This window comes from Cydia pomonella, chromosome 4 (assembly GCF_033807575.1).
Source record: "Cydia pomonella isolate Wapato2018A chromosome 4, ilCydPomo1, whole genome shotgun sequence".
Lineage (NCBI taxonomy): Eukaryota > Metazoa > Arthropoda > Insecta > Lepidoptera > Tortricidae > Cydia > Cydia pomonella.
In genome coordinates this window covers 15,245,000-15,375,507 of record NC_084706.1, presented here as the reverse complement: position 1 = coordinate 15,375,507, position 130,508 = coordinate 15,245,000, and the positions used below count along the sequence as shown (strand labels likewise).

General features: G+C 38.2%; 4 protein-coding genes across 4 annotated transcripts; 2 read left to right on the top strand and 2 right to left on the bottom strand.

Annotated features, from left to right (window-relative positions):
• Positions 1-2,912: 2,912 nt before the first annotated feature.
• LOC133517137 (uncharacterized) lies at positions 2,913-5,354 on the top strand. Its single transcript, XM_061850296.1, has 2 exons — positions 2,913-4,263; positions 4,716-5,354. Exons 1-2 carry the CDS (start codon positions 3,444-3,446, stop codon positions 4,736-4,738), a joined length of 843 nt encoding a protein of 280 aa, XP_061706280.1. The 5' UTR covers positions 2,913-3,443; the 3' UTR covers positions 4,739-5,354.
• Positions 5,355-12,437: 7,083 nt separating this feature from the next.
• On the bottom strand, positions 12,438-28,945 carry LOC133517136 (large ribosomal subunit protein uL15). Its single transcript, XM_061850295.1, has 5 exons — positions 28,854-28,945; positions 28,626-28,689; positions 28,381-28,478; positions 16,340-16,492; positions 12,438-12,598 (listed from the first exon to the last, which is right to left on the bottom strand). The coding sequence occupies exons 1-5, from the start codon at positions 28,854-28,856 to the stop codon at positions 12,470-12,472; spliced, it is 447 nt and encodes a 148-aa protein (XP_061706279.1). The 5' UTR covers positions 28,857-28,945; the 3' UTR covers positions 12,438-12,469.
• Positions 28,946-30,023: 1,078 nt separating this feature from the next.
• On the top strand, positions 30,024-55,985 carry LOC133517135 (protein SPT2 homolog). Its single transcript, XM_061850294.1, has 9 exons — positions 30,024-30,242; positions 30,456-30,852; positions 36,193-36,303; positions 38,067-38,226; positions 40,426-40,559; positions 42,309-43,112; positions 44,583-44,703; positions 47,223-47,311; positions 51,375-55,985. Exons 1-9 carry the CDS (start codon positions 30,186-30,188, stop codon positions 51,461-51,463), a joined length of 1,962 nt encoding a protein of 653 aa, XP_061706278.1. The 5' UTR covers positions 30,024-30,185; the 3' UTR covers positions 51,464-55,985.
• An 8,987-nt stretch (positions 55,986-64,972) lies between these two features.
• On the bottom strand, positions 64,973-105,413 carry LOC133517134 (low-density lipoprotein receptor-related protein 6). Its single transcript, XM_061850292.1, has 24 exons — positions 104,943-105,413; positions 104,508-104,731; positions 103,694-103,884; positions 102,947-103,237; positions 102,376-102,560; positions 101,616-101,845; positions 98,184-98,354; positions 97,801-98,034; positions 97,198-97,339; positions 96,079-96,264; positions 95,193-95,343; positions 94,332-94,459; positions 93,973-94,126; positions 86,586-86,860; positions 85,861-86,106; positions 85,460-85,598; positions 84,361-84,636; positions 80,975-81,157; positions 79,277-79,448; positions 78,539-78,744; positions 69,599-69,760; positions 68,130-68,235; positions 65,753-65,940; positions 64,973-65,327 (listed from the first exon to the last, which is right to left on the bottom strand). The coding sequence occupies exons 1-24, from the start codon at positions 105,031-105,033 to the stop codon at positions 65,105-65,107; spliced, it is 4,554 nt and encodes a 1,517-aa protein (XP_061706276.1). The 5' UTR covers positions 105,034-105,413; the 3' UTR covers positions 64,973-65,104.
• Positions 105,414-130,508: the final 25,095 nt, after the last annotated feature.

Sequence of the window (130,508 nt, the reverse complement as noted above, 5' to 3'; positions counted from 1 at the left end):
GAAAACATCAAATACTACATGATACATATACAAACAGAAGCAAGAAACAATTTCTTGCTTTTTAGTCTTAAAATACTCATAATTTCTTAAAATAAGTTATAAAACATGTCCGCCATTTTGATTTTGAAAATTGATATCATAATTATGATATATTTTTGTTTACACTGAGACAAATAATTAGCACATGTCGTATGAAATATTTTAATTGTTTTGTTTTTTTTGTTTTTTTTAATACTATGTCGGTGGCAAACAAGCATACGGCCTGCCTGATGGTAAGCAGTATCCGTAGCCTATGTACGCCTGCAACTCCAGAGGAGTTACATGCGCGTTGCTGACCCTAACACCCTCCCACCCCTCGTTGAGCTCTGGCAACCTTACTCATCGGCAGGAACACAACACTATGAGTAGGGTCTAGTCTAGTGTTATTTGGCTGCGATTTTCTGTAAGGTGGAGGTACTTCCCCAGTTGGGTTCTGCTCTAGAGCTGGAATGACATCCGCTGTGCTGTGCCCTACCACACAGAGCCAGGTGACATTTACAATGCCCATACCTCTCTTATAATGCCTGTGCTAAAAATGTGATTGCGAACTACCTGCAATAACTATACAGTACCTGGGCGACCGAGCTTTGCTCGGTTATAACTAACTATTTATTGTAATATGGTGGTGTATAGGTGATAATCTTAACTACATTCTTTTACTAAATTAATCTTGTATAAAACAATAAAAATTAAAAAATTATATATAAAATTGAACATATAAAAAAAAACAAAAGTTAGTCACCAGGCGAGATTCGAACCCGTAACACTCGTTTAGCAGTCCGCGTCTTAACCCGCTGGACCAGACGGACAGTGGCCGGCAACACGAAATTAGCGACCATATTCTGCGTCGAAAGAAAAACGCATGAAAACTCGAAAACACGCGTTTTTCCAAACATAAGACTAATCTAGATCGATTGTTTACCCCCAAAAACCGCCATATACCAAATTTCAGCAAAATCGTTAGAGCCGTTTCCGAGATCCCGGAAATATATATATACAAGAATTGCTCGTTTAAAGGTATAAGATAATTAGGCATTAAAACACTAGTGTGATCTTTTTAAGAAACTCACTTCGTTCGTTTCCTAAGCCCACACTCGTGTATTTTAATGCCTTTTATTATGTAGCAGTAACATAAACTACTAATATATGTTGAAAGTAAGTACAGGCGGCTAACACAATGGTAACAAAAGACAAAAGTTTTGAAAATGTAATTTTCATCATCGTCACTTCGTCATCGTACATTTGAGGGCCTATCGCGAACCACGTTCGACGTGTTACCTCTCTGTCGCACTCGTAAATTCGTACGTAAGTATGACAGGGAGGCAACACGTCGAACGTGGTTCGCGGTAAGCCCTCTGATGCCACCTCCATTAGTCTTTTGTACGCCGGTATAGCCTTCGACTCAATGTATAATCTACACTTTTTATGGAAACGTAGTTCCTCCTTCCCGTAGAAATATTTAACTTTCCCATCACCAAGAAAGATTATTTGCTTGCAGTTATTAGCTGCTCAATTCCTCGTTTTTTCTCTGTTACTAAGTCAGTACAGTACACATATCAAACATTTTTCACTCATTTTGAAGTCATAATAACTTTTATTCTATAATTAAATTCATGTAATGTCCGCATCTAATTTATGTGCACGATAAACAAACAAATGAATGATTTGAAAGAAAAGACAAACAGCGCTTGCGAAGCTGAGCGGGGGGCGCGGGCGGGGCGAGGTATCTATCGCTCACTAGGTCGGCTACGATAGGCTCCCGCGCGCCGAGCCGACATGTTGACGGACCAGCGCGGCGTGGTTATGAATTTCGCGCCTTTTTAAGTTGATTTTACTATTACAATGCAAGCTACACACAGATATTTCTTACTTTCCATAAAATGGCTGCATATATTATTTTATAGTAATAGACTTATCTCTACGGACTTTAATTCAATATTAGATCTTACAGGACAAAAAACGCATATTAATTGTAAAGCACATATCCTATTCTTCTAATTTTTTGCCTTGCCTATTAACTTAAGAATTTAGATATGATATTGTGGATTTTTCAAACTTTAATTCAATATTGACAAAATAATAAGCTAATTTGAGTTTGGCAAAGTAGCACGTTGATTTTTTTTCTAAAAATTTGATAGCATAAAGCTTCATACATATTATAAAAGACGATGCTTAAATTTTGTACTTTAATTCAATATTCAAAATTCATCAATAAAAATACATAAATACCTTATTTATATCTAACGCTCGTTCTAAATTTTCTTCATGTATTACAAATATGCTTAAAAATATGTCCCATACCAGATAAACATCACTTTTCACTCTTTAGAATTATCGAAACTTATAGGGCAAAAATCCGGTCCCACTATTGGTCTACAATATTAGGTCGGCAAATTACAAAGCCTTTGACAAATACCGACTGCCGCCGCGCCGCGCCGCGCACTCGCACGTGCACGTAGGGAATGGAACCGCCGTGTTTCGCGTCGGGCGCTACGTTAATAGACCATATGCAGTTCACGTAAAAGTTAAAACAGCTTGTTCGTATTTAATCAGCGCTTGAAGCGGTAACCCTTTCCCGGGTTTTTAATATCGGTAAGCGCTAACCTGAATTAATTCAAATAAAAGGATTAGTTTCTTAACCGGTAAGCCAATCAAAAGCTTACCGAAATGAAGCGGTTTTTGGAACACAGCTTTACAATAACCCGGGTTTTTGAACGGGTTAGGGTAAGCGGGTCCGGTCCCTGGTTTTTTTTCATATTTTTTGGACCCATGGTTCAAAAGTTAGAGGGGGGGACACATTTTTTTTTCTTTCGGAGCGATTATCTCCGAATATAATCACTTTATCAAAAAATGTTTCCTGAAAACCCCTATTAGTTTTTGTTAGAAATCGTGTAGTATACCCTTTACATGTATTGTCTATCAATATAAACAGGCAACACTTATGTTTCTTCTTTATGATACCGCTCTATAAAAACCTATCCGGTTTGTCTTTGATCTCCCCTGTTCGATATATGGCTCTCCATGAAGTCACTCCCAATTATACATTTTATTATATTTAAATATGTGACATTTTAATCAATGTACATCGTGCTTTGACGAATACGAAATGTAGTGTAATTTGTGGTAAATTAAAACTACTATTTTGTTGAGCAAGGATATGATTTTATTTCCGACGACATAAACCACAATCCTTCGTGGCACTCTTACGCCGAGCCCTGCGCCTGCATCCTGCACATCAGATTATGCGCCCAGATGCTTGTGCCGCGAGGAAACTGGAAATCAAAACCTAAGAAAGGTATGTCGGAAACATTGATATTCTGAGGTTATAATCGCATCGCCCTCGTGATATTATAACCTACTAATTCTTCGCTTGCTCAACCACTATCACAATTTCGTTGTCAAGAATGTCGTCACATAATGAACATAACAGACATATTCCCGTCGAGAAGCTGGATGGCTTGGGAAATTATTCAAATTGGAAATTTGCCGTGAAAATGTTACTTACGCTGGATGGTCTATGGGGCTGCGTGGAAGGTACGGATACCGATGCGACCCGCGAGAGCCGCGCCTTAGCTAAGATATGTTTAACGATTAAGCCCGCGTTGTACCAGTACGTGCGAGATGCCACGTCGGCAAAGGACGCCTGGAAGAAGCTTGCCGATGCCTTCGAGTCCAAAGGTCTATACAGAAAAGTGCTCTTGTTACGTCAACTGCATAAAATTGAATATAATCAGTACAGCGGTATGTCGGAATATATCGAGGCGGTCATGCGTCTCGTTCAACAGCTCGACGATATAGGCAAGAAAATAGACGACGATGAGGTAGCGGAAATCCTGTTGAGTGGTTTATCGCAGGAATTTGACAACCTGGTGTCGGGTCTGGAAACCGCCTGTCTTACGAGCACACTCACGGTGGAGCTTGTGCGGGCCAGATTGCTGCAAGAAGAACACCGGAGAAGTGCGGGTGACCAGGAGGGTGTGAAGGCCTACCTAGGAAGCAAAAAGAAGAAGTCATCGCCTATGTTCTGCCAGTTCTGCAAGAAGAGCGGACACACTATCAAGCGTTGCTTTAAACGCAAGAAGGAGCTGAAGAACAATGAAGAGAACCACACTATGTTTGCATCAGCCATGGTATGCAGCGGCAGCAGCAGCCATGACTTTGTGGTGGACTCCGGCGCATCCCAACATATGATTGCTAATAAGGAGTTACTAGAAGAACCTAGAGGTAAAAACTCTACTATTTATATAGCTAATGGTAATAAGTTACATAGCAATTGTACTGGTAGGGTCCCTTTGTGCTCCAATATTAGCCTTATAAATGTTCTCCATGTGCCTGACCTCTCCAGCAATTTACTGTCTGTTAGTCAAATTACTGAAAAGGGTTATACTGTCATGTTTGATAGGGATCATTGTAAAGTCTTTGATGATGTTAAAGTCACTGGCAATCAAGTATTAGTTGCTTCTAAGGAAAATGGTCTGTATAAATACAAGGCTCAAATGCGACACATCCTTGAGGAGGAGTCTTCCAAGCTCTTGCAGACTAGGCAAGAGACAGTGAATGCTCACACTGTTTCGACTGTGCCAATGGACCTAATCCACAGACGCTTAGCTCATTTGTCTGAACCAGGTATGAGGGTTCTTGGTGATGGGAAGAAATGCATGAACTTACATTTTCAGAAAGAAGACACCATCAGTGGTAGATGCGAGCCATGCCTGACAGGCAAGATGGTGCGAGCACCATATCCTGCTGTCAGCATGAAGCGCACTACCCAACCTTTAGAACTCATCCATTCAGATGTGGCTGGACCTATGCAAGTCAAAACTTGGGGTGGAGCTCGTTACCTTTTGACCTTCACAGACGACCATACCCGGAAAACTTGGGGCTACCTTATGAAGCACAAATCAGAGGTGAGTTCACATTTTATTAATTTTAAAACTATGATAGAGAAACAATCTGGTTTATCCATTAAAATTTTGCGCAGTGACAATGGCCTTGAGTTTACAAATAATAAACTGGCCAATTATCTTAAAGACCATGGTATTTTACACCAAACCACTGTCCCTTACAATGCTGCTCAAAATGGAACAGCGGAACGGGCTTTTAAAACGATTTTTGATAAAACTAGGGCTATGCTGCAGGAATCCGGCCTGTGTAACCGTTACTGGGGAGAGGCAGTTATGACAGCCATTTACCTGAAAAATAGGTCTCCTACCAGAGCGCTTTCAGGTGGAATTCCCGAGAGCTTATGGACTGGGTCTCCTATAGACATCAGTCATTTACGTGTCTTTGGGTGTACTGCTTATGCACATGTACCTAGTCAAAAGCGTTAATTTTTGTTGGTTATGGTGAAACCTTTAAAGGATACCGTTTGATTGATCCCACTAATCCTCACAGAGTTATACAGTCCAGATCTGTTATTTTTAATGAGGATAAATTTATAGGAAAACATGATAGTTGTAAAAAGACTTGTGGAGCCAATTTCTATAATTATTATATCGATAAAGACAATTTTAATATTCCAATGCCTAATAATGAACATAATTCTTTGAATGCATTAAATAATTTTAATGATGACTAACAAACTTTTTGATGTTAATGTCATTCAAAACAATGAAAAAGATAAATCAGCTGAGTGCTCATCCTCTTTTAATCAATTTTCAGATTCAAAGACACCAACGCGACCGGCGTGGTCTCCGCTCTATGAACCTTACTGTACGGGCGATGAAGGTGAAAGTGACAGTCCCGGTGATGAGGATTGCGTCCCAAAGGGCGCCTTGTCTTCTCTGCCGGAGTCATCATTTGATAATCATGACGACGGTGATGAAGTGGGTGTACCAGAGGGTCCCATGTCTTCTCTGCCGGAGTCTGCACCAAGTGAGCCGACGCTGCCGGCTGTTTCCGACACGTCTCGTTCACGTCCCGTACGTAAAACACGAGGTAATGTGCCACACCATCTCAGAGACTATGATTTATCTATGATAGCAGAAGGTTATTCGCCAGATGAGCCTACATCATACCGCGAAGCCATGCAATCTTCTGAAAAAGATGAATGGCAGAGGGCAATGCAATGTGAGTATGATTCTTTAATTAAAAACAAGGTATGGGTCTTGGTAGACAGACCTTCAGATGAAAATATCGTCAAATGTAAATGGGTTTACAAGAGAAAACTTGACACCTCAGGTAAGCCTGCCAAATTTAAAGCTAGGTTGGTTGCCCGTGGTTTTAGTCAAGTAGAGGGCATTGACTACACGGACACCTTTGCACCTGTAGTGAGGCATAGCACATTGAGGATTCTATTTTCTATTGCTACAGGATTAGACTTAGACATAGACCATATTGATGTAACAACTGCATTTTTAAATGGCGAATTAAATGAAAAGATTTATATGGAGCAGCCTTCAGGCTTTAAAAACTGTGATAAGGTTTGTTTGCTTAAGAAGAGCTTATACGGCCTTAAGCAGGCAAGCCGAATGTGGAATATCAAAATACATGATTTCTTAGCACAAAATAATTTTACTCAGAGCAAATGTGAGCCATGTATTTATACAAAGAAAACAAAGACTGAATATATTATTATTGCATTGTATGTTGATGATTTTTATATATTTCACAATAATTGTATTAATAATATTTTACAACTTTTACAAACGAATTTTGAAGTCCGACATTTGGGCAAATTAAATAATTGTCTTGGAATGAATGATTGTAGAGAAAATGGCATCACAACTTTAGATCAAACTGAGTACATAAAGCGTCTATTATTAAAGTATAATATGTCAGATTGTAAATCTGTTTCTACACCTTTACCAGTTAATTGTAAATTACAGAAATCAAATAAGACATGTTTAGATGATGAAGTCTATCAGTACAGACAGTTATTAGGAAGTCTAATGTATTTATCAGTCTGTACTAGACCTGACATATCTTTTGCATGTAGCCAACTTAGTATGTTTAACACATGTTTTGATGAAAATCATTGGCGCATGGCAAAGCGTGTGCTTCGTTACCTAAAAGGTACTATTAATTATGGCCTTTGTTTCACAAAGAGCAATACTTTTAATCTTACTGCATACGCTGACGCAGATTGGGCCAATGACCTTTCAGACCGCAAGTCCTATACTGGCTTTGTGATTAAGTTAGGATCTAATGTAATTAACTGGGAGGCAAGAAAGCAACAATGTACTTCTCTTTCAAGTTGCGAATCGGAATATGTAGCTCTTGGAGATTGTTGTAAGGACATATGTTTTGTACGAAATTTCTTGTCAGAAATTATCGATAAAACTTTTGACACTGTCATTTATAATGATAGCCAAAGTGCTCAAAAATTACTGTTAATAAAAGAGCACTCCCACAAAAGAACAAAGCATATAGACCTAAGATATCATTTTATTAAAGACCTGATTCAAAAAGGACACTTAAATGTAAGGTACTTGCAGACTGACAAAATGGTAGCAGATGTTTTAACAAAAGCTTTATGTGCTGAAAAACATTGTAAATTTATTCAAGGACTTAATGTTAAACCTTTGAAATGTTAATAGCTATACTTCTCTACTTGTGATTTTTTTAATGTGATATTCATTCCTGTGTTACATAATTATAGCTGCATGCCTTATCACGATATTTATGTCTATGTTTTTTTTACTAGACTAAGCTTGCAGCATGTAATTAATTATAAGTATGCTTTATGTAGAGCCATACTTATAGAGTTTTTATTTGGCATGTAAAGTGCAAGGAGGAGTGTTAGAAATCGTGTAGTATACCCTTTACATGTATTGTCTATCAATATAAACAGGCAACACTTATGTTTCTTCTTTATGATACCGCTCTATAAAAACCTATCCGGTTTGTCTTTGATCTCCCCTGTTCGATATATGGCTCTCCATGAAGTCACTCCCAATTATACATTTTATTATATTTAAATATGTGACATTTTAATCAATGTACATCGTGCTTTGACGAATACGAAATGTAGTGTAATTTGTGGTAAATTAAAACTACTATTTTGTTGAGCAAGGATATGATTTTATTTCCGACGACATAAACCACAATCCTTCGTGGCACTCTTACGCCGAGCCCTGCGCCTGCATCCTGCACATCAGTTTTGAAAGACCTTTCCAACGATACCCCACACTCTAGGGTTGAAGCGAAAAAAAAATTCCACCCCCACTTTACGTGTAGAGGTACCCTAAAAAAAATTAAATTTTTAGATTTTATTGTACGACTTTGTCGGCTTTATTGATTTATATATCCATGCCAAATTTCAGCTTTCTAGCACTAACGACCACGGAGCAAAGCCTCGGACAGACAGACAGACCGACAGACAGACGGACATGGCGAAACTATAAGGGTTCCTAGTTGACTACGGAACCCTAAAAAGGTTTTTGTATTCCTAGACTAGACTAGTCCTTTCAGTCTCACTCGAACAAAAGTTAACAAAAAACAAAAACTCAACAAGGCAGAAATCACTATGTAGTAAAAAGAACATTCTAACTTCCGTAATTCTAACACTCACAACAGACGTCAGATGTCGAGTGAGATTGACAAACCATGTGGTGTCACAGCCGGTAGCCGATAAAAATGGAGGTGATAATCATCATAAAGCGAGCTAGACACTATTATTCTGCGATTTTGTCGATTAGCTAGATGTATGTAATATAATAAATTACATCCGAGTTCGTTCTTAACTTATTTGTAAATTATTGCACCAAATGTTATGAATACCCGAAGTGTTACAAGTACAATACCAGCTTTGCAATGAACAATCACTCACTGTCACTCATCATAGAATCTCTATAGGGAGCGTGCATGAACTGTAGAAGGCAGCACAGGAGCCGTCAGATTTTTGGCGCGAGGCGTACAATAATGTTTTACAGTACATATGGTGCTACTTTATAGCACTAGTGCGAAAATTAGCATATTACGTTACTGTGTCGAACATTTAAAGGGCCATATGTAGTGTAAAACGTTGTACGATACATGTGCGAATAGGTAATTCGCAACTCGTGTCGATTTAAAACACTCCCTTCGGTCGTGTTCTAATTTATCGCCACTCGTTTCGAATTTCCTATTTTTCGCACTTGTATCGTAATGTACTATTTTGTTCAGATGTAGCCCACAAGATGGCAGAACCTACTATGCACAAGAAAACACGTGACGTGTACATGTGCATGTTTATGGTTCCGATTCAGGCCACAAGATGGCAGACCCTTCAACGCGCACGGTCCCTATATCTCTATGACCCTAGGCAGCAGATGCTAAATGAACTGTCCTGGTGGACTATGTCTACCACTAAAAAATATGAATGTAATTTCAAAGTGGAATCGAAGTCGTAGTCGAAGTCGCAGTCAGGGGTGCGTTTGTAGTCGCGATATCACTCGAAGTCGCAATCACATTTGAAGCCGTGTTAGTCGCAGTTAGAGTTGCAGTCGGAGACAGAATCGCATAGCAGTGGCCTTTAAATATTGAGGAGTTCCCTCAATTCCTCGTGGATTCCATCATCAGATCATAACCAAAAATATTATGGCACCACCTTGGAGGTAACTTGAAACAAAAAAAAAATACTCAACTCGAACCATGGGTGTCGGAGTAATCGGTGAACATACTACATTAATAAAAAAAATCATCATCAGATCCACTTCATCAAATTGATGGTTTTTGAGAGAAAATGCTCGAGTTACTGAAGAAAACACCCAAATCACCATACACGTGCCTTAAAAAATGAGGAATTCCCTCAATTCCTCATGGATCCCATCATCAGATCATAATCAAATTATATGGGACCATCTTGGAGGTAACTCCTTTCAAACAAAAAAATAATTAGGTACTCAAATCGGACCACGGGTCTCGGAGTAATCGGTGAACGTACTTACATAATTAAAAAAAATAGCCACAACCGAATACAGAACCTCCTCCTTCTATGAAATTGAATTGAAGTCTGTTAAAAACAGTCTTGATCCTTCCTGACGCATATTGAAAACGGTTTGTTCCTGGTTCGTCGGAATTATATACATATAATTAAATATGTCGTGCAGTAAACCAGTATTTACTAAATATGAAGATTTACTGTGCGATATATTTAATTATATGTATACATATAATTCCGACGAACCAGGAACAAACCTTGAAAACAACCATAACAAAGCTATCTGCAATCAAATTTTAAAGTCCTTATATATGTTATTTTGTAAGAAAATACTAAAACTAGCGGATATGGTGTTACCCAATGGCGCGACTTTGATCCCCCTTTCCTCTACTGTGAAGAACTTGGGTTTCATCCTTGACCAGACGCTCTAGTGGACACCGCGTATATAGGAGGTCAGTAGGAAGCTGTTTGCTTCGCTACACTCTCTTGACTGCAAAAATTTCTTTCGCTTTCTACTAAAATCTGTCTTGCTCACTCTATACTACTGCCACTCCTCGATTATGGGGACATTGCTTTTGTGGGCCTCAGGGAGGAGCTGCTTGACAAGCTGGAGCGCTTGCAAAATGTTTGCATTAGATATATAATTGGGTTACGTAAGTATGACCACGTGTCTGCCTTTCGCTCGCAGCTTGGCTATAACTTCCGATTCGTCGTCGTAGGGATGTGCATGTGCTGTCATTACTCTTCAACGTGTTATTTAATCCCGCATCCCCTACGTATCTATCAGAAAGATTTAGTTTTCTGGCTACTGTTAGCAGTCAACGTCTGCGATATCTAGTGCAAATCTGACTAGCCATTCCGCCGAAAAAGTCACGTGTGTACTCTAGATCTTTCACTACCTACTCAGTTAAGCTGTGGAACGATCTACCAGTGGACGTAAGGAAATCGCAATCTGTTGCCTCACTCAAGGAGAAGTTGAAAAAGTTGTGGTTATTAATTAGACTCCTGATATTAGAACTGAGTAATTTATATATATATGTATGCATAATATTTATTAATAATATGTATCTTATATATAGGTGTATATAGGGGAGAATCAACTTTTTAGTGTCACTCGTTGCCATGGTTACGATTAGTTGTCCAGGGGACAAAAGTTCATTGAAATACTGATTTTATGGTACTTAAATGAATTAAACTTGCGTTTTTGTGGTCGTTATAACCAATGTCCATAATGGGCCCCCTACTAAGCATGTTAATAGAACGGCATACAACGTCTCTTCAAACAAACTGTGCCACTGTTGTCCCTTGGACAACGGGACAGGATAACAAAACAAAAAAAGTTGATTCACCCATAGATTTATGTAAGTATATGTTATAGTTTGCGTATCCATACTTTTTATTTTATTATTTACTTACTTTTATGTGTATCCAAAATTCTCATATTGCTACTGTTAATATTTTTTTGTCTTTTACCTGTTAGTGTTTTATCCTTTCGCATTTTCTCAAAGGTTAGATGGAAGAGATCCCTTTTAGGGATAAGTTCGCCTTTGTACATAACATTTTTTTTTTGTTTTGTTACGTCTGTTTTATGATAACATTGATAACCTGTTTATGTGCAATAAAGTAACATAGGTACATACATACATTATTGTTTTATTTCAAAGGTGTCTTTAGTGTAATTCATAGGAATTTTAAGTATAATAAACACCTGCAAACGGGATTTAATTGCAAATTAAATTATAAAATATTTTTTCTTTAATAAAAATAAAAGTTATCAAGATATTTATGATAATAATATTATTATGTATAAATTTCATTATTTTTCTGGTAAACTTCGTAGATCGGCATTTTTTTTCACATAAGTCACTTTTTTTTTACTAAATTTTGTAATGTTCAATTTGAGCTCTTTCAAATGATACCTACCCCACTAGTAACTAGACTTTGAAATTTTGCCCCCTCTTTATATTGGGCATTTTCCATATTTAATAAAAAAAAAAATTACACTTCTAATGTGTCTGGGTTAGCGTTGTTTATTACTATTCCAAATTTCAAATCGAGAGCTTAAACTAGTTCTCGAGATATTTAGCAATGTGACAAACGGACCGACAGAGTCGCACCATAAGGGTTCCTTTTGTACCTTTTTGGTACGGAATCCTAAAAAACCTTATATATGTCGGCGGCCGATCGTAAAGTTCGTGTGTAATAGACTAATAGATAGGTTTGTTAGGTTGCTTCAGATGCCCGAAGGGCAAACTATCCATAAAGCAACGAGACAAAGATTTCCACGTTTCACGATATGCCTAGGAATTTGACGATCTGCCTGAACTAACAATCGGCCGCCGATATTATATATGTCTAGATTTCGACTGTACCAAACCGTGGTTAGAGCTATCGCTATAGACCGGTACGAAGGTGACAGGTGATATTCTAACAAGTAAAAGTAATTGGAAAGATAAGAGAAATTATCATCGCACGAAAGAAGAGTCGCGCTGGCACTTGTGAAGGACAAGTCCGTGAATGATAAAATAAACAAATGCAATTTTCATGGAATTTTATTGTATACTTAATTTACGCAGACAAGACGCAAGCGCCTCCAACCTCCTTGATCTTCTTTTCTGCCGTTTTCGAGAAGAACTTCGCCTTGACGATCACGGGCTGTTTAGGGAGTTTGCCTTTGCCGAGAAGCTTGTAGTAACCCTGCAACAAAAAGACAGGACCGTCGGTTACATCACTAAATAAGACTGTATAAGAGCTGTAAACTTGTGTGTATGAAATAAATAAATAAATATATAAAACCTGGCACTGGCACTAAGGGGGGCCAGGGAGCACACTATGCGCGAGCATTGTCACATTCAGTGATATTGGTGTCAGTGGCGTAGCTAGCATGGGTGGCACCCGGTGCGGAAAATGTGGGTGTCACCCCAAAATACAATTATAACTTGTAAAATATATTAAAAAGTTACAGTAGTTTGTTTAATATTCCATAGCTCAGAATTTACTCCATCGCTGAACATGAACTTTTAATAGTCCTTACAATTAAATCTTGTAAAATATAAAAAAAAAGTTATGGTAATTGATGTTTAATATTCCATAGCTCAGAATTTATCGCTTTCATTTTACCTAGTTGGTTATTAAGTTCTGTTACTCGATTTGCAACCTCTTTATTTCCGTTAAAACAAATGCTACCGAAAAAATGACATAATGTAGTGGATTTGTGAGCTATAATTATATACCACACATAACTAGGGCGTGCAGTCCCGGGACCGGTTCCTAGTTTTTCATTTCCCGGTACCGGGTCGGGGCCGGTACCGGGATTCCCGGTTCTCCCGGTTCTTTATGCTGAACTGAATTATTTTTATATATTTTGTTTGACATCATTTAACTGTGAATCTTGCAACTAACTTTAATAATAATGAAAAGGAATCGTAGGAATAATTAAGATTTTTTTATAGAATAAAAAACAGTTTTAGGAATAATACACTTAAATCAGTCTTTATAGTTACTTTAATCAGTCTTAATTGATTAATCAGTTAACAGTGTCATTGATCATAATCGTAATGTTATGAATCATGTGTAGTAAGTAATACTTACAAACACCATACCATTTTAAACATTCTTATCATGTTCACAATATCATAATTATCATAATATTGTAATTAAAAAAAAAAAAACAAATTGTGCAAAGTTATACAAATTTTAATATCTCAACCTGACTATTTATGTAAGATGTCGTCGAATTTACTTGACGTAACGCTAATCATTATTTTAATTTTAAATGTGAACTTAAATAATGTAAATCAGTCTAATTATAATAGTTCAATATTTTTTCTATTTCAAATGTGATTAACTTAAGATAATTGTAACATTGCAGTAATATAATAATCAACACACATAAAACAAATACAGTTCTTTTTTTTAACAAAAATATAATCACCTCACAAATAAATAATTTAACATAAAGAACTTATCAAATACCTAATCTAATCATTGGCTTAAGAACGGATGGAACTGGAGATCAATAACAATTAGACACAAGAATGTGATTTATTAATTAATTAATTAAATAACCCTTTAATCCACATATGAATCACTTGTAAATACAAATATTAAGTTGTCTTATTATAAAATGTCTCTTAGTGTGGTGTGCCTGTCGGCATAGGCCTCTTCCAACTCTTTCCAGTGCTGTCTGTCTAAAGCAACTCTGGTCCAGCGGGGTCCTAGAGTAAACTGGATGTCATCTTCCCATCTGGTTATTTGTTGACCTTTTTTGCGCTTGCAACCGAATGGGTACCAGAGGGTCACTTGCTTGCTCCATTTTTCTTTGTTGTCTCGCAGCATGGCATGTGGCCTGTCTACCTCCACTTTTGTTGGTCAATACGCTCGAGTTCTTCGCCTTATTTCCTCGTTCCGGATTCTGTCCCTTAGTTTTGTACCAAGCATACTTCTCTCCATAGCTCGTTGGCATTTGACGATGTGATTTATAGTTTTATACATAAAGATTGTAGTTTAAGTCTTGTGTATATAACATTTATTAAACTCTGAGTAAAAAGTAATCAATATTACGGAAATATTTGATGTTATGGCGGGAACCGGGACTCGGTGCTCAGTATCGGTTCTTTGGATTCCAAATAAATCCCGGGATTTCCCGGGAAATCGAGAACCGGTATTTCCCGGGAGGACGCCCTACACATAACGCTATCTCGTCGTATCTATAATGAATTGGGACCACAAATGTGAGCACCCGCCAAACATGATTTTGAAGTTGCTTGAAAATCTAAACCCCAACAAACAATTTGTTTATCGCACAATTAATAGATACAATACGAGGGCTGCTATTTATATATCCGAAAACCGGGATTACAATCTTAAATAGTATATTTGACCTCCATGGTAAAATTTGAACTTTTTTAAGTACTGGACGGTATATTTTTTCTTTCTTATTAACGCTAGTGTTTTGTTTTTGACGGGTTTTAAATGTCATCTCGCTGCAAGAATGAAACTCACTCGTGAAAATATTCGTGCTATGATTTATTATGATTTTCGGCGTGGTTTAACGCAACAACAGTGCATAGATCAACTAACTTCAACTTTTGGTGATGAAGCTCCATCTAAAACTACTGTGTATTACTGGTTTAGTGAGTTCAATCGTGGACGTAGTATGCTTACGGACGAAGTTAAGGCAGGTCGCCCGAAATCGGTCGTTGTACCACAAAATATTGAGGCTGTGCGAAAACTTACAATGGACGACCGACATGTTACGTACCGCGAGATAGAGGCGACCCTGGGTATTTCTATGACTAGCATTAATAGCATATTACATGATCATTTAGCTGTAAAAAAAATTTGTTCGCGTTGGATACCGCACAACTTAACTAAGGAGCAAAAAGATGCTCGCGTCGAATGGTGCAATAAAATGTTAAAAAAATATAACCGTGGTGACTCAAAGGCAGTTTATAACATCTATACAGGTGACAAATCCTGGATCTATGCATACGATCCCGAAACGAAGCAACTATCAACGGTATGGGTGTTTCAAAATGAGCCGAACCCTACGAAAGTTACTCGTGCAAAAAGTACATTGAAACAAATGGTGGCCTGCTTCTTCGGTATTAATGGCCATGTAGCTACAGTGCCACTAGAAAACCGTAAAACGGTTAATCCAGATTGGTACACGACCATTTGCTTACCGGAAGTATTTGAACAAATTCGTAAAACTAACCAGCGACGAAGAATCATTCTTCATCATGACAATGCCAGCTGTCATACGTCACGCGAAACAACTCTATTTTTGGAAGGTCAAAATGTGGAATTAACGGGTCATCCGCCGTACAGCCCTGACTTGGCACCCAATAATTTTTATTTATTTCCCAATATAGAAAATAAATTACGCGGTCAACGATTTTCGACTGCTGAAGATGCTGTCGACGCATTCAAACAACACGTTATGGAGGTACCTCAGGCGGAGTGGCAGAAGTGCTTCAAAAATTGGTTCACACGAATGCAAAAGTGCATAGATCATCAAGGGGAATACTTTGAAAAACAATAAAACCATTTTCAGCCGTGTACGTTAGTTTGTTTTTTTTTTGTTTCCGGATATATAAGTAGCAACCCTCGTAGTACTCAGAGCTTCGATGACCGCAAGAGGTCTGGAAGACCACGCACCGTTCGGACCCCAGCTCTAATAAAGGCAGTGAAGGTGAGAATTGCAAGTAATTTACTTCTCAATGACAAGAAAACGAAATGTGTTAGATTCTCCTTGCCTAATGTGCAGCACACGAGTGACGCACAGGTTGTTTTAAAATACGAAATATTAAATTTCGATTTTTGATTTTTACATACAAAGGATACAAGCAAAGGATCGAAGTAATTTTAAGAGTTTTTTAGTGTAGGATATGATCAGAATGTATATAAATATTCTCGATGTAGTGATGTACTTACAGCCTTAACTATGTTGATGACGGGCACCTTGCCGTCAGTGGCATTGGCATACTTGAGGCGTGACTGCTCTGAAACCAGGGTCCACAGCTTGTCTAGGTTAAGAACGGGGCAGAAGATCTTGTTCCGTCTTAGATGGTAGTTCCTCATGCCCAACTGAAATTGGTCATAAGTTTTGGTTAGAATAGTAAAATTGTGCAATAATTGTATGACATGTACCAACACGTATTTATATAACTAATATACAAGAAAAGAAAAAAAAAACAAATTTCAATCGAATATTATTAACATGGGCGTCGACAAAAGGGGGTAAACCCCTAGAGAATAAAAATATATATTAGTTAGAAATTTTATTAACTATAAAAAAAAATTGTTTATTTCAAACAGAATCCATAGAGTATTAATAATAATTACATAACACTTAAGCTATGTTAGTAGTGTACAGGCCAAATAAGTAATAAATAACAATAATATTTAGTTTAAATATCTGCCACCCCCTGGAACACCCGGCACTTGCGCATGCATTCAAAACCTGTTCAAGTTAATTAATGCTATTAGTTGTTTACGCCATCTACTATGTATTCACAATAATTATAAAGTCCTAATTTGTATGTGAACCTATCTATCTTATGTATTAAAACTCATTACCGCGAACAGATGGCGTTACGGGTTCTAAAAATCATCGAGTATAGTTGTTTATTTTAATAAATTGTCTTGCACTACCTATCTGCATGAACGCTGCAGTGTCCAAGAATGGGGCAGTCCGTCTTCTCACTTATGACTCTCAGGATGGTGTTGTGGCATTAACTATGCCATTTAATTTCTCCAAATGTACTTAGCCATACCCCGAAGTTAACGGAGTTTAAATGTATACACAGATAAAAAAGATATCTTAATTCAAAACGCAAAACTCTCTTGCGCACGGTTGCTTAAATAAAATAATAAATTGCTTAGTCCAATAAATATGTCTTGAGTTAAAAACAACATAATTTTTAAAAGGAGAATAAAAATTATTTAGTTTTATCTTTACACATTTTTAAAGCGAATGGTAGTGATTTGAAATAGAAATTATTTATTGTCAGACCACAGGTAAAATTATAAAGATGTTATTGGTAATATGTCCTTGTCCGTAGTCTACCACATTTATGGTGTACAATATTGAATGTCATGCACAACATGCAGTCAACTTATTTACATTATTTACATACAACATATAACGCAGTATTTTATACAATAAGGTCCCCAACTTTATGCCATTACGCTACATCTGTATATGTCAAGTTAATCATTATTATTATTAATTACATTAATATTTTATAATTTGCCATTGTTATTTATAAAGTCAAGTGGAGAATAAAACATTTTGCTTAATAGCCATTCATTAAGTGCCTTTTTAAATCTAGTTCTGTCAAGGTTCTTAAATACATCCGGAATATTGTTATAAATCTTGATTGCCATGGAGAAAATGCTATTTTTGTAAAATGTCGTTTAGTTTGATGCGTATTTACGAGTCTGTACTCGTTTCTCAAGTTACGGTGGAATCTATCGTTCCTTTGATATAAATTAAGGTTATTTTTTACAAACATAGCAACTTCCTTGATATATAAACAAGGTAGTGGTAAAATCTTATATTTAAGAAAAAGAGGTTTACAGGAGTCTCTTTGAGATGCCCCACAGAGCGCTCTTACACATCGTTTCTGCATCTTAAAAACTTTTAGCCAGTCGGTCGAGTTAAGATAGAGATAGATTTGAGTTAAGATATTAATTATTCGCCGCAAGAAAAAAAAGTCTTAGAAAGAGATATAGCACGCTCTTAAAAAACGGTTTTATCTTGAGTAACTCTACCTCAAACCAAAAATATTACCAAATTCCAAAGAAGAACCACCAAATTTTTCCTTTGAGACTTGTAGGTTTTTAGGCAAGAGCGATTAATTCTTGGTTTGATGTTTTCAATTTACAGTCAAGAGCTAAAGCTTTTAAAAAAAAGAAGCACCAAAACTTTGGTTTGAGACTTTTAAGTTTTTATACAAGAGCCATTAATTCTTGGTTTGATGTTTTCAACCTACAGTCAAGAGCCAAAGCTATTTCAAAGAAGAAGCACCAAAATTTTCCTTTGAGACTAAGTTTTTAGACAAGAGCGATAAATTCTTGGTTTGATGTTTTCAACCTACAGTCAAGAGCCAAAGCTATTTCAAAGAAGAAGCACCAAAATGTTGCTTTGAGACTTAAGTTTTTACGCAAGAGCGATTAATTCTTGGTTTGATGTTGTCAATATACAGTCAAGAGCCAAAGCTATTTAAAAGAAAAAGCACCAAAACTTTGGTTTGAGACTTTTACATAAAATAGTATCAATAAATTTGATGAAGGGGACAAGAGCGCTGGTGGCCTAGCGGTAAGAGCGTATGACTTGCAATCCGGAGGTCGCGGGTTCAAACCCCGGCTCGTACATTATGAGTTTTTCGGAACTTCTGTACGAACATTTGATATTCACCAGTCGCTTTTCGGTGAAGAAGAAAAACATCGTGAGGTAACCGGGCTAATCCCAATAAGGCCTCTAGTTTAACTAGTGCCTACGCCAATTCTCTGGATTAGTTTCCAAGCGGACCCCAGGCTCCCATGAGCCGTGGCAAAATGCCGGGACAACGCGAGGAAGAAGAAGATGAAGAGGATTATTGAAAACTACAAAGATTTCAACGAATGACGAAAACCATGCTGGTTTAAGAAAATTCATTCTTTATTCAAGACATACTAAACTTGGCGCTAAGAGATTTCGGCTCTAGATATAAATAATATCATATTTCACATTGAGTAACGCACTTTTGAACCAATACTTTTTCTTGTTTTTATGGAGAAATATAATTCTCAATTCAATTATGAGTATCTAATCCCCAAGAAACAAAGTTTCTTGGTACAAGTTCTTTAAGTATTGCACTAAGACTGTTAGGTTTCATTTAAAAAATACAATACTTAAAACAAAACGTAGACTCTCTTGGTGAGAATAATGAGCTTTTTAAAAAAAAACTTTTAATAGCTCGGATAGAGAATTTAATTTTTTAGCTTAAATAATAAACTTTGAAATATTTTATATCTTGACGCAAGAATTTTATTGTTTCCTTATATAGGAAACACAAAATGTCTTGACACAAGAGTATTTACTTGGCTGGAGAACTATTTTTTTTCTGTGTATACTTATGAACTTTACTGTAAATGTGAACCACTTGCTACCTTTAGCTAGTCCAATGGTTCCTTAATCATCTATGATAAAAAGCAACCACATAAGAGTTTTAGCTCATTAGAAAGATCTTGAAGTGAGTTGAAGGATTTGCAAAAGACAAGGTTATTGACAGTAAAAAGCGAGTATAAAATCAGCATCTTGTTCTTTACAATAGTAGATTTTTTTAGCATTAAAAAAAAAAGGATAATAATTTGACATGTAGTTTTTTGAAAACACTTTTTAAAAACCAGTATTAAATATTACTTATGAAAGCAAAAAAATTTAAAAGATTGTATATGATTTTTAATTGTTACTTGCAGTGGACTTATATTTCAAGTTTCAGTTTTTCAATAAAAAGACACGTCAAAATCGCTTATCTTCTTTCTAATGCAAAAAAATGTGACTATAAGGAAAGACATGCAGCATAAAAATTCATCAAAATGTCAAACCAATATATATACAATGTTTTTATATTATAAAATGTAATTATATTTAGAATAGAATAGTTTATTATAACTAATTTTAGTTATTATAAAATGTAATTATATTTAGAATAGAATAGTTTATTGCATATCACAGGGATCGGAAACCGGTATTTTTTGTATGGGAACGAAAACGGTATTTTTTCGTTCTTTTAGTACGGTCGCCAAATCTCAAAAGCCCTCTAGAAACACGATTTAATTGACTCGGCTCGGCCTTACCCACAACCGGTATCAATGTGTTCGGACAGTTCTCCTGATCACCGTACATGCGGTAGTAAAGCGGAAAAATGGTGGAGGGGATAGTAATGACGTCACAAAGATGGCGGCCGGACCTATTCTTTTTGGCGGTGTATCTCGAAAACCACTTAACCGATTTTAATCATCGAGGTGTCCAATAATAGCTTATATTAATAAATGATATGATATGATATGATATTATGGAGATTATTTCCTTTTCTACAAACATTTACGTGAAACCTATAGGAAAAAAAAATAATCACTAGAAACAGTTTTTTTATAAAATTATTATTTTTTATTTTGTAAAAATCTCCGTAAATATTAGCATTTCGCAAATTTTGTTTAATATAAAACATATTGCTTCATTATCAAGGAATATAATGAGCCTTAAAACATACAGATCGAGTAATAAACAATGAAGCTACACTCATTTATTTGCGCATGGGTAACGATAACTGGCTTTTACCGGTCGAAACTGTGGTGACTGTTACGATACGTATTGAATGGAATTTATAGAGTATCGGTTTTAATTACTGAAATTAAAATTAAAATTATAAAAACCAGACACAATAATGTTACCTTACTTCGACGTTTAGTCTCTTTTTTCGTCTTAATCATAGGTAGGTACATATTTCTTTTTACTTAAAAATTTTATACAGGGTGAACTTTTAACCACCAGTCATACTCTGCGCAGCGACTTTATAGGTCATACTTAACAACTTTTACTATGGGACCAATTCCGAAATCGCGAAAAAAATTTTGACTGTCCCATATAAAGGTGCGACCAACTTTACCAGACCAACACTTTTCCAAACTGAGCTACAGCTGTCCGATGAAGTTAAGTACTTAGGACTAACTCTCGACAATAAACTCAATTGGAACAACCACATCAACAAACGGATAGACAAGGCGGGAGTTGTCTTCTGGCAGTGCAGAAGGATGATTGGTAAGAGGTGGGGACTCAACCCGAAAATTACCCTCTATAAGACGATAATCCGCCCCTTACTCTGTTACGGTGCTCTGGTTTGGTGGCCAAGAACAAACCTAGGCAACGTACGAGACAAACTACAAAGACTTCAAAGGCTCGCATGCGCGGCCACCACTGGCTGCACGAGGTCTACCCCGACTGCAGCCATGGAGGTCATGCTAAACCTTCCACCGCTGCACCTACACATACAGCAAGAGGCCAGTCTCTCAGCGGTAAGGTTGCGAACCCTCAAGATATTTTATTATTATTTTATTATTTATTTTTCAAATATTTACACGGCATTACAGCATATGCCAATACACCGAATAATTAGACTATACAAATACAAAACATATATAAAATAAAAAACAGATATTCATTAATAATCACATGCAAGTGCTGGAAAGCCTATTATCCATCATCTCACAGAACCTCAGACACGCCTGGCACACATTCGCCCATCTCCCCGCAAACAAGTCACACTCTGGTGCTGATGTCAAGAGTGCATTGAGCAGCGATAACGCGCGGAGGAGTGGCGAGTTCCTGCGCGATACTGTGCGCGCCGCCGGTACGGCCAACAGTGGACGCGTTCGCGGCCTCAAGAAGACTCGAGGAATATCCGGGACGTACAACCTCAAGACTCGATCTACCAGTTCCGGGCAGTCCGAGTCACCGCGCAATATGCGACAAGCTGTAGTCAGCAAGATGTTGTTGCGCCTCACCTCTAGAGAATTATATCCAAGGCAGCCTAATAAGAATTTTGTTGGGTACAAGAATGGGAAGTACCCATACCTTTTTTTGTACAGAAATCTCAAAAAGGCCTTTTGGATTCTCTCCAGAAGTAAGGCGTATGAAGACTCGTACGGATTCCATATAATAGATGAGGCCTCAAGCTTGCTCCTCACTAACTAAGATATGGTCTAACATCACAGGAGCTCTTCACACAAAATGCCTGGAAAAGGTGTATGACGAATTTCCAGTGCTTAGGTCAGGCACGGACCGGATTCACAAACAAGCTATCTTCGATAAAAGGTACAAAATACAGTTATATGAGGACGACAATCATGAAGGACTCAATCCCCGGGAGCTGAGAATCTTCACTGATGGGTCCAAAACAGACAGCGGATCGGGCTCTGGAACCTTCTCAGAAGACCTGAACATGTCGATCACCACTCCGCTAGGAGCCCATAACTCGGTATTCCAAGCTGAGTGTATGGGCATCATAAACGCGGCGGCTGCCATCACTGCAAGGAAGGTAGTAGGATCCTCCATCCGCATACTCTCCGACAGTAGAGCAGTCTTAATGGCTCTAAATAGCCATATAGTTACATCCAAACTTATACACGAATGCCACGAACGACTAATGGAGGTATGTCATAATAACAAGATCACCCTACAATGGATCAAGGGACACAGTGGATCCCGAGGTAACGATGCTGCGGACGAGCTTGCCAGGCAAGGATCGAATGCGGGGGCGATTGGTCCGGAACCGATTCTTCCGATACCATTTAGCAAGGTACGCTCAATGCTGCTGGCACGTACAGGGAAACTACACACAGAACACTGGCTGAACCAGACTGGATGCAGACAGGCAAAAGAAGCCATGCCTGGCATCAACGGAAAACTCACAAGGGCGCTCCTGCAACTAGGGAAGGTCCGACTGAGTATGGTAACCAGTGTCATAACAGGTCATGGACTATTTAACAAACATCTTTTCACAACAGGTGTCACAGACAGTCCCCTGTGCCGAGGTTGCATGGAGACAGAAGAAACAGCCTCTCACGTGGTGCTGGAATGCAGCGGAGTGACTCCATACAGTGCTAAACATCTCGGATCTCCGAGAGACCTCCCCGAGGTCCTACTCAACATCAAAGGTTTGATAGGATTCCTCGAGGAGCTGGGCTGGCAGGACTAGCCCACCCCCAACATATCACGCAAAATAGGCGCAAGTCGTCGAGTTGCGGAAAAATCGCCCGAATACAATACAAGGTGCGACCAGACCGCAGCTTAAAAAACGGTCACGATACGGAATCGCAGTGACGCGTCGTATGCGTACCGTTTTTGACGCATGCTCCCCACACCGCTGTTTAAAAAACGGTGACGGTACGGAATCGCAGTGACGTGCTTCACGCGAATCTTTTTTGTTCGCAAAACAGTTGCGTCTTTTACGTCACCGGTACGGTGTCTGCCATAAGATCTCCGTGTAATATTTTTTGCGATTTTTACGCAGTTCAATTTACGGTGCGTCAGCTTATTTTAAGCAGCGGTGTGGCGAGCATGCGTCATGGACCCGGGTACGTCCTTAAACTACGTCCAAAAGAGAGGTATGGGCATTGTGAATGTCATCTCGCTTTGTGTGGTAGGGCACAGCCAGTGGGTGTCATTCCAGATCCAAATTTTCTTGCGTGATTCGGCATTGGTCCCATAATAAAAGTTGTTCAGTATGACCTGTAAAGTCACTGCGCAGAGTATGGCTGGTGGTTAAAATTTCATCCTATACCTATATTCGACACAAGTAGTAAGTACTTACAGACCAACTATGATACACATTTTGCCTGTATAGTGATACATAGTGAATAAATTAATACCTGATTTAAAAAATAAAACAAAAATAACAAATAGCATGTTATTTAATTCAGTAATCACTAATCAGTCTTAAACAATGAACATCATACTTTTAGATTAGACAACAAAATGTATATTTATACTGTGTTTCGACTTGAAAGATTTTACTGCTTTAAAACATAAGACAAACCTACCAACCAAATGTATAAAAAAAAATGTTTTTTGTGATTATTATTTTCCTATAGGTTTCACGTAAATGTTTGTAAAAAGGAAATAATCTCCATAATATAAGCTATTAGTTGACACCTCGATGAATACAATCGGTTAAGTGGTTTTCGAGATACACCGCCAAAAAGAATAGGTCCGGACGCCATCTTTGTGACGTCATTACTATCCCCTCCCACCATTTTTCCGCTTTACTACCGCATGTACGGTGATCAGGAGAAACGCCCGAACACATTGATACCGGTTGTGGGTAAGGCCGAGCTGAGTATAAAATTTTTAAGTAAAAAGAAATATGTACCTACCTATGATTAAGACGAAAAAAGAGACTAAACGTCGAAGTAAGGTAACATTATTGTGTCTGGTTTTTATAATTGTCATTATAATTTCAGTAATTAAAACCGATACTCTATAAATTCCATTCAATACGTATCGTAACAGTCACCACAGTTTCGACCGGTAAAAGCCAGTTATCGTTACCCATGCGCAAATAAATGAGTGTAGCTTCATTGTTTATTACTCGATCTGTATGTTTTAAGGCTCATTATATTCCTTGATAATGAAGCAATATGTTTTATATTAAACAAAATTTGCGAAATGCTAATATTTACGGAGATTTTTACAAAATAAAAAATAATAATTTTATAAAAAAACTGTTTCTAGTGATTATTTTTTTTCCTATAGGTTTCACGTAAATGTTTGTAGAAAAGGAAATAATCTCCATAATATAAGCTATTATTGGACACCTCGATGATTAAAATCGGTTAAGTGGTTTTCGAGATACACCGCCAAAAAGAATAGGTCCGGCCGCCATCTTTGTGACGTCATTACTATCCCCTCCACCATTTTTCCGCTTTACTACCGCATGTACGGTGATCAGGAGAACTGTCCGAACACATTGATACCGGTTGTGGGTAAGGCCGAGCCGAGTCAATTAAATCGTGTTTCTAGAGGGCTTTTGAGATTTGGCGACCGTACTATTGGGAATTTATGTCCAATATATTTTGTTTAAGTTCTGTCTGTTCTGTAAAAATCTTTATAAAATTGAATTCAAAGTTTGATTTTATTTCAGATATGGCGCTTTTCATTTGTGCTTGTATAATAAAATAAATAAATAAAATAAAAATAGCCTTTATTTCTACTACCTTACAATAACTTACAATATGATTTTTAGTGACTATCCTTAAACAATTGTAATTACTTATATGATATATTATCCTTTAGCAATTATTTATAATAGTAGTCGCCTCTGTGGCGTAGGCCTCCCCCATTTGTTTCCACACTTCTCTATCGCGGGCCTTTTGCATCCAGTTGTCGCCAACTAGTTCGTTAAATATATCCCGCCATCTTTTCCTCGGGTGTCCATGCTTCCTATTACCATCGTACGGAAACCATTCTGTCAGCCGTTTGGTCCACCTATTGTCGTCCATCCTACATATGTGACCTGCCCATTGCCACTTACGCCGTCGAGCTTTTTTCTTTGCATCCTCTACTTTAGTAATCTTCCTTAGTTTGTCATTTCTTACTCTGTCAGATAGATTTTGAGCAACTCTCACACACACACACACGAGCATATTTACAAATTAATCACACTTTCAACTCCTGTGTAACACTAATAGACATTGTGATACGTAAATAGTGTTAAGTCTTTGTTTATACATATTTTGTATTATTCCGATGTTTTTAGTTTTATTTTATTATCAGTTCTGTTGTACACTTGTAGATTTAGTACCAAAACCTATATATTAATATAGGTATACTTAATGTTTTCTCGGGGGTGAGAGCCTGGTGAACTGTAATACAGGTTTATACCTAGTTCAGACTCCAGTCTCTCACAAAGGATCACAACCTCATCTCGAATTTAAATGTTGTTATCATACTGTGAAATTGTTACAAATCCTTTGTGAGCTGATAAATAAACATTTTTATTATTATTATTTTATTATTATAGTTTTAGTCAGAGCATGCTCCTTTCCATTTTTCGTTGACAAACATTAATCCTTTCTTCGTCTATCTTTTTCAAAGACCATGTTTGACAACCGTATGTTAAGCACGGGAAGTATTGCCATGTCGAATACCTTTTTCTTTATACCAATATTAATGAGCCGTTTTTCATAATTTCCTTATGTGCCCAATATTTTTTCCAAGATTGTATAGTAAAACACAGCTAGATAGAAATATAAACGTATATTTCGTTTCATTAAAAATGTTACACGGTCAATTTCTTATTGTTATGGAAAAGACAGATGTTTTTAGTGTTGTCACATTAAAACTAAAATAAAAAATGTGGCCAGTTTGTGACACATTTTTACCCTATACAAACTATTGAAAAATTATCTTTATGTTAAAAATATTATTTAAAATAGATATTCTTCTTTGTATTTCTTTTTCCGTGCTATCTTCAAACGACACTATCTGTCCGAGGTATATGTACTCTTTCACATATTCAATTTTTTCGTTATCTATAGTAATATCTACAGGTTTTCTATTAGTTAAAATCTTTGTCTTAGATTTATTCATTGCTAGTCCAACTTTTTTGCTCTCCATTGCTAGCTCGGTGACCATACTTTCCAGGGCTGATTGTGCTTGTATAGATGTCTGTAATATCGATACAAGGTGTTTATTGTTCTCTTCCATTATGAGTCTAAATTTCGTAAGTGATATTTGGGCATCACTTTGCTTATTTTCGCTAGAGGGAGTCACTATGTCTTGAGTACTTTGTAGAGGTTCCTATAGAAATGTGTGTCCCTGGGGGGAGATCGTCGAGTCATCGTCGCTTAGAACTTCGGTTTCATTTTGGGGTACCGGTCTTTTCCTTATAGTGACGTTAGAGTTATCCACTATAGTAGGTTCATCAGGGTGTGTTGTCCTCACACGGTGTGATGTAAATGGAATCGAACCGGAGTATTAGTATTATTTCCCTTAGGCTCCTGCGATCGACATTGTGGACATTTTCAATGTCGTTTTCGTTCTGGGGACATGACATTGTCGAACAACTTTTCTGGGACTCTGACGCATTCCAGATCATAGCTCAGGCGGCATGATGAGCACGTTAAATATCTCTTCTCACCTATTTCCTCGTGACAACCTCCGCATAACACCATCTTGCGGTTAGATCCAAAACTAAGATGTGTCTATTTATGGTCACTTCGCTTACTTAGGTGCTAGTTCATCGCCAGGTTAACAGATGGCGCTGATCGCAGAATTTAATATATCGATAAATGAGGTACAATTTTCTCGAGGTTATAAATTAATATAGTTCAATGTTCCTAGGAGTTTGATGACTACAATCCTTTTATCACTAAATAGATGATTTCACTTTGATTGCGTAGAAAACTTTCACTTTTCTCTGAGTTTTAGCCTCGAACAATCATGATTATGGGGTGGTGTTTATTTATTAATATTCGCGTATATAGTCCAAATCCTGCGCGAATAACACTGGTGCACATCTAACATAATTGTAGCTATTGTAAATAACACTTAGTTCGATTAATAACAACACTTTCTTTATTTAATCAAATATTGCCAATGTTTACTCTGCTACTACTATATACTATTTATATACTATTCAGTTTAGAAAAAAATGATATTAGAAACCTCAAATATCATTTTTGAAGACCTATCCATAGATACCCCACACATACGGGTTTGATGAAAAAAGATTTTTTAAAAATAATAACATTAAAAAAAACTACTTACTAGATCTCGTTCAAACCAATTTTCGGTGGAAGTTTGCATGGTAATGTATATCATATATTTATTTTAGATTTTTCATTGTTATTTTAGAAGTTACAGGTGGGGGGACACATTTTTCCAATTTGGAAGTGTCTCTCGCGCAAACTATTCAGTTTAGAAAAAAATTATATTAGAAACCTCAAATATCATTTTTGAAGACCTATCCATAGATACCCCACACATATGGGTTTGATGAAAAAAGATTTTTTGAGTATCAGTTCTAAGTATGGGGAACCCCCAAAATTTATTGTTTTTTTCTATTTTTGTATAAAAATCTTAATGCGGTTCATAGAATACTTCTAATTACCAAGTTTCAACAGTATAGCTCTTATAGTTTCGGAAAAAAGTGGCTGTGACATAAACAGACAGACAGACGGACATGATGAATTTATAAGGGTTCTTTTTTTTGCCATTTCGGTTTAAAGACATTATTAATAGGGACTGTATAATCGCATATTGAACTTTTAGCGCATTGAACTTTGTCTAGTTTTAATAATTTTACAGTTAAATCACATTTTACAAGACACAAGATGTTAAAATTTTGATAGTAAAGAATGTTGATTCTTCATGAGAACATATTGTGCACCTCTAGCTTTAATAACAAATATTAGAAATAATTTACCTTCCCAAAGTATCCAGGGTGGTACTTGTCCATGTTGATTCTGTGGTGGTGCTCACCACCGGCGTTACCGCGACCTCCAGGGTGCTTGCGGTGCTTACCTAGAATGTGCAAATTTTAAAATATCATATAAAATAGTAGTTGGCATTCCCGAAACCAGCTATACACAGCATTTTGAGTTTATCTTAGTCGAATATCTTATCAAAATAGTAATGTGCGATAAGTGCTAAATGAGAAGAAATACTCACCAATACGACCATGGCCATGGCTCACGTGTCCTCTCAACTTCCTAGTCTTCTTTTTGGAGGTGGCCTGCAGAGTAAATTGTAGGTTATGGTAAACTTCACTATAGAAACAAAATAATCCTTACAACACCACAATATCATTTTTTTACACGATATGCACCATGAAAATAAAATACTCTTAACACGATTTCTTTGATAAAATTGGATAAAACATTGAGAAAAAACACCAACCATATTTTCGACTTCAACGTCAAAGTCACAAAAGAAAAAGAATGGATTATATTCCGATTTGACATAAGTCAAATTTTGGACTTGCCAGGAATAAAAATGTATACTTACCACTAAAGTGAGCATGTATTTGGCACTTAAAAGCCGATTACATCCACACTTTCCGATATCCGGCCCAAAATCAGTCCGGATTTCGGGCCTGAAAATCGTTTTCGTTTCACGGAATATCAACACATGGTTCATCGTTCATTCGTTAACAAATTTTTAAGAATTTTTTAAGAAAATATAACCAGTTCTTCCCAGGAGCAAAAATACCCATCATCTAGGTAAATTAAAAATACACGCCTCTAATACACATTACACATACATTATACATTGTATTCTTTGGTTTAGATATAGCAAATAAAATTATTGTTATGTTGTATGGGAGCAATAAAGATATACGCGGTAGCGTGTCCTGCCAAATTAAAAAAAAAGGAACTAGCGACGCAACTGTGTGTAATAACTTGATCTGCATCATGCCGGTCCGCATGTGAGTCGAGTGCTGGCGATGTTTTACTCGTTTTGTATAGGACACACTTACTTGCCGTCTAAAATGATAAAAACTGTGGTGGTTCCTATCGTAAAAAACTAAACAGGTGATGTGAGCGATAAGTGTAACTATAGGCCCATTTCGCTTGCCTCCATAGTAGCGAAGGTGCTAGACGTTCTAACCAAAGAATATAATACTCACTAGGAGGTTCTAACACTTGGATAAGATTTACTATCTAACACTTGGATAAGATTTACTAACACAATGATCCCTGATGGTCTTAAACTGAATCGGGACTGATTTCGGGCCCGATATTTGACGTTAATGCTTTAGGTTTAGAAGGAAAGCTGGTGCTTTAAAATGGATATAAAAAAGTTCCACGAGAGGCTCTATTTGTCCTATATATTATATTTTACTACTCTTTGGGATAAGTCACAAATCATGACAGTTTACATAAAGTGGAGAACGCAATTACTTTTAGATTACTAGTCCGTACATCCTAAACACATTTGACTTCTCACGTGGACACTCTTTTTGGTCAGTGTACTCTATCCAGCTTGTTATCTATGTCCGTGTCACAAATATACAATATAATGTTACCAACTCAAAATGAGATTGATTTCTATCTGAATTGTCGCAGCTGGTAACTCGATTCAGTACCTTTCCAGAAAATGGCTCGGGTTGTGTGTCGAAGTGAAGTCTGACACGTATTTTCTTAAAATTCGTAGATGATTTGATAAAAACTTATTATGATTTTGTTTTAGTTACGTTATTGTGTATGATACTCTAACAACCTACCAAAAATGGAGTTCCGGGAGACTTTGCTAGCTGCTCAACGAAATCAACAACAAAAGTCATCTGTAAGTTAATTTCTCAGTTTCGTGAATACATATTGCTGCGCCCTATTTAAATAACATTTTAATACGCAAAGTTATAATTATTCTTTTGCTGTTGCACTGTTTTATTGAATACTCTTTGTTACTGGAAAATGGCTTATCATAAGCATTTTTACATTTCGTGTTGTTAATTACTACCATTGACAGATAATTTAATTTCAAGTACTTTGTTTTTAGCGCAACACATACTACAGAGCTGGATTCGATCCGCCAAAGAAAGAACAACGGCAAAAGGACAAGTTGTCAGAGAATATATTAAAGTTTTTAGCTAAAAAAGATGAAGAAGAAAGGCAAAAACAACGGGAAGCTCAGAAGAAGAAGGAAGAGCTACTTGCTATGCGCGACCCCAAGGCCTTGCGGAAGATTCAAAAGACTCTGAAGACTATCAAGTCTGCCAACAAGTCTGTGATAGAGGATGCAGTGGACCACAATAACACAGCGGTCACCAGGGCAGGCCCAGACCAGCCAGACCAGGATGACTATGGATATGAATCTCAGGAGGCGGCTGCTTTCTATGGAAAACTGATGCAGAAATATAGCAAGATACCTGATGAACCCAAATTTCCTATGGGCAGTAAGTTGAATTTTGTCATAATCATACCCTGTGTATAAAGTAACAAGTAATTCAGATAGGGGCTACTCTCAACAAAATGTATGGGGAGTATTACCGCAGAGTTTTGCTGCTAGAGTGCAGCACTAGCACCTATCATAACCATAGACTAACTTATACATACTGTGCCTTAAACTGTTTTTTGGCAAGGCTTCACAGATAATAAAATATGACATTGATGCATCAAGGCGGTTTGTTTACGAAGGGCCTACTGGGAAACATGAAAATTGAAATTTAGTTATCGTCCCCTTTATCACTTGACTGTATGAGTGATAGAGTGGTTACATTATGAAATTTCTATTTTCTTGTTTTGCAGTAGACCCTCAGATTGTGTTGGATTGTGGTAGTGGCACTCCCAATGCAGAGTTTCGCGTAAAAATCCCTATTAAGTAGATGCCACAAATATTTGGCAAATATTATGTATTTGGTGTATTACACAGCCAATTATTCAGTATTTAGTACGGTCGCCAAGCCGCTCCGAGGCCAGATTTAATTGACTCAGCTCGGCCTTACCCACAACCGGTATCAATGTGTTCGGACAGTTCTCCTGATCACCGTACATGCGGTAGTAAAGCGGAAAAATGGTGGAGGGGATAGTAATGACGTCACAAAGATGGCGGCCGGACCTATTCTTTTTGGCGGTGTATCTCGAAAACCACTTAACCGATTTTAATCATCGAGGTGTCCAATAATAGCTTATATTATGGAGATTATTTCCTTTTCTACAAACATTTACGTGAAACCTATAGGAAAAAAAATAATCACTAGAAACAGTTTTTTTATAAAATTATTATTTTTTATTTTGTAAAAATCTCCGTAAATATTAGCATTTCGCAAATTTTGTTTAATATAAAACATATTGCTTCATTATCAAGGAATATAATGAGCCTTAAAACATACAGATCGAGTAATAAACAATGAAGCTACACTCATTTATTTGCGCATGGGTAACAATAACTGGCTTTTACCGGTCGAAACTGTGGTGACTGTTACGATACGTATTGAATGGAATTTATAGAGTATCGGTTTTAATTACTGAAGTTATAATTAAAATTATAAAAACCAGACACAATAATGTTACCTTACTTCGACGTTTAGTCTCTTTTTTCGTCTTAATCATAGGTAGGTACATATTTCTTTTTACTTAAAAATTTTATACAGGGTGAACTTTTAACCACCAGTCATACTCTGCGCAGCGACTTTATAGGTCATACTTAACAACTTTTACTATGGGACCAATTCCGAAATCGCGAAAAAAAATTTGACTGTCCCATATAAAGGTGCGACCAACTTTACCAGACCAACACTTTTCCAAACTGAGCTACAGCTGTCCGATGAAGTTAAGTACTTAGGACTAACTCTCGACAATAAACTCAATTGGAACAACCACATCAACAAACGGATAGACAAGGCGGGAGTTGTCTTCTGGCAGTGCAGAAGGATGATTGGTAAGAGGTGGGGACTCAACCCGAAAATTACCCTCTGGCTCTATAAGACGATAATCCGCCCCTTACTCTGTTACGGTGCTCTGGTTTGGTGGCCAAGAACAAACCTAGGCAACGTACGAGACAAACTACAAAGACTTCAAAGGCTCGCATGCGCGGCCACCACTGGCTGCACGAGGTCTACCCTGACTGCAGCCATGGAGGTCATACTAAACCTTCCACCGCTGCACCTACACATACAGCAAGAGGCCAGTCTCTCAGCGGTAAGGTTGCGAACCCTCAAGATATGGTCTAACATCACAGGAGCTCTTCACACAAAATGCCTGGAAAAGGTGTATGACGAATTTCCAGTGCTTAGGTCAGGCACGGACCGGATTCACAAACAAGCTATCTTCGATAAAAGGTACAAAATACAGTTATATGAGGACGACAATCATGAAGGACTCAATCCCCGGGAGCTGAGAATCTTCACTGATGGGTCCAAAACAGACAGCGGATCGGGCTCTGGAACCTTCTCAGAAGACCTGAACATGTCGATCACCACTCCGCTAGGAGCCCAAAACTCAGTATTCCAAGCTGAGTGCATGGGCATCATAAACGCGGCGTCTGCCATCACTGCAAGGAAGGTAGTAGGATCCTCCATCCGCATACTCTCCGACAGTAGAGCAGTCTTAATGGCTCTAAATAGCCATATAGTTACATCCAAACTTATACACGAATGCCACGAACTACTAATGGAGGTATGTCATAATAACAAGATCACCCTACAATGGATCAAGGGAAACAGTGGATCCCGAGGTAACGATGCTGCGGACGAGCTTGCCAGGCAAGGATCGAATGCGGGGGCGATTGGTCCGGAACCGATTCTTCCGATACCATTTAGCAAGGTACGCTCAATGCTGCTGGCACGTACAGGGAAACTACACACAGAACACTGGCTGAACCAGACTGGATGCAGACAGGCAAAAGAAGCCATGCCTGGCATCAACGGAAAACTCATAAGGGCGCTCCTGCAACTAGGGAAGGTCCGACTGAGTATGGTAACCAGTGTCATAACAGGTCATGGACTATTTAACAAACATCTTTTCACAACAGGTGTCACAGACAGTCCCCTGTGCCGAGGTTGCATGGAGACAGAAGAAACAGCCTCTCACGTGGTGCTGGAATGCAGCGGAGTGACTCCATACAGGGCTAAACATCTCGGATCTCCGAGAGACCTCCCCGAGGTCCTACTCAACATCAAAGGTTTGATAGGATTCCTCGAGGAGCTGGGCTGGCAGGACTAGCCCACCCCCAACATATCACGCAAAATAGGCGCAAGTCGTCGAGTTGCGGAAAAATCGCCCGAATACAATACAATACAATACAATACAATACAAGGTGCGACCAGACCGCAGCTTAAAAAATGGTCACGATACGGAATCGCAGTGACGCGTCGTATGCGTACCGTTTTTGACGCATGCTCCCCACACCGCTGTTTAAAAAACGGTGACGGTACGGAATCGCAGTGACGTGCTTCACGCGAATCTTTTTTGTTCGCAAAACAGTTGCGTCTTTTACGTCACCGGTACGGTGTCTGCCATAAGATCTCCGTGTAATATTTTTTGCGATTTTTACGCAGTTCAATTTACGGTGCGTCAGCTTATTTTAAGCAGCGGTGTGGCGAGCATGCGTCATGGACCCGGGTACGTCCTTAAACTACGTCCAAAAGAGAGGTATGGGCATTGTGAATGTCATCTCGCTTTGTGTGGTAGGGCACAGCCAGTGGGTGTCATTCCAGATCCAAATTTTCTTGCGTGATTCGGCATTGGTCCCATAATAAAAGTTGTTCAGTATGACCTGTAAAGTCACTGCGCAGAGTATGGCTGGTGGTTAAAATTTCATCTTATACCTATATTCGACACAAGTAGTAAGTACTTACAGACCAACTATGATACACATTTTGCCTGTATAGTGATACATAGTGAATAAATTAATACCTGATTTAAAAAATAAAACAAAAATAACAAATAGCATGTTATTTAATTCAGTAATCACTAATCAGTCTTAAACAATGAACATCATACTTTTAGATTAGACAACAAAATGTATATTTATACTGTGTTTCGACTTGAAAGATTTTACTGCTTTAAAACATAAGACAAACCTACCAACCAAATGTATAAAAAAAAATGTTTTTTGTGATTATTATTTTCCTATAGGTTTCACGTAAATGTTTGTAAAAAGGAAATAATCTCCATAATATAAGCTATTAGTTGACACCTCGATGAATACAATCGGTTAAGTGGTTTTCGAGATACACCGCCAAAAAGAATAGGTCCGGACGCCATCTTTGTGACGTCATTACTATCCCCTCCCACCATTTTTCCGCTTTACTACCGCATGTACGGTGATCAGGAGAAACGCCCGAACACATTGATACCGGTTGTGGGTAAGGCCGAGCTGAGTCAATTAAATCTGGCCTCGGAGAGCGGCTTGGGGACTACTAATAGTAAAAGTTGTTCAGTATGACCTATAAAGTCGCTGCGCAGAGTATGACTGGTGGTTAAAAGTTCACCCTGTATAAAATTTTTAAGTAAAAAGAAATATGTACCTACCTATGATTAAGACGAAAAAAGAGACTAAACGTCGAAGTAAGGTAACATTATTGTGTCTGGTTTTTATAATTTTAATTATAATTTCAGTAATTAAAACCGATACTCTATAAATTCCATTCAATACGTATCGTAACAGTCACCACAGTTTCGACCGGTAAAAGCCAGTTATCGTTACCCATGCGCAAATAAATGAGTGTAGCTTCATTGTTTATTACTCGATCTGTATGTTTTAAGGCTCATTATATTCCTTGATAATGAAGCAATATGTTTTATATTAAACAAAATTTGCGAAATGCTAATATTTACGGAGATTTTTACAAAATAAAAAAAAATAATTTTATAAAAAAACTGTTTTTTGTGATTATTTTTTTTCCTATAGGTTTCACGTAAATGTTTGTAGAAAAGGAAATAATCTCCATAATATAAGCTATTATTTGACACCTCGATGATTAAAATCGGTTAAGTGGTTTTCGAGATACACCGCCAAAAAGAATAGGTCCGGCCGCCATCTTTGTGACGTCATTACTATCCCCTCCACCATTTTTCCGCTTTACTACCGCATGTACGGTGATCAGGAGAACTGTCCGAACACATTGATACCGGTTGTGGGTAAGGCCGAGCCGAGTCAATTAAATCGTGTTTCTAGAGGGCTTTTGAGATTTGGCGACCGTACTAATTACACTATTATTAACAACTGACAAACTAATGCAGTGCTACGAGACGTAAGCACCAACCACCATAAGGTACCTTCACCCATGATACATCACATATAGTGTATGTGCTTACTCCAAATTGCTCTTGTACTTTCTGTTTTTCAAGTTTGTATCTGTTCTTTTGTAAATGGTATAATTCCTCCAAATTCTCAACTCTTGAATGTGGCCATTACTCCAAAATTTGTTTTTTATTAGATAAATAAATATTATTAAACAATTTTACACAGACCTACCTTGTCCTATAGTAAAACTTGTGTTGTGCATACTAGACAATGATACATGGTTATATATAAATACTTATATACATAGAAAACATCCAAAAATATTTGTGATAAACACATAAATAAATGCCCTTGCCAGGATTCAAACCCTGCTTTGTAGGCAGGCTCGCTCAACTAAGCTATCTATTTTATATTTTTAAACAAACAGCTCATGCGGATATGTGTTGTACTTTAATTTGGGGGATACTTACTTCTTTATACTCTATCTTTCCTTACTTTTAATAAGAAAGATTATTATCTTTATTAATTCATAATTATCTTCTTTCAGAAAAGAGTGTAAAAACAGATTTGAAAGGCACCATGGAACGAGTAAAGAATGCCCTGGCACATGAAGATGACCCTGTGCCACACAAGAGAAGGCGGAGGACAGATAATAGTGGTGTGTATTATTATCAGATCACTTAGAGCTTTTGGCTCTGGGGCTTGTGGTTTTCGACGTTATAAGTTGTGGTGGGATAGAAAAAGTTAACCTTCTACGGCCAAAGTCCCAAGTTATGTTGAGAAATCATCAGTAACAATTAGCTACCCCATACAAATTAATAACCTGACTTAAATGAAATTATGAAACTGCACCTTTCTGAGACAAATATGACGATTAGGCGGGTCCACAACTCCACACAGAGCGAACAGCCTCGCGAGGAAATTTCCTCGCGCGGCAAACGGGCCTCGCGCCAATTTGCTCGACAAGTTGGCGTCCCTCAGTCAGCTGTCCAAAATGGTGCTGCACATATTCACTGCCGTGGCTCGTGTATGTTTTATTTTGCTTTTCAAAGCAATCCAAAAGAAAAAACGAAAACTAAGTCAATGTGGACCCGGCTAATCATGTAGATGTAGATGTAGTGTAGGCACAGTATAATACAGTAGATAAACATCGAACAAAGGTACATCGCGCAGTTTGTATGTGTGCGTTCCGTGTACGTACGCGCGCGGCCCGCGTCACATGGAAACGGCGCGGCTTGAATATGCTTGAATCAGTCCGGGCTGCGCCGCCGCCGTGTTCAGAGCGTTGTCACTTGAAACGTCAAAAATGTCATAGTGTCGGGGTCATGGCAGTACTGCAGTGTGTATGGCTGTTTACAAAACAATATTTAAATTGTAAGATAGGTAGGTCTCTCAATTTATGAGGAAATGAATGAGATCGAGCTTACATTACCCTGTCCTTGTTTTCTTTCGCTTTTGTGCTTCCATTTCTTTTACCTATCCTATAACTCCCTTCGTGACATCCGCTGACATAGGCAGAGCCGGTTCCGGACCCATGTATTCCGTCTCCGCCCTTATCCTCGCCAGCTCGTCTGCTTTCGCGTTTCCCGTTACTCCCTGGTGCCCCGGTACCCATGCCAGCGTCACACTTCTTTGCTTGCAGAGTATCGTATCGAGTTCAGCTCCTCTCTACATTCTCTCACGAGAGCGGAGGTGACTGATATTTTCTTCAGTGCCTTCAGTGCTTCCTGGCTGTCGGTATATATTACAACAGCACCCTCTTGCTTCACACTCTCTTTGATTATACGTGCACAGCGCGCTATTGCACATACCTCAGCTTGGAACACGCTAGCATATCTACCCAATGATATTGATACTTTTTCTCCCAGTTTAGGGATCACAATGCCCGCTCCTGCTAGTTTCGTCGAGCTTCTTCTCGAGCCATCCGTGAAGCAGATTGTCGTTGGGATTAACTTCCACTTTCCAGTTGTCTCTCTCCTATATGTACCCTGTACTTCTTGTCAAATATCTCCTGCCTATTTATAAGGTCATTGTTGGCCATCAACATCTCAAATCTTGATAGTGCCTCTCTTCGTATCAGCGCGTGTCTCTTGTCCACGCAGCTTCCTCTCCATTCTTTACATGCTTTCATTCTGTACCACTGTTCTGTGGCTCTTTTCTCTACCTCAATCCAGAGTGGCTTCACACCTAACATTACCTTCATTGCGTGTGTCGGGGTCGTTCTCATGGCCCCCGTCATCATTAGGCACGCTAATCATACTGACACGAAAATGAAAAACCAACACCATTTCCCTAAGTAACTTGTGGATATGTTTTCTACCAAGAAAAGAAACCCAAATAAACCAATTTCGTTTTAACATTTATCTTCAATTGTCTTACTTTTAATTATATTATAGCCACGCTATAGTACATATTTTTCAGAAAGAGAATCAAGTCCTCCTCAAAAGTATGAGCCAGAGAAACGAAAAGACGAGAAACCTGAGAAGCCAAAGTTCCGCAAGCCAGCACCGCCGCCCATGGACTTTAATCAGCTGCTGAAGCTAGCCGAGGAGAAAAAGAGCGCCCCAGTCGAAGTGCCCAGGTATTGGTCACAGGCACAGATTAGATACTACTATGGAGGCTGTTTAAAAAAAAAAAACAAAAATATGTGTATAAATTTGTACACGCTACAGTTATTCTACTTACTACTCTGACATTGTTTATCGATGTGTGGTTGCCAGCTCATGGTTACGAGTCTGTATTCAGGAACGTGTCAGTTATCACTGTTGCAGTATCCTGATGTGGCGAAGGTGTGATAAGCGCTTACGCTTCCGTTAGTTTATAAACTAACGGATAGCCATATCGGTTTATTCTACAACCTTTTAATTTTAAGATTTTTTCTATAATAGTATTTTATGCAACCGTTGTTTAAGAGAGGTCAAAAAAGGCGAGTGGCGTGAGTAACAATTTGAGGCGAAGCCGAAAATTGTTAATAAAGACGCCACGACTATTTTTTGAGCCAGTTATACCCTAATTTATAATTAAATTCCATCAAATCTACCAAGAAATGTCACTGTCACAATGACATCTGTCAACGTCAGTATGACGGACCAGGTGTCACCAACCTTTTTGTAATCATAAAAAATATTATTACGAACATAATAAAACCATTTTTGTATGGAATACAGAAATTACGTCAAAATATGTGACCGAAACCCGATTTCGGTCACTCCACTTTTAATGAAACGCTGCCAACTACATAAATGGAGGGTTTTTGTTAAATGTGTCGCCTATACTTCGACTCTTAGATGCTTGTTATGTTAGTTATGTATATAAGTAAATATTTATTCACTATACGTACATAATTACGCACTTAATCTTTAAGCACTTATCATTTATACAGTACAAGCCTTACTCAGTTGGGGACTAGAGTATTTATAAAACATGCTGTCTCCATACAATTTATAATCTTAAAATGCCAAATCTCGCAAAATTGTATTTAGATGACATCTGTTCTTTTCTTATTACCCTTTCTGTTTGAAAAATACTATAAGTAACAGATGTCAGATTCCGAATGAAGTGCCAACTTGACTTGACAAGTGAGTGTCATGGCCGGCATAAATCTATCAAGGTAACCATAACGGCGTATTACACTATCCTGTAGTTGTCTTTTCCGAATTTACGTTTTAAGGTATAGTAATAATACTAATAATACACATCTTAAGACGATAATGTTATTGTATTAAAACGGAATACCAAATGTTGTTTAGACTTGAAGTATTGCCATTTCAAAACGAACATTTCTACCTCAAAATAGTTTAAATTCAATATTAATTTATGGGACTGTTTTTTTAATAAGTCTAATTATTTGAACTTAGCATTTAAATGTTGTATTTCAAATTAGTAGTAAATTATTTATTTACGTGCATTCTTTCGCCAATAATATATTTACCATTTATGGAACGTCATTCATTCATTTCACTGGCAACACAGTGGTAGATTTGATGGAATTTAATTATGAATCAGGGTATAAACAACGTTGTATACAATACTTTTTCTACGACCAAGCACTTACTTTGAAATAAAATTGTAAATTTAACAAATATTTTTCATGTCATCTATCGCGATTTTGAAGGCAGCAAATTTTTAGTGACTTCTTGGGCCATCACTGATATTTCTTCAGGCGTAGACACTAAGTTTTCGACTTCATCCATTTTAACTTGAAAGACGCACTGTTAACTTTAACACAAAACTTAAGATTTTATTCGACAACCACAATAACCACATTCAAGAAGTAGCAAAGAATGGAGGGTACGGGCGGGAAAATGAGTGAATGAAATTAAAAAAAATTGTCTATGGTTCACTTATTTGTCAGAGATGACATTTAAAATAAGGTTGGCAACAATGTATTTCATACAATATTTTTTAAGTGGTCATTACACGAAGTATCGAAAAGTGCCAAAAAGATACTGCGTGTATGCACAAATGCGTTTTTGGGGAATAGACTAAAGACTTGTCTAGACAACTATAAGGTAGGGTTTTAAGGATGTGTGCACGACCCTTTAAATGACAAATAAAAGTACGGGAGTAGAAAAAATAAATTACAGCTCTTAACTCCATACACATCTAGCGTTCTTTATTGCTCAGATTCATTGTTCGATAGGCCCCGCATGCGGGGTACAGATCTCCCTAAAGCATGCCATTACAAGTTCCACCAGTCGTTATATCACCTGTATCGACCAATGAAACTGAACAGGGTATATCGCTGGGATGTGTTTTTGAAAGCTGGCTTGTTGGGCAGGCCGGCGGCGGCCAAGGCGGAGGCGGAGCCGGCGCGGCTGATGACCAAGAAGCAGCGGCGCGAGCACGAGGAGGAGCTGGCGCGCCGCCAGCGCCGCCAGGAGCGCCTCGACGCCGAAAAGAATGGCCGGAAACGTGAGTGTGCCTTTATCGCCGAAAGGAATGGGATAAACTGCAAAAATCACATTCAGACTTAGTACCTATAGCTTCGAAAGTCCCAACGTACTTATTTTATTTTCTTTATCGAGGAAAAAACGTACACATAATAGTAGTTTATGTGACTGCTACATAATAAAAGGCAATAAAATACACGAGTGTGGGTTTAAGAAACGAACGAAGTGAGTATCTTAAAAGGATCACACAAGTGTTTTAATGCCTAATTATGTACAGTTACATACACAATTTATCTACACACATTTATAAACTTTCTATGATATATTCACTAACCGAAATATTTTTATCGCTCATTTTACACGAAACTTTTGCTATAGTTACTTTAAAAGCAACAAAACATATTCATTCTATACTTAAAAGATAAACTATACGTCAATGGCGGTAATTGAAAACTTTTTTCACACATGTCACGCATTCGTAGTTTTTTTTAAATTCAGAGACAAACTAGAGTCGTCCTATTTCCGTATCATTCGATACAAACGATTCGGTATTGGGCCCCATACATTTCACGACTCTCCTCTTTCCGCACAGACTCTAAGAGGCGAGATATGTCCAAATTGTATGCAATTGACATTTCATTTCGAAAAAAGGCATCTCTATTGATATTAGAATAGAGGTCAAATTGAATTGCTTTTTTTTCAGAGATGTTCGAAATTTGAATGTCATAACCAAATCGATTTTGATGAAGCAATTACAACATCATCACAGATAAGAAACTTGTTCTAACAAAACAGTTTATCGTAATGTTGACCATTACATCCTAACACAATTCCTACCAGGAGTACAAGTACAAATTAAATTCGATGAACTTTTACAGAAATAAAAGAAAGTTCCAAGTTCAAAAGCACAAAATCTGTTCCGGATCTTACGAGGTTTAGATGTCGGTTTCGGCGTATTGAACTTATTATTCAGCGTACAGCGGCTGATTTATATTGTGATAACGTGTTAGGGCCAACAGGCACGGCGTCATTGCATGGCGTCGCAACGTGCGACGACGTCGCATCGTCTCACGATACGCGATACGATGTCGTATCGTGGGTATTTGTGTTGGCCCTTACGGTTTTATTTACTGGCATACGAATATAATACCCACACTACAATAGTTATTTGTTTTACAAGGGGGCAAAGTTTTTATTTAACCGCTCGTTCTAATATTGATACCGGAGCAAACGAAAGATTCCAAAATTAAACCACGAGCGTAGCGACTGGTTCGACAAATGAAATATTGAGCGTTGCGAGGGTTTCAAGGCATGAGGGTTAAACAAACTTTGCCTCCGAGTGAAACACAAAAAAAAATTACCACACCAACGCGAGGAGAATACTATGAATTACCAAAAAATCTAAATGAACGTTATAAAAAAATCATCATTCAAAAGTCAATTCTGCCAGCTAACATAAGGAAACAACTCAAATTGTATTGCATCTGATTACTTTGCCCTACATGTGTATTAAACGCAATTTTCTCTTTCGTTTTTGAAGATCAAGAGGGCCTTTACCAGTTGGTGTGGTGAAAAAATATTTCTATGATCATTCTGCCTATGATCCACTGATAAATGACGCTTGCCAAATCATATTACTTATTGTTGTCAGGGTTTTCACAGTTATTGAATTAAGTTGCTTTCGAAAACATACTAGTAGCCTTATTCTTGCTATTTTTATTTTATGAATATCTACATTTTTTAAAGAGTTCCATTCTTATTTTAATTCCAGCCCAAAGAGAAGAAAGGGACAAGCCTGTTGATAGAGAAAAGAAACCGGAATCTAGTGGATTTGGAAGAATTCCTAAAATCGGCGAGAAAATGTCATCCAACCAGTCTTCCAATTCCGGCTCCAATTCTCATAAAAATGACAGCACAAAAACAACCGAGCGAAGCAAAGACAAACCGTCCAGTGACCGGGATAGAGCTGACAAGTTGCAGAGAGAGAAAGAGAGGGCGAGGCAGGACAGGGACAAGGCGGAAAGAGAAAAGGAGCGACTAGACAGGGAGAGGCTGGATAAGTTGAAGGCGGAACGAGAAAGGATAGACAGAGAAATGGAAAGACTAAATAGAGATAGAGACAGATTAGAAAAAACAAAGATGAAACTAGAATCTAGTAAATCTTACGACAAACCTGGCAAAGATGTAGACAGAAGTAAATTAAGCTCCAAGGACCAAACCTCACGGCCGGAAGTCAAAAAGAGTATAGACTTAAAAAGCCAAAACACCTACAGGATAGATAAAAATTCGAACGATAAAAAAATTACAATACCTAACAAAAACGGCGAGAGCAAGTATATGAACGGCCACAGTTCGCAGAGCAAACTGGCACAGAAAAGCAAAGAGGAGTCGAGAACAAGCGACAGGGATAGAGCTATAGCGAAGCACAAGGCCACGCTAGAGAACGGCAAGCGGCCCCCGGAGAGCAAGCCTGCGAGGAGGCCGGCCGCGCCCGCCTTCGACTTCGACAAGCACGTCGGCGCGCTGGCCGGCCGCGCCGCCGGCGGGGCGCAGGGCCCGAGGAAGAAGCAGAAACGTGAGTGGGGCCTAGTCTGGAAATGGAATGTTAGCTATCTCGTCAAAAATACCCAGCCGCAACACAGTCTTATACTCCTTAGGCCCACGGTTCTAGAATACCCGTAGTACTAATTACTTTATTGTAATGTAACGTCTGCTAAATTCGACGGGATTTCGCGCCCGAAATGACAATCAGATCAAGGTCGCTTATTGGCTGGCAAATTAGACCCTTGGGAATTAGGAATTTACGATAGCTTTAAAATTCACTGCCAATTTTATTTGTGTAGGTAATAATTGTGGGTTTAGGGTGATATATTAGTAGTATTTATTTATTATTTATTTATTTAATCACACGAGTGATTTAATGCCTAATTATGTACAGTTACATACACTATTTTATTTACACACATATTATAAATTTTCTATGTAACATTCACTAACCTAAATTACAGCTAACGTTGCTCTCTTGGCGGAACTAAATATCCGCGGGATATGTGGTGGCGGCTCCGAAATATTTTTATCGCTCATTTTACACGAATCTTTTGCTGTTGTTACTTAGAAAACAACAAAACAAATTCATTTTATACTTAAAACTAATTGAAAGGTAAACTGTACGTCAATGGCGGTAAATGAAAACTTTTTTCACGCATGTCACGCATCCGTAGTTTTTCTTTTAATTCAGAGACAAACTAGAATTGGGACCTATTTTCGTATCATTCGATACAAACTTACATGCGAGATTTGTCAAAATTGTATGCAATTGACATTTCATTTCGAATAAAAAGGCATCTCGACTGATATTAGAATAGAGGTCAAATCGAATTGCTTTTTTTTTCAGAGATGTTCCGAATTTGAATGTCATTACCAAATCGATTTTGATGTAGTTATGAAGCAATTACAACATTATCACAGATTTGATATCACAGATTTATTGTAATAAAACAGTTTATCGTCAAATTGGCCATTATTTACGGATTTTGAAGGCATCATAGAGGGTTTATGATATGTGTGTAGATAAAGATTATAAAGTGTTCCCAGCCACTATTTCATACTCGGTTCAGTTTTTGGGACGCATTTTATCTAAATCTCTTAAGTACTGTAGGCGTCATACTCGGACTATTAACTGTTAAGTAACTTAACAATTAGTGACCGCGGCCGGTGTCGCTTGCTATAAAGACGCCTTGACAGATTATTCGCTTAAAAATACAAGCAAATGTCGTCCTTATTGCAAACCACAATATTAGTATACAAAAGTACCTCTAACTCTTGGCCCGTAGGTTTTAAATTATGTAATTTTGAGGCCAAAAGATGCACTTAATATTAAGGTGTATTGAGATTATTCCGTAAACCGGATAAGTCTAATTCTCTGACCGTCGGCCGTATTTTAAACCGTTAAAATCCTCCGGCGCTCATTATGTGATATATGAGCGCTCAGTATGATTGTGATAAAGAGAAGATCCGAGTGTATGATGGTTGCGTTGTTGGGCAGGGCGCGCCGTCGACTCGGAGTCGGAGTACGACTCGGAGATGGACGACTTCATCGACGACGGCGACGAGAACATGGACTACTCTACTCACATCAAGGAGATCTTCGGATACGACAAGTCCAAGTTAGTTGTTCTTACACTCCTTCACATTGAATGCGAATCTGGACGATGCTCCAGTGTGCGAGCGGCATATCGCTCTATATGTCAATAATGCTGTCTCGCTCACATACCGGAACTGTTTGTGAAACCGAATCAGTGTTATAAGGTTATAACCGTGTATATTCTCAACAGATAAATACTATATGGAAATTCTAACCTCCTTATTCATAAACGTCTACTAAAGTTAACAAGCCGCTAATAATCGTTTGTCCCTTTCCATCATACCAATACGTCGGAAAGGGACAAACGATTATGAAATGAACTGTTTTTATTCCAGAAATAATATTCCATAGGTATGTACAATAAAATTAGGCTATTTAAACTAAAGTTTACAATTAATAATACAACTAAAATAACTAAATAAGGCAATTATAATAGGCCTAGGAGCAGTTCACCCCGACTTCACGGTGACAGGTTTGTGGCAGGTCCTCCAGCGCTCATGAAGCGGGCTGCCGTCCCACTCCCTCACTGCGGACTGCAGCGTATTGGAGGACGCATTTATCGCCTTTCTGGTGGCGGCGCTCCTCGCTCGCAGCAGCGCGGCAGCCGGAACAATGCCCGCCAGGCGTTATTATACTGCACGCGCATGTCTCCCACTGCTGCACAGGTGTAATCTGACCACAATTCCACTGTATAGACGCAAGTACAAAAGCTCAGGAATAGCTGCCTTTTCACGTCGTTACTGCATTTGGCGAATCTTCGCTGGCTAGCATGTTCGCTCGCACTGCAATAGCTCGTCTTTGCCTTTCAATGTCCTTGTGGTCTTTCAAACTAGACAGCAGAATGTGGTCTAGGTATTTAACCTCGTATACTCTATGCAGTTGAACTCCATCAAGTAGCAGTGGCGGTACGCTTAACGGCATATTTGCCGCTTCCATGACCATAAATTCTGACTTCTCTGGATTATACTTCATGTTTTGCTGGCTGGCGTATTTTCCGCATTCTGCAAGTAACTCTCGCATAGCGGCCACTGATGGATGGAGCAAGCAGGACTATATCATCAGCATACGCTAGGTGGTTTGCCATTATGCCGTTGATGGAGCAACCGACCCCGGTTTTGGTCAAGACCTGTGAAAGCCCATCCATGAAGACACTGAAGAGTGCTGGTGACATACTGCCCCTCTGTCTCACCCCGCAGTTTAGCCTGGTGGCGGCGGATAAAGTTGGCTTACATCGTACCATGTTCTTTTGTTGTGAATACCACTTTTCCAGGACCTTGATAATTGGTGGGGGCGTTTTTCCCTCTTCTAATTTCTTCCAAAGGAGCTTATGGTCAACTCTGTCGAATGCTTTACTAGGTCGAAGAAGCAGGCGTAGACAGGAGTGTTCCTAGATTTGTAGTAGCCTACTATCTGCTTAAATGCGTAGATGGCCGAGGTTGTTGATACGTTGCTCTTAAATCCAAACTGGTTATCGGCCGTGTCGAGATATGGGGCAGCGAGCTGGTACAGTACTCTTTCTAGCAGTCTCGCTATTATGTTTGCCAGAGCAATAGGGCGGTAATTACTGGCACTTGGGACATTTTTTCTTCTGTCCTTACAAATAGGTACTGTAACAGTATCTGTACTGACAGATACTGTTACAGTACCTATTTGTAAGGACAGAAGAAAAAATGTCGACACGATTACAGCAACTGACATCGCCAAAGCGCTTAAACAAATGACGCGCGGGAAGTCTCCCGGCCTGGACGGTCTTACAGTGGAGCACATCCGATACGGAGGCCCTGCTGTGTTACATAATGCTGGCCACACTATTTACAGCAATAATTAGGACTGGTTATTTACCACAGGTCAGTACCTGTGTCATTTGTTTAAGCGCTTTGGCGATGTCAGTTGCTGTAATCGTAATTGACATGGGAAGGTCAAGAGTTTCTCGACTCTGGTGCACTCTCGCGGGTGCAGGTTGCGTAAATAGTTTGTTAAAAGCGTCCGCTATTTTGCTGTCGTCCGTTTGTCCATCTATATACGAGGGAAAGCTAGAAGAGGATTTTAAAATTTTATTTACTTGTTGTCAGAACTTTCCGAAGTTGTTAGCGGCTAGCGAATTATTAGCGGCTTGTCAACTTTAGTAGACGTTTATGAATAAGGGGGTAAATCTCTTCTGTAAAATCCATCAAAGATTCCAATGGAGAGCTGGAGGTAAGCGTCCTTAGCATGTGTCGCTTGACATATTTGTTGGAATCACACACGATTCGATCAAGACCCCAAATTAAAAAATCGTCTATTTGCACAAAAATCCACTGATTGTGAATCGTCTATAGCTCAAGCATATTCGAGCGAGACGAATAGTCCAACGAATATCGTGTGTGGCGCGTCATCGGGAACCTTGTCAGAGAGCACGAAGGACGATATAGGCAGTTGACATGACAACTTGGCGGTTAAATGTTAATCTTTTTTTTGTTGGTTATGTTCGATCACCACATTTCTTTATTGCGTTATTGAAAAGTATGTACATTAAGTATTGTAAATTTGAATGATGCATAGGTATCGGGACATGGACGACGACGACGACCCGACGATGGAGTCCAGCTTCGCGCGCCAGCAGCGCGAGGAGTACATCAGCAAGAAGATCGGTGAGTCGGCTCGGCAGCGAGGCGCTGCACCACTCCTCATGCCGTCGGCTAAACTCGCAAACATCTTCCAAAGGAGTTCAGAATTGGATTTGCAAGTTTTGCAACTTTCATATGCAAGAAGCTGCAAAACTTGCAAATCCAAATGTTTATGGAGTTTACGATATTTACCTATGATATGTATTTGTACCTAGCCTACATAAAAACACGAAACCTATACACCGGTCCATATACACCGTGTTTTTATTGAATTCCGCTAACTTCGCGGTATCGGTAAGTACGTTTAAGGAAACTAAATGGCATAGTTCATTCTCAAAAAAAAAAAATGTTTTTTTTTTATTTATTTATGAAAAGTAATTAAATGTTGCATATAGCGTTGTTGTAACACGGTCATTACATTTAACTCAACCAAACAATTGAAAACCGTGACATATCAATGTCATTTCGAACATCGATCGTCCGAGATAGTACTTAAGTTTAGCAAATGTATCAACTCATACTAAACACTAATCAATATGTAAATAGGTCCTAAGGCTAGTGTACACGCTCGTAAGGGCCTTATAAAATAAAAATCAATTACTTATTATCTCCGAATTAGAGTTAATTAGAATACAGGTGTCTTTTAAAAAGTTACTTAATTTAAGCTCAGGGATGCACTCTTGAAATTAACGGAAATAAAAAAAAACACGGTATATAGGGGCACTTTTGCGATTTATCGGCACATCAGAGTACAATGGAGCGATAAGTTAGAATGAGAACGTATCACAGCGTATTGGGAGCGTGCAAGATGGCAGCGCCGCTTAGCGTTCGCAACTACTGGGGAGCTGTCAAATAATGAGCTCAACAAAATAAAGATTATTCCTTAACATTTTTTACTATAATACAGTTACCAATGTGCGGAATCTTTTCGTTTTTAATGTTTAACATACTTGACTTTTGCTTTACTGAAAATAGTCAGAATTATTTGTGTATTTTATATTATCCGGTTAATTTTCTTCGTCGTTGTTTCGTTACAAATTCAATGAAAGATGTATTTTGCATTATGTTTTGATGGCCCACTTCGTGATCCTCTTCCTGGGGATACGTTTGATGCTTACAAGTATAAAAGTTTTGCCCTTCTTCACAGGTTTTAATCAACTTATTTTATGTTGAAACATATGTTCTTTCGCTTATCACACGTTTGTTGTGACAGACAACAGACAACTCTGCGTACCAAAAGTATGTTTCTGACGGGCTTTCAGTAACTGTTATTATAATTAATATTACAATTACCTAATGTTGGTACACTGTATTCGCCATACTATTTTATTAACATCCAAGAAAAACTCTGCGTTGACATAGACTAGATAAAATGTTTAGCCGTTATGTTGGTAAGCCTGGAATAATACTATATGATAATTTCTAGCTCAATGTTGGAAATATATAGTTTACTACTACTGTTTCATCCAGCATTATTGCAGTTTACCATTTATTAGCTATTGTGACCTATTTTTATCGTAAATAGATTTTAAAGCAAAAAACTTGAACAAAATAACGGAATAGTACAGCAATTGACAGAAACACACGTAGCAAGTTTGCCATATTTGGCCACATCAAGCGCTGTGATCGTTCCGGCTTCCCCCACCACCCGCTTTGAACGCTTCCAATATCAACATTTTGTTTCACGCGGTTTTTGACCGATTACAATACGGTTATGGTTAATAACTTAGCTTAGAAACAAAAAATAGATTATTTTAGCATATAATTTGAAAATAAACATTATTTAATTTTTACATTTCGTTACCTGTTGAAAAGGTGTTGAAACGAAACGTACAAACCGCGTCCAAGTTGTAGGCGTAGCTTGGGGGTTCACCGATAAATCGATGTTGTATTATAGTATTTTTCCTACTCCTCTACTGTTATCTGTCATTTATGCATTCATTAACACGAATATAAGAACATACATAAAAGATTTCAAGAAAAGTCTATATTGTCTATTCCTCATAAAAGCTCTTGTGCTTTTATAAGCTATAATGTTACTGCGATTAATGGCTACCAACCTAACAAAACCAAAACGAATACAGTTTTAAACTAAGTGCATTGATGCCAACTTACAAAATATTCATTTGGTTGCATAGTAAAAATAATTACTTCATAAGTCAGAAACACGCATGTGACACCCGTAATATAGCAACACCCATAGACTACGAAGACCGCTTAGCGTTGCTTGTTAGTCTCCGTAGGCTACGGTGGCCAAAATTGAGAAAAAACTGTCCAAATAATTAATTTAGCAAGTAGCAAGTACCAGGGCCTCATGAGTTACGAGGAGGTGTCGCCGACCGGCCGGCCGCGGCCCGGGGCGGGCCGGGCGCGTAACAAGGTATGCTCGCGCGTCTTGGCTATATACTTTTGCTGTAATTTGTTTACCTAAATTAAGATTTATTTTTGTTGACTCGTAGGAAAAATATTGTATGCAACGTTGTATAAGTAGGTCAAAAAAATCTCGTGGCGTATTCCTTTACAATGTTCGCCTACGCCTTCGGCTCCGGCTCACATTGTAACTCACGCCACTCGCCTTTTTTGACCCTTCTTATACAACTGTTGCATAATAGTATTTTATAGAACAGTTATACAACGACCTACAACAATTGACCTACTTATACAACGTTGCATACAATATTTTTCCTACGAGTCAACAAAAATAAATCTTAATTTAGGTAAACAAATTACAGCAAAAGTATATAGCCAAGACGCGCGAGCGTACCTTGTTACGCGCCCGGCCCGCCCCGGGCCGCGGCCGGCCGGTCGGCGACACCTCCTCGTAACTCATGAGGCCCTGGTACTTGCTACTTGCTAAATTAATTATTTGGACAGTTTTTTCTCAATTTTGGCCACCGTAGCCTACGGAGACTAACAAGCAACGCTAAGCGGTCTTCGTAGTCTATGGGTGTTGCTATATTACGGGTGTCACATGCGTGTTTCTGACTTATGAAGTAATTATTTTTACTATGCAACCAAATGAATATTTTGTAAGTTGGCATCAATGCACTTAGTTTAAAACTGTATTCGTTTTGGTTTTGTTAGGTTGGTAGCCTTTAATCGCAGTAACATTACAGCTTATAAAAGCACAAGAGCTTTTATGAGGAATAGACAATATGGACTTTTCTTGAAATCTTTTATATATGTTCTTATATTCGTGTTAATGAATGCATAAATGACAGATAACAGTAGAGGAGTAGGAAATAGTATTTTATGCAACAGTTGTATAAGAAGGGTCAAAAAAGGCGAGTGGCGTGAGTTACAATGTGAGCCGGAGCCGAAGGCGTAGGCGAACATTGTAAAGGAATACGCCACGAGAATTTTTTGACCTACTTATACAACGTTGCATACAATATTTTTCCTACGAGTCAACAAAAATAAATCTTAATTTAGGTAAACAAATTACAGCAAAAGTATATAGCCAAGACGCGCGAGCATACCTTGTTACGCGCCCGGCCCGCCCCGGGGCGCGGCCGGCCGGTCGGCGACACCTCCTCGTAACTCATGAGGCCCTGGTACTTGCTACTTGCTAAATTAATTTTTTGGACAGTTTTTTCACAATTTTGGCCACCGTAGCCTACGGAGACTAACAAGCAACGCTAAGCGGTCTTCGTAGTCTATGGGTGTTGCTATATTACGGGTGTCACATGCGTGTTTCTGACTTATGAAGTAATTATTTTTACTATGCAACCAAATGAATATTTTGTAAGTTGGCATCAATGCACTTAGTTTAAAACCGTATTCTTTTGGTTTTGTTAGGTTGGTAGCCATTAATCGCAGTAACGTTATAGCGTATAAAAGCACAAGAGCTTTTATGAGGAATAGACAATATAGACTTTTCTTGAAATCTTTTATGGATGTTCTTATATTCGTGTTAATGAATGCATAAATGACAGATAACAGTAGAGGTGTAGGAAAATGTATATTAAAGTCCCTCGGGCAACTTGCGGTTACCATTCTCAGTTTCACTTAGTATGAGAGTTTAAACAGCTCGCAATCGTGTCATCTCTCATTTTACCGTTGACGATTTATATGTGCCCCTTTCCAGGCATCATGGAGGACCTCGAGGACATGCGCATGGAGGCCATGGAGAAGAAGAAGGCGGCCAAGAAGAAACGCCGCATCAGCGACGACTGACCGCGCCCACACGCCACACCCGCCCCGCTTGACGCCTTCTGAATGATTAGAATAGACATTAATAGTACTACATGCAGTATTCTCTCTGTCCAATTTTACGATGTCTGATAGCGGAAGATCACGAATTGTGTTGTCCCTGTCTATCGTGTGACTGTCTCTCGACAAGGGGTGCCTTAGTATCTGTTCAGATCAGTCAGCGGCGTAGCATGTGATTGCCGCCCGGGGCCGACCAGAAATTTGCCGCCCCAATTTATGACCAACATCATTTAGACAAGTCATAAGTTCAGTCACAAAGATTTTTACTGATAAAAAAGTTATAGGTACAGTTTTGCATTATTCTATGTAATATTAGAAAAAAAGTTATATTCTATTTATTATTTTACTTTATTAGGTACACTAAACAGATATCGTACAATATCATGAAAAACATACAATTGCATATGATGGCTTAAAAACTAGCACGAGATCCAAAACAAGTGTTCACAGTATGCTTTACAAGTCCAAATGTATAAAGAATCATGCAAAAAATACGCGGCCTCTTCAAGGTGATTTTGATCCCTATTTATTTTATTTATTTTACATGGTTGAATCGTACATAAAACAAATGTTGGGTCTTTTATGTTTCATTAGATATATAAATCATGTGTATTGGACTGCCAAAATTGCAACTGTACAGTCAGCGTCAAATACTTTGTAGCAGTCAAAGTTGCCAAATAGTTCGGTACACCATACTAAATATATGGTGTACCGAACTATTTGGCTACTTTGGTTGCTACAAAGTATTTGACGCTGACTGTACATGTTTTACCAAAACCTACTCGTTGAATGGCAGTCAAAAAGAAGCGTGTTACTGAAAGTACCCTAAGTGTGAAGGGTACTAGCTGAAGTATAGACTTGTCGAAGAACTCAATGCTGTGATAAAATAGCATTCTAATAAAGTAGGTTAAAAAAAAAATTGTACCTATTTTATTAATGTGTTACACCCACAGTCCAGCCGCGTATTCGCGTCTAACGACAATCCCAAAGTAAACAAGTAGTAAATAAAGTCGAGATCAAAATTTTAAAACAATTATATTACGTTTTGATCGTATAAAACAAGCCTTCAAATCATGGCTAACTTTTTTTTTTAAATCAAAAACTTTGTATCACATATTATCAGTCAAAACCTTTGTGACATAACTTATGATCTGACTAGACAAAGTAACGTAAAAGTGGTAAAATACAAAAAATATGTTCAAAAACTAAAACTTGACTACTGAAAATCTGGCTCTTAAAAGTATGAAAAAAGAAAAAAAATCTCATCTGAAATAATCACACAGAAAATATTGTATTTTTACATCTTTTAAATACAGAAATACAATCTAACATAATTTAGAAATACAATGTATACACTGTGGGAACGAGTAACCTGAGGTCATAACGAGCATAAAAAAATCTTTGACTTTTGATCAAATTCGGCAAAAAAAAAATGTGTTTTCTACACACGACACGTTATTTATTTTTATATCTTGGCAAAAAAAACATTACAACGAATAGGTAATAATTATTTGTTTTACAAGGAGGCAAAGTTGTTGTTTAACCGCTCGTGCTAATATTGATACCCGAGCAAGCGAAGGATCCCGAAACTGCCACGAGCGTAGCGAGTGGTTCGCTCAGAGGCATCGTGACCGTTGCGAGGGTTTCAAGGCTCAAGGGTTATATAAACTTTGCCTCCGAGTGAAACACAACAATTTCCACCACACCAATGCGAGGAAAATACTCACTATGAAATATCAAAAAAATCACACCAAATCAAATCCAAATGAACGTAATAATACATTTATCATTGAAAATCATCATTTAAAAGTAAATTCGACTAGCTAACATAAGGAAACAACTCACAATTAGTATCTGACTACTTTGCCCCACATGTGAGTTAAATTCAGCTTTATCATTTGTTTTTGAACAATCAAGAGAGCCTTTACCCGTTGGTGTGGTGAAAAGTTTTTTATTATTTAAAAATAAATTTTGCAAGTTTCCTTTAAAAGTTTAATACCTGTTAGTCTGTATGTCTAAGCCTAAGTCACATAGTGCCAGTGTTGTCGCAGTCATAAAGGCGTTTTTCACTGAGTTAGTGAGGAATTTATTATACAAACGAATTTTCACAATAATTGTCACTGTCTCTATCAAGACCGATTTTAGAAAATGTTGTATGACATTTTAGTCTTGAAATGCGGTCAAGAATACACCTTTAACATCTGTCGGATTACTCGTTCCCACGATGTATAGTTAATATTCACAACAATATTCAAAGGACAGCCGTGATCGCATGCTACAGTCATAAGCTCTAAGGTAAAGGTAAATGATTATTTCAGATGAGAATATTTTCTTGTTTCATACGTTTTATAGCGCTATTTTCAGTATTCTGCTTTTATATTTGAACTTTTTTTATTTAATTAATTTTGGGGTTATAATTTCGTGATTAATTATTTAAAATAATTTTACATAATTTTTGTGCCAGTGTGCCTTCAGTACAGCAGCGCACGCAAAGCGCCCAATGCTTTTACGTGAGAGCGCCAAAGGCGCGCGTTATTCAATCGCCTCCCGCGGTGCATTGGTTCGTTTCGTGGCACGATTTGAAAATTTTATATTTTTTTAAATACCGTGTTTTGCCGCCCCCTCTCATGTGCCGCCCGGGGTCATGGCCTCCCTAGCCCCCCCCCCCCCCTCGCTACGCCTGAGATCAGTCATGAGCCTAGAAAGTCTTACGAACAAAAAAAACCTACGTCATAATCGCTTCTCTGCCATCGACAGATAAGCATGTTAAAATCGCTTCAGGGCGGTGTAGGGGTATAGAATATATAAGAAGTAATAAAACTTCTGTGAGACACAGATATATTAAATATATAAAAATGGGTATACGTGAGTGACCCGACTTAATATACTAATTAGTATTTTGACAATTTATTGTTTTGTAATACCATAATAAATATAATTATAATTGTTTTTGTTACCTACCTATAATCACAATGAGTTGCGGATAATTTATTTGTCTGTAATCCTGTTTGATACGAGTGTGAATAATATAATTATCTATATAATATTAATTATTAAATTTAGTTAGTACATTTTATACAATATTAATATCAAAGAGAATTGATTGTAATAGAAAAGTAAAGTCTAAGAAAAAATCGTGCCCCTTAGTTTGACATCCAAAACAGATGGCGCTGTACTGCGCCATATGTTTTGCGGTCACTGAATTGTAAAACGTCAACTTTTGATAATCAGAGTTGCCGCAAAATGTATGGAGCTGTACAGCGTCATCTCGTTTACCTGTCAAATTCGAAGCACGAAATTGTCTTAGATTTTACGCATCTTATTCAATCAATGAATCTTTGATTAATATGGCGAATAAATGAAATCAATGGTTATAGTTTAGTTGTGGTTTGGTTATATTAGAATTAAAACAAGCTGATGTGACGCACCGTTTGTGAACCACGCCAAAACAATCGACAATCGTTTTTTAACGTTATGAATTAATTTTCACTAGCAGTAGCAGCAGGTTACGATTAGAAAGAGACAACTTTTTGTAATCGTGAAGAGGGGTCTTTTATTCAATTTCATATAACGTCGGTAGAGTCAGACCAAGATAAGTTGGCAGAGATTTTGATAGGCCAGGCGTTGGAAGTGTTATTTTAAACGTCAAATTTCTATGAAATTATGACGTTTATTTAACACTTTCACCGTCTGGCCTATCAAAACCGCCGCCAACTTAGCTTGGTCTGACTACATTTCACTAGTCTCCTGTTATTAAACGGCCAACTGACAACTTTGGTTGACCCAAAAATAATGATGGTTACATTAAAGTCTTTGAAGCCAGATTCATTGCACAATATGTGTACGATACATATACATAAACAGATGGCCATATCCATTTTATCCTATGGCAGTCCTCTAAAGTAAATCTACATTTGGCACTGATTTTAACGTGGTGTCATATTTTCAATATTGTCATAATGCGAATTTGCGACTTCTCTACAATTTGTCATTGCAAAGTCTGTGCCGAGCTTGGTCCGACTCTGCTGATGATGATGTTCATTATATATTTTTTTATGTTACTATCATCATCATGATATTAATGTAAAAATTGCATCATCAAAGAAAATAATTATAAAAACTTCCTTATAAACTTTTGGTAGGTATCTATGTACGAAAATTATCTGAATTCCATAATGAAGCTCACAACAAAAAACCGACTTTCATAAGGCATACTGTGTATTTTATTTCTTTTCTTCATAGATGCAAGAGGTTGGTTGCTATGTTGTTGTTGGTTTTAATTGTAGTGGGACCCCCTTTGTGCTTTACTAAGATCTCACAACCACAACAGCTTTTTATTTTCCGAATGTTTGTATTAAGTCTAACTGTTGTTTAATTAAGTGTAGTAAATTGTAAAACTTGTACAGTTGTATAGCTGCAAGACAAGCGAGAAAAAGAAAAAAAAAATTATTAAATTTATATAATTATATTCAGCAAGTTACATAAAGTGTTTTCGTTTTGACCCTTTCCTACAGCGTAGCTATTTTCGTAGGGTAGAGGTACAATTTTGTAAAGGTATTTATTTTAGCTTAATATTTTATTTTTCATAGTAGTTTTTGCTATTTTATATTTTTGTATGTTTATGAAGTTATTATTAGTGATGTACAATCTTCACTCTAAATTAAAAGTGGAAACTTCCCAAGTAACACAGCAAAGCATTATAACGACCGACTTGCAGCATTTCTGAATGCTTTTTGCATTATAAGGCTAGCCCTATATCAGCCCTATGGACGTCCATAGGGCCGATATAACTCTTGTTTGGGCACAAGCTTTACGGCTATGAATCCTAAAAAGGTTCACACAGTTGCCAATTAGCATTACAGGCACATTATATTAGCATTACTATGGTCAAGGAAATTGCCAGTCGCATTAAAGAAGCATTATTATGGTTAATGAAATTACCAGCCGCACTTAAAGAGCATTATTATGGCTAAGGAAGTTACCAATTCCATTACAGAAGCTTTATACTAGCTGTTTTGTTGATAATGTAAATGTTAATGGCATTACAAAGGCTTTAAATAAGCATTAGAATTTAGTAAAAGCACTATTAAAGCTACTTAAATGCCAGCAAACAGATCTTAAATAAATCCTACATCATTGCAAAAACATCTTTAATACCACAGTACAAAAAGTTATATTTTTAATTTCCATACTCTATCTTACTAATGGATGGACGAAATTATAAGAAAAGAAACTAAGTGAGTGACGCCATATTTTTCTCAACAGCAAGGAACATTTATAAAAAAAAGATAAGTTACTGACTCATGTAAATTTATGTTATGCATCAAATATTAGTGCGCAATGAAGTTTACTGTAAATGTCTATATATGTTTAATTGATTTTTTTTACGCGCCCTCGATACGTTGAGGAATTAATAAAAAGTGTAAGATAATGATATGTGTGAAATATCCAAATCAATTGTAAATTCCTACAAGAGGGCTAATCTCACATAACTAACATAATAAGCATTGGTATGGAGTATTAACTTAAGTGATATCACGGTTATATACGTATATATTACTTTATAAATAGGCCTGTAGAATCATGTTTTTAGGTTATAAAATATGTACACAATGGCGTCGGTCCATAGCGGCCCAGTGAACCTTTAAAAATGCTAATTAATGCCCCCGGCAGTAAAACTACTTACACGTGAACAATTATCGAGCCGGACGGAGGCCAGAGAGAAGAACCCTTATAGATTCGTCATGTCCGTCTGTCTGTCCGATTATGTCACAGCCACTTTTTTCCGAAACTATAAGAGCTATACTGTTCAAACTTAGTAAGTGGATGTATTCTATGAACCGCATTAAGATGTTCACACAAAAATAGAAAAAAAAACAATAAATTTTTGGGGTTCCCCATACTTAGAACTGAAACTCAAAAAATCTTTTTTCATCAAACACATACGTGTGGAATATCTATGGATAGGTCTTCAAACATGATATTTAGGTTCCTAATATCATTTTTTTCTAAACTGAATAGTTTGCGCGAGAGACATTTCCAAAGTGGTAAAATGTGTGTGTCCCCCCCCCCCCCGTAACTTCTAAAATAGCAGAATGAAAAATCTAAAAAAAATATATGATATACATTACCATGCAAACTTCCACCGAAAATTGGTTTGAACTTAAGTAGTTGTACTTACTTAAGTAGTTTTTTTTAATAAGTCATAATATAAAAATATATTTTTTTCATCATACCCATACGTGTGGGGTATCTACGGATAGGTCTTCAAAAATAATATTGAGCTTTCTAATATCATTTTTTTATAAACTGAATAGTTTGCGCGAGAGACACTTCCAAAGTGGAAAAGTGTTGAACAAGATCTAGTACCTAAGTAGATTTTTTTTAATACGTCATAAATGGTACGGAACCCTTCATGCGCGAGTCCGGCTCGCACTTGGCCGCTTTTTTTAGATTGCTAATAAGTAAAGGAAATCTACTGACAATATTTTTTGACGGATGTTCTGTCACCCGCATAGGTAAAGCCTGCCCATGCAGTTCTATATGATCATGCGCCATATTGAGTAATTTCATTGAAACTAAAATTTTCATACTAAACTGAACTGTCATCCTTTTTTTTCTTGAACATGGATATTTGAATTATTTGAATTCATTATAATATTTGCTTCGTCTTTTGTTATTACTCGCCGAAGCATGTGGACTACGGAACCCTCTTCTATATTAGAACGATTCACGCTGCTGCAAACATTTTTTGTATATTTGAACTATTTGAGTTCATTATAATTTTTCCTTGTTCCTTTTTTATTTTTCGCCTAATTCCCCCGGTCCTTGCTCGTATTTTAAAAGGCTTTTTCAACATTTTGTGATACAAAATACCGCGTGACTTGTCCGTTTTTGCTTTTAGCTAATATGGCCGATAAGTGGTTTTACAAATACAGGAAAGTAATTGCATGTACAGCTTAAAGTATTACAATAAGTCACGTTTACATTATTAAATAACTGTAAGCTGTACAACAGAAGTCACTTGATCCTTAAACATGCCAACATTATATGGACGCAGGTTTGTGCTAATTAAACAGCATTAGGCATTTTTTCACTGCTTTATAATGTCGCTGTAGAACCTAAGGCACTAAAAACAGCTTCAAGCTATATTTGCAGATTAATAAACCTTTATTATAGTTCACGTTTAAGCTTTAAAAGAGCTGTTAGATGTAAAATAGAACTCAGGTGATCATTAAACATGCCAGCTCTATATGGATTAACGTTAATGCTATAATACTGCTGTTGGCATTTTTTACTGCTTTATAATGTTATTGTAGAACCTAAGGCGCTAAAAACAGCTAGAAGCTGTACAGCAAAATTGTAGTTTGCTGCACTAAAACTAATGGCCTTACAGTAGCATTTTAAAATGTCATTATCGAACCAGTATACAGTTTTATGCACCATAATGGCTTCAAAATGCTGATATAAAGTTTTAAGATGCTTTGTGAACTTATATAAGTGTTTATGCGCACCTTAAGTCCTGTATAAGATTACTATTTGTCTGTTAAAATGCTTCCTGTGTCACTTGGGAGGCGCATTGTTTGTGCCCTCTGACCTTTTTCTGTAAATAATTATCTGACTACATTTTAGATTAAATATATATTTCCTATTAAGCAGCAAACATTGTGGTAGTATCAAGAAACAAGAAATTGTTATATAAATTTATTTTAGAACGTTCAATATTCAGGATTTTCAACACAGAACTTGGCATCCATATAGATCTCAATTCTTTTGTAGGCGAAGACAACAACGACGCATTATCTTAATTTTATATTGAACTTGGCTCTCATTTCACATTTATGTTTTTGATGGGATAAAATTAACTGCACGAATTATAGACCGATTACAATGCTCCCTATTTTTTTAGACAATATTGCAGACAAAAATGTGAGTAATGAGATACAATCTCGTTATTCATACATTTAAATATTAAATACAAGTAGTATATTTTTTAAATAATGCAATGCAATTGAAATTTAATTTCAAAAATATTTGGTCTGAAAATGCGGAAGCTAATATAAGCTAATATAGCTTTTAAGCTGTTAGCCGTTGCTCGAAGTACCTACAAATATAAAAAAAAAATACTTTCCACCCTAGAGTGGGAAATGCAATTTTCCACCCGGCTATCAGCCTATGAAAGGTGAACTTTCCGAATATGTAGGAGAGATGAAAATTCATTTTCATAACGCACAAAAGCATTTTTTTTGTTACATGCATGGCATCTCGCCAGTAGTAGGAGACGTAATAAACGCAATGAAGTGCTGGCCGGAAACATTTTGTTAGAGATGCCGACACAATTTGTTATAGCGGCTACAGAAATACATCATCTGTAAAAATGTCAACTGTTCATGAGATACAGCCTAGTGACAGACAGGGACAATGGAGTCTTAGTAATAGGGTCCCGTTTTTACCCTTTGGGTACGGAACCCTAAAAAACTGAAACGATTTAAAATCAGTTTTGTTCTTGTTCTTTAGGATTCCGTACCTCAAAAGGAAAAAACGGAACCCTTATAGGATCACTCGGGCGTCTGTCTGTCCGTCTGTCACAGCCTATTTGCTTCGAAACTATTGGACCAATTTGGTACATATGCACAAAATAGTTCTTTTTCTAAAGATCACAGGAAAACCTATTAGAAATCTGTCAGTTAAGGGTAAGTCGGACTTAAGAAAAAAAAAAACTTAAGATACGAGTTACACTAATTGCCGCTGCGAAGGTGTTACTCTGGTGAAATTTTGTAAGTAGGTTTGATAGTTGCATAGAACTTCTCTGTTGTTTATTTTTTTTTGGAAATTGTTAAATATTAAATATAGCGATGATCGGCTCAAAGGACTTAAGCGCCTTTAACGTCTATGGCACTTAAGACCAATGTGAGTTCGCGGTGATGACTTACGAAGTATGTTGTTTTTTAGGGTTCCGTAGCCAAATGGCAAAAAACGGAACCCTTATGGATTCGTCATGTCCGTCTGTTTGTCCGTTTATATCACAGCCACTTTTTTCCGAAACTATATAAGAACTTACTGTTCAAACTTGGTAAGTAGATGTATTCTATGAACCGCATTAAGAAGTTGACACAAAAATAGAAAAAAACAATAAATTTTGGGGGTTCCCCATACTTAGAACTGAAACTCAAAAAATTTTTTTTCATCAAACCCATACGTGTGGGGTATCTATGGATAGGTCTTTAAAAATGATATTGAGGTATCTAATATCATTTTTTTCTAAACTGAATAGTTTGCGCGAGAGACATTTCCAAAGTGGAAAAATGTGCCCCCCCCCCCGTAACTTCTAAAATAACAGAATGAAAAATCTAAAAAAAAATATATGATATACATTACCATGCAAACTTCCACCGAAAATTGGTTTGAACTAGATCTAGTAAGTAGTTTTTTTTAATACGTCATAAATGGTATGGAACCCTTCATGGGCGAGTCCGACTCGCACTTGGCCGCTTTTTTGCTCTTATGATATCCTAAGTCCGTCATGCCATGAATAAGAAAATTAAGTCGGGTCAAGATAACTCCGCATGGCAAATTTATAGAAAGTAAGTAAGTAGTATGTTTAGGTATAATAACACTTCCACTCTTTGTGCTATTAAAGGCGGTGCAAAATTATTTCAGATGGACTCTAATAATTAAAGAATGATACCGTGTAGCACATTTCAAAGAACATACCATGGTATTGTTTTGGGATTGCTTGAATGCATTGCCCGATTGATCCACTAAAACAAGGATTTAGCAGGGAAAGTAGATTTTGAGTCCGCAATCGTCGTAGTCGGGTTCCTATACTATACCTACGCGCGTAATCCGATTTTGGTAAAGCAAAATAAGTATTATGGTTTATGTTTACGGGTATACGTAGCATGTTTTAATTATGATATTGTCTTCCAACCACGGGTAAAACGTAGTGATTATATGCTTTTTGACCACGGGCCGCTGGCGTACATATAACTACTTCTCGGGCGCGGCGCCCACATGCTACAAAGTTCTGTCCTGTCCTGGGGCGCCCTAGCCTACAGCGCTTTAAGCGCCCTCGACCCTTCGACTGATAAGCCTGACGTATGTTACGCGCTGCGCGCAGATAAGTGTCAGGCGCTTATGGCGTCCTCATACCTACTCAAAGAGGCGGGCGAAGGCCGACGTAAAGTCCTGGGCACCAAAGGTACCCTCATATTAACGGGGCAACTTACAGGGTGTTCTGCTTGTGATCCGATGCTCTCGTCTCGTGGTAGGTACTTGATATAGTCGGGCGACGCCCTGATATAGGTACGTGGAGCAGATTTTTTATGTAGTCGATTTTTAGTTATATGAAGTCCATCGTGAGATTCGTGAGGTTTACAGTTTGCAGAATTGCAGAAAGAGAAAAATCGTGTGATGTACGGAACCCTTGCAACTTGCAACGCGAGTCCAACTCGCACTTGTCCGGTTTTTTTTTCTACTATAGTGTCCCACTGCTGGCAACGGCCTCCCCTCGCTTTCTCCACGCGACCCTGTCGTCGTCATTTTCCTACTTTTTTGGGTAGAATACGTCCAAGTCGTCCCGCCATCTCTTTTTCAGTCTGCCTGCACCGTCTATGGTGTCCCGTGGGTCCCACACTCAGTAACCATTTTGGCGCACCTTTCCGGTGCATGCGGCAGACATGTCCAGCCCAGTCCCACTTGAGCTTGGCGGTCTTGACGCCTACATCTACAACTCGAGTTCTGGAGCGTAGCTCTGTGTTGTTCTTGTTTAGGTGGCTATTTTTTTTAGAAACAATGAAAAATACGTTTACAACAGGTACAAAAGTTTTATTAAACATATTAAGGTTATTCAATCAAGGTCATCAAGTCACTTTCAGTGGGCGTTTTTTACAATTAACATTTTTGTTATTTATATTTATTTTAGCTGCAGTTCATCATACAAAAATAATGCACTAGAAGGGTAAACAAGTAGTAAACACACCGCGGGCTATGATTTCTAGGTATGTCTTGCCGTTTCAGCAACATGCTACTAAGGTACCTGTGGGTTATAATAATAATAAGGTATAGCCAATGTATATTTGTAATGAAATTATTAAGTTAAATTAGTAAGTTTTCATGAAAACTATCTATTCAAGAATATTTTCTTCGAAATGTAAACTAGTCCTCCAAGTCACCTGCTTATTTACAAGCCTCGTTATCAATGTTGCAGTTCATTGAAAATAAGGGTTGGCAAAAATACGTGCCCTGAATTCGTCTTTATAGAGAAAATCGGAAGGTGTTTAAATGGTCTATCCCTTCTGGCTTCCACTAAAAGTCATCGGCATAGACCGGTAAAACAGGGGCCTGTTTGTCCAGGGTTAAATGAAAACAAAAATGTTGTTCTTGTTCAAAATTGAAATTACAAATTACAAAATGAAAGTCAAAATCAATGTACAAATCCCAGAAATTTCGAATCGCACATCAAAATGAAAACCAAAATAAAACCGATAATGATGCCAAAATTATGTGTTCTATTTCTAAGATTTTATTATGTTAAATGGGCCAAAGTTAGACAAGAGACTACCATTACCTCTACTTCTACCGAAATAGGTCATATTTGGCCCCAGTACCCAGACTACATGTTTATTCGTGGAATATTATTTTAAATAAAAATCATGAATATATTTATTCGATTCAGAATAAGTTATTTTCATCCAATTTTATCACATATTAATTATTTGCGATGAAAAATATTTGAATAATTTTGACGGGAATAAATCCGACTTACAAATTCTTATTCAAATAATGATTTATTCTTCAATGCCCAACACTGGTTATAATACTAGCATAGAAAGACAGTATGATGCGCCCCGCTCGCGAGCTGCTCCCACGCATGTCAGATTTTGATTGCGCGGTTAAAGAGGGCCTTGCAGAAGTTGCGCTAATAAGCGCAATTTAAAGTAAACACGCGCGAGCGCTGCGCATGCATGGTAATTATCTTTATTTCGTGCATTGCGTGAACTAATTTATTTTAGGAAATATCCTTATTTTATATATGGCTCTTATTGCACAATCGAAATCATAATTTTGTAATTGCTTGCTTCTTAACCTATCGTCTGCCGAACTTTAAAAAAAAAACACCCCTCTATCCCGGAGATTACCGGCCAATCGTTTGTTGCCCTTGTCTCCCGTTCCCCACCCGCGCGGGTTACCTCAGTATTGTTACGACGGTTTTTTTTTCGAGCAAATTCGCAGTCGAAAAGCAGCTTTATTTTGATATTAATTAAACTGCTTTTCGACTGGGTTTAAAATGGTCGGAGATCTCCGTACGTAACAAATACGGGGCACAAAATACTGGACGGAGAACTCCGGCCCGGGTAGACAGAGGGGTGTTTTTTTCCCAAAACCTTGACAGATGTATATAGCTTTTTTTAGCCGGATATATCTGTTCTGGGTCAGGTTAAAATTATCGGTGTTTATATTACAATCAAAATTTTATATATGTACACATATTTCTAATTTGTTGGTCTTATTTATCTTACAATGCGAAAGAAAGTTGCCTTAAAATAAAACTATCGAGGCACACACAGTGAGTTAGCACCAAACAGAAGTTCACCATATTTGTAAACGGGGAATATTTGGGCTTATACCGACATTACTCCCATTAAAGTATTTCGTACATATAAGGTAGACAAAGCCGACATAACAAATACAAGCCGTTAGGTTTTGAGTATTAAGTAGGTACGTCTGGATCTTTTGCAATGTCATGAACTCATGAAGTATTTGATCCTATACATCAAATATACATGACATTGCAAATGCACTTGGTGCATTGAACTATTTGAGTTCTCATTTTTTATTACATCTCTTATTCGTGACGCCATAATTATGGAGGTTAGCATTAGGGCGGTTATTCTGCTAACACAAAGTAAAAGTATCGGGAGATCAGTGGTAACGGCTCCATTGAGCTTCTTGGGCGACATTTAGCAAAGCGTTATTTTGCAAGCGAAGTACGCTAACCAAATAATATTAATATACATTTTATCAGGGAGGTATAAAGCAAAAGCGACCAAATATTCCCCCATCCATTTCTAATTTCAGATACCTATAAACTATCTATACATGCTATAACTAGTAAATAGACTACTTTTTACAAGGAGTGTGCGTTATATTTCACTCGTTATTTTGATTAAAATATCCAGTATTCGGCACATATATATTGGGAATTTTTCTGACGTTTGAACACATGCCATCGATGTCATTGATATTATTTTAATGATATGCAAAATGATATTTATAATCGCTCCGCGAATACGATTGGCGAAGTGGGGGCGGTGGTATATGCCACGTTGCGGCCGCGTGACAAACACAAAAGACGCGCCAAGAAATACCACAATTATACAATCGTAGATTGGGGGAATATGTAATTATAATTGTTCGTCCCTGTCATTTTAGTTTACTAGAAAGCCACAACATTTAGCTCTTTAGCGGCATTAAGCTCGCTCTTGGCGCTGGAACAGCGATGAGTACAGCAGTGGGCGGCGGCGGGCGGTTCATGGCGCGGTAGTGGCGGTAGGCGCGCCGCCGCGGCGCCGGATGTACACATGAGCGGCATTAAGCTAGCGATCAGTACTGGCAGGGGTCGGGCGAGGGCGGCGGCGCGCGCGCGTGCTCGGGCTCGGAGTCGGCGGCGTCGGTGGAGGCGGGCGTGGGCGGCGGCGGGCGGTTCATGGCGCGGTAGTGGCGGTAGGCGCGCCGCCGCGGCGCCGCGCTGGCGCCGCTCGCCGTGGCCGGCGACGGCGGCGGGTTGGCCGTCGGCCGCGGGTAGCGGCAGAGGCTGTCCGAGGACCTGTCGATGTTTGTTTCTTTTCAGGGGCGATCCCGACCGGATTGGTGAGTGAATATACCTAGTATTTTTGTACTGTGTACCTGCCTGCCTGAATCTTAGGAACGGGAATTTTGTATTTAAATTCTTAGGTAGGTACTAATCTAAGGTACTAGTCTAAGATAAAAATCAAAAGCGAAGTGAAAACGTGATTTGAGTTTCCTTTGTGTTAAATATGAATTTGTGAGCAAACTTACAATATTAAAATTCAAAACATGATATCCGCGGTCTCGAGGACGCACATTCATCTCGCTCACGCTTACGCTCAGGGAGAGTGAAAGAAGCATAGTAACCTAGGGGGCCTTAACGGGGCAGACGGTTTGGTGCAACCGACCGTAGACTGTGAAAGGAAGCTTAAAGGAACTGTTGTGAAGTTGACGAGGACTCACGTGGTGGCGCTGGCCCCGACGGGGCGCGCGCGCGCGGCGGCCAGCTTGAGCGGCACGAGCACGCGCGGCGGCGGCGAGGCGCGGCGCCGCCGCCAGCGCCGCAGCGCCGCGCCCGCCGCCGCCAGCCCGCCCGCCGCGCCCGCGATGCCGCCGCACACCAACAACGCGTTCGACGATCGCGCGCCCGGCTGCAATGTATCACGAGGCTTATTATTTGTCTAACCGAACGTACTCGTCATTTTGACGGAGTAGAATTGCCCGGTTAAGTAGCTTATTACGTGTGCACGTCACGAAATTATGCTATTTGAATTTTACTTCTTCTGCTCTCTCGTCAATTTATTCTGTTAAATTAAATTGATTATATATAAAATTGGTATAGTCTTTAGAGTCCCAGAGGCCCTTATAGAGGCTTTATTCCAAAATTTAATTTATTTTTTTATTAAATACGACAAGGTTCCAAATTCAAATGCCGCTGCTGTAGTGTCGGAGAAGTAGTGCAGCTGCGGTCGGAAATGGACTGTCACTTTTATGCTTCTGGGACTTAGGAAAATAGAGTATCACGCCTATATTAACTTACCTGTACATTATTGAAGCAGGTACTTAAAATCACTGTTTACAAATAGTTATTTATGATACAAGTGCAGAAAATAGAAAATTAGCAACGAGTGGTGATCAATTAAAACACGACCGAAGGGAGAGTTTTAAATCGACACAAGTTGCGAATTACCTATTCGCACGTGTATCGTACAATGTTTTACAGTACATATGGCTCTTTAAAGTTTCAACATATGTACGGAAAGTGCTCATTCCCTCACGCTTGCGAGAAAGTAGCACTATATGTACTCTTAAAAGGCTTTTTTGTAAACACTGATTTCTGCTTCAGTTACAGGCGTGATATCAGTAATAAGTCCGGCAATGGGCTACATGCATGAAATAATCATTTTTATCTTTCCTATTCGGAAAGTTTACCTTTCATAGGCTGATACCCGGGTGGAAAATTGCATTTCACTTCGCTCGAGCGCCAAAATATCTCGGGTGATATGGTTCACTTTCCACTATTGTTTTATAAGGGGACAAAGTTAATGTTTAACCCCACGTACAAATATTGATACCCGAGCAAACGAAAGATTCAAAGATTGAACCACAAGCGTGATAAGTAGTTGGAAAAAAATGGAATCTTGAGCGTTTTGTTCCCGGGTCAAACTAATTTTTCAGCACACCAACGCATCGAAAATACTAGCTGAGAAACATTACAAATCAAATTCAATGGAACGTCTTTAAATAATTATTATTCTAAATATAAGAAACGAAGAAAAAAACAGCCAATATAAAAAAACAATTCAATATTTGCATCAAATACTGCGACTATTATGGTTAAAAACAAGCAAAAACGAATGGGAAAGTAGATAAGTTAGTTGCCATAGAATTTTTTCTCGTTTTGACATTAAAATCGAATAAAAGTGTTTATTTATATTTGTCGATTAACTCTCGATTGAAAGTTGACAGACGGTCATTTTTGTACGTAACAAAAATTCTAGCTGTCTTGCGTAAACATTAAAAACGTTTCCAGTGTTATATAAATGTGCTTCAATAATACAAGATTGTTACTATTAGGTACATAATGTATAGTACAGATATAAAAGTACTTGGCATGGCATCTCTATAAGATAATTGTGTAAGTTTATGTAATCGTCGCTCGCGATAAGTTTTGCCCATCTCTAATGTAGCCCATTTCGTGATGAATCGATTTTATCGCGGGCAAGAAAAAGGCCGTTAAGGGGCTGTCAACACCCAATGTCCTTGAAATTGATGTTACTTAAACAGTTTTTTAAGAAAGACTATTTGTTTTAGTCAAGTAAGAAAAATATATGTTCATATTAATTATATTTCAAAGACCGTTGTACTCGATACATGATTGAACGAAATCGGCTCGACAGAAAATAATTGCAAATATTGGTCTTAAAATTACAATTAAACGGTTCTATGTCTTTATTGTTTTGACTTATGGGTCTGCAATTAAAATCACAATTTCGAAAACATTTATATCTAAACCCCTAACTAGTAAAATATTACACTAATAATCCACTTTTTTATTTAAATAATTTTCTTATTATTCCCTTCCCCAGGCCCAGTAACATGCGACAGTGCTATCTCATTTACTCCGATACAAATATACAGTGTGCGCGCTTTAGGTATTGACAGCCTCTTAACTCGTGGCGCTTCTTGAAATGGAGGGTGAATATATGCAATAAATGAAATGAAATGAAGGTTATCGATAGAGAAGGTGGCATTCGCTCTTGTTGTAGATTGTAGAATGCGGGACGGTATAGTAGGTACAGCTACAGGCTGGGTGGGGATAGTACAATGAGTGCGGTACCGGCGGGCGCGGCTCGCAGTGCGCGGGCGCCTCGTCGGCGCCGTCCGCGCAGTGCGCGCGCCCGTCGCACAGCAGGCGCGCGCCCAGGCACAGCCGCGAGTCGCATCTGCAATCAACCAATACCAACTTCTTATCACATGAAATAACATTTTTTTGCCAAAATTTACATTTTTGATACGAGCTTTTATGGTTGACTATATTTTTCTTTCAACGGTTGACAGATACTCATCAATTCTAACAAACCAAAACACGATGATGCTGCGTTATTTTATTAGTGAGGTCCTGTGTTAGATGTAGATTTTAATGAAATGTGTTTTTATATATACTTACTATGTATATTAACTAAAGCCCGACCAGAAATATATGATCATTGTCAAGAGGGCGCTGTTATTCTGTGTGCATCTGTGTTAGATGTAGATTTTAATGAAATGTGTTTTTATATATACTTACTATGTATATTAACTAAATCCCGACCAGAAATATATGATCATTGTCAAGAGGGCGCTGTTATTCTGATGTATAGGGAGAAAGTTCAGTTTAGTATGAATAGTTGCAATGAAATTCCGCAATATGGCGCGTGATCATATATTACTAGTCAAGCTTTAGTTTGGTACTGGCTTACGATGAAGCATGTCTTGATAATGTTTGAATTATATATTTCGCCTGTGTTCTGATTTTTGTTTACTTGACATCATCATGTCACTAGATCCTATTGTTAACATCAAGAATGTCACAGCTTTTGGATCTCCAAGTAAATAAAATAAATAAATCATGATTTTCGCGCTTCGTTTGTTCTAAAGTGAGTAAGGATTTTAGGGCTTCCTGTCTTCGTAGCTCAATTTACAGCCAAAACAATCTTTTAGTTTTTCCTAGAAATAGAAGAAAAATTGCATTTACTGATTTGATATAGGTACATACTCTTATTTCTTTTTTTACATTTTTTGGCATTTTCTATCAAAATGTATGAGATAATAGGATGTAAGTCGATACTGGTTACAGTTACCTACTTTGTTTGGGCAGTCCGCCTGCCCGTCACATCGACACGAACTATACCAGCCACCCTAGTAGTCGTACCTGAAGGCGTCCGGCAGCGGCGGGTCGGGCGGCGCGCAGTAGGCGCCGGAGGCGCAGTCGCCGAGCGACTCGGCGCACGAGCCGTCCGCGCAGCGCAGCCCCGCCGCGCAGCCGCAGCCCGCCTCGTCCGAGCCGCCGGGGCAGTCCGCCTGCCCGGCACATCGACACGAACTATACCAGCCACCCTAGTAGTCGTACCTGAAGGCGTCCGGCAGCGGCGGGTCGGGCGGCGCGCAGTAGGCGCCGGTGGCGCAGTCGCCGAGCGACTCGGCGCACGAGCCGTCCGCGCAGCGCAGCCCCGCCGCGCAGCCGCAGCCCGCCTCGTCCGAGCCGCCGGGGCAGTCCGCCTGCCGGCACATCGACACGAACTATACCAGCCACCCTAGTAGTCGTACCTGAAGGCGTCCGGCAGCGGCGGGTCGGGTGGCGCGCAGTAGGCGCCGGTGGCGCAGTCGCCGAGCGACTCGGCGCACGAGCCGTCCGCGCAGCGCAGCCCCGCCGCGCAGCCGCAGCCCGCCTCGTCCGAGCCGCCGGGGCAGTCCGCCTGCCCGTCACATCTACACGAACAATAGTAGATTTATAAGATGAAAGTGGACGACGGCACGTGACCGCTTCTCCGTACAAACGCCGTCCCCATTTTCCTCACCGGATATCAAAATATTTACACCATTAGATTATATATTAACCACAGCTTTGATATTTTTTCGCTCCTAACTTTCAAAATAATAAAAAAATCGAATAAAGTCAAACGAAGGGGCATAGCTATTAAGGTTAATACATCAGATTGTGTAAAAAATATTTTCCATAATAGACCGCTAGCCAGGAACAGATTTCCATGACCAATCGCCTCCCGGGCGATAACTCGTCCAGCCAAGTTCAAAGAAAAAGGAACTGGCGGCGCAACCGTGTGTAATATTACACGAACTATTTTGAGCTACTTTTGACCCCTTCACAACTAGAAACCTACTTAACCTACACACATAAAATTTGGCACATTTATTCATTATATTAGCTTGTCTAAAATACAAAATTTTATAAACGTAGCTCAAACAGTTATTGATAAATTAACGTTTACAAACCGGCATTTTTGTGACTGACTGACTTATAGGATCAAAAACCTGTCAAAAACCTAACCCACTTCCAGACAGAGAAAAAAACCATATATTGATATATATCTAAAACCTAAACCACTTCCAGATGACCTAGAAACTCGATATTTGACCACAAGGTAGGCTATTAGGTGTACATAGGGGGGAAAATCTGAAAGTAGAAAATTATTGAAAATTTGATTGAAAAAAATTATATATTGATAGAGATCAAAAACCTAACCCACTTCCAGATGACCTAGAAACTTGATGTTTGGCAACAAGGTGGACTATTAAACGTATATACAGGAAAAAAAAACTGAAAACTGAAAAATATTAATAATTCGATAGAAAAAAAACATATATTGATAATTACTAGATTAATTAAGGCTAAAAGGTGAAAAACTGAAAACTATTAATAATTCGATAGAAAAAAAAACATATATTGATAATTACTAGATTAATTAAGGCTAAAAGGTGACAGTCCATTTCCAACTGCAGCTGCATCAACGTCGCGACATTACTGGTGCAGTAATGTCACGCCGGCGTGCAGTCGCAGCCAAGGGCGGATCCACCGTTGTGGGCACAATGGGCATGCCCACAACCCTAATAGGGTGCCCTATTGATTCGCCGAGTAAAATTACGCTGATTTTCGTTTCGCAGACGCTTTGGCAGAGGACGGTTTGGCAGAATTTCATTACGCAGAGTAGTCAGTTGGCAACTTGGCATAACATTGATAAGCAGATTTACTTTTCGTAGAATAATCATTTAGTAACCGTCACAATTACCCGAGAAACCCTTGGTCGAAACACGATAGTTAGAGTGATTTTTAGTATTAATTAGAAATTCGAGCATGTTAATATCAGCTGATACTTTTTTACAAGAATAATAATTATTTACTAACATTACAGGGGCCATTGTTTTTAGCTTAAGGAGTCTTAGAAACCTGAAACATTTACAAATATTAGTACAAATTTCTAAAAATGACACTAGCTTTTAATTTTCAGGAGTAGGAGTTTTTTTAGCGTAGTTATCTGTTTAAACGGCTCCATGGACTGCAATAAATTGCTTGCGATTTCCGATACATTACCTTATACGCCGATAATATGTATGTAGTACCGCAATTGCTAAACTAACTAAACTGTTATAATTTAACTGTTACTTTATTCGAAATTAAATGTAAAAAAACGTTAATAATAATAATAATAATTCAGCCTATATACGTCCCACTGCTGGGCACAGGCCTCCTCTCATGTGCAAGAGGGCTCGGGCTATAGTCCCCACGCTAGCCCAATGCGGATTGGGGACTTCACATACACCTTTGAATTTCTTCGCAGATGTGTGCAGGTTTCCTCACGATGGAAAAAAACGTTACTCCAGTAAAATTTGTTTAATCGGACTGATTACTCTACCAAATGAAATTCTTAGATTACAAATGGATTACTAAGTTTTTTGCTAAATAAGAAAGTAAGGAATAAAGAAAAACAAGACACCAATTCAAAGACCCAAAAGATTACAAAAAGTTTTTTGCTTGATTCTCATTTTCCAAAGAATCTATCGTAAAAACATAAACGCCAAATAATCATTTTTCCACTCAATACATAGCATAAAAATGTATTGCATGAGATTTTTCGAAAAACAATGTTTAAACATTTCTGTATTTCAAAAAATTTTGTCCCCAATTTTATTCCTCGAATTATTTAGTTGCCGTATTTTCATAGAAAACCGGCCTTGATGAAATGTTTACAGTATTTTTTTTTTATTAAGAACCCTCATGTTTCAGCTTCCTATCTCTGTTATTTTCTTAGAAATAAATTAATAAAACTTTTTATAAATAATAAAAAAAATCCCGCACTGGCTAATGCGATTTACTTAAACTTTTGGTACGGTAATCTCTATGTAGATACTCTAATATCCTTTAAATAATGTTTTATTTTTATTTAAAAAATAAATAAAAATAGACTAAACATGTTTGATAAACTAAAAATTGTTAAACATTTTTAAACCAAGTGAAACATTTAGGTTGGTAGAATGAATGTTTGTTTAATTATTGTTAGGGAAATAGAAATTTGTTAAATTGAAATCTGTCAAATAAGTATATAGGGAAAATTTGATTGAAAAATGTACAGTTGGAAAAAAAGTGTTGGAAAATGAACTTTGGTAATTTTTTTTTACCCGACTGCCAAAGGGAGGATGTTTTTCGAGTGTATGTATGTATGTATGTCTGTTTTTTTTGTGGCCTCCTGTAGCCTAAACGGCTTGATGGATTTTGATGTATGAGGTATCGTTAGATTCGTCTTGATCACGGGAGTGTCAGTGGATGGATAGGATTTTTTTTGGGGGTAACTAAAAAATTATAAATAAAAAAAATATTATAAAAAAAACAAAAAACCCGACTGCACACTAAAAAGAGGAAAACAAGCCCCACAAGAATATTGTTGTTGATGGTAAGTATCGCAGGCGGGGACCAACAACCAAAATGACTATAAGTAACCCTCTGTTGGCACCGCCTGCGATACTTACCATCTACAACAATATTATTGTGGGGCTTGTTTTCCTCTTTTTTAGTGTGCAGTCGGGTTTTTTGATTTTTTTACAATATTTTTTTTTATTGTTAAATAGCAATATCCGCAATCCTTCCAATAATTGTAATTGAACGGTATGTGAACCTAGACTCTACCAAAACGTTAGTCGACTAAAAGTTACATCTAGGTACGAATAAATCCCTTTGCAAAACGATGTTCGGCGAAACGTTGTCTGCGAATCCTTATAGTCTTGTGACGTAACACTTTCACGGTCTATTGAGATCGATAGGCTGTTGTTCATGAGTGAGTTCGTACTCCGACTCGCACTTGGCCGATTTTCGGGTGGCTGTGACCACAACCTTTTTTGAGGGCTGGATCCGCGCCTGGTCGCAGCAGCGTTCGTTAGTTGGTTGTCAATATCAATGAATTATGAATGTCACTGTCAGACGTATAAATAAAATTACTAATTTACTTATTTTTACGAGAAGAAGTGACGATAATGCTACATGGTAATCGTTTGTTTGCCGATTAAATGGATAGCAATTCATCGTTGTATGAGGCTAAATAGCCGGTTCCACACAGCACACGTTTTCCTCGCCTGAGTGCGCCGCCTCGGCTGAGGCACGTCTACACTGGACGGTTTGTGCGCGAGGAGATTGCCTCGTGCATCTGCTCGCTCTGTGTTGACCCGACTAATAATTGACGAAATACAGCCAAATTACGCGAATGAAATTAATGCAGAGGAGAAATAATTCTTAACTTAAGGTAAGTTAACACTTTGAAATTATCTTCCCCATCCTCTTGACTAAATGCGTGACCACCGCACACAGCAACCCAACGAGAGCGGGACTCATTTAGCTCGTGATGGATACGGTGTGCGCACTTGATCCACCTGCATCACTTGGTACGTGATCCAGCCAAATCCAACCGGCAGTGTCCGCACGTTTTGACGGCCGAGTAGTTGCCCGCAGTACCCGGCCGTCAGAAACGTGCGGACACTACCGGCTGGATTTAGAAGTCAGCGATAAATGTCCCCTCAAAAACATAGGCCAGGTAGGCTCTTTTATCAGGGCTTTCATTTATTTCTGCAGTGATTCGTGGATTTCGGAGATGACGATGCGACACTTAAGAATAAATTCTCTAATGCAGTCGTTCGGTGTTAGCAAAATATTACAGATTTATTTTTCTGAGTTTCCATATTAAACCAATCTAGACACGCGGTAGCGTGTCCAGCCAAGTTCAAAGAAAAAGGAACTGGCGACGCAACCGTGTGTAATATTACACGAACCATTTCGAGCTACTTTTGACCCCTTCACAACTTGAAACCTATTTAACCTACACACTTGAAATTTGGCACAGTTATTCAAGCCCCTTAGCTGGTCTAAAACACAAAATTTCATAAACGTAGCTCAAACAGTTATTGACAAATTAATGTTTAATAACCGGCTTTTTTGTGACTGACTTATAGATCAAAAACCTAACCCACTTCCAGGTGACCTAGAAACTTGAAATATGGCACCAAGGTAGGTTATTAGGTGTAAATAGGGGAAAAAATCTGAAAATGGAAAATTATTGAAAATTAGATTGAAAAAAAAAAAACATATTCATATAGGTCAAAAATCTAACCCACTTCCAGATGACCTAGAAACTTGATATTTGGCAACAAGGTAGGCTATTAGGTGTACCTAGGGGAAAGTGTAGAATAAATGAATAAATTGATTTGTAAGAGCTATAATTGCGCCATTTACACTTCATATTGTCCAGTTTTCTATTTCAAACTGAAGCACAAATTTAAATCTTATGATCGCTCTTGTGTTGCAGGTGTCCATGGGTGACGGCACTCGTGGTCGGGCAGATACAGTTTATGGCTAGACCATATAAAACTTGACGGGCGAGACAATAAATCCTTTATGAAGGAAGTTATTTACATCACCTTGACTGATAGAAAGAATTTTTAGTAAATTAATTGCAATATTAAATATTTGACTCATGTTGGTGTGATGAAAAAATTTCGTGTTGCACTCTGTAGCAAAGTTTGTTTACCCCTCATGCCTTGAAACCTCCGCAACTGTCAATATTTTACTTTTTAAGCCATTCGCTTCTCTCGTGGTTCAATTTTGTAATCTTTTGTATTTTTGAGTATCTATATGTTACCATGTGTTAAACAACAACTTTGCCATTTGTTTTACTAGGTAATACAACTAACTGAATGCTTCTTTTAGCTCAGGAATGGCTTTGCAATGAGAAAGTGTGGGGACACTTTCTCACTTAATAACTTATTAACTTATGGGGATAAACGAGTTAAACGACATTATACACCGTGGGCTGGTAAAACCTCATAGATTTTAAAGTTGCATTTAGAGACTAAAATGTCTTACAAAGTTTTCTGAAATCGGTCTTTTTTAGAGATAATGGTAATTCTTGCGAAAATTTGTTTCTGTTATAACTTTGTGAAAAACACCTTTTTGGCTGCGGCGCTGCCTCTATTTGACTTAGTTGAGATATACCTCCTGATAAGCATTAATGTTTTAAAGAAAATTCACAATTTTTATCTGTAAATTAATTAAAAAATCTTTATTTATTCGTTTGTAATGGTGTTTTGGCCAAGATGTAAAAATAAATAACCTGTTGTGTGCAGAAAATAAATTTTTTATGGCTTAAAAAAACATTTTTTTGCCGAATTTGACTAAACATATTTTGCTCCTTAGGAATGCTTGGTTAAAATCTGTCGTCCGACTGTTTTTTTTTTCTGTCGGTGGCAAAACAAGTATACGGCCCGCCTGATGTCAAGCAGTCACCGTAGAAGAGACCGCAGAAGTGTTACATGCGCGTTGCCGACCCTTCAAAGCAGTTCCGCGCGCCCTCAGCTAGTGGATGTGGTTTTTTGTTCATGCTATCTTGAGTGCGAAACAGTATCTAATAACAATGGTGCAGTGCAGAAAGTGCAAACTATTCGTGTCTACGACAAAGGACGACACAGTTAAGTGCAAATCCTGTGATGCTATCCTTCACAAAAAGTGCACGAAGAAGGAGATGTGCGAGGAGTGTTTTCCGAGAGACTCTGGCAGCCCGGCTGGGTCCAGGAATGACGGAAACAAGGCAGAAATAGAATTTAAATCGGGAGAAACTTCACTGGAAGCTGTGATCAAGGAAGTAAACAGCAAGCTGGATGCGATATATAATGTCGAAAAAAAGTTGGACGAATTAAAGTAAACAGTAGATTTCTACTCTACGCAGTACCAGACGCTGGTAGAACATAAGGAAGCAACAGACAAGAAAACTAAAGCGCTTGAACAAAAATACCTACCTTGAAAAATGTAATAAGGCTCTTGAAAAAAGGATCATGGATTTAGAATAGCAAAAACAGAAGAAAAAAGTGGAGATAATAGGGTTAGAAAAGAAAGTGGGTGAAAATACAACAGAAATAGTAAAAGAAGTAGCCAAAAAACTTAATTTGAACCCTGACGACATAAAATATGCAAAGAGGGTCGGCCGAGAAAAGGCGGGCGAAGCCATGCCGCAGCCGGTTGTCGTCAAGCTGAAGTGCAGGACCACACGTGACAAGTGGCTCCAAGCCAGAAAGACCCCGGTCAGTAACAGCCACATATATGAGAACGGAAGCCAAAAGCCTATTTATATTAATGAGGACCTCCCACAGTTTAAGCGTCAGTTGTTTTGGTCGGCAAATACACAGCTTCGAGATATTTGCAGATTTGTATGGATACAGAACTCAAATATATTAGCCAGGAAAAAAAAAACGACGCAAAATCTATAAAATTAGATGTGAAAAAGACATCGTAAACATTCCAGCCTAGTTACTAAGCAATTAGCTGTGTGAACACACTAATTGATTTCCTTTTTCAACAAAATTCAACAGTATTCCAGATATTGTGCCGGATGTGGATTTTTCATGCTACAAGAATATACAAGAATGGAGTTCATTTTATAATAGCAAAAAGAATCAATTTAAAATAGTGCACCTAAGGTCACTTCGTAAGCACTTTAATGAGCTGTTAGTTTTAATTAACCAATGCAAATATCAAATAGATATCATTATTCTATCTGAAGTTAACATAAGGGAAGATGAAATTTCATGTTACAAGATAAACGAATACTGCACCTACTCAAAGACAAGACCAAGTGGAAGAGGAGGGGGTATAATTATATATGCTAAAAATCAAATTAATTTTACTTTGGAAGAAGTAAGTATTTCAGTTTAAAGATGCGGTTGGAAATACGTCAAAATCACCATATTACGTGCAATCGGTAGCGTCATTCATTTTACTATGGAAATTGACAATAATATCGACGCGTTCAGGCCGCTGCAGTAGTGTCGGAACAGTAGTGCAGCTGCGGTCGGAAATGGACTGTCACCTTTATAGACCAAAAACATCTCCCCCCATCTCTAGCTGACCTGGAAACTCGATAGTTGGCATGAAGGTAGACTATTAGGCAAATACAATAGAAAAAATCTGAAAACCGAAATTTTTGGACAGTTGACCGCGCGTTAGCGAGGGTCTCCTTTTTAGCTTGGGCAAAACTACTTTCATGATTAATACCATAGTAATTTCAGTACAAAAAGAAATGATATCCCAACAAAAACATAAATGTGAAATGAGAGCCAAGTTAAATATGTGTATGTGTCGTTGTTGACTAGAAAATCTCAAAAAAATTGAGATCCATATGGGTGCCAAGTTCTGTGCTGTGTAGAAAATCCTGAAATGATAAAGGCCTGGGATGATAGGGGGGGTCTTGGCTAGTTTTTACGTATAGGCTATTATATTTTTATACCAAAAATTTGGTTTGTTGATAAAAACTAGCAAGTCAAATCCTTTATAATTTTAGGATTTTCTACAGAGCACACAACTTGGCACCCATATGGATTTCAATTCTTTTGAAACACGTAAAAAAGCGTTTCATCTGACTATATAGGGACTCCGTTTGTACCGATCGTCCATTAGCCTCCTAACCTCCTCCCAAAGGTACGGATATATATATGTAAAGCGGATTAAGCTCTACGATCAAACAGTGTGACTGAAAGAGAAGGCAAACTATATAGACAATACAGCTCAGCGCGATCTGGTTCGGCTGTCATGCTACATTTACACGCTTGCCAAGACTTGGCAAGCGTCTACAGTGTAGACTCTACACTAACTAGGGGCTATGTTTATAATATCACAAGCTCCAAGCCTGTTCAAACGCTTGAATGCCATTTACACGCTTGCAAGCGCGTTATTGTGTTTGGACAGGCAAACAAAGCTTCTTTTGGTCTGTGTCCAAAAACCGACACTGGTCCGGTTGGCGACAAGCTCTTGCAAGCTCGATCAAGGCAAGTCAAACATCCCCGTTCACACACATGCGATTGCTTGCGATTGATTGTTGGTGTGGATGCTTGTCGAGACTAGTCAAGCGTGTAAATGTAGTACCAAACTAGGGGTCATGTTTATATCATAAACTTTACATTTCTAATAAAATCAATAACTCTTGAGTATTGCCAACGTTGCAATAAGCAAAATGTCAATATGGTAACTTGTGTAAGTGACAGCCATCTAACTTGATGCACTCCAATAATTATATTATACTACTCTTTAATGCACTATCTCGGACCGTTTTCTCTAGTGTCCTACGATCAATTGTCTTTTTAGAAATATTAATGGATAATATAAAAATGTATAGACACTTGTTACTGGCTAAGCGAAGACGGAGTGTATTGTAATATAGTAACCTCCACTCGTTGGGCACGCAGACGGGCGCCTGCGGGTCGGGGTCGGGCTCGGGCTCGGGCTGCGCGTCGGGCGCGGCGGCGCAGGCGAAGTGTCCGGGCGCGCAGGCGCGGCACGCCAGGCCGCAGCCGCACGCGCCGTCCGCGCCGCACGCGCCCACCGCGCCGCCGCACGCGCGCCCGCCGTAGCACGGGTGCGAGCGCGCCGGCTGCGGGATCAAACATATTTCATTATTACCATACTTAACCCGTTCAGTGCTAATCGCGACACGTTGTCGTTTTGCCTCTCGCAACATACCGGGAAGCCCATGTTATCGAACGCGACGTACCGTTACGACCGTCAGCAGTGAATGTGTTAATGTATGGCCAACAAAAAAATATTAAAATGTAAACAATCCGACCTTCACTTAACGCTATCGAGCGAGATAGTCACTTGGCTAAATAGCTACATAGCGATAGACAGTGATTATCTCTCGTACGGACTACGTACGCAATATTGTCGTCAGTCATCAGCTGTTGTTGCGTGAGTCGTGCTACCGGGGAACTGTTCGTACAGATAATATCAACATTTGAGCCGCCATTTTATGAACTGCACGTTTATTCCTGTTTAATAATTGTTGTTTTCAGTGATAGTGAAAATAAAATGACAGGCACTCGCTTACCATCAGGTGATCCGTCAGTTCGTTTGCCTCCTATATCATAAAAAAAGTACAGCGCGTCTAACCCTGCTGTATAATATACCTTGGTGACTGCGAGCGTGCACGGCAGGCGTGCCAGGTGCGGCACGGGCGAGGCGGGCAGGTCGCGGCGGTGTAGCGGCACGCGCATGAGCGCGCGCTCGCCGCCCGACAGGTACAGCGCTCCTGCGTATACGGACAGCGAGCCCGCCCAGCCGCCTTGCCATATTATACGTCTGCCGACAAGGATCGTTAATTTTTATTGCATTTTCAGATAAGGCATTTCACGCCAAGCGGGCACCGAAAATAATGTCAAGATTGTCAAGTTATAAAATTTGCTGATATTTGCAACAGTTATATACTTGGTCAAGCAAATCTTGTCAGTAGCAAAATGCGGCAAATTTGAAAAATCGCGGGTTATCAACACTGTTTTCGAATAATTCCAAAATCGCGTGTCATCTGTGTTTTATCGGTGGAATGTGGATCGTCCATCTTGTTTGTTTACATTCTGAATCGTTGCTATTTCAAGAGAAATTTCTGCTGTGACTATTAAATAAGCTTGTGGATTAACTTGAGCAAAGTCAAAGTGTCTACAATGTACAATCACGCTCGTTGATCATAAATAATAGTAAAATTTGAGGTTATGATTAGTACATGTTTTGGTTCGATGTATATTGCTGCTTTTCTTAGCGCAAAATCAACGCAATACTGCTTTTTGAGTGTAACCCTACTTCACTTTGCTGTACATTGCTTCTGACATACTTTGCTTGACAATTCGCGGCCTGAATATTAAAAACAAAACAGAGGTTTTTTAATCTATTTTTATTTTTCTACATAGTCCCCGTCGAGTTGAATGCACTTGTTCCATCTGGATTCCAGAGCCATTACACCACTTTTGAAGAAGCTTTCCTCGAGACCTTCAAAATAGGCATCCACCTCAGCTTGGACCTCGGCGTTGCTTGAAAATTTCATACCACCCATATGTTTTTTTTTTAATTGGGGAACAGATGAAAGTCCGATGGTGTTAAATCGGGTGAATAATTCAAACCCACATTTGGCAATCTCCGCCATCGATTTTAGTGACGTGTGAACACGTGCATTGTCCTGGTGGAAGATAACTTTCTTTGTCAACATTCCAGGTCTCTTTTATCTTCAGAGCCTCGAGTAATCTGCGTAATAACTCGCAATAATAGTCGGAATTTATAGTTTTACCTCTCTGGAGATAGTCAACCATTATTATTCTCTTTGCATCCCAGAAAACAGACTGCCATGACTTTATTGGCCGACTAAATTGCTTTGGCTTTTTTGGGAGGCGGAGATCCAGGACGAACCCACTGCTTCGATTGCTGTTTGACTTCGACTACTGACCAGTTACTTCACTTCACAGATTTCTTCTAAATATTGGTTTTTAGTAACTCGTTACGTTCCAATGTGATGTGTGTGTGTTTTATTGATATTTTCCACTGTTATACAACGCTTCGCGTCGACTTCGCACATTGTCGTGATTATTTTATTTTATTAAATAATAGTTTGCGGACCTCACTCGGTAGTCATCATTATTATTGAAAATAAACCCCTTAAAAACCGCGAAAAATTGAATGAATGACATAAATCGATAACAGACTTTTAGCTTTTAAAAAAATCATAGACAATTGGTGTAACCACAAGGAAATATCTGTCAATAATATTTAGCTAGCCAGACTCTATGTTGTAAATAAATAAATATATTGTAATGTAACACAAACGATGTACTCGTACTGACTTGTTGTTGGAGTCGAGGTCCACGGCGTGGATCTGCTTGTTGACAGCCCAGTACACGACGCCGGCGGCCTGGTCCAGGGCCAGCGCCGAGGCGTTGGCGGCGCGCGCCAGCTCCGCGCGCCCCGTGCCGTCCGCGCGCGCGCGCATGATGGCGCCCAGGCCCAGGTCGTTCCATATTACTATCCTGCGTGACAAATACACTCTCAGTACATGTTCCCGTATCCGATGCGCAAATCATATAGACGCATTGGCGATTCATTAATTAAATTTAGGCGCATGTTGTCTGAAGTTGTATGTTGAAGAAGAACTCTATGTAAACAACGACCTAGAATAACTATAGAAGCCTGCTTAGAGCTCAGATATGACCCCACGAGTATTGTGAGGTCAGCGACATAACTGAACGGGACACGGTTGGACAGCCGATTAGCGTATTGGAAGCGTGCAAAGCGGGTGGTGGGGGAAGCCGGATCACAGCGCTTGATGTGGCCAAATATGGCAAAAATGCTAGGTGTGTTTCTGTCAATCCCATACTATTCCGTTATTTTGTTCACGTTTTTGCTTTAAAATCATATTTACGATAAAAATAGGGTAGGTTTGGCGTATTTTTATGGAGGCGGAATAACTGTCAGTGTAATACGTGGACTATTTTTCGAAGCAATGTTTATAATAAGAGCTTTGTTTAGCTAGTTATAAATATCTAAACACTGTCGCTTTATAAAAAAATAATTTGTTTATATACCGCGATATGAGGGAGGGACGACACATTTTTTTGACGTGTTTGTAACTTACTTTCTATGCGTCTCGCTCGCACTAATAGGATGCCAGTCCGATCGAGAAAAATTGTGATTTATATAAGTTTGTTGAATGACTTTTGTTATTATTTAAGTTGATAGATGCGGTTTTTTTTTTTTATTTATTTAGAAACCAAACAGTCGTATAAACATATCAACAATGCAATACAAACGATGTACCACAACAAAAGGAAAATACAACAAAAAGACCTGGAGGTTCATAAATTATAAATTATGTTAACTGAAATAAATATAGTTATATAGCTACTTAATGCAAATTTTTGAATCTGATAGAAAAAATAACTGATATCTGTACTTATATATTAAAACAACTTACTTTTAACTATATTTTTTAGACTAGCCAACGAATTTTGAAAACAATCTACTTCGAATAGATTTTTATTATAGTAACTAGGAACTCGTCTGAAAAAGGTATGCCGGGAATAGTTTTTGACCGAAAAACTAATATGAAACAGCAATCGAGGGCGTAAGGGGTGATGCGGACAATTGACAGTAACTAATCTTAGTAGATTAGGACAATTAATAATATTTTTTAGAATTTTAAACAAAAACATAACGTCTAAGTATATCCTACGGTTAAAAAGAGAAGGTACACCAAAATGTTTCGCCGCCAACGTTGAATTTACAAAATAAGTACCTGTTCTATAACTTAAAGATTTTAAGAAAATGTTTTGAATTCTCTCGAAACGGTCAATATGGACTTGGTATTGTGGTGTCCAAATTACACTCCCGAATTCGAGGATACTCCTAACTAAAGAATAAAATAATAATTTATAAGTATTTGGCCGTTTGAAGGGCTGTCCTACACGAAGAATCATTCCTAATCTTTTATATGCACGTTTACATAAATTATCAATATGCTCATTATAGTTTAGTTGCGAGTCCATAGTGATACCTAAGTCCTTAATGGAAGATACTCGTGCTATGTTATTACCAGACAAATTATAATTAAAAATTATCGGGTTGTGTTTCCGATTAAAGCTGATAACAAAACATTTTTCTGTGTTTAAAAATAAATGATTATTAGAGCAATATAGGACAAAATTATCTAAATCTTTTTGCAATAATAGGCAGTCTGCTTCCGAAGACACAGCTTTATAAATCTTTGTGTCATCAGCATATATAAGGTGTTCAGAGCTACGGAAGCAAGCCGCCATATCATTTATATACAGGATAAAAAATAAAGGACCAAGGTGTGACCCCTGAGGTACTCCAGAGGGGATGGGGAGAAAACGAGATGTGTACCCTTTCAAGGCCACAGCTTGACTACGATTAGAGAGGTAAGATTTAATCCACCTCAGAAGGTCACCGTGTATACCGAGGTCGAGAAGTTTCTTGATCAAATTATTATGGTTAATTTTATCGAAACACTTCGAAAAATCGGTATACACGGCATCCACCTGGCCCCCAGAGGCTAACCTATTAATAATAAAATCAGAAAAGGTAAGTAGATTCGTGTCAACACTTCTACCTTGGCAAAAACCATTTTGACTGGGCGCGATATGATGACAAAAAGCAGCTGTAATTTTGTTAGAAACTATTTTTTCTAAAATTTTTGCGAAAATATTTAATTTACTAATTGGCCTATAGTTTGTAACCAGGTGAGCATCCCCGATCTTATAAATAGGCGTAATCAGAGCTCTTTTCCATACCACAGGGAAATAACCACCTGACAATGATTTTTTATAAATTAGAGTTAGGGGTGCAGGTAACTCTTGGGCACACATAATAATGAAATAAGGATGGATCATGTCGGTACCACTACCCTTCCCAGCGTTTACTCTCTTCAAAAATCCATAAACACAATCCTCTGTTACATCAATGTAACTAAGATCTATAAGTGAGTCCTCAGGTACAGGTAGACAGTCAGGAGCGACAGAAAGATCAGGCACAAAAACCGAGTTGAAAAAGTCATTGAAGTAATTACTTATAGTAAGACCATCTTTGGATGTATCGTTTAGGTATGACATTTGATCGGGTACATGATTAGTTGGAAATTTAGATTTCATAAAAGACCAAAAATATGATGGATTACTATGTATTTTATCTTCAGTTAGTGAAATATATGTTTTATAACACTCAGTAGCCATCTTATGCTCCCTGGATCTTAAGAGTACGAACTCCGCCCTATCAAGGGGATTTCTATACCTTTTCCACCGTTTATGTACAGTCAGCGTCAAATACTTTGTAGCAACCAAAGTAGCCAAATAGTTCGGTACAACATATATTTAGTATGGTGTACCGAACTATTTGGCCACTTTGACTGCTACAAAGTATTTGACGCTGACTGTACTGATAATTTTTGTTTACGAAGCTTGATAAGTGCACAAGAAAACCAGGGCGGGTACCCATTATTCGAGTTAACACATTTATGAGGAATATAACTTAAAATAAGTCTTTTTAAAACAGAATAAAAATAAGAAACCGATTCCTCAACATCCATATTTAATAAACATGCCCAATTGGTTTCGGACAGTTCCTTACGGATAGAATTATAGTCGCCGCGGCGGAAAATAGGCTTAATGTTGTCCACATTCGCGCAAAAATCGTGGATTCGAAGAGATCACACATTTACCTTTTTGTCTGATGAAACGCCAGATGTCTCGGCATCATGTTCTTCCCCCTTAGTATGACGCCAGCCGACGAGTTGTTCTCTATGGATGTGGCGTTTATGGAATCTGTATCGAGGCAGGTCCAGTACAGCGCCCTGCCCAGCACGTCGAGCACCATGTGGAAGGGTCTCGACAGATCGCTGACGACGGTCGTCGAGTCCGTGATAGCCGAGGTAGTGGAGTACGACATTGGGACGCGACGGATCGCGTGGGAGTCTTCATCCATCCAATATAGCATTCTGTGAAAGTGAGTGAGACTGTAACTACTGACCTTTTAGGAAATCTCACCCGAACAGTGTTTCACTGCACATATAAGGATAATTCGGCTTCCCTAAAGGACCTTGCGCTTTTTCAAGTCTGTGCGGAAAGAGAAGTGTCGTGAAATGTATTGGGCACCGTACATTTCACGACTCTTCTTTTTCCACACATACTCTAACGCTAAAATAATTACTCTTTCAGGTGATGAAATGGATGAAAACCCCATTCTCAATTTTCATCATAATATCTCTCTAATGTGGAAGCGATATTAATATAGTATTTTTTTTTATTTACTTTTTGCAGCTTATGTTAATTATATTATGTAAATTTTATATTATTATTTTTTACCGAATTATTAGTGTTCTAATTATTTACTACTCGTTTTAGTTATTATTAAGTAACTGATTTTTTTATGTTCAGTTACTTAACAACATTCATTCTACATATTTTCGACTATTCCTGTTATAAGTATTTATAAGTACTTGCAGTGATTAAACATATTCTTAAAGGCGTGTTAAAAGATGTTGCTTTAGTAATCGTTTAAATGTACTTAATGATTTAGCATCTTTGATGTCGCTGGGAAGTTTGTTATATAGGTTGGCTTCTTCATACAATATACATTTTTTGCCGTAGTTTGTTCGCAGCGGCCGGAGGACGAGGTTATTTGCATTTCTGAGTTTCATTTTTTGGATTTGTTTCTTTTTTGTAAACGAAATTTGAATGTATGACTTACATATTAGTTTAAATCTATATTTTACAATTGTATGTATACGTGTGCCAAAAGAATGAATTAGCCGTACTCACTTGTTGTCAGGATCGTATTCGATAGCCTTGATATTCTTCAGTCCAGTCACGGGGATGAAGGCGTCGTTACATTCGCCGTTCACTATCATTATGCGCCCAACCGCGTTCTTTTGAGCGAATAAAAGAAATTCCTCTGGTTCTAAAATTAAGATAAATATATCTCATCAACTAATTTCGCTGTAAATATTTGACACTAATTATTTTTTTAATATTATGAAGCACAAAATTCTATCGAGCTTCTCACACTTGCACTGACCTTTTGGGTCCCAGAGGCCCTTATGAAGGCCTTTGTTTCCAGAATTTTATTTTAACTTTTAATAAAAGACAAGATTCTTAATTCATAAACTAAAACTAAAGCTTCTGGCATAGGAGGCTAAAGAAAGAAGAAAACAAAAACTTACCCGAACACGTCTGATTATCTTTATTCAGTTTGTAATGCGTGGGGCAGGCGCACCGATAGTCCTCTCTCGTGTCGGCCGGCAGCGGCAGACAGAGATGGGAGCAGCCGCCGTTGTCGACGCCGCACTGGTGGCCGGGCTGCGGCCGCCGGTGGAACACCCGCAGGTCCGAGATGTAGTCGAGGGGAGGGGTGGTGTGGATGGATTTGCGGTTTGAGCCGTCAGTTTTCTTGGCTGCTTGGATTATTCCTGAAAGAGAGTAGGGTTAAAAATGCTGATGCAAAAGCACTATGGTAATGTTGTATCCACTTAAACAATTTTCATGGTCAGCCACATTATGTAAACGCATGCATTTTGCATAAGCTTTATAAATATCTGGGAGATCGAGCTCTGCTCGGAAAACATGAAAACTCAAAAAATGCGCGTTTCCCAAAGATAAGACCTAGATCTATTTTTCGCCCCGAAAACCTCCATATAGTAAATTTCATCGAAATCGTTAAAGCCGTTTCCGAGATCCCTGAAATATATAAATATACAAGAATTCTCGTTTAAAGGTATAATAAGATAATGTATACACGATGTCATGTTTAAAAGAAATTTTCTTTGAGTGTGTAATAATGTATATATTTTTATACCATAATTCTACATTAAAATGGAATCTTCTTTTTCACATCCGCTTGTAACGTTGACAAGTTTCGATAATTGTTGTGTAATAATTTCAAACTAACCTGTGTTCCAATCACCCCAGAACACCCTATCACCAAACAGGGTCAACGCGTAAGGCATAGTTATATCGTCCGCCAGCACCTTCCGGCCGGTTCCGTTCAGGAACGCGTACTCTATGGCCGGGGGTTCCAGCGCAGCCCAGTACAAAGTGCGCTTGTCGTAGTCTATGGCGAGAGCGTGCACTTTCCCCACTTGGTCGAAGAGGACGGTGGGCGACGATCCGTCCATGGCAGCGCGCTTGATTGTTTTTGATCCGAGTTCGGACCAGTACATGTATCTGTAATAAGAAGATTCGGATTACATTTCAATAAACTTAGTTTACAGTACATATGGAGCTACTTTACCGCACTAGTGCGAATATTAGCATATAACGTTACTGTGTCGAATATTTAAAGGGCCATATGTACTGTAAAACGTTGTACAATACATGTGCGAATAGGTAATTCGCAACTCGTGTCGATTTAAAACACTCCCTTCGGTCGTGTTTTAATTTATCGCCACTCGTTTCGAATTTCCTATTTTTCGCACTTGTATCGTAATGTACTATTGATAGACCACTAGGGTCCTCAGCAAGCTCGGTTCTCCATATTGTTCTGAAACTTTGTACTTACAATAAGATAAGGTATATGTAGCGGCGGATTTGAGCGTTTACAACTTACGTGATCCAGCAGCTCCTGTTGGTGATGGCCACGTGATGATTTTGGCTAATTTGGATAATCCTGTGCTCTTTCGACAGCTACATACATTCCATAGACGCACTGGGTATAAAGTCACTTTCTTGTCTGGTTTGCACTTAACTCTGCAGCGAGGAACTCGAAATTTTTATTTATTTAAACGGATTGCAACGACGGCGTGCACTAGCGTAAATCGCAGGCGAAGTTGTGTTTTACTTCACTAGGTGGCGTGACAGGGCTTTGGGATCTTGTTAGTTGTCATCTCAAAAGATGCCGCCACATAACACGAGAAATGTATTCTTTCTTAATTGTGTTGCTTTGTACGTACAAAAAATACCTATTCAAATATATATATAGAAATTAATTAATACTAATCTGTTCCTCTACGGAACATGCCGCTCACCTTAAAAGCACGTAGTGACTTTTAAAGGAACGTGCGAAAGTTTAACAAGATATGAAACTTATGCCTAACTTAAATGCTAACATTAAGAATCGTAACGATTGTAGGAATTATTCTAAAGGTAAGGGACAGACCTTAACTACGGGTCGCTTGAACAATGTATTCCCACTCTTTAAAGTTACGACACGAATAACTTGATCAGTGCCCGGATGGACAGCATGAACGCGCGCGAGCCTCCACTGTAACGGTGGCAAGTGGTCTTCGCATACCACAACAACAGTGCCTTCACGGATGGCGGGACCGCGATCTTGAAGCCACTTTGTACTCTGTTGCAGTTGATGGAGATACTCACGACTCCATCGACGCCAGAAATGCTGTAAAGCCTGCTGTACCCAACGCCAACGCGTAAGACGACTAGGGTTTTCACCGATCAAAGAAACGTCCGGTAGGGCCGTTAAGGGCTCTCCGATTAAAAAGTGAGCTGGCGTAAGGGGCAAGGGGTCAGAAGAGTCTGAACTTAGCACGCAGAGCGGACGACTGTTAAGTACCGCTTCAATTTGACAGGTCAGCGTATGCATAGAATCATATGTTTGCGTCTGTGTACCTATTACGCGATGTAAATGGGTTTTAAAACTCTTAACAGCCGCTTCGAATAGCCCACCGAAATGGCTAGCATACGGTGGCTGAAAATGCCAAGTTAATCCTTGTTTTAAGGTTTGTTGATTGAGAGCGCTCATGACGGAATCGTTACGCAAGATTACATATAATTCTTTAAGGTAATTATTACAACCAACAAAGTTACGTCCGCAATCAGTATATATATCTGTACAATATCCTCGGCGGGACGTGAAACGACGCAACGCGGCTAAAAAACCTTCTGTGGAAAGTTCTGAAACTAACTCGAGATGTACAGCCTTAACGCTCATACATACGAAAACGGCAACATAACATTTTAGTATTTTTGCATTACGAACTTTATTAGCGCGAACGTAGAATGGTCCGCAAAAATCACATGCAGTTTTACTAAATACGCGCGCGGGGCGTAAGCGAACCGCGGGAAGCATACCCATGCGAGGTTGGCCGTGACTCGGCCGAGCCCTGAAACATGGGATACAACGATGTACGCGTAGACGCACAATATCGCGACCTGAAATAATCCAATATCGCTGTAAAAGCGAGGTTTGGACGCACTGCGGACCGGCATGCAATTCATTTTTATGAGCATCGTCAATAATAAGATTTGTAAGATGATGTCGTTCAGGTAAAATCAATTGATGTTTGGACTCATAAGGTAAAAATGATTTGTGAATACGTCCGCCGACTCGTAATAATCCCTCACTATCTAGAATAGGCGCGAGACGCCGCAAACGTAAGGAAGGGGATTTATTTGATGAAATATTTTTAATATCGTCTTCGAACATTTTTTGTTGCGTAATCAATATAAGTCGCTTTAATGCAAACTGGTACTCTGGTACGGTGATGTATTCAGGGAACGTTTGTTTATGTTTTCTACATCTATTATAGAAACGAAATATTAATGCCGTGACGCGAACTAATTTACCTAGCGATGAAAATCGCGTAATAAGGGTATCATCGTCCAGGGAGGTAGGCAATGTGGAAACACATGCACAATTAACATTGGATGATTCAGTTTTATTACGTTTTTCCTCCGTTGTATTGACTACCGGTTTTTGTATAGGCCAGGAGTCGTGGCCTTGTTGAAGCCATATAGGACCATGGAGCCATAAGTCACTTTGCACGAGTGCGGCGGGCAGCAAACCGCGGGACGCCGGATCAGCGCTGTTGTCGGCTGACGGGACGTGACGCCAACAGCTCGCCGGGACACGGGACAAGATCTCACTGGTGCGATTAGAAACAAACGTTTTCCATTCGTGTGGGGGTGACTTAAGCCACGCGAGCGCGACGGAACTATCTGACCACGCGTATACTTGATTGGGGCGAATACGATCACCGTAAATATGCATTACTCGTTCTATCAATTTTGACAGAATCACACATCCCATTAATTCCATCTTAGGGATAGTGAGGCAAAGCCGAAGTGGAGCTACGCGGGTTCGAGCTATGACTAAATAAGTTTGAACCTTACCGGTATTGTCCGTAAGACGTATATAAACACATGCGGCATACGCAATTTGACTTGCATCTGCAAATCCGTGAATTTCGATTGAATCGAAGTCGTCAGTATTAAAAATATGACGAGGAAATGAAATTTGCGATAAGAGTGGTAGCTCGTTAACAAAACTCGTCCATGAGTTAGCTATATCGATAGGTGGTTCCGAGTCCCAAGGAACTTTTGCTAACCATAGCAATTGAATTAAATGTTTGGCAAACAATGTCACCGGAGATAATAACCCGAGTGGGTCGTAAATTTTTGCAATTTCCGAGAGAATTGCCCGCTTTGTACAGGCTTTAGAAGTACTTTGTACCTTGAAGCTAAATGAGTCGGGTCCCGGATTCCATTGAAGTCCAAGGACTTTGACCCCTTTGTCATTTTCCATTTCGGCAAAATGAACATTTTCGCGCCGCTCACCGTGAAAATCTGGCGGTCGCATAGTAGCGAGAATCGCTGGCGAGTTACTTTGCCATTTACGTAATTCGAACCCGGCCGTGGCACAAATACCTATCAGCTCCTGCTGCAGAGCGAGGGCCTCAGCTGTGGTATCAGCACCGGTTACCACGTCGTCGACGAAAACGTCATTTAGTAGGACTGGTGAGGCGAGCGGGAAATGCTTAGCCTCGTCGTACGCCAACTGTTTGATCGTGCGTAGGGCGAGATAAGGGGAACTGCTTACACCGAATGTAACGGTACGAAGTCTATAATCGCGTAAAGGCTCCTCGGGCGATTGGCGCCAAAGGATGCGCTGAAAGTCCCTATCAATTTCACGCACCAGAATATTGCGATACATCTGTTTGATGTCGGAACAAAATGCAATGTTATGCACTCGGAATTTTAGAAGAACGTCAACAATGTCTAAATGTAACTTAGGACCCGTTAACAAGGCGTCATTCAACGAGTGACCACTCGTTGTGCGACAACCAGCGTCGTACACTACGCGTGTGCGTGTGGTTTCGGAAATTTTTGACACACAATGGTGGGGTAGGTAGTAACTCGCACCAGCAGGGGGCTCATCGTCCGCGAGCTCCATGTGGTTGAGATCCACGTACTCCTGGAGGCAAGCATGATAATCCGCCTTCAACTGGGGGTTACGTTCTAGACGATATTCTAATTTATGAAATCGTGCTAGGGCAATTTGCCGAGACTCACCGAGCGGCGGTGCATCGGGCTTGAATGGCAGAGCGACCACGTATCGCCCTGTTTCATCGCGCGTATGCGTCTTTTGAAAAAAGGATTCGCATAGCTTTTCTTCGGGAGTGTAACTCCGCATCTCTGGTACTGACTCCAGCTCCCAAAACTTCTGCAGATTGTCGTTGTCGAACGACGTAAAACAAGTATGGCGTGGAGTCGAAACATTAGGAGTAAAATTTACTTTACCTCCTAGCAAATAACCAAATACACTATTAATTGCGGTGGGCGTGCCAGGTTTGCCCCTGACAATACCATCGCGAATAATATCCATAAGGATATCCTCGCCGAGTATCATATCCACTGGCTGAGGTTTATGAAATTCAGGGTCGGCCAGAGCGAGTCCCTGCAAATGAGGCCACTCAGCGAAAGGTGCTAGTGGTACACTAGGCATTGGATGGATTAACTTCGCTAAAATAGTAGCCTCTAACGGAATACTTGGACTTTGTTTGCCCTTAGGCGAAATTGAGCACACGAATGTACCTCTAGTTTCGAGCTGTATGTCGCCTACACCTACTAACGGCTCCCTTACGTGTTGTCGCGGTAAATGAAGGCGTTGCATACACGCTTCCGTTATAAGAGTCGCCTGAGAACCCCCGTCTAACATACAGCGAATTGTAGCAATCTTATTCCCTTCGTAATGAAGGTCAACCAACGCTGTTGAGAGTAAAACCGTGTGAGGTCGTTTTCCTAAACTACCTACACTTTGTTTGTTCACGCCGTGAACTGCAGACGGGTTATGAGTAGTACTAGTGCTAGTGCCGGGCTGTTCTGTAAGAGCGAGCGAGACAGCAGCAGATTCCGCAGCTTCGCTTATAACCGATCGCGGAATGTATGATTCTAAATGAATTAACGTATGGTGCCTTTTATTGCATTTACGGCACTTAAAACTCGATTTACAATTCCTTAAGTCGTGCCCGGGGCATAAACAATTGTAACACATGTTATTTGTTTGAACAAATGCAAATCTCTCTTTCGCTGATAAGTCTAAAAATTCAACACATTTATTAATTGAGTGAAGTCCTTTACACTTCAAGCAAGATCGAACCTTATTCGCCTCGTCATAAGGTCGACTTTGGGTTGGCGCCGCACTTGCCAACAAAACTCGTTTGTGCGATTGAGCAGAATTTATGTTTATCTTGCTTTTGATGCCCAATGATGAACAGTTTTTAGTGGACTGTGGATTTGAAACTGAAATCATCTGTTCCGCCGAAAGTTCGCGTTCTAAAAACATAATTAAGCTTTGTACTTTAGGTATTTCGCCCGGGTTGGTTAAGCAACGTTCATATTCTTTTCGCGTATTTACGGGAATTTTACGTAATAATAAATTTAACAGAACGAAATCCCATTCTTTAACCGGAAACTCCATGACTTCAAGCGCCTTAATGTTTTCATGATAAACATTAAGTAAATTCCGCATGGTAGCAGCTGACCGTTCGGAATACGATTCAAGGTTAAACAGCCTGTCCAGATGCTGTGTTGCAATAATACGTTTATTGTCATAACGGGATTTTAGAATATCGAGCGCAATTGAATAATTACTTTCCGTTATGGGAATTGATTTAATTAAATTATGTGGTTCGTTTTTGACTGAAAGGAGCAAGTACCTAAACTTTTCCGCATCCGAGTAGGCATTGTTATTATGTACTAGCGATTGAAATAAATCGAAAAAGGCAGGCCAGCCAGTCGGTTCGCCGTGATATTCTGGAAGTGATAGTTTAGGTAAATTTCGACGATCACTTATCAAAGTGTCGTTGGGGGTAAAAGCGCGGCTCGCGCGACGTTTTTCCACGTCTACCTCCTTTAGGTTATGTAAATGTGTAACTATCGCGTAATACAAGTCATTAAAATCGTTACGAATCTTAATATTGGCTTCTTTATTGAAGTTTTTCGATTTGATTAACGCTTTTTTCGATTTTAGTTTGAATCTTTGTAAACTTTCGCTGATGCACTGTTAAATCTGTAGTTCTTGAACGAAATTGATCTATATTTGTCGCTGCGAACTGCAATGTTCTCTTTAATTCGTCGAGAATTAAATCTCGCTCGAATATGTCTTGTGTAATACACGATATGTCGGCTTCAGCATTGCCGTCTGTAGGGTTTGGGACCATTTTGCGAAGCAAAGATGGCGGAAATGGCAATACTAATTTGAACTATACACGTGTCTAAATGAAAAATTGGGTACGTAATACCGCAAATTACAAGAGCAACACAACCAGAGAAAGAAAGATCCGGATCGAACGGATCAAAATAATATATGTAGCGGCGGATTTGAGCGTTTACAACTTACGTGATCCAGCAGCTCCTGTTGGATCACGTAAGTTGTAAACGCTCAAATCCGCCGCTACATATATTATTTTGACGCACTGGGTATAAAGTCACTTTCTTGTCTGGTTTGCACTTAACTCTGCAGCGAGGAACTCGAAATTTTTATTTATTTAAACGGATTGCAACGACGGCGTGCACTAGCGTAAATCGCAGGCGAAGTTGTGTTTTACTTCACTAGGTGGCGTGACAGGGCTTTGGGATCTTGTTAGTTGTCATCTCAAAAGATGCCGCTACATAACACGAGAAATGTATTCTTTCTTAATTGTGTTGCTTTGTACGTACAAAAAATACCTATTCAAATATATATACAGAAATTAATTAATACTAATCTGTTCCTCTACGGAACAGTATATCTGGTCCTGTAATTAGTTTATGAAGCTTCAGAAACCATAGTTAAAAAAATACAGCGAATTTATCTTTTTAATACATAATTTGTTTTTACTCTAGTTCGTTTTATAAACTGGAGCTATATAAACTAATTACAAGCATAGATATATCGCGTATCATTGTATGTGCGTAGTCTCATTACAATCCAACACGTAGTTTTAAAAGGAAGTAGGAAAAGGAGAACCAAACTCCGTTTGTATAGGAAGATGAAATTCGGCTGAGCTTGCTGGGTAGTCTTAAGGTACCTATTTCAAGAAAAACGGAAACATATTTACCCTTTTTTAGGATCTAATGTGATACTCTTCGGTTTTTTAAGGTATTGCCAGATAAGTGTCCGACGGCTGGAACCATCTAAGCGCGCCACTTCGATGCGTTGTGTGGTGCTATCTGTCCAGTAGATGTTCTGTCCAGACCAATCTATTGTCAAACCTAAAACGAAAACAATGCAGGAAGGTTAAATTAAACTAACCGTTAAACCGGAAAAGTATTAATTTTTGACCAAAACCGAACAAATTTACCAAGACATTTATTTGAGCAGTTTCTGCCGATTTCGCATGAATATCCTTACAAGATCCAAGGTCTGAGAAACATTCACGGGAGTAGAATTTGTAATACAAATAGCAGAGCATCGTACCTTCAACCAAACCCATCCATTCCACAATCTTTTCCATGTGTGCGCCGTTAAGAGAGCAACGATTGATGGTTTTAGCCTTGCTGTCGGACCAATAGATCTTCGAGCCCGAAATATGGACTGCCAAAGCACTGAAAGTACAATAAATTTTGTAGAGTCAAAACTCCTCTCTAAAACAGCATTCGTAAAAATTTAATAAAAATTAAATAGGAGGGCAATTACATTAGGGTGTTTCATTTTTTGAATTTTCGATTTTTATCTGATTTCGCTCGAATTCTTGTTCTCACTGATAAAAAAATATTATATGCCAAAAAAAATTAAACCGGTAAATTTTTAGAGGTTGCACAACATCAGCAAAGATTTTCTTAAATAACCGATGACTCTACATCGGAGGGTAGTAAATGGTTTAAGTAGCCACCATCAAAGCGAAGAGTAGTGTGATACAGAACCTTCTACATATGTATAAAGAAATTTTAAAATGAGTAGTAAATTTGGATTTTGGTTACTTGATAAATGTTCTAATTCAGATTTTTTCAGGGTTTCCACCTGTTTCCAAAGGAAAAGTGCTTTTATCGTGTTTTAGACGCAAAATTCAGTTTTTTCATTAGATTTTAGTATCAGTTAATTATTTTGTTATTTTAGAACATAGTTCATTTTCACGCAATGTATAGGGTTCTCTCTCTACTTTTTCATTCTGTGCAATTTTTAAACATTATTCGATTATTTTGAAAATTTAAATAGATAGTTTTTAGAGTGGGGGCGACTCGATTGGTGAGCGAAGTCAGGAGAAAAATCACAATTTTTTCTTCTCCATACAAAAGTCAAACACCTTGATTGACATTTAAATGTATAAATAGAACTAACCTGACTTCTTTCATATCCCTTACAGGTAATATGGCATGGTTGTCGACGTTGTCATATTCAATGCTCAGAAGTCCTATGAAGTTTTTGCGACTGTAAATCAAGAAGGCTTCTGGCTCCGCGCAAGTTTTCTTATCACTTTTTAGTTCTAAGCCTGCAAGAATTATTATAAATATTATCAGATAGTCACTGCAAACAAAGCTGTGTTACTTTTGAAGCTGCACGGCTTATGCCACACGTAACGTACGTTATGTCGTTATCGATCACGAGAACTTAGGTGTTTACGTGTCGCCAGTGTTACCAAAGCTTAGTAGTATGTGCATACAACTTCAAAACAATTGCTATGAAATAATTGCATCGCGCGACTTCTGTCGCGTAGCCTTCGTTAACCAATTTTAGTATTACTTTACATAGAAATCTGCCGTGCCGTCGTTCGCGTGTAGCAGCTATACTAGAAGTAAATAGTATGCTTTTTTTTTCTCGAAAGTATTCGCTCGTGTAACAAATGATACAGTAAAGTTGCTTTAACAAGCGAAAGCGAACTTTGTGTGGTCGCAGAGAGCGCCGGTGCACGATGGCGTCGTGAAAGAGGAACCCTTACCGAGCGGGCAGCGGCACACGTAGCCGGCGGACGGCGGCGGCGGGCGGCCGAAGCACAGGTGCGAGCAGCCGCCGTTGTCGGCCGCGCACGCGCTGTGCCCCGCCGCCGCCGCCGACTCGCCCAGCCGGAACGAGGAACCCTTACCGAGCGGGCAGCGGCACACGTAGCCGGCGGACGGCGGCGGCGGGCGGCCGAAGCACAGGTGCGAGCAGCCGCCGTTGTCGGCCGCGCACGCGCTGTGCCCCGCCGCCGCCGCCGACTCGCCCAGCCGGAACGAGGAACCCTTACCGAGCGGGCAGCGGCACACGTAGCCGGCGGACGGCGGCGGCGGGCGGCCGAAGCACAGGTGCGAGCAGCCGCCGTTGTCGGCCGCGCACGCGCTGTGCCCCGCCGCCGCCGCCGACTCGCCCAGCCGGAACGCCTTCACGCCCATCATGTTCGCCATCTGGTCCACTACAGCTTGCCTTTTTAGACCTTAGAGCGAACGAAAGAAATAAATACGATTCGATAAATTACTCAAAACTGGGTTTGAAATTGGTCAGCGCCAGAAGGCTAAGCGTGCTGGGTTTGGAATTTAGAGTGGTCTTCGTGAATTCTTGTTTTTTTAGGGTTCCGTAGCCAAATGGCAAAAAACGGAACCCTTATAGATTCGTCATGTCAGTCTGTCTGTCCGATTATGTCACCGCCACTTTTTTCCGAAACTATAAGAGCTATACTGTTCAAACTTGGTAAGTAGATGTATTCTATGAACCGCATTAGGATTTTTACACAAAAATAGAAAAAAAAAACAATAAATTTTGGGGGTTCCTCATACTTAGAACTGACACTCAAAAAATCTTTTTTCATCAAACCCATACGTGTGGGGTATCTATGGATAGGACTTCAAAAATGATATTTAGGTTTCTAATATCATTTTTTTCTAAACTGAATAGTTTGCGCGAGACAGACACTTCCAAAGTGAAAAAAATTGTGTCCCCCCCCCCCCATAACTTCTAAAATAACAGAATGAAAAATCTATAAAAAAATATATGATATATATTACCATGCAAACTTCCACCGAAAATTGGTTTGAACGAGATCTAGTAAGTAGTTTTTTTAATACGTCATAAATGGTACGGAACCCTTCTTGGGCGAGTCCGACTCGCACTTGGCCGCTTTTTTTAACAATGAAATTGTGCTGAGACAATTTTCAACACTTAGCCTGCTGAGCTACTTCTGTTGCCGAATTTAAGTTGTTTCTTTAGTTTAAGAATATATTTATGACCTGCTATGATATGATCTGTTGACTTCGTTCGGGAAATTTAAATATATCAGGATAAACCTTAAATGTGATCACGTCTGAACTAGCACTTGATCTCTAACCATATTTCTGAAATTGTTTACAAAAAACGTAAGTACTATACATACCGGTGTCTTTATCTATCCTGTCCAAAGTTCGCCGCTGCATATCGGACCAGTAAAGATGTTGGTCGAGCAAAGTCAGTCCGAATATATGCAGGATATCACTGTTATGCAACTCGTTTCTGTTCGTGCCGTCCATGTTACATACCTGAAAAAAAAAATGTTACATACCTGATGCAAGATTTTATAAGCTGACTGTATTTTCTTTCAACAGTCAACTAATACTCAATAGCCGGGTCCACACAGAGCGAGCATACGCGCGGGCAATTTCCTCACGGACAATACGGCCAGTGTAGACGTGCCCCAGCCGAGGCGGCGCACTCGAGCGAGGAAAACGCGCCAGTGTTGGCTATTGAGACAATTCTAACAAACCCATCAATGAGATTGCATTGTTTTATCACAGAGTTCCTAAGACCACCTACGGGCTCCATCATCAGATCAGCTAGATCGCATCCTCATTTTGCATTGTCAATATGTCATCCAACTTACTGTATGTAATTTAGCTTGAAATATTTGATTACAGACAGGTGAAACTAAACAAAACCTTGTAATAAGGCCGAATGATTGATAAAAAACTCTCTCACCAGTTACCTCATATTATATTGTTACCTCAATCTTATGCGTTCTCGCATCGCCCCAGTAAAGCTTGTTGTTGACGGTATCCAAGGCGATTCCGTTGGGCCACATGAGTTTCTCGGACACCAACACCACGCGGCCACTGCCGTCGAGGCTCGCGCGTTCGATCTTGGGCCGTTTCTCGTACCAGTCCGACCAGAACATCCATCCGGCCGTCGGGTGGACCGCTATAGCTCGCGGCTCGTATAGGTCCTCGTAAATAATTATCTGACGGGCAAAACGGAGAAAACAATCGTTACAGTCCGGCCACACTAAGTCGCCAGCAGCATTATGTTACGCTGCCATACATTGTCACTACTAAGACTAGCAAGTGCAAAATTAGCGTGTTCGGAGTGTAATCAATTTGAAAATCTTACCTTTCTCACACTTCCATCAAGTCTGGCAACACTGATGGTGTCTGTGACGGGGTCGGTCCAGTAAATGTTCCGAGCCAGTGGCTCGATGGCAATGCTGTCTGGCACTCCGTTGCTGTGGATCACCACTGACTGATCACTGCCATCTAAACGGGCCCTTGATATGGTCTTCGCCTAAAAATCATAGTAACATATCCTTTGAATTTGGTTATAATTATATATGTAGAGCAAGCAAAATGGCCCAAAAAAAATATGTATAGGGCTAGGCTTGTGTAGTATATGTACTAAAGTAAAACAAAAAAAAAAAAAACAACAGGTTGCACTCTGGGAGTGCTGGCAGAAGTGAAAACTTGAATATTAATGTTGTGCATTTTTGATATTTTGGAATGGTTAGGGAATAATTTTGCACGAATTGCTTTAATTATCAGTATAAAAGTACTCTTTTAGGTATGGGTTAACTGGAAGAGATCCCTCTTAGGGATAAGTTCGCCTTTGTACCACCCAATTATTTTCCATCTGATGTAATATTTATTTTTCTCGTACAATAAAGTGTTTACTTAAAAGTACTATAGTTTATGTGGTAAAATACAATATTCATTTATTGCGCTATCGTATACAAGCATGACAATTTATATTACATTAAAAATTTAACACTTAAGAACTATCACAATTATTTAACATTAAAAAGTTTATCTCTCAGAAAAATCAACTTCCATCATAATTTCAACGACTCTACTCTACTGGCTTCAATGACATTGTCACAGTTTTTCGATCAGGCCACGTGTCTGTCTTACGAATTTTCAATCTGTCGGTCACGTGACCTGTCGCGAGTTTAACGTTTTTTCCCCATCACTAAAAGTGCACAGCGCCGCTAAAGAAGTTTTCACTTCAAAAACAATTCCCTATGCTGTACTAGACCGAACTGTTTCCTAATAATTCTACTCTTAGTACATTTTAGTACACTACACGCGAATCGGAACGGGAGCGAGAAGTGACACTGACAGCAAAGCGATCCGAGTTTTCGGACCGAACTAAAGCCGAGCGCGTGCGAAGACAACTGAACGGCTCTTGGCTCGGCATAGCCGTCAATCCCTTGCAACTGCACGGGAGAAAGCAAGATAACAAATTTTGAATGGTACTTCTTTTCAAAACGTCCGCACAAAGCATTATGTTACATTATTAAGTATGTTCAATTTCTCTCGGTGTACTACTGTAATAAATGTACTAAAAGACCTAACTAGTACATTTGTGTACTAAAAGACCTAACTAGTACCTCGTGCGCTCTTGGACAATGGCAGTCAATCGTGTTTCGTTACAATTTTTTTTAAGAAAAAGTTAAAACTACCCACAAATAAAATTGAACCGTTTAATATTACTAGGATCAATAAACAGAAAACGGAGATATCCGAACGTATCCAACTAAATGTTAAGTCTCGCGTTAGTTCGTATGAATTAGATGCTGATTGTAGGTACATGTTGGGTGATTCCCACAATCTCTGATGATGTGCCAAATGTGGCAATCGATGTCGAAAAATTGGATTTGTCGCATGTTGAGTTAGCTGATCCGTTGTTCTATAAACCGGATCAGATTGATATTTTGTTGTCAGGGGACAAATTTTTTCAAGTTCTCAAGCCGGATCAGATAGATCTAGGAGAAGGAAAGCCTATCCTACAAGATACTAAGTTAGGATGGTTAGTAGCTGGTCGCACGGGCGAAAGCTACAACCGATTTAATGTTTATTGTAATTTAGCCACTTCAAGGAACAAGACGTCACTACAAGATGTCGATGATTTTCTGAAACGTTTTTGGGAGGTGGAAGATTTGCCTTCTAATTGTAAGTCTTTGTCTGTTGACGAAGAGCTTTGTGAAACTCATTATGTTGAGACTACTACTCGTTTACCTGATGGTCGATTCTCTGTACAAATGCCATTCAAGGAAAACCGAGGAAACTCTCGGAAACTCATATCCTATAGCTGAGACTTTTTCTTAACTTGGAAAAGAAGTTAGATAAAAATCTCAACGTTAAAGATCAGTATCGTGATTTTTTGCAGGAGTATGCTGATTTAGGACACATCACCGAAGTTAAGCGGCCAGGTTTCGGGTGCTATTTGCCCCACCACTGTGTTATTCGTGAGCAAAAAGAGACTACTAAGCTTAGAGTCGTTTATGATGCGTCAGCTCCTACGAGCTCAGGCAAGTCACTGAATGATATTCAGGCGATAGGTCCAGTCGTCCAAAGTAACCTACTTTCAATACTTTTACGTTTCCGTACTGATAGGTTCGTTCTGACAGCTGACATAGAGAAAATGTACAGGCATTCTCTCCGCAATCTTGCGATGGACGGTTGTGCCCGTCCGCTTACAATCAGTGATAACTTTTAACATCTAGGTATCACCAAAGTTAATTATTATACGTGCATGTATTTGACTACGAGTGTCATTTAGCTCACCTCATCCACGACCCCAAGATCTTCTCGTCCACCCCTACGCGCGCACGTGTACGCTCGGATATATTGTTTCGGAATTGTAATGATTGAGAATAAGTTAACTGACGTTTTACAGATGATACACATCTACAATATTACATGCATCTACAAACCTACAATAATGCAAAAACATCCGTAATTTCGTGTTACTAACTGCAAAGTAGTGTCTAGCTGGCGATAAAACTTTTCGATCGACGTGGTAATATACGTATGGATAAGTATACGTACGTAATATTACGTAAATTTAAATTAAAAGTGTATTGAAACTCAACCAAGTGTTTATCTAGAATTAGTCTACAATAACCGATGTTTGATTAAGATATAACCATTTTGAATTGCAAAATCGCGAAGAGAATACATTTTTATAACAGATTCCTTTCAAACTCGGTATGACGCAGAACAAAACAACAAATCTCTCACGTAACGTTTTTATCAATGGCGTTGCGTTTCGCTCATTAGCTTTTCGCGCGCAATTTTTGTACTTTTTATTAATTTTTTTAAGCAATTTAATGATGGAAATACATTGGTACATGATATAACGGTAACAATCATCCGAATAAAAAATATTTGGTTCAAATTTAAACTTCATGCATGAGGCTAATTAGCTACCACCCTTTAATTAGACCGTGTTTATCAAAATTAATTATACCGTACGACGTTATTTATTTATTTATTGTTTTTAAGGACCTTTATACATTAAACATATCGGCCCAATCAAGTACGCTTCTTGTGGCATCAAAAATAAACAACTAAGTACGGCATTTGATAGGTATAATTCTTATCAAATTAGTACTTAAAACCGTGCGTACTTTATGTTTTTTAAGGTTCCCTACCAAAAAGTTAGAAAAGCATGGTGCAATTTTTTAATAATTCAAATGGTATTCTTTTCTTTAAACAGAGCAAACTGTTTACTTCTTACAAGCTTTAAAGTTTCAGGATAAATGCTTACCATGCTATCCGACCAGTAGATGTACTCAGTTTTAGGATCAAAATCAATAGACATGGCCCTCTTAAGGTCTTTAAGGGGAAGCGTGGTAGGGGTAAAATCGGGGGAGTCTAGAGATATCTTGGAGATGGCGGAGCGCTGCGCCACGAGGAGCAAGCTTTGCGGAGAGCTGAAGCAGGTGGTGTTGCTGCCTTCACGGAGCTTCACACCCGTTGGGCATGAGCAGGTATAGCCTGGAATACAACATTGTACAAGTGAATTTGCTTATATATATATATATATATATATATATATATATATATATATATATATATATCATCTGAGTACCCACAACACAAGCCTTCTTGAGCTTACTGTGGGGCTTAGTCAATTTGTGTAATAATGTCCTATTATATTTATTTATTTATAGATAATAACTTTGTAACCAACTTATATTTAAGTAAAAACTCGCACATACATATTGTAGCAGACACAATGAAGACGCCCAAACTTGAAATAATTCATCAAATTTGGGTAGCCGGGAAAATTGTAATTATTTATTGCCCATGTCAAATCAATGTTAATTGCATGACAAATATCAATTAACCTGTTATTTCCTTTTGTTTATAAGAAGTATAAGAACACAAAATGAGCTTTTGGAAGACAGGATCGTGATAGTTTTTTATAGCAAGAGTAACTCCAAGTTTTAGAATCTTTTTTGTACTATTTGGTACCTGACATCAAAACATTTGTACCTGTACCCTGAAGACGGGAGAAAACTTACCAGGAGGTGTAGGAGCCAAGAGACACAAGTGTGAGCATCCACCATTATTAACTTTACACGGGTGATCCTCTGGCGGGGCCAGCTGTCTGCTGCCGTCGTACACCCTGATATCCACGGGTACTGGTTCCGACTTTATCAGTTCCTTCATGGGACCACTTGTAGACATGTCCCATGAGTAGATTTTCCTTAAAATAAAAATAAAAATTTAAATGTGTGAAGAGATTCAAGATTGAATACAGAGTATAAGTTAAATTTTGCCCTCCTAAGACCCAGCCATACAATGTTAAATAAAAAATTTGCCACTGAAATTTGAAGCTATTATGTAGGAATTAGAGTTGATTTAGCGTTGTTTGAAAATTTAATGAAACAATGCAAAAGATGATTTAAATTTCATTGAACTGAGAAAGTACTATAGGTAGGATCTTGGGCCTTAGGAGGTTAAGCATTTTAGAAATCAATAGATATAACATTTATAACTTACTATAAAATTGTTTGCAATTAGATTGAGATGCCCTGATAGTCTTCCTTATTACGTAATGTATGTAAACAATTTTACAAATACACTTCTTACCATGTTTTCCAGTCTGTCCAATAAAGTTTGTCATTAAAGTATGTCAAAGCATAAGGGTACTCCAGTCCCCCTTTTATTATTCTCTTTCTCTTTTCTCCATTAAAGTCCATTACATCTACAAACATTAGTTTGGCGTCTACCCAGTAAATTAAATTATTGTCATAATCTATGGTAATGCCATTGGGCCAAAAAATATTTTCTTTGACTATGACTTTGCGCGTGGCTGGGTCACCGTTCATGCCTGCTCTCTCAATTTTGGGTACTTCTCCCCAATCTGTCCAAAACAGTAACCTGAAGATAAAGTAAGAAAAATGATAATTATTTAAAATGTTATTTGAATATCCTTGCTTCCTTAATAAGGTATATTTTTCAATTCATTATTTTATTTGTAAAACTCATGTGATAATTGACGAGAATAAAGTTCATAATACAATCTTATACATATTCCTTAAATACTAGCAATATCAAAATGTTTAGAAACAATCTTGTTTGCTACTATACTAAAAGTCTGCAATAATAACTTGTGGTAGGCAGAGTAGTAATGGTAAAATATGCTTAAAATTTTCATTGTTTTTCTAAGCAAAATATATCTCAATATATTTCTTAGGTCCTATCCTAACCACCATTTAAAGATATGTTCCTATTGAATTTCCACACTATGTAATTACATTATTTTGATAAGATGGAGAATGGTGCTTAAGTTTGCCAAAAAGGAAAGTAATGATATATAGTAAAAAAAATACAAACCCTTCCTTAGGAACAACAGCTATGGCTCTAGCCAGGTCTACTTCAGACCAAAATAAAACTTTCCTGTACTTCTGATCTATGCTTATCACCTCTAAACGGTTTGTGTCTCCATCTGTCCAATAAATTTTATCTGTGTACCAATCTATAGCAATTCCAGTGGGTGTGATAAGGCCTTCTGAGACTATTCCCATCTGCAACACATTTAAACACAGAACTTGTTTAAAAAACAGTTTATGAAAGTCCATTTAAACTAGAGGAAGTAATCAAGCAATCAACATGTTTTTTGGCTGGGCCTTCATTCATTATTAAAGCCAGTTTATATTGTAAGTTAGCTGAAGTTAAGACAGGTTACGCTACATTTAAAATATTCAAAATTTCAAAAGAAATCTCACTGAGATAACATTGTTTGTGTACTTTAAACTTAAAATATAATGACTTCACTGAGTATGGCTAATAGGCGGATGAGATTTTTTGTGTATGAATTCAGACTAGAAATAAAAATATACAGGCAAAATGTGTCCCAAACTTTTATGTGTATGTTCGTTACTATTAGCATGAAATGAAATTTAAATTTGTCAAATGCTTTTCATTATTGATCAGATTGTATCAAAGCTTTTAACTTCTTCAGTAAATATCCTTCATTTGGATAGTATTTATGGGGAATATAAAAATACACATGGGGAAACACACATTTTAGGAGAGGATGAATTCCTTAGCAATTCATTATCAAAGACTTTCGGTGCAGGGCACCCCGTTTTTAGTTCAAAATGAACACACATGTTCTTGGCAGTGAATGTGTTACAATTTAGATTACCTTTTCACCTGAATGTGTCCCATTGTAATTCATACACTGTATCAGTTCATCTGTTTGGTCTGACCAACATATAAGGTTTCTTTTATACAAAAAGTCAACTGCGGAGCCCTGGACTAAGCCCCTGATAATAGTATTGACTTTGCCGGGCTTTGATATGTTTGCTACTCTGATATCTGTTCCCGTCGAATATAAGAGCACTGGGTTACTTGCCACTATATAAAAACCTGCAAGAGTACAATGATAGGCACTTAGCATACAACAAAATATAAACAAGGTTGGTGTCTACTATTCTGATTTTATGAATGAAAGCGAAACACATTTGACACGACAATAAAGAGTTTATTTTGGCTGTTCATATCTTACTGTCGACATTGTTATTTTTGTTTACGTATGTTTATCATGAATTATAAAACTGATGTTTTATTTGTATATTACCTTTTAGTTGTAAAAACATTAACAAACAGAATATGTTAACAACATTTTGTATAATTTTATCGGCATAAAGAATTCGTCGGCGTTTCGTCATAATGAAAACAAATGAATAGCAGTTGGATGGTTCATATGTTTGTTTTAATGTTAAATGCACCGACACATTAAGGCACTAAATGACAATAAACTTAATATTTTCTAATCGCACAATTAATATTACATTAGTTAGCTATTTTAAGCAATTCCTAAAAACAACAATTTGTATTTTGAGATCAACAACGAGAGATGGCTGCACCGCTTGCAAGCGACATTTTTATTTTGTTTAATTTTTTTTTTAAGTTTAAGACAGCTCCCTGCCAGTGTTGCAGGATTGCATTTTTAAAAATCTGTAAAGTGCCAATTACATCCACACTTTATCAGGCCCAGGCCCGAATTCGGGCCCGAGCAAGAGTATTTTTCCGTTTCACCAAATATCAGCACATCGATAACAATATTTGAAATGTAAAAAAAATGGTTCATATGCAAAAATATCAATAATTCAACATTTTTGGCAATTAGAAACAAAGTATTTTTTTGCATTTCAAATATTAGTAACGCTGGACTGATATTCCGTGAAACGGAAAACGATTTCAGGCCCGACATTGAGACTGATTTCGGTCCCGATATCGGGAAGTGTGGATGTAATTGGCTCTTATAGTGGTTATTCCAGATCCGCATTTGCGAACGGACCCGATAGAACCTATTTAGATCTACACTTACGAATGGAGTCGAACCAAAGGGCCTACCATGAACCACGTTCGACGTGTTGCCTCCCTGTCACACTTACGTACGAATTTACGAGTGCGACAGAGAGGCAATACGTCGAACGTGGTTCGCGGTAGGTCCACAAAGCAAGAGTCGTTTTCCGTTTCACGACATATTAATTAGCACATCGTGAACAATACAGGTGACTGCTTACCATCAGGCGGGCCGTATGCTTTTTTGCCACCGTTGTGGTATAAAAAAAAAAAATATTATATGAAAATATTGATGCAGTGCAAAAATATCAAACATTGCACAAATGAGCATGTTTGGCAACCCGAAACAGAGTATTTACATGTTAAATATTGTTAACGATGTCTTGATATTTTGTGAAACGGAAAACAACACCTGCAAGAGCCTTAGGGCCCCTTTGGTTGCTTGATTTCGGATCCGATGTCGGGCTCGAGCAAGGTTCGTTTTCCTTTTCACTAAAAACAATATTTGATATAAGTCGATTTGATCAGGAAAAAAATTGGCGTCAATCTCATCTAGCGTCCATATGCGCACTATTGAATCACCAATTAGAGACTTATGGCGAGATTCGAGCGCTCGAAATATAAAAATGCCCCTAAATGCGCATACTAGCGTCGAAAATTGGTATTCTTGCGTTCGCATCTCTAATTGATCGGTCAGTCTTAAAATTGAATTAACTTGAATCCAGTGAGATCGGCGGCAGTCCACAGTTCCACACCACCTGATTTGATCAGGCAATTTGATCAGACTGGGTGAAAATTGTCTCCGCCTGAACTGGCCTTCATCGGGTCCGACGTTAGCTTCCGAGAGCCACGCAAGGTCAACTAATCGTCATAATGAAACAAAATGATCGCTTAAAATTTGTTGTAGGCAAGAAATTAATGTAATTTGAAATGATTTACCGATGATATGAAATCTCATAAGTGTATTTGATTTTGTATAATAGTTTTTACACAATTTCACGACACAATAAGGCATTAAAAAAAATTGGGAATGGCATTACGTAACGCGTTTCCACTGCGCAATTCGCCACACGACTGAGCGCAGCGGTGTAACTAAATGCGATTTTGACACCCATGTATTGGCTTGGCCCCATTCGTAGGGCTCGTAAGGCCAGTCTTATGGTGCGGGTACAGCTTGCTGGATTTAAACCCGCCCTTGGTCAGCTAATTGAAGAGGTATCGGTATTATTTACCGAATTATATAATTGACATAAAAAATGAGAACAAAAATGAGAACGAAAATGAGATATGTTCGCGGTAGACCCTCTGCCGCAGCCGTATGTCGAACCTCTAGCTCCTTTAATATGGAAATATGACGCACCCGCCATAAACTAATAAGAAACTATTTGTAAATTATTAACTTTGGGCGCGTCTAACATGTTGATTTGGATAATATTCCAAAGTTGTGCTATTAATGTATATTAATGATCCCAAACTTCTATCTACTAGTAGACGCGGCAGATATTTAGTTTAGTATGTAATAAATTGGGGAGCACATGATGGAATATCTGGATTACCTTCTAACTTTTTAATTTTAGTACAAATTGACTTCAATGTTTATATCATTTCTAGGTTTAACGTATTGCGTCGTTCGAATCAAAACAAATTCAATCCTATTTCCTTTTTCTAATTACCATTTCTTTTACTGATAAGTACCATTACTTCATCCTGCAGTGGCAGCATGGTTCCATTTTTATCACTTGTCACTACGCCCGTCACTTTCGCACTTACATACTTGTTAGAACGTGACAGGCATGGTGACAAATGACAAAGAGCCAACCAACTCTTGATCTCCTTTGTGCAGCTAGAAAGTATTACAAGTAAAATAGTGGTCTCACGTAACTTACTTCAAGACCTTTTAGGGTTCTGTAGTCAACTAGGAACATTTATAGTTTCGCCATGCCCGCCTGTCTGTCTGTCTGTCTATCCGACGCTTTGCTCCGTGGTCGTTAGTGCTAGAAATATGAAATTTGGCATGGACATATAAATCAATAAAGCCGACAAAGTCGTACCTACAATAACATCTAAATATATTTTTTTAGGGTACCTTCCCTACACGTAAAGTGGGGGTGATATTTTTTTGCTTCAACCCAGTGTAAGGTATCGTTGGAAAGGTCTTTCAAAACTAATAGGGGCCTTCAACAATTTTTTGATAAAGTGAATATATTCGGAGATAATCGCCCCGAAAGAAAAAAAAATGTGTCCCCCCCCCTCTAACTTTTGAACCATAGGTCCAAAAAATATGCAAAAAATCGTGGAAGTGGAGCTTAAGAAAGACATAGCAAAACTATAGCGGACATGATCAGTTTAGCTGTTTTTGAGTTATCGCAAAAAGTTCCCCTTCATAGTAAATAGACGTACCTACATCCACAGTTAAACGTTATTACGACATTAAATGGGTTGTTAAAGTTATTTGGCATTATTCATGTAAATAAGCTAAAATTTAAGATGAAAATTGGCTACACTTAAATCGACCGGTTTCGACGCAGTTACATGCATCTTGGAAATATCAGGAGCTCAATGAAAACAATATAAAAGGTAATCACGGTTTATATCCCGGTCGATTTAAGGGTAGTGAAACCAACCGTGAATCATTCAAAACTGTTATGAAAATTTGCTTATTTTACGCATTCTATTTTTATTAAATATTTAATTTGTCTAAAACAGTTTCATTGGCTGTTCGAGTAATTTAAAGCCGTTGACTATTGGCAGTTTTAGAACGAAAGAGTAAAAATTAAAAAGTAAGAGGCAATCCCGCTAATTTTATATTCATATTCGTTTATTGCACTCATGTACGATGCATTATGTCTAGGACTTATTGTTATATGTACTTTACTTTTTCATGCTTTAATGAACCAAATCATTATAAAATTACTGCAGTTTGCTAAAATATGCGTTTTATTCATCTACAGTAGAATCCGGATATAACGACCTTCAAGGGACCGGCGATATTATGTCGTACTAACCGGATGACGTATAAAACGGATATTTACATATGTATGTAATTATGTATTAAACCGAACTTGAGTAAATAATATCGACGCTAAAAACGGTTAGTCGTTATAAGCGACGTCGTTATAAATGAATTCTACTGTATATATCAATCTAAATGTTTTTCGCTATGGGTTATTTATCTTAAGATATGCAAAGTCTCCGATTGCAAGTAAGTCTGTTACTTTAATTAGGTACTGATTATGCTGCCTATTTTACAACTCTGGTGAAAGGTACCGTTTGATCCCTTGGTTAACAATAACAATATACTATACATTAAGATCCAGTTTAGCTTATTGTGACGGAAGAGTAACTACGAAACCCTACACTGAGCATGGCCCGACATGCTCTTGGCCGATTTTTATTTATAACAATACGTGAACTTTAAGCATAGCTTTGAGGGAGAAATGAATCAGTAGCTCGAAAAAAAGGCTCATTTGATACAAAGGTAATATACTTGAGGTCGTAATTTCCTATTTCTACAGTTTATTTATATTTTCAATGTCCATATTGCTCACGAGTAGTTTTTGCTTTTAGAAAAGAAGCTATGATTGATAAAAACTTTTTACAAAAAAAAGTAAACCGACTTAAAAAAGTATAAAATATTATCCTTTTTAGGGTTCCGTACCCAAAGGGTAAAACGGGACCTTATTACTAAGACTCCGCTGTCCGTCCGTCCGTCCGTCTGTCACCAGGCTGTGATAGCTAGACAGTTGAAATTTTCACAGATGATGTACTTCTGTTGCCGCTATAACAACAAATACTAAAAAGTACGGAACCCTCGGTGGGCGAGTCCGACTCGCACTTGTCCGGTTTTTTTAAGTATATGCGTTACCAACTGATATGTTTGAAGTCGGTGCCAAGCCAAATTTTGAATCATACAATGTTTTTGGTGTGATTCTATAAGGATGCGGCTATATAAGTATGTACAACACCTTTGCCTTTTGCCTGTCTTACATGACAGCACCGCAATGAACATAGTTTCTGTAGGTGGGACCCTAAGAACACACGACACGGTCGAACCTTCTTAGCGCAGTTCGTACCATGTCTGTCGGTATATTAGTATAAAGCCATAACTTTTATTGGCCACCATAATTTTTAAACAGCTATTTTTAATCATTTTCGAACTGACCATTGCACGCAAGTGTGGAATTGAGACTGAGTTATTTTCAGTCCCTTATCTAGAGAACTTCGTTTCAAAATATAAAACAATTCAAGGACCGTCTTCAGGGCTTAAACTTTATACCTTCATGCCAAACTTTACCTAGATCGATTCAGATGTTTAGCCGTGAAAAGGTAACAAAGAGACAGACAGAATTAATTTCAGTTTCCAATTTCCAGTTACAGACAGTTGTAATGTGATTTGTCACTGGCCAGTACAAAATCAGTTGCCAAGGCCGAAACCGGCTAGGACGGAATGATGATGATGAATGTGATTTATAGACATAAAACTGATTTTTTTTGACTGGTATTTTTAATATTTGGCTTGGCACCGACTTCAAGCATATCAGTTGGTAACGCACACACTTAAAAAAAAAAAAATTTTATTTTATACTTTTTGAAGTCGGTTTACTTTTTTTGTAAAAGAGTTTTTTTTTACCATTTTTAGTTTTAAGGTGTGAAGTGACGCGTGACGCATGAATGAAAATCACAATCAAAATTGAGATGATGATCAGAATGGAACTCTTCAACGACGCATAGTACATGTTTTGCGATTTGTTCTCTTCGCTGTGTTTGTTAAGCAAATTAGATTTTTAAGTCAAATTTTTGTCAAGTTTGAGTTTTGTCGATGGGGTCCATGAGGCATCGAGGGAACTCCTCAAATGTTAAAGGCTATATATAGTGATCTTAGAATTTTCATCATCAAATCAGGCATTTACATTTGTAAAAGTGACATTTGATGAAGCGGAACTGTTGATGATGAACAGAATGGAACTCTTCAACGCCGCATAGTTCACGTTTGGCAATTTGTTCTCTTTGCAAGTTTGTGAAGCAGTTAGGTTTTCAAGGTACATTTTAAGCTTGAGTTTTGACGATGGATTCCATGAGGAGTTGAGGGTACTTCTCAACGTTTTTAAGCAAACATAGCCATTTTTAATATTATTTCATGCATGGTGTGAAATTATTTATTTCAAATATAGTCGAATACCCTATTGCGGGTATTTTACCAGTCTTTTTAATTTCATCTGTAATATCTGTAATAGAAGTCTGTTTTTTTTTAAATTAAATATGAAGCGCTGGTGGCCTAGCGGTAAAAGTGTGCGACTTGCAATCCGGAGGTCGCGGGTCGGAACTTATGTACGAAATATAATTTGATATTCACCAGTCGTGAAAACATCGTGAGGAAACCGGGCTAATCTTAATAAGGCCTAGTTTACCCTCTGGGTTGAAAAGTCAGATGGCAGTCGCTTTCGTAAAAACTAATGCCTATGCCAATTCTCGGTATTAGTTGCCAAGCGGACCCCAGGCTCCCATGAGCCGTGGCAAAATGCCGGGACAACGCGAGGAACAAGATATTATATATAAAGCGTTTTAAAACATCTCCGGAGGTTAGAGAATAATTTTACACCATTTTCATAATTGGATTGACACGTTAAAATCGAACTTCTTCTCATAGGAAACTTTTCGTTATTAATTTGAATATACAATTTATGTAACATTACAAAAATTAACTTAAATTAATCTTATTTAAACATACACACCACTTAACACATCACATTTAGAAGGAAAATGAAAATACCCGCATATTTACCCACGGGTAGGTAAATATCGGGGATTTATCGGGTAAATACCCATGTCTACGTTGGGGTTATTTGCTTTACCAGGATAGCAAAATGTAAAAAATGGTAGTAATTTTACATGAAAATGGAGTTATAATTTTGGTGATAATTTACTATTTTTGGTGGTAAACAAGTTCCATAAGACCATCCCGCTCCGTCATTTCCCCCTACCCGTAGTGTCAGATCCAAAGTTATACTATATTCAGGCAATTTCATACTCGTAACTATATAAATTCCGTAGATTGTTTGTTATTTAATCGTATTCTTTTTATAACCCTTTGATGTTTTGCGTATCTTCTTAGTAGTTAGTATTTGTTATCAAAAGGACAAAAAAACTACTAATACCGTATTCACTGGAGATTCACGGTTCCAGGTTGGATTTAGATTTGCCCTTTGTCCTTTGTAGTTTGTTGAGAAACTTGTAAGTTCGTTTCATGTAGGGTTACCATGCGATAGAGGTATATGTAATACCCTAATCTTGCTACGTCAATAAAAGCTGTCATAGGAAAATTTCCAAAATAAAGTAATATAGGTAAAGTACTCGAAGACGGAGGCGTATCAAAGAGTAGACATAAACTAGGTTACAAATCTGTAAGACAGATCTTCCAGACTTACTCTCTGATATCTTTAACAACTCAATGTTAGCGTCGGGATGGCGGGTGGACCTCAGCAAAATTGAACGAAATATTTATAAACATTTATTGTACCATTTTTGGTGTTTTTATTAAAGGTATACTGAAGAATACCAGCGGTACAGTATAACCTGTATAACCACTTACATTTTGCGTGAAATAAATCAAGATCCTGACGCTAGGTTGTAATTTTAAGATTATATAGGAATCTAGGTTCTATTTGGCCTTTTCTGTTCCTGAATATGAAGGCCTTAACCATTTTACGATTTCGGGGTTAATAGGAGCGGTAGGGGAGAGTGAGGCAAGATGGAGTACCTAAGATTTGATACATTTGCTTAAATGCACACTATTACTATTTTTATTTCTGGCACTAACGATCAGGGAGCAAAGCCGCGGGCGGACGGGCAGACGCACATGGCGAAACTATAAGGGTTTCGAGGTGACTACGAAACTCTAAAAATGGGTCCATCTGGTCATGTTAAACATCATACCCAGAAATAAGGTAGCTTTGAACCAATAAATAAAATATGCCAATATTTTAGCTGAAAATAAATAAAATTCTACCTTTATATGTCAAATTAAAATTGTTGCAAAATTTTCAAAGTAGGTACCACTACATATATTGAAAACATAATTTTTCATTGTGTTTATAGTATTTTATGCAACAGTTGTATAAGAAGGGTCAAAAAAGGCGAGTGGCGTGAGTTACAATGTGAGCCGGAGCCGAAAGCGTAGGCGAACATTGTAAAGGAATACGCCACGAGAATTTTTTGACCTACTTATACAACGTTGCATACTATATTTTTCCTACGAGTCAACAAAAATAAATGAAATAAATCTTAATTTAGGTAAACAAATTACAGCAAAAGTATATAGCCAAGACGCGCGAGCATACCTTGTTACGCGCCCGGCCCGCCCCGGGCCGCGGCCGGCCGGTCGGCGACACCTCCTCGTAACTCATGAGGCCCTGGTACTTGCTACTTGCTAAATTAATTTTTTGGATAGTTTTTTCTCAATTTTGGCCACCGTAGCCTACGGAGACTAACAAGCAACGCTAAGCGGTCTTCGTAGTCTATGGGTGTTGCTATATTACGGGTGTCACATGCGTGTTTCTGACTTATGAAGTAATTATTTTTACTATGCAACCAAATGAATATTTTGTAAGTTGGCATCAATGCACTTAGTTTAAAACTGTATTCGTTTTGGTTTTGTTAGGTTGGTAGCCATTAATCGCAGTAACGTTATAGCGTATAAAAGCACAAGAGCTTTTATGAGGAATAGACAATATAGACTTTTCTTGAAATCTTTTATGTATGTTCTTATATTCGTGTTAATGAATGCATAAATGACAGATAACAGTAGAGGAGTAGGAAAAATTATATTATAAATTACTTAAAACTACACGAACAATAACAACAAACAAACATGCAACTAATATTAAAATTAAACCATAAAAACACGAAAATTAATAAAATGGGAATTAGGATTGAATTATAAATATAAATATATGATATGGATAGAATACTTAAATACATAGAAAACATCCATGTCCCAAGAACAAAATGTCTGTGCTCATCACACATACATATAAATGCCCTTACCGGGATTCCAACCCAGGACGGACGTTCGGCTTCATAGGCAGGGTCACTAGGTCACTACTCACTGGGCCAGCCCAGTCGTCAAAATTAAAACCGTAATTTCAGTAGGTAGACATTTTTTTAAGTTTTACGAATATATATGTAGCTAGGTCGCAGCAACCTTATTTCTTACATACTGCGCATTAAAAACCACTTTTACTGTTGCAACGTTGCAAAGTTGCCAATTAGCTCCAGCACCCTTAATAAATTATGCAACCAGCTAAACAATTAGCACGTTAATATTTTAACTATTTAATTCAGCTCTGTTTTTAATAATTTCAACTGGCGCCAGCTTTGATTATAGTATTTTATGCAACAGTTGTATAAGAAGGGTCAAAAAAGGCGAGTGGCGTGAGTTACAATGTGAGCCGGAGCCGAAGGCGTAGGCGAACATTGTAAATAATAAACGCCACGAGCATTTTTTGACCTACTTATACAACGTTGCATACAATATTTTTCCTACGAGTCAACAAAAATAAATCTTAATTTAGGTAAACAAAGCAAAAGTATATAGACAGGACGCGCGAGCATACCCTGTTACGCGCCCGGCCCGCCCCGGGCCGCGGCCGGCCGGTCAGCGACAACTTCTAACTCATGAGGCCCTGGTACTTGCTACTTGGTAAATTAAATTTTTGGACAGTTTTTTCTCAATTTTGGCTACCGTAGCCTACGGAGACTAACAAGCAACGCTAAGCGGTCTTCGTAGTCTATGGGTGTTGCTATATTACGGGTGTCACATGCGTGTTTCTGACTTATGAAGTAATTATTTTTACTATGCAACCAAATGAATATTTGGCAGCAATGCTTTTAGTTTAAAACTGTATTCGTTTTGGTTTTGTTAGGTTGGTAGCCATTAATCGCAGTAACATTATAGCGATTAAAAGCACAAGAGCTTTTATGAGGAATAGACAATATAGACTTTTCTTGAAACCTTTTATGTATGTTCTTATATTCGTGTTAATGAATGCATAAATGACAGATAACAGTAGAGGAGTAGGAAAAATTAAGTAATAGCACTGCGTTTATGGGCGTAGGTCGGAAGTTCCACAAATTTACTCGTCGCTTAAGGAAATATCTTAACAAATTATGTTACGCACAAGATGATTCATAAAGTGATTCAGTCCCTGGCTGGGACCGTTCACACGGCGCGGTTATTATATTTATATATATAAGCCGCCGTTACGTAGGCGTCTTCAGAGCACATAACAGCACAGATAGCTCGGATGAAATGGAGTGTCGAGGCGTCGCAATTTGTAAGGACTCGAATTAAATTGTGTACAGAATAATGATGCCCGCTCTCGTCTTAATAAGGCGGAATTGAGCTCGGTTTTCTTTTTTTCTTAAAGTTAGCTCATACATTTTAGAAAAGAACGGCCGGTTGTTTAGATTTGAGAAAAACTGAAAGCTTAAATTTTTTAATGCAGCGGCGTGTAAAAGGAACGGCACTTTGATTGTTTAAGTGTGACTTCGAGGCACTGACATATTACTTTGATCAGTTTTACATATCATAAATAAAACCAGGCAGAGTAAATTAAAATATTAACGCATGTAATGTAGGTACATAATATTAATCGTAAAAATATTCGCTTGATGTCTTTCGCGCTCGCGATGTATATTAATTTTACATGCTTACATATTTGTTGCAGAAGGTACGTGTATATTATTTACACTTAAACGCATCGAAGGCTATTATTTACAGATAAGGGTAGAAATATTCATCTTCATAGCAAGTAGGGATTGCAGATCCGGTACTGTTTAAAAGAACCGGGATTTTCGGTAGCGAGAAAAATGGAACCGGGATTTCCCGGCATTTTCGGGACTGCCCTTTTTAGAATAGAATAGAATAATTTTTACAGTACATATGGGGCTACTTTATAGCACTAGTGCGAGAAGTAGCATATTACGTTACTGTGTCGAACATTTAAAGGGCCATATGTACTGTAAAACGTTGTACGATACATGTGCGAATAGGTAATTCGCAACTCGTGTCGATTTAAAACACTCCCTTCGGTCGTGTTTTAATTTATCGCCACTCGTTTCGAATTTCCTATTTTTCGCACTTGTATCGTAATGTACTATTATTCGTAAACACAAACAAGATACATTAAATTACATGATATGACAAAAACAAAGAAAGTATAAAGTGCCACGAAATGGCCTCATCTCAACATGTTGCTGGTAGCTTCCAGCGCTGATCTTCCGATGACACCATCAAGTGAGAAAAATCACGAAAGTCATCAAGTGTGAAAAAAATTTGAAGGTCGGTTTTTAGCTAAATTTTCAGTAAAATGAGAGTAAAACGATCATGAAACTTTCTCAAAACATTGGGACAATATAAAAAGTACCATAGTGAAGGACACTACACACACCCCTTTTTTACGACAATATATTGTGGATGCTAATGTCGGAGAGTATATATTGTAGATGACAAACATAATTTACTTGGCTTTTTAGTATATTAGGAAATCAAGAAAATGCCAGATGAGACAGATACATTTCACTCAAAGTTCGCAATCAAATCCGAGTTCGGAACATGTCTTACGCGGGCGAGATGTTATCTTGCTTTAAACTTCGCTAAGCATATTAAAAGGGCTTGAAATATCTGATAACGGGAGAATTTGGGTGCGTATGTACCTAAAACTTTTTCTTTAATATAAAACAACACAGTTGAGATCTCTTGAATTTCTTAGATACGATCATCATACGAGCGACTTAACATTTCTCGAGTTTCATTTCAAAGTAGATTAGAAATAAGTTAATTTGTAGAGGAGCACCATTTAAGGCCCTTCAAAGTTTTCTGGGCATAGGGAGAGGATGTGTAGTACTTCCCCTACAGTCCGGCAAGAAAGATTAGCCATTTCTTTAGAGCCACACCAAAACGTAAACTGCACCCGTGACGGATATATGTAGTATGCCAAAAAATCACAAATAAGTCGTAGTATAACCATCTGCGAGAATATTCCCGTATTTGTTGCGGTTCTTGAGATATTTTGTTTCGGCTCCATACATTTTTTTGAAAGAGTTATGATTTTAACTCTACTATTTTAAATTAAAATCGTCTGAAACTTATAACTTAGCATAAACACACTGAGCAAAACCAATTTCAAGCAAAAAATCATAAATTGTTGACTTTGCTTTTTATGCTTTTTCCATAAAAACAATTAATGATTTAAAAAAAACCGTACCCGTGACGGATATATGAAGTATGCCAAAAAATCACTTGCGAGGATTTTACGGTTTGTTTTGCGGTTCTTGAGTAATAATGATTTCTCGTTCCTGCTCCATACATTAAAAAAAAAATTCGTAACTCGACAATTTTCATTCTAAATCGTCTAAAATTCGTAGGTTACCATAACAATGTTGGGCAAAACCTATTTCAATCAAAAAAACATAAAAATAACAACTTCGGTTTCTATGTCAATGAGAGCCGAATTTCAGCCCACAGTGCGCCACTGAGCTTTAAGGTGGCACATGATACAGACAGCCATCTCATTCTTTCAGGGAGAGGTGGATAGATTTGCTGTTGGCAAAGTGACGGTCTATGTTCAAACACTTGACGGCGATTTTCAAGTAACTTCCAAACTTTAGAATAGATAAAATTGGAACAATATATTGAGGTGTAGTAAGCTCGGGTTCTTCTCTCACTCTCACTGAGCGTAAGCGTGAGCGAGATGGAAGTGATTGCCCGGGAGTGTGGATATCATGTTTTGTACGTTTTGTACGTTGAATTAAATCAAAAAGTACTCGATACGATGCCACAAACATTATATATTTTTAGAAGCAATTTTAATTTGTTTCATTTGTTCTTGAATAAATTTTATACATAAAACTTTTTATCGAATCAAAAGTTATTTTCTATACATAATTCTGAAACTCGGGTCCGTTATCCGAATTCATGTTTGATAAGATAACAATGTTTTAAAACGAGCGATGCTCTGGATATAGGTATTTGCAATATTTAGGGATGCTATTATCTATATTCAATGAATTGTTAGCAAAAATCAATATCAATTTTTTTGTAAAAAAAGCGGCCAAGTGCGAGACGCACTCGCCCATGAAGGGTACCATTTATGACGTATTAAAAAAAAAACTTCTTACTAGAAGTTTGCATGGTAATGTACATCATATAATTTTTTTAGTTTTATCATACTCTTATTTTAGAAGTTACAGAGGGGGGGTTCAGTTGGAAGTGTCTCTCGCGCAAACTATTCAGTTTAGAAAAAGATGATATTAAAAACCTAAATATCATTTTTGAAGACCTATCCATAGATATCTCACAAGTATGGGTTTGATGAAAAAAGATTTTTTGAGTTTCAGTTCTAAGTATGGGGAACCCCCAAAATTTATTGTTTTTTTTTTCTATTTTTGTGTGAAATTCTTAATGCGGGTCATAGAATACATCCACTTACTAAGTTTGAATTGAACAGTATAGCTCTTATAGTTTCGGAAAAAAGTGCCTGTGACATAATCGGACAGACAGACGGACATGACGAATCTATAAGGGTTCCGTTTTTTGCCATTTGGCTACGGAACCCTAAAAAGGGAAACAAATAAAACTTCTGCCTAATACTAGACGTCGAGATTTCGGAGGGTATACCTACATTACAATCCTAGGTCGAAATTTAGGATTTACGGAATGCATCGCTTAGCAAGTGTGATGAAACCCTACATTACAGCCCTATGTCAACATTTAGCATTCGCGGACCGCATCGCCTACGTGTAATAAGTCAATAACACCTTTTACGAGCCAGTGTGATGAAAAATATCTACTACCTAGAATGCAGGTATATAAAAGCATTTGAAAACTACACACTCGCCCAATTTTTGTTCGTTTTTTGTCAATCAGGCTTGAAATCAACGGCTGCCGTTCGCATGGTGGTTCGTTTAAGTGTCGATCAATAGTTAGATACACCTACCAGCTATCTAAAATACGAATCCAAAAGTTGCCACACATATCAGATGTGGTATATGTCTATAGAGGCAACCAGTATAAAGAGATATAGCGGGGTAAAACAGTACCCACCAACCGCTTATTTTCCAGACGGCTGCCTAATAGCATTCGTTAGTCAACACAATGTTTTCGCCGTATACGCTCGCTGCATCGAAAGCAAAACATTTGAGTTCATTGTTTTACCGTTTTAAAGCAACCTTCTTTTGTTTTTTAACGTCAAATTGTGACACAACGTCTTGGCATTCAACCATTAGCAATAGTACTCGTACATTGTGCAACGAGGGGGGTAAGTGAAATTTTGGACACGAGGGTGGTAATTAAAGACCCGAGTTTGCAATATTCTTACCCCCGGAGTTATACACAATGTTTTTCATCACACTTGCGAAGAAAAAACTAAATTTTAAGCAAAATAATTCTTAAATACGGTGACATATCAAACATTCGTCCGCCATTTTGTAATTTCTTGGCAGGTGAGGCATCGAAGGCACAGACCTATTCGGCATTCAGCCACGATTGAAAATTATGTAAAAATATTTTAAACGGCTGTTAAATTAATCAAATTAAATAATTTTAAACCTAAACAAAAATATTAAATTATAAACGTCAGTATTTTAAAAGTAAAACTCATTTATGCTACTTGGTTTGTAGTGACAATAAGTGACATAATTAAAGAAAAAAAAGCTATAACTCTAGGGAGTTATAGCTTTTTTCACAATACATAACTCCCGCGGGAACAAAAAAGGCCTTTGTCCTTCAGCACACTGCATGAAATAAGATATTTTTCGAGCAAGTGTGATGAAATAGTACATTGTGCAACGAGGGGGGTTAGTGAAATTTTGGAAGCGAGGGTGGTAATTCCCGACAGCCGGAGGCTGGAGGGAATTAAAGACCCGAAGTTGCAATATTCTTACCCCCGGAGTTACATACAATATTTTTCATCACGCTTGCGAAGAAAAATTAAATTATAAGCGAAATAATTCTTAAATACGTTGACATTTCAAACATTGTTCCGCCATATTGTCATTCTTTGACAGGTTAGGTATCGAAGGCAAAGACCTCAGGGATCGGAACCGGTTTTTTGCAAAAACATCGAAATAACCATATATTTCGGTTTATTTTATACTCTAAATGTAGGACTCAGTTGTGTTTTCAGATAACGACTTCGTATTATTAGATTGCCTAATTAGAAATGAAGTAATTAACAAAGAACGAAAAAATACCGTTTTCGTTCCCATACAAAAAATACCGGTTTCCGATCCCTGAAAGACCTATTCGGCATTCAGCCACGATTGGAAATCATGTAAAAATATTTTAAACTGCTATTAAATAAATAAATCAAATTAAATATTTAAACATAAACAAACATATTAAATTATTAACGGCAGTATTTTTAAAGTAAAACTCATTTACACTAGGGAGTTATAGCTTTTTTTTCACAATCCATAACTCCCGCGGGAACAATATAGGCCTTTGTCCTTCAGTACACCTGCTTGAAATAAGATCTTTTTCGAGCAAGTGTGATGAAAATAATATTTTTCAGTTAGCTTGGTACGGTGATCTGTTGTGTGTATTCGTACTCTTTGCCATGGTAAACTGATAAACATGGTAAATCAGTGTCATGGTAAACTGCTGACATCAGGCGTACGATTTCTCGTCATTTTTTTGTATTAGGCAGCATACTTATATCACGGAGATTTAGGATCCATGCTTAAGAGGCAACAGGAGTGGTCATTTCTCCGTACAAACGTACTCTACTGTTTCCTCAGTGGTTTTAGGAGCAACAGTAATGATTTATTCAACACAGATTATTATTATTAATATCTGTGTAATATTTTTGTTTCTTAAGGCGCTAGTGCACTTCAAATACTTGCAAAACGGCCCTAAGCATGGATCCTAAATCTCCGTGATATAAGTATGCTACCTAATACAAAAAAATGACGAGAAATCGTACGCCTGATGTCAGCAGTTTACCATGACACTGATTTACCATGTTTATCAGTTTGCCATGGCAAAGAGTACAACGACAAAGAAGAAGAAGAATAAATAAATCTCAACTGATTCTCGTGAAATTTTGTAAGCGGGTTCATTAGCTACATATATATATTCTGTCGTTTCGGTTTTTGGAAAATGTTCGATATGGTGGAAATTAGCGTAAAGGATTTAATTGCCATTACGGTCTATGGCGCTTAAGATCATTGTGAGTACGCTGTGAAAATCACTCAACGAAGTATCTTTTTGTTTTTACATGCTTAAGCATATCGATCTTATCGCGAGGAATACATCTCACAGAGCCACTAGTCGTAGTCATAGAAGAAATAAATTGCATTGTTCAGCAAAGTAAGTACATCATCGATATCCCCCAAAGAAGTATAAAACTCATCACAATAATATTCCTACAAACACGCATAATTTGCGGCTTTTATTTGATTTAGAGCCCTTATTCCTTAGAGAGTGAAAAACGAATATTTAAGTGCATGATTTTTCTTAGGAAGATTTCTTTGAAATTGCGCCTGCTCTTTTCTAAGACATGATTTTCTGAGTTATTTGAACTTAACATATTAAACATTAAAGGTACTAAATCCTGGCGTAATTAAAATAATTGTACCTTAGCGTTTTTTCTTAAAAATGAGATCGATAACGTGAAAAATTATAACGCCTGCAAAATTGAAATAGCAAGCAAAATATAAAATGAGTATAACTTGGAAACCACAAATAAAATGGCTCATATTATAATTGAATGTGAAGGTACAAAAATTTGGCATTTATAGATTTTATCAATAACCACGGTAACATAGCGTAATAAAGTACACCCGCCATTCTGACTGTCAGGATGGCGGGTGACCTGTTTTTTGATGATAACTTTATGTACCGTGAGGTAAAAATTTTTTTAAAGGAGGTACTAAATAGTACAAATTAGGTACAAAAATATGGTATGCTTTTCATTTGATTTTATTTAGGTACACCCGCCATTCTGACTCTCACTCTACATAGATATCACGGTTCATGAGATACAGCCTGGTGACCGACGGACAGACGGACGGACAGCGGATTTTTAGTAATATGGTCCCATTTTACCCTTGGGTACGGAACCCTAAAAATGGTACATTTCTAATACTGTTCTATAATACCACTCCATTTAGATGCAATAAAGCTCATATTCAAGCTTTTATCCTGGCATGATGGGGCTCTGTAGGCTCTATAATAGTGCTCTACGTAATGAGTGTGTTTCGAGTGAGATGAGAAAATAGGCTATGCTCTTAACGTATTGTATGGTGGAAACAAACACCGTTCATTAGTAATAGACTCACTAAATTCCAACCGTTTATTAGTTCTGTTGGCAAAGAAATTTTACAGTAAATATGAAGGTTCTTTACCGCACTAGTGCGATAATTAGCACATTTCGTAATTATGTCAAAAATTTCAAGGGTAAAATGCACTGTAAATCGTTGTACGATACATGTGCGAATAGGTAATTTGCAACTCGTTTGGAATTTCTTATTTTTCACACTTGTATCGTAATGTACTATTATGTTGTTATTCAATTAACTATGTTATAATATAGTATAATTTAAGGAAAATAGTATTATTTTCCTAAATATAGAACAAGAAATTAAATGAATCGGGCTCGAAGGCGTAAATTTTCCATTAATTTCATTTCAATATAGGTACGCCGTACTTTGATGAAACGTCAAATAAATTGATTGAAAGCTGGGTAGAAAATGTGATTTTCAGTAATGTATCCGCCTTCACTTCCATAGTATAGGTACATAGTTTGGTAAGTATTTCATACAAAATAAATAGTTTTGGTTTTGTTTTTTTTTTCAAATGTCGGTATCTGAAATCTGCCACGGGACACCTACTAACAATTTATAGATTAATACAGAATTTGTACCTGTACAAGGTCATGTTGTAACGAACACGGTTGCAGTGCAACACAAAACTAAGTTAGGTATTAACGGAGTTGAAAGTACAAACAATTTTGCGTCTCAGTAAGTGCACGATAAATGCCTAGCAAATTTACTACAAAACTGGAGGTAGTTCGAATGGAATAAAAATATTCAGCGAAGCAGAAACTTGCCACCTATGCCACATAAAAACAGAAAGAAATGAAACGTTATGATTTTATATGCAACGCAAACCAATGAGTGCTGGCTCTTCGGGGAAGGTAAAAATATTTTATATAATGTTAATATCCAGAGAGGAAAATGGAGACTACGTTTGTATGGAACGACTAATTCGTCCACTTTCGTCTTGTCAAGTCGCATCGTGTTCAATCAAATCCTCCCACTCTTAATATACATACAATTCATATTGCGTGCGGTGAGTTTACACCAGATCATGTCGACCACTCACAGACTGTGAAGCTAACTTTTGTGTGGTGAAACTTACCTCTCGTGCAAAGTTAAAATTCTGGTTAGTTTCGCCACTGTGGTTAAACGTACCGTTTTGAAAGGGACGTCCGGTGACGCGGTGACCTTAATGCCGCTCGTTTGTTCTCATGACACACTGACTTAAACCTATAACTTATATTTTCTGTGGCTATTGTAAAAATGCTGCTGGTGCTTTTGAAGCAACATTTTATATAGCTGGAAAGTACTCGGTGTTCTGCAGATTCATTTTCATCCTTTATATTACTATCACTAATTTAGTAGGTACATAATTGCATTTATTTGAACCAAAATCAGGTATTCATGTTCATGTGTCACCTAAGTGCTTAGAGTAAAAACAATATGACTTCTTTGTTCTCATTTGTACAATAACGATTCCTAACAATCATTACTGTCACAATATTAATCAAAGCGGTATCTAAGACTGTATTATCAAATTATTGTACGTACACTATCATCATGTTCATCGTCGTCTAGGACCCATTACACATACACTCTCGAAGAGTGAAACGGAATTACTTCACATGTTTGGTTTCTTTGCTCACTAACTTTTCCAATTTTCATGCAGTCCTGAAGACAATAGTTTTAAATGAAAGATAACATACTATCGATAGAAAAAATACATGTTATCTAAGGATAGACGTAAAACCTTGAAAAAATTAGGATGTTTTAGTTTTTGTAAAGACATATTCCTTAGCAAGAAAAAATATATCAATTAAAGATTAGTGGTTCATTTTAGTTGTTTTTCAATATCAATTATAATTTTTTGTTACAGGTGTAAAACCAAAATACCGCCAATTTGCTAAAGCGAAGTACGTTTCGTTCAAGAGTTGTTAATACCTTAACTTATTAAAGCAATCGTCTGCTTCATTACGCCCCGCCTACTGATTTAAATTGAGATTTGGAAATCGTGAAACTACCCCCATTAAGAGTGTTAGGGGGAACTCTTCTTTACACGGCTAGGTTATTATTACTGAGGGTCTTCAGTTAATACCACGTTGTTATTAGCGTTTCGGATGAACACGCTTTGCACTAAAATTGTTAAAATGGGATTTCAGTTGGTATTATTAGCTTCATTTTATGACTCGACTCCCAACTCAATCAGCAAATAATGTGTGATAAATATGACATGTTTCTTACGCAAATAACAAGCAATTTACAACAAAACAAACATGTGAATCAGTACGCGAGGTCTACACTCAGCAATAGTGCTTATAGTAGTATCCTTCTGCTTTTCCTTAAAGTTGGACTGGTAGAGAATGCTTTTTGGCATTAAGTCCGCCTTTTGTACCTACTATAAGTTTTTCTTTTGTGCAATAAAGATTAAATAAATAAAATAAATCTGCAGCCTCCCCCCCACCCTGCTGCGACTATATATAGCAGTGTTCGCTAATTAGCTGAGATTCAAATTCATCTCGTCAAGCACGCACGAAAACGTGAACTTTATTGAGATTTCATAAGATAGATGTATTAATATTGAAAATATGATTAACGTATTTTATTCTTGTCAAGTTAATTATTGTGAGCCTACCTTTACAATGTTACATAATTCGTATCATCGCTTGTAGGTAAAAACTGATTCGAGCATGAAGGGTTCCCCGCTTTCATAATGATTTCAATGTTTTAGTTACCTATTTTAAGGCTCACTGACGCTTGGCTGGTTTTTAAACTCTTATAGTTTCGCCATGTCCGTCTGTCCGTCCGTCTGTCTGTCTGTCCGAGGCTTTGCTCCGTGATCGTTAGTGCTAGAAAGCTGTAATTTGGCATAGATATATAAATCACTGTCAGAAATCTAAGGAGCAAAAAGCTGTTTGGATTTCTCCAAACAGCTTTTGGCAGGTTTGGGCGCTTGCAGAACTTCCTTCCTCTCAATACGAAAACCATGCTGACACGCACTCTTTTACTCCCGTTACTCGACTACGGCGACGCTGTGAATCTTGATATGTCTGAAGAACTACTTGGCAAGTTAGAGCGATTACAGAATGTTTGCACTAGGTTCATTTTCGGCTTACGGAAGTACGATCATGTAACTTACTATTGTAATAGTACATTATGACACAAGTGTGCTAAGTTGGTCAATACACACGATATTGTGCGCGCGAGCTGCAAGCGAGCGCGCAATAAGAAAGCCGATGTGGGTAATGACCAATGCACACGCGTTTCATACGACGTTTTTCAACACACTTGCGAGGAAAAAACAAAACTTATAAATTAGATTTTTTTTTGTCAAAACAGTAAAAGTACAATTTTCAAAATGGTGGCTTACAGTTTTATCATCGACAGTTTATTGAAGTAAGCTGCCAACACGTTTTCTAAGAAAAACTGGGTGTTTTTGCTGATTTTCCATTGAATAAAAGTTTCATATGCCGCCAATTATTTTTCACCCGATTTTGATGGTAAAAGGCTATCGTTCTCAGCTCTTGCCTCTATTAATGTTACTGGCCGGGTCAATTTTATGCGTTCTTTATTTTCAATCCTTGAAAATGACATTTTCGTCAATATATAAACTAATAAATTAATCGTTTAAAAAACACTAGAAAAACACGCTTTTATAAATGCACGTAAAAACCTTGAAGCCTGATCGTGTTCAAAGTCCATTACGTGACCTTTCTCACAAGTGTAAACAAGACTATGATACGATATTCCATCATGGAATGCCAGTACCTATCTTCCGGCCTCATCATCAGAGCTTGAAACCTAATCGTGATCAAAATTCGTTACAAGACTTTTCTAACAAATCCAAACACAGCTATGATATGATGTTCCATCATGAAGTTCCAGTTCATATCTTCCGGCTCCATCATCAGATCAGTTCGACAGTACCATATTATTGTATTACGTCATTACCAAATTAAAATGGAGCTGGGCGGGACATGTTGCCAGGCAGAGTGATGGCAGGTGGGCCAAAATGCTAACGGAATGGTGGCCGCTTTCAGACGAAAGGAGTGCCTTGCGTCCGTTGGCTCGTTGGGTGGACGACATTCGGAAGACTGCGGGTCACTTCTGGATGAGATTGGCTCGGGACCGGGATAAGTGGCGTACTAGAACAGAGGCCTATGCTCACAAGTGGGCGATAAAAGGCTGATATGATGATGATGATGATGATGATATTAATGTATTGTCATCAGAACTACATACAGCTGCCAATTTTCATGACGCTACGATCCTTGGAAGATGGTTAAATTAGTTACCTTAGATTAAATTACATAGTTACATGTCTACCTAATAATAATATAATAAAAAAGCGCGTTAAAAACATGCAAAACTATTCCAATTTTTTTACGCACGATTCCAATGCGCGCGCAAGGCAAAGGCGCGAACGAAATCGACAAACAGCCAATAAAAAAAATGTAAAAATGCTAATAGTTTCGTATTTCTATTCGACGGATGGAGATCAAATCGATAAAATGTTATGTATATTCATCAATGTAATTTACAAGATAATTTAATCTATAAATTATGTTTGGTGTGATAAAACCTCTTTGAACTAACATTTTAAAACCTAATAGTTGGTTAAAAAAAATGTATTACTCGGCCAAATTAAGAAGGTTCCGTTTCCATGCACATTATTAGCAATCAGTTACCTTCTTAACTCAGTCGGATAATATAATGGAAAAACACGAGTGTTATAATATACTGATAAAGCACGCGTGTTTAATACTAGGATTATGAGCCAAAAATCGGTAGAATAAAAACGTCGTTTTCAGCAAGTGTGTTGAAAAAAACTTAAATGGCTTCCTATCCGCCGCCGTAGAGATCTTCACACTCTTTCTCTTCTATTTAATGTTCTATTTACATCTTCTTCTCCTCTTTATCTGTCTGAAAAAAATAAATTTTTGGCTGAAGGCAGTGATCACCGGCCTTACTAATTATTTGTCACTTTTTTCATTCTTTTCTTGAGCTTAAGTTCCCTATTACTTTTTGTGTATCCTCTACTTTCTGGTACCTCGTTGTACATGTTGCTGCATTTGTCACCCTTTTCTCAGTCTTTCCTCTCATCTACTCAAAGGTTAACTGGAAGAGATCCCTTGAAGGGGCTCGGCATTGTACTTAGCTTTTCCTTATTGTAAGTTACTTTTATTATGCGTTTTTGTACAATAAAAAGTTTACAACTAAATCAATTAATCTGACCAAGTCGTAAAATAAAATAATAAAATTAGGGTACCTCCTCTACACGTTAAGTGGAGATGTTTTTTTTTTTGCTTGTAATCTACAATGTGGGGTATCGTTGGATAAGGTCTTTCAAATTTAATAGGAGTCTTCAGCAAACATTTTTTTAATACAGAGTTTATTTTCGGATATTATCGGCCCAAAAAAATATATCCCCTCCTCTATTTTAATTTAAGAACAATTGATCAAGCGAGCGCAAAGCACGCACGGGGACGCCGTTTCAGCTTGGGTAAACATTCTCTCGTACGTACGACTGTCCTGTTGTTCTCCTCTATAGGTCGCATTTCTCAACAGATTCTCGTGAAACTTTGTAAGCAGATACAATAATTATATAACATTTATTTGTGGATTCAGTTTAGTTATTGTTTTTTTTAATAATAGAGACATGGGGGTTCGTGCGGTCTACAGCTACAATAGTAAATACTAAAGAATAATAATCTCAGCACACGTGTAATTTATCAAGCGTGGATACGTAGAACGAAGAAAGTCATGGCCTTTCGTGATGCGGATCCCGGTGTTGGGGCGGGATATATGTTTGAATATGACCTCATGCGATTACAAAGTAGGTACAGCGTGCTGCAAAATACGATGTACACATTATAAAATAATAGAATTCATTCACAAAGCGTATTTTAAAAGTTTCCCGACCCAAAACACACAGTAATAACTTAATGAATAATAAAGCGATACGCTTTCAAATAAAAAATAATAATAAATAATAATAATAATAATATTAATTGCAAGACGGAAAGTACCTACAGCTAGTTACACTATTGGTTTTTCTTTTCAAATTCACCAACGACCAAATGTACGTCGAAGAGGGAAGCCATATTTGGTACACGGATGGTTCCAAGAAAGGCATTGATGTAGGATGTGGGATCTATGGTGAGAGACCTTAGCTCAGAGCCAGCGTCAGCATGGGCACACAGGCCTCAATCTTTCAGGCAGATGTCTACGCCATCAACAAATGTGCGGAGATTAACCTGGATAAAAACCTAAGACACCAACATATCTACATCAACTCAGACAGCCAGGCTACTCTGCTGGCACTAGAATCCCTTGAGTCTAACTCAAAACTAGTCCAGAACTGTAAATAAACTAGGGCACTCCAACATTAACGGAAACAAAGAAGCGGACGAATTTGCTAGAAAGGGCACAGACACACCCCTGGTCGGCCCAGAACCGTTCTGTGGAATCACAAAACGGGATGCATATTCTCTGCTCAGCAATTTAGAAAAAATAAGGGCAAACGATTGGTGGAAGTTCGTAAAAGGACAAGAACACTCAAAAGCTCTAATCAAAGGGTTCAACAGCAAAACTGCTAAGGAGCTTCTAGGGCTCAAAAGACACAAAGCCTGCGCGGTGACCCGAATTTTGACTGGACACTGTAAGTAGAACAAACACATGTTTCAAATTGGAAAGAAACAAGATGTGACATGCAGGTTCTGCCATGAGTCAGAGGAGACTGCTCCTGTGGACCACTAATGTCAAAAAGAATTACCGACTTAGGGCTTAGGGCGGCACGTATTGCAACCCTATGAGGTACAGAACATTACGGCCCAAAGAATCTGGAATTTCCTGGATTCAACGGGCATCAGTAATGAACTTTAAAGGGCTGTCACAATAGATCAATGCCTGGTCGACGTGGCACTCAAAGGCCCACAAACTACAATCATAAATAATAATACACTATTGGTTATACACCCAGATGAATAAAATTCACCTATAAGTATCCATGCACTTTTGCAACTCGCTGTACGTAGATATCTTAAGAAAGTTGCTTTCAAGTCGTCCATTGAAAGACGACTAAGCAGTCAATTGAAACAAGTATAAAAGCTAGAAGGTCGATCTAATAGCAAGATAAGTCAGGGCAATCGGAACAGTAATTTCTCAATGAACAAGACAATCGGCGATTCAAAATGGAGGAGTTAATTCCGAGGACTGCGATTAACGCTCCAAGCACAGGGCCGCTAAAATGGTGGCTGTATGATGTATACAGGTATAATTATTTTTACTTAAATTTAAATAAATGCGCCATTTTGAGAAATAAAACTAAAACTGAATCAACTCAATAAAAAAACCATATAATTATTGACCGTGTTCATTAAATTTCACGATAATCGGTTGGGAAATGTGACCTGGTAGAAGAAAACTTCTCGACAGAAATACTTACCTACGAAAGCATTCTTGCCCAAGCTGAAACGGAGACTTTGTCGATCAAAACGTACCTACTTTAATCTGTTCATCTGATAATGATCCTGCCTACGGAGCTAGTACATCTGGGTATGAATCTTGGTAAGGACATTTATTTTCATAAATAGCTTTTGCTTGCGACTTCGTCTGCGCATTTCTAAAGAAAATTTAAAGAATAAAAGTCTTATAGTTCTTTTATTAAGAAATTATATATGATTCCCTTTACAAACTTTCACCATCTTTTTAAGGTTCCGTAATCATCTAGGAACCCTTCTAGTTTCGCCATGTCCGTCTGTCTGTAAGTCCACGGCTTTGCTCAAAGATAGTTCCAATTTGGCCTGGATACATAATTCACAAATGGCGACAGAAAGTAAAATAAAAACTACAATAATATTTTTTTAATACAGTTGCTCAAAAAGTGCTATTTTACGTAGCTGTTTAGCGTGCGGAAAGATGGATTTCGCGAATTAGTGCTTTTTACTTTTCGACTTTTTTTAAATTAAAATTAAAATTATTTATTTCTATACAGAACACAGAAAATAGTTATTTGTACAACAAGAGAGCAAAGTTTGATATTTCTTCGAGTGCTTGTTTTGAGTCCCGTGCAAGCGAAAGATTCTATAATAGAAATTTAGAATCTTGAGCTTAGTAAGGGACTCAAAAGCGCACGAGATGTAAATAACTTTGATCTCGTGAACAAAATTTTTCACGTCAGTCAGCCATCAAAAAATACAACCTGAAAAAATGTAATCCGTCTTCATCACTATTTCACTCATGTTTTCGGAAGGTATTCTAACAATTAACTTTAATTACCGCAATAAAACAAAACGAAAGAAATTTCAATAAAATGATACGAAAATAATAAATTAACGAATATCAACTGACAGCTCAATCGTCAACTTTTTTTTGTTAAAAAAAACTTTGTAAGATACGGTCCGAATTGCGGATACTACTATTTGTCAACTGTAGTAGAGATCGTTAAAAGTCGTTAAGTAGAATTATTTACTGCGTAACAATTGCGTAAATTTGTATAAGTACATTGTTTTGATTGTAT

What these genes read in the sequence shown, in the direction of transcription:
- LOC133517137 (XM_061850296.1), top strand. Translation starts at nt 3,444, where the DNA reads ATGTCGTCACATAATGAACATAACAGACATATTCCCGTCGAGAAGCTG. An exon ending in GTTACTAGAAGAACCTAGAG is followed by an intron (nt 4,264 to 4,715) that starts GTAAAAACTCTA and finishes TTACATTTTCAG; the next exon opens with AAAGAAGACACCATCAGTGG.
- LOC133517136 (XM_061850295.1), bottom strand. An exon ending in ACCCTGGATACTTTGGGAAG is followed by an intron (nt 16,493 to 28,380) that starts GTAAATTATTTC and finishes GACCAATTTCAG; the next exon opens with TTGGGCATGAGGAACTACCA. An exon ending in TCATCAACATAGTTAAGGCT is followed by an intron (nt 12,599 to 16,339) that starts GTAAGTACATCA and finishes TTTTTGTTGCAG; the next exon opens with GGTTACTACAAGCTTCTCGG.
- LOC133517135 (XM_061850294.1), top strand. Translation starts at nt 30,186, where the DNA reads ATGGAGTTCCGGGAGACTTTGCTAGCTGCTCAACGAAATCAACAACAA. An exon ending in ACCCAAATTTCCTATGGGCA is followed by an intron (nt 30,853 to 36,192) that starts GTAAGTTGAATT and finishes ATCTTCTTTCAG; the next exon opens with AAAAGAGTGTAAAAACAGAT. An exon ending in GCGGAGGACAGATAATAGTG is followed by an intron (nt 36,304 to 38,066) that starts GTGTGTATTATT and finishes CATATTTTTCAG; the next exon opens with AAAGAGAATCAAGTCCTCCT.
- LOC133517134 (XM_061850292.1), bottom strand. Translation starts at nt 105,033, where the DNA reads ATGACGAAACGCCGACGAATTCTTTATGCCGATAAAATTATACAAAAT. An exon ending in AGATAATCAGACGTGTTCGG is followed by an intron (nt 85,599 to 85,860) that starts GTAAGTTTTTGT and finishes TCTTAATTTTAG; the next exon opens with AACCAGAGGAATTTCTTTTA. An exon ending in TGCGTGCCCAACGAGTGGAG is followed by an intron (nt 69,761 to 78,538) that starts GTTACTATATTA and finishes TTGTTCGTGTAG; the next exon opens with ATGTGACGGGCAGGCGGACT.